This window comes from Gasterosteus aculeatus, chromosome 16, assembly GCF_964276395.1.
Source record: "Gasterosteus aculeatus chromosome 16, fGasAcu3.hap1.1, whole genome shotgun sequence".
NCBI lineage: Eukaryota > Metazoa > Chordata > Actinopteri > Perciformes > Gasterosteidae > Gasterosteus > Gasterosteus aculeatus.
This window is the reverse complement of record NC_135704.1, coordinates 14,643,181-14,752,586: the sequence shown is the minus strand read 5'-3', so window position 1 is coordinate 14,752,586 and position 109,406 is coordinate 14,643,181. Positions and strand designations below refer to the sequence as shown.

The window sequence follows — 109,406 nt, the reverse complement described above, 5'->3', positions numbered from 1 at the left end:
GTCTGTTTTAGTTCTCATTGGTCAGTTAACCTGCACCATGATGACTGGAGGATTTAATGCAAATCTGAACGTTTGTTTTGACCAAACTCGGCTAAATTAACCTTTCCATCCAGCTGCTTTTCCCAACGAATGCAGTCCGAGGCCGAGCGTCCTCCTGCTGGGGCCCGTGCTGCTTCCCTCTGCACTGACGGTCCGATGTGGCGCCACACAGCAAAGGAGGGGAAACGCACACAGAAGCACATCAAAGCACACCGCGATGTAACAACCGTTTCCTTTGCCGCTCGGCACCAGGTTCAGAGCGTGACATAAAAAAGCGCCAGAGTTCGCCCTCGAAACGATCCATATGCTCTTTGTCCAGAACACAGCGAAATAAGAAAGCAGAAAAAAGAATTGCACAGGGCAAGGGGCAAAAAACGGCATTGACCTTGAGTGGGTGATAAGTTTGGATTCAGAGGGAACTGTTGAATATTGTATTGAAGCCCCCTATACAGCCTTCCCCTACCCACACAGGCGTCTTCAATGCCTTTTAAAGTTAGCTACGAGTTCAGTGTGCAGGTGTTTAATCTGAAAGTTACCATTGCCGTTGCTTGTTATCTGATCCAGCACTACATATTTTGGGATGCGCGATCTGCAGACTCTTCTTTTGACGTGAAATGATTGAAAGCATCTCCACCAGACATTTACCTGAATGCAGCTCTCATCAGAGGAGTTTAAAAACACCAGTGCAAAACAATTGGTATGGTTTCTCTCCAGTTCATGCATTCCATCATGGACTGGTACTTAAAAAAAAACATCCAATTTAGACCTGAGATTTACAGCAAAGTTGCAAAATGTCCCACGTCAGCCAAAATAGTGAGCATTAGAAAAAAACGTATTGCTCATTCGGGTGATTTTAGAGCAACACACAGCGCTGAGAACACTCTAAATGAATTGCTTTTGGATACTGATGCTAGGAAATCCTCAGGAAGTTATTTTAGGCTGCATTCTATCCGCCTTGAATGCCGTAAATGTGTAATTGCTTTTTACCTGCGACCTGCATGACAAGTCTTTTTGGGTCGCTATTGATAAAGAAATGTCCTCTGTGTAGTACTACTAACAGTTTGTGTCCCCTCATCCATAACGGCCATTGGTTGACATTGACAAATCTCTTGCAGTGGAACCTTTATAGATCCAAGTTGTATTCATCACGTCCATATTTCATTTAAGCTTTCTTTCATTCTCTAAAATCTTAAGTTGCCGGGCCATGTAGACATTGGGGTTAAATATCTGTCGTTTGTCAAATTTCAAAAGAATCATAGAGCACATTCCAGTTGATTTGTAATTGATTTGTCTATTTGTAATGTAATTTCTACACATCGTACTAGTCATACAAACATGTACAATATTATTGTCGCTCTACTTTATTCCATATTCTGTAATTCAATATATTCTTCATTCTTGTTAATGACCATTTTTTTCAGGCGCCAACATTGTGCTCTTTTGTATCAATTGTGCTGTTAGAGTAGCTCACTGTTGGGACACAAGCTTATCTGTTGGCTGTTTCATGTCCTCCATAATTGCATTTTTGATGGACTCCTTTTGTTTGACCCGTACTTTTCTCTCTGACCCATTGTGGGGTAATTGGATAACCCGCGACTTCCTGTCATTCTGCCCTGACATGCCTCTGCCACCCATACTTTTATCCAAAGAGAAATAAATCCTAGGATAATTGGAATTTCTGTTTTTAGTATTCATCAACTTGCCTTACTTGTTCCACAGAAAAAAAACAAATATCCCTTTGGTAAGATCCGCGATAGCGCTGACCCCTCAAATAGCAATTGTTTGAGCTGCAGAGCATCGAACACCTGATTATTGTTGGCACAACAGTAATTAATCTGAAAGCAATTAAGCCTTAAAACTTGTTTATGTATAGAGGGAGTGGAAGTTTGCCAATTTGCAAAGTGGAAAATTTAGTAAAAGCTATGTAGACTTCCAGTGTTCTTCCGCTCTTCCCTTAAAATGTTTTGTGATTCACACGCAATAAAGTTGGTTCTCCTTCGCGTAGGAGCTGCACAAACCTACAAACCTTGGAGGTTTCCCCGTACAGAAAAAGGCACACAGAGATAACCCCCCCCCCAAGAAAACACTCTGAATAATCTGAATAATCAGTCATAAAGTAAAAGACGCGGACAGAATCAAAATGTGGGGATGACATTAATCCTGACAGCAAATTCAGATCACCCGTTGCTGCCGAGGCTGATAACTGACTTTCTGCTTCTCAGCCTCTGGATTCTCTTTTTCAATCCACGGAAGTATGGCTGGCTGCCTGCGGTTTGCCATCTGATTACGCGTTTAATTTACAGCCGTTCTTTCCAAGTACCAATCAGGCTTTCCATCGGGTCGCCTGTCAGTTTGCCTTTAAAAACATTTAACCTCACATGTCAGCGTCAGCCAGAGGCGAGCTCCCGAAGGCATATCTTTAAAAAACTGTTGTGGTTACATTCACTTTTCACGTCGTATTGAAACTCACCGCTATCAGCTCCTTCATGCAATTTAACATATCATTAATTACGCCCAAGCCAAAGGGAAGTAGATATCATCTTCTTTTAAAATTTCAACAACCCCCTGACATTTAGAATTACGTTCAAACAGGAGAGCATGTAAACACATCACCTTTCATGATTAAAACTAGCCTAAAAAGGGATAAATACGCAAGAGACATCTTGTTCAAAGATGCCCTCTTATGTTCAACAGTTAGAACCTCCCAATGAGCACAGTGGTGTGTTATTCAGTGTGCGCGCCTGATTTAAAACTCCTTTAGATAGATAGGATAGATAGATACTTTATTGATCCCTCAAGAGGGAAACTTTGGTATCACAGCATCATGTACAGGGAAGAAAATAGAATAAAAAGATACACATTATATACAATATAATAAGATTAAAATATTAAATTATTAAATTTAATTAAATAAACTAAACTGAAACAAAAGAATAACCTTAAAAAAAGAGACAATAATAATCATTTGGAAAAGGAGAAGAGGAAGAGCAGCAAATGAGCAATCAAATGAGAATTATAAATGACACCAAAACATTACAAAAATGTTGAGATTATGTTCTGAACGTGATAATTTAAAATATCACGATTTGCGTTGAAGCTGCTTTTAATTCAACCCATTTTTAATTATTCATTGACAGGTTTGATTAACTTAGTAAAATGTGAAATAATAGTTCAGTTGAAAAAAAGGCTTTGATGATGGGATTGCTGACGGATATTTTTTCATTCATTTGTAATATTTTGGTTGCTTTGGAAACACCAAGTATGTTCCACTTGTACTGAGAAACCGTTGTTTCTACGGTAACAAATGAATCTGCATGCCCGGCCCAGTATATGGACTTTTGGGAATATTATCATTTCTCCACCATGAGATAATGACCTCGGTCATTGGTGTGTATGCGAGTGTGTGGTTGTGTGAGTCAGTGTTTGTGCGTGCCCCCCTCTGTGTTTCTGTCCACGGATATTCCCAAACGCACAGCTGCGTTAAACTGGTTAATGTTTCGCGTGAGCATTAATTGCTGATCGATTTCCCACGTTTACAATGTCTCATATTTTTCGACTGTCATTGACGTCTCATTTCCTACTCTTAACTTGGCTCAGCTGGCATGTAGATGTATTGATTAGGACACTGGGTTTGGCGATCGGATGCACACAGTCTCATACAGTTGCAGTCTAGATTTGGGGGTCAGCCCTCTTCAGGTTGTATTCATTTAATCAAAAACACAGCGGTGGCCCGCTGCAGACACTTCTGGCGGCGGTCTGAAATCTACCCCGCTGGCTATTGTAGTTATCAATGTGCTCGCTTTCACAATGAAACCGTATATTTCAAACCCTTGAACTAGACGGTCATGGTGAAGGGGATGATTGATTATTTTACGGCTGTTTAAAAAGAGACCTCATGTTAGCCTCGAGATGTCCAACTTCTCCAGTGGCCACGCGTAGAATATACACTGAGTTGATAACGAATCTGAACACAAAGAGATGCACTTCAGCTTTTCTTTTAATGGCAGTTTCAACTCCTTTTGACTGCTTCCCGTGAGAGGGAAAGAGTGTGTCAGATGGACTAAACCAGCGTTGTGATGTCGCTTCAGTTAACAGCAGATTAAATCATGAAAATAAGTTCCAGTCCTTTACAGAATAGTTAAAAACAATGGGCTCCAACTCGACTAACTGAAGGAGTAGAATATTACTTGTGTTCTTACAAATTGTTGACAGTCAGATAATTGAGTACTTTTCCATTTAAAAAAAAAAGGTACCTTGTCCTGATGTGGATTTATTATATGGTTTGTTAGAGTGCTTTTTTGTGTGGTATTAGTTACCAAAAGGATTTCCTTAACCACTAGTAGTTCCGCCATTAAGTGAGGAGGTGATTTATTTACTAATTAACCTTTTCCAGGGAAACCATTAAATTATTATGTTTTTACTTGCTGTTTTTATGTTATTTGGGTAGATTTACTTTACTTCTGTGTTTTATCGTTTGTGTAGATAGAATTATATGAAGTTATCCAAAGAAATTCAAATTAGCATTTTCCGGTAATTTGGCTGGCTTCACTTCTTTGCTGTAGTCTGTAATCATCACCAATATTACACAAAAATAGTTTATTTGACGTGTAGTAAGAAAGCAGGAAAATATAGTAAATATAATTTAATGGCCTGGATTCCAATAAGCTGCTTCGGTTTATTTTTTTCCTTTTACAGCAGATTATTGTCAAAGCAGGAAAAGCACAGGCAAAACATATTTAGTTAACGATGGCTCAACTCCATCAAGTGTGACAGCGAGCCAGGAAACCCGACACCGGGGCCGCCGTTAGTGTCATTACCCCCACCTGTGTTTTCTCTACCGTCACCGTGAGGCGATTGGTTCATTTTTAACAAACTGGACAAATACCCGTTTGCTTTGTTCGCCACTTACTGATGGAAAATCTGTTATCATTTAATCTTGAGAGATTCGTTAATAACTTTCTGACTACGCAATTATTTTTAAATTCCTCCACTCCACATTTTTAATTAATCAATTCAATTATCGGGTCCAACTCCCCCAGCTGGCGGCAGCACCAATTAATTAGAAGGTGGAAGCCGAGGGCGGGAAGAGATCAGCGTCCAATCCCGATCATCCCAATCTCAATTCCAACCTGCACACTGATTCACACTGCAGGACTTTGAGGTGCGCTCTCGCTGACTCGGTGAGGGCCAATGGGGACAATATTTAGGGTTTAGGGCATTTTCAAATCGTTGAGTGCTCTGGGAATTACCCAGCAAGTCAATTTCACGTCAAAATTGGAAATACTGGGAATACCAGCGAAAGCACGGAGAGTAAATAAACAAAGACGACGGCACACGTGTGTTCAGACTGTCATACAATGTAGACTTACGGAATAAAGATGGGAGAAAATGCTTAATTGCAAAATCATATTTTGAGACGTTGTCATGGTGACGTGACAAAGTGCCGCCCCATTGCAATTCACACCGTTTAAATCCACTTGGAGATCCTGGCACCCCAAATTGGGCGCCAGGATCTCCAACTGGCCCGTCGAAGCATCAACATAAATGGCCTTCATTTTAGTATGTATCTTTATCTGTCTTATTTCCCCTCCCTCTCAGTATTTTTATTTTTTTTCTTCACAGGACTAATCCTAAAAGGGTGTAATGAAAACAGTGCAGGCGGGAGACAGTGAGTAATTGCAGGCTTGGCAGTGTTATCCATTACAGCTGAGAGAACTGGGAGGAGGGTAAACTCAACCCGAAATGCTGCTCCTATTTACATTTAGACAAGCCTTTCTTTGATGTCAAACCCCTCTCCCTCATGACGGGGTTAACAGACTTTTAATCTGCGGTGGACGGGCAAATCCTGTGACTGATAAGCTGAGGTGGAGGGTAGTTTACATGGGGGCCGCGTAGTTGGTGGAAGTAATAAACCCTCGTGCGGTCTTTTCTCACCTCACCGTTTGCACAAACACGTTAAAAAGCAGGCTGGCAGAGTTGTACTTCCGAGCGGTTCACCGCAATCAGTTAGTGTAGATAATTTGTTTAACATTCACCAGGTGGAATTTAGAAGGTCGTCCGTAATCAGCAATCACATCAAAAACAGAGAAGCCAAATAAACGAGCGAAAGAATATATTCTGCATACAAATATCCTCGGTTAGTCTTCCAATTGATGTTTGGATTCTCATTCTAAAAAGGAAGCAATTCAATTGCAGCGTCTGCCTTTTTAACGTCTACAAAAACACTTGTATAAAAGTACCTGCTTTCATTGTGCCGCTTCCTTTAATCATACCAAATAGGTAGACGAGTCTCTGTGGTATATTCAGAACAGGAAAAACAAGATTATGCTGACATATCAGTGTTTCCGACCGTAACACAACTAGCAATAATTTAGCCAAAACCTTGATCAGGCGCTTCATACAGAAGCGTGTTTTGTCCGTGGGGATGAAGTTGAATGGACTATAAAAGAAAAAGGATAAATAATTAAATAAAAAATGTAGCCCTCGGCAAGCACAATTTTAAAAGTGCTTTTCCACAGTAGACTGATCTTAAATCACTGAAAACAATCCAACAGCCATCAGCAAGCAAGGTGTTGCGTTCTGCCATGATGAGAAAAAGCAAATCTTCACCAGCTGGTTAATCTTTATGGATCTACTGTCTTTAAACCTGTAGAGTTGGCAGATTATAAAACTTGAAAATATTTCATTCCTGAACGACTCTTTCTACCTCTAACCTGCAAAAAAACACCGTGCCAGTTTCAGTCTTTCTCGTATGACTTTTCTAACTTTCTTCCTCAGTCGCTTCTATGCCGTCGCATTCTCATGTTTAGGGATTTCTCAATTGTATAAATATAATAGAATAATAAAAATATTTGTAAAAATATGTAATATATTACACCCTTGTAGAACAAAAAACGTTCCATCACTCCTCCACCGGAGACCCTCAACGTTTGTGATGGGAAAAGGGTAGAAATAAATGTAACTTATAAATAAAAATAATATTCCATGTGCTGAAAATCATGAATAATACAAATATTGTATCATGTGATGCCCATTAGCCTCTGTTAGGGGATTTGGACTTTCATGGCATTTGTTCTTCAGGATGCAACAGATTGGTTTCGGGCACCGTAACGTCTACGTTCTTATGCAAATTATTACAGAAAAGCAAATACATTTTACACCATATGCATTGACACCGTTAGCTCGTGATGGATTTTTATTTTTATTTTTTCCCCCAGTACAGAAATTTAAGGATTTGTGCAAGGTACTGCGAGGGGGCCAAAGGGCGAACTAGTGGAGGGAGTTTATACCGTCCGTTCACGCCATCAGGGGAAAGTAAGATCAGGTGTGCCAGGAAACACACCTGGACATCATCTCCTCGTCACAGAGTGGGCACAAAAAGGGAAGACTTTAAGGCGAACGTCATATTGGGAGAGGAGCAGTGGGGCTGCTCGCTTTAGAGCCGCTGGGAGGAGGGTGTAGAAGTAGGTCCCGGTAAGCCAGATAGCGGCCCGGGTCGATTCTGAAAGCTGGATTTAGTTGTGGCGGAGGCGCTGTGGAAACTATCACCCACACTATCAAAATACACAATGAGAACTTTTAATGTATGCATGCAGTTTTTCCCCACAATGGCAATTTGCAGTGACTATCTTGTTACATATACGATATAATGACAGGTATAAACGGTGAGAAGAGTACATTAATGGATACTTAACCCACCCTGAAATAATAACCCACTTACACCTCCACCTGTAGCATGCAACATTAAGGATCGTTGGTTACACAAAAGCTGTCATGTGGGTTTTTTTTAAGATCCTGATCCAGATTGAAACACGTTGCACTACAGCATCCTTGCAAAAAGAGTGAAATGTGGGAATGTTTGTATTTCAACGCAGCGTCAATGAGCTGTAATGTTGATAAGACCTGATATTTATTCCCTGACCGAGCACAAATTATCGATATGTTCACAGAGAAGGAAGTACTGTGGCCATTCCAAAAATAATGAGATAACAACTCTCGCTTACTTGCATTGGTGCATCTTAATCAGATATGGCACTTTGAGGTGCGGTGTGAGTCCGTCAGCGGCCATTGCTCAGATTACATTGCTGCTTCATCGCAAGAACTAATGTTTTGAAACACAAAAACCAAAATTTTGCTCCACATGCATCTCATTATCCGTGGATTATTAAATATTTAATTCATCAATCCAATGTAAGCTAGACACATGGCAGCTCTCGGCTAAAAAACCCCTGTCTCTGTCTCCCAACTCGTCAAATGCTCTTACCGTCCACTCACTCAGAGTTAGTTGGAAGCTCGGAAGCTCGTAACCTCTCAAGAAAAGGCCCTTCCGTGCATTGATCCTCGATGCCAAGGAGCACCGACTGAGCAGGTGTACTTGAGCTGGGAGGGAGAACGGCTTGCCGTCTCCCATCTTTGAACAGGAAGTGCCGTGCCGACGCCAATTTGCATGTGAAAATGGGGCTTTTGTTGGACAGGTTTGAATAAAACGAGTCTAAATTCAAGGCTAAAGCCGGGATGGGTGAACCTTGCTTGCCGCCACGGCAACGAGGGCTGCAGAAATCGCGACGCTCTATTCGTGATTGATTTTCAGAGACCAAATTCACACGTTACAGTTCTGAAGGATGGAAGGTATAAGGATTCTACTGTGCTTTGAAGCTACCACACAATACAAACACTTGACGCCCCTTCATTTTGAAATAACCACAGCTGGTATCAAAGAAACTGTTGGTGTGTCATGAATTGGTATTAGAGAACAATGAGCTTTCAATTTAATTGAAAGTACTAAATTCTGTACGCCGTACAAAAAATTCTTCAAATTGCCCGGGCCTCTGGTCAAGAACAAAGAATTTTTATAATGGAGCAGTTTTTTCACAGTGCTATTTTGTGGCTGCTGAAAGCAAAGTTGCCTGGCGGTCAAAGAGGATTTGTATCATACAGTGAGGGAGAATAGGGAAAAAAGAATAAACACAAAGTCGATTGATGAAGCTGAAAGAAAAGCCTGCAAATACAACCTGCCCACTCATAGTTTGAGCACATTTCTGAAATGACTACCGACAAACCAACCATATTTTTAAGAAAATTGCCTGCATATCCAAGGTGATGTAATGTGTTGTACTCTCAAGAGCCAAATGAGACCGGAGGATCATTAGATTAGTTCCCACGTAATAATAAGCTTCCCTTGCAAGCCGTTGCAACGATTGGTGTGAGCAGAGGGGTGAAATGTTCCTGAAATTATTCAGCTAGCATTATCTTTACTCCGTATGTATCTGCAATGTCACGCATCGACCGTTAAATCGCGTTTTTAAAAGGTAAAGAAATCACACGCGGTCTACTTGAAAGTCGAGACTAACTAACAACAGGTTTTCCTCGTGGGAAAGCGTGTGGGTGATTGAATGCGTGGGCAAATCTAGGATTTCCTCCGCTCAAAGTCTCTCCTTTTTTAAGGTTTATCTCGCTGCTACACGATGCTCTGTCTGGGGGGGAAAAAAAACAATTGTTTAATCAATATCCCGAAAGAATTTTGGTCATATCAGCAGCTCAAACTCCCCTCGTCTCCCCGGGTTCTGGGCGACTGTTTTGTGCCATTATTTCATCTGCGATATCTGCTACTCCCATGTCAGCTTGGGCCGCGGCAACATTCCCTCTGCAGCCAATCTCGCCGTTTTTGTCATGATGCTGCAAACTGGAACTAGTTTTTGTGAGCGTGCAAAGAGAGAAAGTGTGACAGGTGAAGGAGGAAAATAATCCGAGGTCACGAGGTGTGATAACAGGACGCGGTGCGAGCAAAGAACGAGCATCCTGCGCGCACACACACACACACAAACACACACACACACACGTGTGAGTGACAGGAAGGCCGACATCCTCCTGTAAGAGTTCACATGGGAATAAAAAAAACATATATAGTTGATGGCGTAAGACAGTTCTCTGCACAATTACTACACGGCGGACAGATGAAATACCACAGATGGATTTTTTTATGGCCTGTTCATTTCCGTGGGCCGGCTGCTGTATGAAGACATATACACACACACACACACACACGTTCTCTTTTTCATGCAAGTCCGTTACCATAAAGCTTCCTATAATAAAACATTAAATTAGCAACAGCAATGTAGCTCTGTGTCCGTCTCACGCCTCCATGATATATGGTCTATTGCAGCGTGCGTGTGTGACACTTCCTACTTTGCTCCTGACATCCCTCTCTGTTAGCATTTACAGATCACAAAAGGAAGTGAAGAGTCTCATCCGCAGCTGATAGTCAAAGACCGCAGGAAGGGGAAACGGTGCTGGAATTACAGATGTGACAAGCGATTCCAGAAATGTTTATAAATTGTACGGGGACTTAAGTTTAGGAAAATGCTCTCCTAGTACTTCCCCCGGCCCGAGGCAATTTCCTGTGGAAAAGAGTGGTAGTAAATATAGTTAATGTGCTGACGCGGCGATGTTACACCAACATGCCGTTAAAACAAGATGTGAGATATTGGAGTGATTCCTCCCACAATTGGGAGGGGAAATCCTCGACCTAATCGTAAATAGGATTCGACTGGAGAGGACCATCAAGAGTGGAAGCATTGATCCATCAAAAATTCATGAAATAAACTGTCACTGCCGGGTTTCAGATAATCCAAAATGCATTGACGGGTTTCCTAAAGCTAACTAATACGGAATGGTAATAACTTGGTCTATAACCAGGAAGTAAGGGCAGCAAACTCTGTGTAATAGATGTCGGGCTGGTTGTCGCTATTTGAAGGCGGTAGTTTTTTGTTGGCATGCAACGAGCAGACAACGTGACATTCGTGTGATAATGGACAAAAGACGACAAACTAAACTTAAAAACATCACACGGACTGTTGAGAGAAGATATTGGACAAACTAAGCTGAAGGAAGCCTTACGTGGAGAATGCAGCGAGCCGCAGGTGTACGTCAGTGAAAAGCCGGACTCGGAGAAAGCAATTTCTCCCTCAACCAATGTGTAGCAGAAATGCAACCAGATGGATGTGAGTAACTCCACTGGACCTGACGCCATAGCAACAGGAAGAATGGAAATGTTCTTTTTTTTTTATTTTATTTTTTTCAGCCATCAAATATCTTAGGATTCTCAAATGAAACGATTACAAATCTGGACATGACCCAACACTAATCTTTTTCTAATGTCAGTAATTTCTCAGTGTCTCTGTTGAATCTTCATTTCTTCATCCCACACGAGCGCTGTGACTTGTTACTGATAGTTTAGCCTGACTAGATTGTAGCCAGGAGGCCAACCTTTACTGCACTGCTGCTAATCCTGCTGTAATCCCTTGTATTGTAGCACAAACCACCAAAATGCCATGTGAAATTGAAGGGTACATATGAAGCCACACAGAATCGTAAATTCTTCCTGTCTAGTTTATTTTATACAGACGATAGATTTTTAATCTGTAGGATTTCTTCCTGACTCTCATCCGTGTGGATTTGAGGTGTTGATCAGAGCCAACCGCTCAAGCTCCACAGCCAAGGAATTACATCTCACTTTGTCCATCCTGTTCAAGCATCAGGGGGAAAACAATTCCAGCACGACTGGGTGTCTGATGCTTTGTGACGAAACCTCGGATCACATGTTTATTGCCACCACATTCACTTGGGTGTCTCCGCTCTGCACCATCCTTTTTTCCGAATTTTTTTTTAATGATTTTATACAGCGATTTCTGTGAACAGTTTCCTACATCATCCATCCAAAAAATGTAATTCTATTAACCTAGTTGTCTCCTCCACCCGGAACTGATTTGTTCACCCCGTCCAGTCTTAATGAGGGCAAGTCGGAGTAACATTTCTGGGAGGCTCCGCTCCCATGGTCAGATCCCCTTACCTTTTTTTTATTTATTTTATTTTTATCCATGCATTTGATAAACGCGCAGATCAGACTGAACCATTTCTGATGTGAGGATTGCTGTGAACTCATCAGTGGGGTCTTCCTCACCTCAAATCACACAGCTTTTACTACTAAATTGTGAGTTTTTTAGTCAGACCTTATGACTGTTCCCCATCTTGTTTCCTTGTGTGTTTCTGTAGTGGCGCACTGAGAGTGTAAAGCTCCTTTTTATGCCAGTGAATGGCTCGCTTGCTGCTCAGCATGTAGAAAACAATTATTTTAATTTGAATCCATGAATATTCTTTCCTCCCTCACAACTCCAGCCTCACATTTAACCTTTTTAATTATTTGTATAAAGCGCATTTCATGTCAATAGATTGACACTCATCCTGAAACATTCTTGAGGTTTTAAACATGGCTTTTGGATTAGATCCCAGGTGGCACTGTGGGTTTCCTCCTTTTATTTCCCCACCATCATATATCTCCACACCTTTTCATAAGCTAAGGTTTTGTCAATGTCACACTAAAAGTTCTCTTGCATTTCCTCTACCTAAAGTGATTTAGAGAAAAGGTCATGTAAATGCATTCCTGTCGAAGGTACAGAATTGTCAGTATTCCGCACACGGAGTCAAGGTGTTTGGAGACTGAGACTGTTGGGTGAAATGAAGCGGAGTAACTGTCAGTCCTAAGCGGTACAATGGAAGTCCTCTCTTGACAAAACGTGGTTATTATCTCTAAATACACCTTTTTTTTTTTCTTTTTTTTTTAGGAAGTTGGAATCAGTCTTGGGATTTTAAAATATTGTACAGAGCAAGCGCTTAAGTAAACCTGACCGTAAACCCCCTCGGCGTCTGGTCGGGTGACTTGTACCGTGCATCTCAGCGGCAGGAGATGGACGGTGATTGACCGAGGTCACTCGTGCTGCACGGTCGCGAGCCCTCTCCAGCTGTGTCAGTTCTCCACTTGTCCACCTATTCATTATTCATAGACAAGTCACCGGAAAGAGCGTAATTGCCACAAATTACATTCTACTGAGGCTTGCGGATGATGCAATTACAGTTGAGACGTTATATTAGTGACTCATCATCCTAAGGAATTGCAATCTGGCAGATGGCTAATGCAGTTTCTGGGAGACCATTGAACTATTGTCATTTCACTCTATTTCATCATGAAAGGAACTGTGAGGTTTAATACAGTTTCTCACTATTGGGAGGAAATCAGTGCAACTAAAGATGCTTTTCTGGACAGGAATAGGGACGCACTAGTGGGACATGTTGCGTGTCCTCTCTTAAAATGTGAAAAACTTGAGTGTTTTGTGCGGAATGCAATGACCCCCGCCGGCAGGAACAACAGGCGCCAAAGGGGTTCCTGTTGCCGTCCTCGCTATACTATCCGGCCTTCGTCAGAGTGGAGATGATCACGTCGATCAGTAAAGTTGACGTCAACCTGTGTTTTTTTCGCTTACCAGGTGAATGTTTCAAATGTTTGCCTACCCCAAATCAGTTGCCAATATACTGGTAACGGCACCTCAAATCGATCAACAAAGGGACTCAATTTGTGAGCGATTTGTTTCTATCATCGGTACTGGTCTTTTTTTACATGATGTGGAAACAATGAGCTCATTGTTTAACACCGGCAGCACCTTCCAGCTGTAGCAGCGATTTCGCCTGGTAAGCAAGCCTGGCACCAACTTTGCTCATGTTTTTTACAATAAAGGGAAAAGAAAAAAGCTGAAATCTGATAATGGCCTTTAGAGCTACAAAAGGGAGAGTGAGATTAAAGCATAAAAACACCAGGATAGCCATTAAAGAGTTGCGGCAAGATACAAGGTGGGGGGGGAGGTTGTGCATGACAGTGGCAGGTCTTTTTGTTCCCAACCTTCAATGCAGCGAGCCTCCATTCTCTCTCTGTCTGAGGGGCTTCGCTTCCATCAACAGCACAGAGACGTGGAGGTCCCACAGAGAGATGAAGGAAGAAACAGATTAGAGAGACAACCTGATGCACAGAAGCACCGGCGGCTGCTCCGGGACGGAGACGGACGGCCGTGATGCCGGCGCTGCTCCCCGTCTCTCTGACAAAAGGAACATTGTCTGCCAGTGTAATAAAAAAAAAAAGTGTTTACTCAGCCATGTAGGAACAAATACGACTGGCACAAATGTGGAATAGTATGGCTGACATTTACAAAACAAATATTTTCTTTTTGTTTTTAGCTTTTATATTTATCGTTGACGTTGGTCTCGGACATCAATGTCCGGACAGAGAGCGCTGCTCTCTGCTGCTGCTTTGATTTCACTTATTGATTCAATTATTCATTCAAATAATGTATCCCTTAAGTTCCTGGTAAATACATCCGACCTGTGAGAAGAATACCAACGGGTTTTGATTTAAAATCTTCTGTCGGCCCGAGCTCAGCTGTAAGTTATAAGGATAACCAGAATTTAGATGGTAAGATTTGCAACGGCAGACGACATCTCAGGGAGTCGGGGCCCTTTTTTAACAACCGTTCTTCAGAAGAAATGACTTTACCTTGAACCCCCCCCCCTCTTTCTCAGTTTCTGACCCACACTTTATTTCATTGGACATTTGTTTGTAGACAGAAACTGAAGAGCACACTTGTGTCACTTGAGTGCAAAGTGTTTTCTGTTGTTCTGCAGACGTGGAGGTGGTTTTTGGACCTTCCTCAAGATCACATTTAAGAGGATTCAGATGTTTTTGTTACCAGTCTTGAACCACACACAATTACTTAATAATTATATTAATAGATTTTAAGTAAAACAAAGCTTAAAACTAAGTGACATGTGTCTCAACAAAAATAGAACTCTTATCGTCATAATCCCGTCACCATAGAGGTATAGAAGGTTCTGATTCTGGGTGTTTTCCAGACGCTGGATGTGATAGTAGCACTCATCCAGAAGGTGTTTGGTTAAAAAGAGAAAACTGTGCACGGCAGATTTTGAGTGTCGTGAGCCTTACGGCGTTTGAATCACTTTAGTACTTCAAGGCATGACGAGGTAACATGGATGCAAAGAAGGCCGGGTCGAGCACTGAGCAGCATGGTTTCCCATTGTTGTGTATGTGGAGGAGGTTTTAATCAGTTAAACTTATAGGACAGACCATTACCAATAACGGCACATAAAACTTTACTGGCAGGACGTCTCCCATTTATCTGACGGTCACCTCCGTTTCAGGCCCGACAGAACCTCCAATCTCCTGACGGATAACTCGACGCTTGATTGAAGCCCATCCATATCATCCTGACAAAACAACCTATTGAATCTTTTTTAAAGTGAAAGGACTCACCTTCCATTTAGAAACATGTTCTCATTTATATGCCTGTTCGCTTGTTTTCCCTGTTACAGAATTGACAACCTCCCTTTATAGATAATAGCGTCTAGTCAGTGTCAAGACTTCCAATCCATCCGTCCACTTTGGTGGTCTTCTAACTTTAATGGTGCACCGTGAAAAGATTTTTATTTGAGACTTTGAGTGAAATGAGTGTGTCTCAATATGTGAATTACCATAAAATATGGTTGCAACGTTCATGCTCCTTCACGGATGAACTGCAGCAGATCCCCTTTATTCATTTTTACTCCAGCACCATGATGTGGGCACAATTTGAGTGTGGCCAGTACTTTTGGTTTAAAACACTTAAAATAATCGTCCTCATGCATACGCGCTCAATGCAAATTTATAAATGCACACTAAATAAGATGGGGAACATGGTAAAAACTATACCTGCTAGAATTGTCATCAGTGTAACAGGCCACTGTTTTTGGCAGGCATTAGAACCGCAAATTAATTACACAATTTAACACTAAAGGCCACAGTCTGAAATAAATGACTAGCATGATGCAAAAAAACCTGCAGCCAGAAAAAGTTCTACAACATCTTCACCGTATGTCTCTGTGAACTCCTTTGCAAAGCTTTTCCTGATATTTGTTATTTTATCAAACCCTTGAAAGTAGTACTGACAAAAGGAGTATTTAAAGCAGCAAACCAGCGCAGTTGTTCGAACGGCGAGATGTTTTGTGCACAGTCTGGCAGTACAAACGACATTTCATCAGGAGGAGAAGGTCAACTTTATCCATCACCATTGTTGAGATAAATGACAATTGTGAAGCAGCTTAAAGATCACTAATTGATGTAAGACTAACATTGATGTGAAGGAATAGGCTTGGGTATTCCATTTAGTCTGTGTTTCTTTAACAGAATCAGCCCCTAAGGCACAGCCAAAGGCCAAGCCTTTTAATTAGCATCAATTGATGCCATGTTGAACTACAAAGGTGTCTTAAGAGCAGATTGTTCATTTGTTTATCAAAAGTGATTAGCACTGGGGTGACCTTCTAAGAATTGTTCATAATTGTATCCCAACGAACCACGGGTCTTAAAATATCCGAATAGTCAAATTCTAATGAATTGTTGTTTCTACTGATTTATGCAGTTTTGTTTCGTAAGACCGGATTTATTCTGAAGGCTAAATTCCAATAAATACACACAATTAGTGTATTTTTCTTCCAGGTAGGCTCTCTAGACAAAGCTGACACTGGCCGGTGTCAAATCTCTGAGGAAAGTCTAGTTGGGGAGAGTTGCGCCCCCCCCCCCCCCCATCCCCTCCGTCAATGCATGAATAATGTATGAAGGATCTGGAGACATCACTTAGAGATGCTGTCAATATCAGCTGGGGCCCTGCCCACCCCTGTGGCTGCTGCCCTTTACCACAACCTTTAACAGGTGGACTCCCCTAATGCAAAGACGCCCTTGTCTTCTAAAATACCCAAATGATGAGATCGAAATGGGCCACCGCCACAACGATGTGCGTTTTGTGGAAGATGGGAGATTTATCGATTTTTTTATGAGATTGTTTTAAGACTTTAGTTGTATAATGTTTACGTGAGCTTTTGCAGATGAACACAGACATTTCATCATTATGTCGATATAACAAGGCATATAGTTGGCAAATATGATTGTATCATTTTGGGGGGCAGTTAACCCAAAAGATTAGGAGTGGACCCTAACTGTGTGTGTGTGTGTGTGTGTGTGTGTGTGTGTGTGTGTGTGTGTGTGTGTGTGTGTGTGTTTTTGAAGGATGTGTTTGCATTCACCCCGTGTTTACAGCCTCAAAGACAAAAGGCTCATTTTAAACCGAGAGAAAAGACTGATTTGATGTGACTCTTCTTAGATGTGCACATAAATGTTAAACATTTTCCATCTCTAGATAAAAACGAGTACTCTGTTAAGTCAAAGCTTACGGGGGACGACGCCTCATTCATTTTGCGGTTGCAGCAAACTTCCCGGAGCAGTAATGCATTTGAAGTATTTATATGTAGATATTTACATGAATGATTAAAATAGTGTCTCCCAATTCACAGGTCGTTTTGAAATATCTGATTCTTATTTAGACTGCAGGGTAAATACTGAAGAGAGACTTTAAACACCATGCAGCTAAATAATTGACACCCAAGCGACTGGTAAATAAGTTGCTTTGCACTGGAGAGAAACCGACGAATAGAAAAGACAAACCTTTTTGACTGAACAAACTCCCAGAAACGGGAGGAAGCTGTCAATGTGCAGGTGAGTCCGACTGGAGCCTTGCACTCAATGCAAAGCAGCGGGATCTCGTGGCTTTAATTAAGTCCTTTTTTTTTTTTTTTTTACATTGGCTGTAATAAGTACAGGCAAACCATCCCGCTGTGTTCGGTCACAATTTCTAGTCTCCAATTAAAATTCCTTGGGGGTTAAAAAAAACACTGTCTCTCCTCAGGTTGATGAAGAAGCGGTCGGATCCCGGTGGTGGAGGGTGACAGTGATGCAGTTATTACACAGTATTTGCAATCTCGTGAGCCGTTGACGATGATTTTGTCACGTTACCCAGATTCTACATGTAAATTGTCAATTTGTTTATAGAGATGACTGTTTGTATCAGAGTGTGTGTGTGTGTGTGTGTATATAAACTTCTACTTTAGTACAACCTGCAATATTAATAGTGTGTGACAGACGAGAATACGAGTCGTTAGTATTACATGAACACACAGGTAGCCTTGTGGTGAATGGCCCTGAGGTGAGCGCCATGCGGCTGCATCAGTGATGCCCAATTATCACGTCAACCACCTGTGTTTGACAACATGCAAGAGACGGTCCCTGAAATGCACAATCAGGAGTCTCATTAGAAACCCCACCAATACTTCCCCTGTCTAGAAGGAGACTCCTGCAGAGACAAATGGTTCAAAGCACTCATGTTAAAAATCAAATCTTCAAAGTGGGCTTGAATCCACAGGCTGAAAAAAGTATCAGGGGAGTTTCATGCAGAGTCGAAAAATGAACGAAACTCAGAGCGCAGTCCGTCGCCCTCTTTGACAAAAGCCTGTTTGTTTTCTTTTTAAAACGGGTTCTGTTTATTGAGCTCCTTCAAAAAGAAATGAGCCCCGTTCTCCATTTCTGCCAAATGCCTCATTTTAACTGAATCAAATTTTCACATCGCTGCAGTACTCATTTCATTGTCATCGTCCCAGCAGAGGATTTGCTGCTGGCTTTCTGAGTTGAGCAAAAACTGTGTCCAAATTGGTCCCGCGCTGTCTTGTCAGGCAGACGGATTCTGTGACAGCTGCTGTATTTGTTACAGATCTCAGTATATCCTTCGAATCATTGACTTCGACCGACAGTATTGTCTTCCAAAGACCTGGAGCCAAAGAGCAGAGAGCAACTTGGTTGAATTGATTCGGAACACTACCACAGGTACTACTGGTTTTGCAGTAGTGCAGTTTGTTCGAAATTACAGCAACGACGTAATGGAATTATTACATTCCGAAGTATTCATATATAGTTTCTAGTTGTTTTCCCACATTTCTCCGTCATGTTTAATTTCACACGGAGAGCTAATACATCTTTCCTTTTTTCCCTCTTTTAAAGTAGAAGACATTTTGACACGTTTTTTGAAGTCGGGAGCTGAAGGAGGCGGCGTGGAAGGATCTATCGGAGTCACCCATGTAGATTTGACAGTTCAACACTGGCAGACGCGTCGGGCCGCTGAGGGAGGCGGGGGTTCATTATCTCCTAATTACACGAGATAGAGCAGAGGCTTATTTAGCTGGAGCAGGAAAACACCTGCAGACTCAAGTGTGTCTCCCCAGATTCCAGCACCAAGCCTGTAAAATGCTGCCTACTAACTGAAGGATTAAAGAGCAGGGTAACGCCAGACACCACCTATTTTTTTTTTTTTTCTCTTTTGGAGACGAGCAAATGAGAAGCTGAAACCAGAAGAGAAAGGGAAGGTTGTGATGAATGCAAGTGATAAAGTCCAGCCAGCTGCTTGGATGCTGCACCGTTAACAAGGAGACGTTGTTTGGTTTGTTGGACCGACCGTGTTAAAATTCCAAATGAAAACGTTTCTTTTCTCCCTCCTAGCAACTGCACAGCAGGGCCGGTACCAGTGTTCTTGTGAGGGCGGGACACCACGACATGGGCAATGTCATTTGTCGGCGCTAAAAGTAAAAGCATTGTAGCTGCAGCTTGTTCCAGGAATGCGTCCAAAGGCCCACAAATCGTCTACACAACCTTCTTTCCCTGTGAGATGCCTTCCTCTTTTTCTGCTGCGGCGTCAGCTGTGACAAGCTCCTTCCCCTCCGCCACACACGCTAAATCAAACAAAAAGGAGCACAAATCTCAATCCGAGCTGGCCCGGAAACACAGACTGATCAGTTGTCCATTGCAATAAAAGGTCACCAAGATTCATCTTTTTCTTTAGGTGGGATCTGTTCATGACAGATACCGATTTCTGACAGAATCATTTTTCATCCACAAGTAAGATGGGGAGAACTAAGTTAGCTGTACACAAAAGGTTTGAAATTGGATTGCAGTGTCTCATGTGGATGTAGGTTCCTATCATTGAATTGAGCGCAGCCCCTCCTCTGCTGCTGCGGCTGCATAATGAGTAGATACTGTGCCATCTAGTGGCGGGTCGGAGAACTTCAACATTACGACACTTTGCATTTACTTACCAGCCACCTCCTTTTAAAACTAATCTGCCTCTGCAAACAAGACTAAATGATGGAGCCGACTGGTGTAAAGACAGGACTACGGTGCTTAATCAGACTGCCATTGCCCCGGTCCACTCGTCAGATGTCATTTCTCGTTACTCGTCAGTTCTTCTTGCTCTTGTCTTTCTGTGCCAAGCTTGAAGAGAAACCGATGCATCGGTTTCCAAGGTGTAGCTCCATTGGTCACAGGTAAATACATATTGGTTACCAATAGAGCATTCCCCTGATCCAACGCTGTTTGCTAGCCCCCAATTTTGCTGCTTTCTGCATCACAGAGCTCAAGCGGTCTCGATTTGATGGTGGTTACAGAGCTGCGTAAAGCCATTAACTCTTAACTCTCCACTTAATTAAAGACCTTGCAAAGTTTATGAAGTTGCAAATAGTTGGGAACTCCTGCAAGTGTCGTAGAGGCAATTCATTTGGTTCAATACCGATCTTGTTCAGAGAGGGGAATTGCATATCATTCCAGCGCTGTGCTGGGACATATTCTCTATCGCTTAATGGAATACAGTTTGCCGAGTTCCAGGAGATACAGAACAGCCGAAGAGGTGTATAACACCGCACACTGTCTGCCTGGACTTTCTTCTCCTCACATAAACCCAGTGGATTTTATCCCACGGGACACCACCAACGGGGAGCAACGCCACACAGACCTGAGCCACAGAAATAGACCGTGATCTGGTCAGTGTATCCAATTAGCAGTCCAGGCAAAGCCTCCGCCTAAGGCTAATGGAAATATAGATACGATCCTGTACAAATTCAATTGGAGGTAGGATATAATAAAGGGACTGGCAGATGGAGGCCAGGAGCCTGAAGATGCTATCTGACGCACGTGCTGGCTGCTTCTGCTGACCGTGCATTACTAGCAGCCCTCGCCCACAGCGCATGAAGAAAGAGATCGTTTTGTCATATAATAATTAATTACGCTTACGCCAGCTCAGAGGACGGTAGATAGTATTCGTCAGCACACCAATTGTTTTGTCTGGCTTCCAATTTGGTTGAGTCAAATAAAAACCCTGGCAGTGAGGAATCTATTCACATGTGCTCGTCGACTTCTCCCTCCACAGAAGAATGAGGAATCATCGGCGAGTACCAATTCTTTTCCATTTACAATGTCAGACTTCAAACCCCTTCGGCACACAAGTGGAGACCGGACTTGTGGTGGTGCCCTCTGCGTTGCGTCTCGGGTCAGCATGCATATTTCATGTTAATTCCTTTTCTAATTGCATCAAGGAGCAGTGAATGGAGAATTGCACGTAGCCGGTGTGGCTACAGGGCAGGAGTTTAAACATGCAGCGTCCTGCTCGGCAGAGTAGATCGCTGAGACCAACTCCCTGTGTGTGATAAAGCCCTGGGCGGCTGATCGCGGGGGGGGTCGAGCGGGGAGGGAGGGGTTCCCTCTCATGCAGTCATAGGTGATTTGTCAGTATGGTTGAGAAGGTTGGAATATAAACACGGGGGGCGGGTCGGCCTGTGCGTGAAGATGGTTTTTTCCGCATTTCATCACTTTGAATTATCCTTTGTGGGTTTTTTCCATTTTCTTTTCTTTTTTTGTTGTTGCTTGTAAGCAAATGATTGATTTTTTTTTTTTCTTCCCTTTTTTTATTGTAGGCTAATGTCGGTTTCGTCTGTGTTTACTCAGTTTCCAGAAGAATATATCCGCAGCCTATCAATTTAAATGCAAACCCCGAAGGACTTTCAGTAACAATGGAGATGTTTGCTTTGTAACCTGAAACAAGCTAATGAGCCCCTTACTGTACATTGCTTTTCAATACACAATTAGAACCGTATTTGTTTCATTTGATTTTGATGAACTCCAAAGAGTGCCAAATCACTAAGTGCAAGTAGAGCGTTACAACGGAGGTGATTAAACAATACTAATCAAGCTTCGCAAACCAACAGCTAATTAGCTTAACTCCAGCTGCTGTTGGATAAAGTAGAGTTGGTTAATCATGAGCGACTGAGGTGAGGTGGAAAGATTAGCCAGTATTTTTCTGGTTTGATGCATATTCCGCACTCGGCAGCCCGGCTGCTTTATAATTAAAGAACATCACAGAGAAGACGCAGCTAAGGCAGATATTTACCTCAAGCGGCTTTTCATTTAGCCACGTCTGAGCTGCATTCAAATCTTCTCCGAGACTCTTTGTTGCCAGGCAACATGAACCCGGGGTTCTTTGTGGGATTCTAGTTAGGAGACTTTTTCCTTTCTCTGGCTTTGACAATTCTTATCTGAGAAATACACTGACTGGTCGAGGTCAAAAAGATGGGGATGTCAATCAAAAATCAAAATTAGAATGCCTTTTTATGAGATGAGCTACTGATGCATGACCTGGAAGTATTTCCTGATATTTCCACATTGTTATATTTCACTTTTTCCACTCATAAGTGCAAATGGAATTTTTTGAACAGGAGAATAAGAGTGCTTGAAACGAGGTAGATATCTTCTACCTGTCTGACCCAAGAAAAGGATTGTTTTTTAAAAAAAGGGGTGGGGTGGGCAGTTGTAACCCCCGCCGCCGAGGGAACCCTTTGCTTTCCATTGGCATGCACTAAACGGACAATCGGAATAATTTCGTCAGCGAGCCCGGCTGACCCCGGCGGGGTCACGCAGTGTGACCGGCCTTCGCGCACAAGCGTGTTGAAAAGTGACAGTCTGGTCAAGACTCACTCTCCCGCGGGACCAGAGATGAACCGGAGTGAGCCGCTCACATTGTTGGAGGCCTTCCACATTTTAATTAGAAGACATCTGAGAATACAGAGAGCTGACCCCACTGCTGCCAGCTTTTCTAACCCCCCCCCCCCCCTCCCCACTCCCCATCTGACAGGGATGCCATCAGAGTGTCTGTGCGGGGATCTGAGGGTGAAGGAGGGCTGCATGATTTATCAGGAATAATTTGGCAGCCTACCTGCTGAATTCGTAAACAACATTGATCATTCTGACACCGCTCGTACAAATGGCTGCAGTTCCTAAAAAATGACAGATCATTACAATAACGGTGCAGGGGCTGGAGGGCTGCTAATATGGATCTTGGCCCGGAGATAAACTCAGATTCTCAACAGAATCAACAGTATCATTGATTTTTTATTTTTTTTTATGCATCAAGAGGACAAAGCACTCTTAGACGAATAACACGGAATGTTGAAGTTTTGGACAAAGCTGGCACGTACAACTTTTGTGATTTTAAAACGGAAAATGCCTCATTCTTTTGTGTTTTTGTAACACCGGCTCCAGCGCAAGCGAGTAGCCCGCGGTGCTGCTTCTTTCTTCTAATTCTCTGCATATCAACTCCCTTAATCTGTGAGACTAGTATTTGGATACTGCGAGGTGTTGAAGCGTGAACTCAGAACCTTCTGCACAGACGCAAAGGCTGGTATTTTTGGAGTCTCTTTTCCGCTTGAGGGAAATGATTTGGTGAAGAAATGAATAAAAAAAAAATTAAATGAGCATAGATGATATGAGCAGATTTTGCGACAGGATGGTACAGAGCGGAATGCGGAAGAATAGAAAAGATCCTTCTGCAAACTTCAGCAGAGACTGGGAAGTAGGGCAGTGCAGCTGCCCCCCCCCCCACCCGCATGCAGCCAAATGAGCTGTAATTTTCCGGGGAGCCGAAAACCAGACTCGAGGGTACAGAGAAGAAGGCAAAGCCCGTTGGGTTCTCTGATCAGCATTGATGACCTGGCATGTCATTGTTAACATTCGGAAAACAAACGTCTCCCAACAAACAATGAGCCGGAAACCTCCGGGGACCAGTGATGTAACCGTGGGCAGCTAATCTATGGCGAGAGATTTTAGATTATTTTGATAATGGAAATGCTTTGAGCTTGTAATTAAAAAATGGAAAAGGATGATATTAAAATGGACTTTGTATGGATGATCAAAGACACAATAGTGCTTTTGTTCTGCAGGTTCAAGAAATGGCTTGTGATCTTGTAAGTGGGTCAAAGACTTGCTGGAGGAATTAATTTATGATCTATCAATTCCCCATTTGGTCTGTATTTAACTCCGGTGTTTCTTATCTGGCTTGTAAAACAACAGCTCCTCTCCTCCTTCTGTCAGCTCATCCCCAAGCAGCAACCGCTGAGGGATGAAGCCAATATGTAAGTGCCAAAAACTGCAATTTTTCAAATGGCCACTTAAAGGCGCCCCCTAAAAAAATCAATCCAATCCCTGTGGACGCTGTACTAAAATGGCAAACTTTACTGCAGGCATAAACGTGTCTACAGCCTGCTTCAAAAGTGGTTTTGGTCTACACAGCTAATTTCCCTGTTTACATGGACCAGGTCCGTCATCGTTTGCCGTCAGCTCTGCACGGATCCTCCTCTTTTGCCCATTTTTTGGATTAGCTATGGAGTCGGGCTGCCCACAATGAGCTTTACTCCCAATATTCCCGGTAAGGCCTTTAAGCCCCGAAGCCTCTGGGGCCTAACTGACATCACCTGGTGGACGTGAGCCGCTGAAAGGACTTGAATTTGTATGAAAATGAACGCTGCAGCTATCGGCAATGAGCCTGAAACACGGTATGAAAAGAGTGACGGAATAAGAAACACAGATTATTGCACCAAAGCAAATCATCGAATAAACTTTGCAGTATGTAATTGCTTTCCTGCTTCTACAATAAGGTGAGAAAAACTAATGTCCAATCCTCTGAGGAATGCTGATCTGTTTTGTACCCTCGACAATCAGCAGGGTCCAAGGATGCCGATATTAAGTCAGTCAGTCCATTTGTTGCATTGCCTGTTCATCCAATATATATATATATATATTTTAACAGGAAGATCTGATCAAGTACCCATGGAGTACTATACAATCGGGTAAGTCCATGCACGGTCCTAACAGGGTGATTTCTCATGAATTCAGTGACCTACTGACCTTTTCCCCCATGCACCCCCACCCTCGGGCCACACGTTCCACTTGCACCACTCTCAAAACCTAATGGGCAGATTAGCGACATTTAACTCTACTCGTTCAGCCGGCGAATGTCATCAGGTGCCCCAGTTAAGTAGACAGCTGTTGGCACAGAGGCTGTGCGCCGACCTCCTCACAACATTTGGTCCATCACGCCGCACCAATTTAATATGCAAATAAACCGACCGCTATGTGGATTGAAGTGCCTCTCCTCGGCCTCCCGAGCGCTGCATTTGTCGACCTGCCGGGGGAAAGTGCGAAAACATACTGCCTTTTTGTTTGTGTGCGCGCCATTTGCGGAGAGTGTTGAGGTCGCTCCTGTTTGAGCTCATTTGGCTTCGTAATAAGCTGTACGCACATTTTTAGACGTGGCTGAAAAGCTACACGGGCCATAAGCACTCCCCGGTTACAAGATACCAATTATTGCTGGAAAAAGAAAAAAAGCGATTTCTAAAAAATCATTCATCACGGAGTCAGTAGGGCTGCTTCCAGCTCCCTGTGAGCTGAACCTCCCACTTCGGGTGCGGCAGCAGCCTTTTTCCAGCTAGTTGCCTTCTTCCTCCGGCCCACGCGCGCTTTGCTCTCTGTTCGCAGCCTCGGTGCAGAGACAAATGGCTTCTGCATATTACCTGAACACACACACACACACACTCACACGGTCCGTAATGGCAGCGAAAGCAGTGCGAGAGTGATTCACTGTTGGCTGAATCAATCTCACGCTACTGTTAAGAGTGGCTAATGTTTTTTTCAGCCCTCCCAGAGCTGGTCATACAGTAGCGGTGGTCCCTCAACGATAAAGACGCGTCACCTGTTTGTTTGGATTTTGGGGTTCATGTAATCGGATTTCTGCCACGTGTCTCCTTAACAATGTGCTTTGTGTTTGTGACGAATTACTACAACCACGCCGACAGGTGACCGCAGCAGCTATTGTGAAATAAAAGCAATAAAAGATACGGTGTGTTCAACGTGCATCAGGAGAAACATTCATCCTCGCCAGCATCACATTTGCAGCAAACTGTGAATTAAAAAGCAGTTTTAGGAGACCGCTTGCTCATTGCAGACCCGGGCAAAGGCAGAGAGCTTTGAAAGAGAAAAGCGCAGTTTGGCCGGACCTCATCACATTTCAGGATGTCCTCTGGAATCGCTTTAACGGTGAACCTCCTTCACAGTCTCATCGTCTCTCAGATGAATCGGCTGCCAGCCGGCCGGCCCGGAACGTTCTGGTCTAAATGAAGAGGGAGACCGAATAGACGACCTTGTCAATTTGTTCCCAATACCCTGGCTAGCACTTCCACTTCAATCCTCCTATGCTATTAAGAGCATCTCAATTCATGGAGAAAGAAGTGGAGCCATTTGTTGGGTCAAATTGTTTAGCTTTAATTATTAGCATAAGAAAAATGATCTGACTGGGGGACGTCAAGTGAAAAGTCTGACGCTTGGAAGTGACTTTATTATGCGTCAAACTGTGGTGCGTGGTTGACTACACAGTGGCTTTGGCATTTACCTGTCAGGAGACATTGCATTTCATTTAGATAAATGCTCCTGCAGGTCCTCCAGCAGCCCGTCTTCATCACTTTACTCCCCCTTTTTTGGAGACTTTATGGCAGTGTGGCAATTGGAGGCAGCAGCAAGACGGCGTTTAAAGCAGGAGAAATGAGCTCCATTCCACCAACAACAACTGATATAAATGCCGACTGTCATTTAAAGGCTTGCGCAACCTTTTTTGACAAAACGGTTTGATAAGACAACTGGTGCCCAAATAGCTTTGCTGACATTAGGAAAAAGACAATCTGCATTTAACTAGATTTGTGTAAATCCATTTCCGCCCGTACCGAGAGATTAATGAGTCAATCCGAGCGACTCTCTTGTCCTCTCAAGCAAGTAAACCATCATTGATGTGGATGTCGCCGTGTACTTGGGGGTCTTTAGTTCTCCTGGATGCTGAGTCAAATTGGATAACTTTATCTCAATTGTGGCAGATGAACACAAATCTGTTTGAAAACGGGATTACAGTGTGTCATTAGCCACTTATGTTGAAGTTTCAAATGCAGCTGAGTAATAATATCTTAATGCACCGTGAATTGTTATTAATAACGCCGTTTCTTTGTTTGTTGCGGAGTTGTTATGGCGTAAATAAAGTGATGCAGATCGGTAACTGTATTGTTTTTACCAAGTGAAAAAGTGACAAATTGGGATGTAATTCAAGACCCAATGCAAGATATAAGAACAGCTGTTGCCAATAACACAATTTCACTTTGCTTCTTCATTTCCCTGTACTCCATAATAAAATCCTTTTTTGGGATTTGATATCATAATCTCATGATCCAATGAGCCAACTGACATAGTCAATAATCTAATTCAGCCCCATTTACATGACTACGTTTGCATGGCTCATTGAATGAAATTCTCCCTCTGTATTCTTATTTATTCAAACAATGTGGGCGGAGATGGAAAGAAAAGGCTGTTCAATTCAACAAAGTGAACCATAGAAATCTACAGGAACTGGTGCAAAGAGCCAAACAAGCAGAGAGATCAGAGAGCGGAGCGCATACAAGCAAGACAATGAGTCAGTGATCGTGTTCATTCCGACACCTGTTTTTGAGGATTAAATTGCAGTTTGGCGCTTTCTCAGAAAACGGTGTGACAAAAATCTTTGGTCATTCTACTCTGTGTCATTTTTAATACAGAAAACTGTCAACCTCACCCGTCCAAATGTGTCCTCTGATGGGATTAAAGATACAACTAGAGTGAATGAAGCCCAAAAAACAGATGTGTATATTGATTGGCAAATAGCGATGCAGGAAATTGGATGACGATCGCTAAGATAGCGAAGTGGAAGGGAAATTGTTTTTCCACCAATATCCATTACCCAGGCGTGTAATCGCTGTGTCAATTTACTCAGCGGCATTTCCTGACTGTAAAGTGGTTGGTCTCAAGTCTCGCACTTTAATGACGCGGCGCCTTACTCACCGTGAGCGGATGATGGACACAGTTGAGGAATGTTGTGTCTTAAGGAGAGACTGAAAGTTGTGGTCGCTGAAGTGACGATGTAAAGCCAGTAGAGACGCTGTCAACTTCTCTGTTGATGCACATGCTCTCTCTTTGTTCAACCAGCAGATCCACACCATCTATAATTTAGACTTTAGCAATGGAAGCTGTGTGGGCCTGTGCTAAAAAGTAATCATTTGGTGTGATTCTGCTGTTTTCCCACGTAGAGGTTATTTTTTGACACCTGCCGAGACACTATACTAAACTATAGGGTATTTTCAGACATGGCTGGGTAATTCAGATAACATTCACAGGGACAAGAACAAACCATTCTGTCAGTAATCCGAAAGACAAAGTAAAATGTTTTTTGTAATTCAAACCTCGAACACTTCCATGCATGTTTGGGATGCGACAGAGTGCTCGTGAATGACCATGTTCCTAAAATGCTAGTGGATCCGTCTGTCACCGTTTCAACATTTCTTAATATACGGCACAGAAAATGGAAGTATTGTACCACTGTATATCGTGTTTGAAACTTTTGTATTGGCCACCCCGAGGACACAACCTCCTTTACTCAACCACACGCACGTCTTCCATTACTTTTACTTTTTCTCAGCTTGCTATTGAGCCCGAGCCAGAGCGGCAAATAGGCCATCAATCTGTAATCATCTTAAACACTCATGCATTTCCAACACTATAAAACACCGTGCTCTTTAAATGTGAGCGGAACATCTTTTGACGGAAATGAACTCGATGTGAACGTCAACGATGGACTTATTTTGTCCGTGTGGAATAGCCGCTTTATAGCGAACGATCTGATTCAAAAAGGGGTTATCTGACAGTGACTGAATAAATGGAACTGGGTTGGAAAGTAAAATAAGTGACTGACTCTGTGGGAGAATGAATCTGTGTAATGACACACATGTTTCCACTAGATGGCCCTTGAACCCAGCTGTGATGCCTCTTTTGGGACTCATGTTTCATTAGCACTTGATGTAATTGCTGCTTCAGAAAAGGAGAAAAACATAAACATGTAACTTTTCCATTACATGATCGCAAGTCCGTATTTTAACCTGAAAATAGTCCAATTTTAAATACCTGTGAATTGATGCAAACTTTAAAAACCTAATGAGTCATATGGGCTTATTTCTATTCATGAATTCTGAGCACAGTGTTATCTTTTTTGTTTTTCATCCTGTGTCATGCAAGACAGCACTGGAAACTACAGAATAAGTCAAAAATAGCCATGTTACTTGAATAACAACAACAACAGCGTCACGCACAGTACAACATGTTCTACACATTTGGGGAAGTGGTTTTCTCACCACACGCAATGCTGATATGGAAAGTGTTCCATTTAGCAACTCACGAGGCAAATAACTGCAGTTTCCTGCCCAAATGAACAACAGGCGCACGGATTCAACGACACCGAAGCCGAGAAAAGTCTCTCTTTGCAGGACGGGAGACGTCGGTCACTAACTCATGTTGGACATAAATTGTCCTCCCCGCAATGACTGATTTCTCTCCCAAGGCCTCTCGTAAACATCTCAGGGCTTTCTTTTTTTTTTTTTTTCAGCCTGTGGGCTCTCACTCACAACATTACAAGGTTTCTTTTGTTTCCTGCGGTGCCCTGAGATCCATCCACACGGGCCCACATGGGGATACTGGGTGTCAGAGGACCACTCGGCCCTGACGTGGCTTCAAGGCAGAAGCTGAGCCGTATCGGTGGAGTTGGTACCGTTTTTCTTGTTGATTTATGGTCCGGAGACGATGATAAAATAACGCGGAGGGGCCTAAAGGAAACGGCAGACAGCTCTGTGACCGAGAGGGAGGCTACTTAGGAGAGGGGGGGGTGCTTTGTCCAAAGCCAAAGAGCCATGGACCGGAGGGCAGGGCGTGAATGGGAGTGTGTGTGTGTGCAGGTGATGTGTGTGGGCTGTCCGGCCTTCATCCCCGCTGGGGTCAGTTTACCTCTCTGTCCCCACACACTGACCCTTTTAATACGGGATACACCTCCTCTCCTTTCACCCTGGCTTTTATGGCCCCATGTAAATCTCTCTCCGGTAACACAAGCTTGTCAGTCCTCCTCTGGCTTTCTTTTCAACACATTTATCCTCACGGAGAATTCAAAGAAGCACTGCTGCAGGGGAGGTGGCATGTGGGCCCACTCGCCTTGAAATAGATTGAAAAAAAAAAAAAGGCCGAGGGATGATCAAAAAGGAGAAAGTCCGCGGCGAAACCTTAGACATGGGAGCGGCTGGACACTCGAGTGGGCAAGAAAGCCCCACTCAGATGAAAGGCAGTCGTCCATCAATAAGTCATTAAAGCAGACATGTGGACCCAGAAACAAGACTGCCGACAATCAGGAGTGTCTCCGCTCCGAGTGTGAGCTCGAAATGAAGGCAGAGCGCCAGGTGAGGCTAATGCCCTTAAATTAATAAGAGATGATAAAAAGAACGGAGTCATTTCAAGGGATGAGCACCATCTGCTGGATTTAGTTTTTTCACAGCGACCGGGATGAATAAACCTACGAGCCGCGGGGCTTTCTCTTGGTAATCCGGCTCCATTGCAGGAAAGGTCAGTGTGAAGAGGTCACTAACCGCCCAGACACGGACTCCCTGCAACAACGTTGTGCTGTGCAATAAAAACAACCCAGAGCGGTCTGTCCACTTTCAGGGCCGTTTGTGCTCTATTTATAGAAATGGAGAAATACGCAGATGGAGAAGTAAACCTGAAAAACACTTGACTCGTGACAGCGTTCCCCAGCTGGCTGCTCGGTTTGTTTGTGTGCAGTAACAGAGCACGCGCATCCTTTAAAAGGTGTATAACAGAATCACTGCTGGTTCAAACAAGCGTCTCTGGCCCTGATCTGTCTTAGTTAACCCTGTAAGAGAGAGAATAGCCTGACAGGGGTCACGCCTGCACTTTGTCATGTTACAAATGTCTCCTTTTTAGAAGCCATGAAGCCTCAGGAGCCTGTAACAAAATGCAGATTTAGCCACTTTGGCGAGTTGTGAAAGCACAATGTTTTAATGGGTTTTTTTTTTTTATAGGTTTTATTCCCTAAAAATCTGTGCGCCCGAAGGGTTAAACCACAGCGGAAGGCGCAGCTGCCACACACACACACACACACACACACACACACACACACACTCATTTCTCCTGATGCTCCTCATCTGATATGATTGCAAATTTTCCAACTCTTTTCAATAACAACGCGCGATGTCAATCTCGGGACGCCTTAATAATTTAGCGCCGTCGTAGCTGAGGGTTGTTCATATCACCTTTTCAAATTGCTTTGTATTTCCTCAGTGTTACTGCCTTGAGGTGTTATGAATGACTCCAAAATGACAGAGAAATAACGGCACTCAATGGGGCCGTGGGCGTAATCCTAATCATCGCATTGACTTCAACTGTGAGCCGAGTAACGATTCGGAATGGCTTTTGTTGCACTAATTGTGCCTTAAGACTTATGACCAAACAAAGTCATTGCACAAATGTCCCCCCCCCTTTCAGCAATTAGTTTTGTGTCACTTTAACTACTTACTATCAGGTCTTTCAGGGCTCCGTGCTTGTTAGGGCTTTAATGACTTGAAATTCCCTGAACAAACACCGGAGTCGGAGAAGAGGTCACGCAGCTCTCCTTTCACTCTTTCACCTTTTGGGGTCAGTTTAGTTTGTTTGTTTGAAGGGTTCTTACCAATTTGACACAGAGACACTGCTCCAATTCCGGGCCTCAATTAACCCACGGGTCCCAGAATGTCGCACTTCTGCTTCCAATTCTTTCAAAGTCTGTTATGTCCAATACATTTATTGAGCGAAGTGGAGCGATGAGATTTAGTTTGATCTGTGGTTCGGTAATTGGTAATCACGATGCATTGTTTGATGGATGACCAGACGAGGCTTAAATGCAGAAATGTGTTTCAATTTGAATGGCCGGGTCACCAACCTTTGCCCTGGGCTTTATGGTAAACAAAATGGGCCATTTGTTTTCGGTATTCATTGGGCTTAAGACTCTATAATGAGGCATGCAACACAAAAAACAGCCACTCCAAGAAAGGGTGAAATGATCGGTTCATTGTCGGAACTAAAATGTGGAAACTCATTTGGCTTTTTGTTTCCCTCTTGCAGCCATTTTGGGAGGGTAAGCTGCTGTTTTTTGAAAATGTTCTGTGGTTTGTTTGTTTGTGTTGTATCTAATAGTTGCGAGATATGAAACCTTGACAAACTGGCACATTCTGTTCTGCAGTTTTTGATCCAAAATAAATAACATTCCTTAAATACAGGGGGGGGGGGGGGGGGAAACTAAGCATCAGCTTTGTTTGCAGAGGGTGGCGTCTAAGTGGAAACGTCAGTTTTTTCTTCAGGTAGTAATTCTAATGACGGTCGGGGACGAAAAACCAACAACCACGGGGACACGGTTCTTTCATCTACTCGCCGGCGCGGACGCGGCTGAGTGTGTTTGGTGATGCATCATGACTGACTGGCAGTAGGACATCGCTGGTCCTTTCCTGCCTAGTGAGCAGCTAATGGTGCGGAGAGCAGATCCCGGCGGGGGAGACAAACACTGTGGCTCTGCTATGATGCCAGATGTGCTGTCAACTCCGTATTGTCTGCAGTAACAAAGCACACACACCGGGCCCGGCGCCTCGTCGGGCATTCACATTCAGATTGACGTGCTCCGCCATTAACGTTTCTGCCGCTGCCCGCCTGCACTGAGCACAACAAACCAGCGTTCTTGCATTTTTTTTCCCCTCAAACGACTCTTTAAAGAGATTGCGTGGACTCACTTTATTCCACGCATCATTATCTTTTAGTTAGTGTAAAAATTGATAAATTGAATTAACTAACACTTCACCTGTAGAGATAAATGATGCTGTAGCAAAAGAAACTGTCTCTCCGTTGCTTTCTTTTCAGAAATTTGCAAGAATTGAATGTAACAGCCTTGTTCTACTTCTACAGTCTGCCACAAAGAGAATTTGACCAATTTTGAGAAACGCCTTGAAGTTAGTCTGAGGATTAATTACTTAGACTGATATCTGTTTTTCCCTTCACACTCCACATGCACATAAACTGTTGTACTGAGTATGGTTATTTGTTCGATAGTTTATTTTTAACTTTTATTTTTAATTTAACCTCTTACCGTTTATTTATCCTTAGCACGTAGCCTTCCATTTCTATTTTATACAAATTGTAAATCTTTAAATTGAACATTTTATTTGTCTAGTTGTCCATTGTGCCTCCGACGTTATGCACCTATCGTCATGTCTAGCATATTTTGGCAATCAACGTTCCTGATTCCTGGGGTTTACAATGAACTGAGACAACTGACACACACACACACACACTATTACTGAGAGTATTGTATAAAACACACACACACCAAGAGAAATAAACACACTTAGACACAAACATTGAGACTCACAAAGAAACATAAATACTGACGCGCACCCTCCCCCATTACTGAGGGAGGGGGCGGCCATCTGCCCTCTGCAGCACCAACACAATGACCAGATCACAGAGCAGGACTCATCTGGTGCTCCTGGGTGCTGCTGGGCGACCTGCAGCCTGTGCAGCTCTATACGTCACACATTACACACACTACACACACTACACACGTTCCTCTGGTTGCGGCGCTGATGACTTAATCACCTGTGGCCTTTTTTTTTTTTCTTTCTTTTTTGGTGGGGTGGGGGGCGCAACACATCGCAAAGGTCAGCTCAATGCAACCCGCTCGTTGCGTGACAGCGCGTGTAAAAAAGAAAGTGTTGCGACAGCGTGACGAGAGGGAAAAAAAACAGAAACAAAGTGTCTCTGCAGCAGTCGATAGTTCATCTTTCCTCTCACGCGACACGAGATGAGGGGGAAAGTGCGACTCGGGCTGCTGTATTGCCCCGTGGTGCAGGGGGGGGGGGGTCACATTGATCTCACTGAGGACATCTGTGGCTTGTATCGGGAGGGTTGTCAGTCACCCGAGAGATGTGAGGTCCAAGTAGTGTTTTTTGTTCTTGCGTACCCGCGATGAGGCAGACGTCAAGACGACGTGTTAGTTTTTGTCTCTGCCGAGTGTTTCTATGAGGGTGAAAGTGTTGAAAGGAGTTCACAACGCTGTTTTTAAGCCGTGTGAAGAAAGGCACCAGTAAGCAGAGCATCTGCAGCTTTCATTTCATTATTGAGGCGGTAGAGAGAACGGCCGCCCGGTTTTCCCCAAAATGTGTGTAGAAGGTGCCAACAAACGCAGAGCTTGGTTCACGCTTCACATCCTTTTCGGAGATCGAGCCAAGGCCTCCTTTTTGTGAAAGGGTATCTGATTATTTGAGGAGTAAAATGTTTCAACATCAGCGCACAGCTGTGCTGACATCTAACAGTTTAAATAAAATAACTCCTCGTTGCTGTTCACAAGTTGGAGTTGGGTTTAGAGATGTTTTGAGAGCGTGAAACAACATCACTTTATTAAAAGGCCGGAATGGAGAGAGAGCGAGAGACTGATCGAAAGCACTTTTCTCTGAGATCTGAGTTATGAAAACACTTTGTCCGCCTCTGTGTTACAAAGCCGGTGCAACATCACTATCTATTCGGGAGGAACAGAAAAGCCCTGCAGAGGATTAAGAAAGTTGGTGTTGAAAGAAGCTATCTGCTGTGAAAACATATTATGACTGCAGCCAGCCGTCGGGCATTCAAACAACGGTAAATTGGATGAATCATGGCAGACGAGAATATGGGGAAAAGGGGGTGCAAACGCGGCGGGTGTTGCGTGATTCACTATCGCTGGAGCCCCGTCGGACACTACAGACGATGTTGAGTAAGACTAATAATAAGTCTGAACAAGAGAGAGGTGAGTGGGTTGCGGTTGTTTACCGTGCCTGTGAACACGTGTGTGCAGAAAAGTCATGCTGGTCACTGGTCATGTTAAAAGCGTGATTCAATTTCCACGTTAGAAAAGAATCGTTTATTACTTTCTGCCGGCCCGGGCATATAGCAAAGAAACCAATATACTGTGTTTATTTTATTAAACCATCAGTAAATGAAGATTGTGTTTATTTGCTTCCAGCTTTTATGCTGCTGGCTGCGACAACGAGCGATTCGCTCATTCAAACCAAGAACACGTCAAACTGACTGTTTGACAACTAACTGTTGTTGGTGTTTCTTGTCCCCCCCCCCGAGCTTTGTGATTTCATGGGACTTATTTTCTTCGTGAATGACTTTGCGGTAACATACAATGCGTGTGGTTGATGTGTGGCTAAAGACCGCTTAGCACAAAACAGCGCTCATACGACAGAAAATGTATTTTTCCGATTTTCAATTTTCACTTTGCAAATGTCACATGGCGATGTCACGCTCTTCGTTTTACAGGGTGACGAAGGGAAACAGGAACTGCCGTTTTTTGTTCAAGCAGAGCTGGTTGTGACTGCAGTGCCCTGTATACAGTTTTCTAACAATAGAAGGCACAAACAGCAGCAGAATGCCCAAACTCACAGGATACGGGGGTAAAAATATCACAATCTCTAATGTCCAGCTGAGAAGTCACGTCTGTCAGTGTCTCTAGAGTGCCCTCAGCAGTCAGGATACATCTGCAATCAAATATATACGTGTCTTATACATACATCAGTCTCCTAATCCTGTCAGATAACATTTTTAAAAAAAGCAGATGGGAACCTCTCAGGGGGTAAAGAGGCCCTTTTTAATTCTATTACACTGTGTGCACACACACACACACATGCATCCTCAAGAACACAAACACACCCACACATCAGTCCACGTCTTAAGCAGCTAGTGGATACCACAGAGAGTAGTTCTTACAGATCCAAAGCTGCCCTGCAGGCAAGAGGCCCATGATGGATCAGACGTTGATTTGATTTGAAGTGAGTGTGAAAGCCGGCGTCCGTGCCCTCTGCCAGAGAGGTGAACCATGATTGAGCAATGGCTGTCTGGAGGGTTCACTCAGGAAACTGTAAGTGGACAGGCTGGACCTGCTGCTAACAATCACCTTTTGTACAAATTGTCTGGAAATGAATTGTTGATTCACAGAGTGGAAACAAGAAACGCGTCCCAGCTGCCAGCTATTCCGCCGCAGCGTCTCTGAGCTGTTGCTTCTTGCACACACAAATAGTCCATAAAAACATTCCATTGCTGTTTCAACACAGCATTTCATTTATAGCATGCGCTTATAAAACGGTCGCTTCACAAGCGAGCAGCAGATCAGCACACCTGAGATTCTTCTGTTTGCCAACAACAGAGTCCTGGTGTCAGCCGGGTTACTCGCCAGCAATCTCCTCCACCGGCACAAAATGGTGAATCACACCTTCAGTGCAAAATACAAATGTGATCTGCTGAGAAGATCCAAACGGATTCCTCCACAGTTTCTCCTAATTTAGCAGAGATCATTCAACCAAGAAATGGAATCGATACTCTTTAAAATACGTCATGCTTTTATGTGTGTGTCATATCAGTAGATCCAAGCTGTCAGGTGTGATGCAATGAAAAGTACAGTTACGTGAATTAGATCCGCGGTGGTTGAGATGGTGTGAAGATTTACATACGCCGCTGGTTTCCACTGGTGAATGAGTCAAACCTTCCCATTTACTGATTGAATTAGCCCAGGAAAGCCCCCCCGGTACGGACAGGACAGTGTTTGTTTTGCACCTGCTATTTGTCTGGAATAAACAGAAGAGCAGAAAGCGAAAGCAGAAAGTAACACGTGGGACCGGTTTGACACCTACGCTGCTGTAACTCATAACATCTGCGCGTCAAACCCCCCCCGAGACAAGCAAACAAGGATGGAGACCAAACAAAGTCAAGTTTTGCCTTTAGAGAAAGTGTGACATGCAGGTTACTACTCTGCGTGCAATGAACACTTGAACAACCACAAAGGTTTATCTCGGTACAAGAGGAAAGCAAACAGTGAATGACACCAGAGCACGGAGCTACCTGAAACACAAACACCGCTCTCGCTGTCGTACAGATGTTATTGATGATAAAGCAAAGGCTTTGTTGGCAGCCCTGATAATGACACATTCTGCCTGCTGCCTCGGGGGGGGGCCGTCCTCTCTGGCCGCCGCAGCTCAAAGCAAATATCCAAGTGTCTCGCTGCTTGACAGATAATAATCAGTCCCAACAAAATGAGTTCATAGGCGCTTGCTCCCACCTGGGGCCCGAAAAACCTCTGTCTGCCCCCACAAAGGCAACGCTCCATCACGTCCTGCTCTTCCAGCTAGTGTCTAAGTCGTGCGCGTTTCGCTGCTAATAATTCATTTTCGCCGTCGTTGTTCATCAGAAGAGTGATGTTTTTTTGACACAGTCGGTCCGGCTCAGACTCGTTGGAGACGACGCTGATGTTTTTCCTGAGGAACGAACGTCGGCCGTCACGTCCTGATCAATCGTCCTTTCTGTGGGAATCCACTGCTGTTGGTATGCTGAACATCAGCGCTCCTATTTCCTGTCATAAAACAAACCCCAAAGCACGCACCGGCTAAATAATCAAAGTCCGAAGTAAACGGATGCCGGTGTATGCGCTGCAAATCCAGATGTATTATTTACTCCACATCTTTTGTTTACACAAAAACACAATAATCCTCCCAGATTTTAGGCTGCGGGCGGTAAGAAAGAAAGGCAACACTCTGTATCAGCGTAAGGATCTGCAGTCTTTGTGGTCTGTAGAAAGGAAAAGAATTCAATTGTGCAGAAAAAATAAACCCAAAGGCAGCAGAGTACAAAGGGCCGAAGGTCCCAGGCGAGCGCCTTCAGGATTCGACCGACGAGTCGGCTCGAGGAGGAAACTCTCGAGCTGAGGGAGCACAGCGGGTTGGTTTGTTCCGCTACGAATCCCAGTATTTTTTTATTTCACGGGGGGTACTCCCTGTCCACACACACACACACGAGGAGAAACAACCCGCAGAGCCTTTTGTCGGCCGCCTTTTTTTTTTAAATAATACACATTTCACACTTTTGTGTCAACAATATTTGCTGAAAAGCTGACAAAAGTGGAAAACACTCAGCGAACCAACGAGCATACTTTCACTAAACCGCAGGTGAAAAAGAAAGTCGCCACAGGAAATGAATTGTGTCACATGGGCTCCAGCTTGATGAGCACTGTGATTCACTCAAAAACAAATGTATTGTGTAAAAGACTTTTTCTTTTTACCACTCATTGCTTTTTTTTCCTCAGACTCTAGGAAGAGGAAAAATAAAATGACTATTTGTTTTCTGGTAGCTTCGGGCAGTCCGCGCAGACGGTGTCATCTTTCAGACAAGGAGGCACCACAGGGGCGGTAAAGCGTCCCTCTGGCCGGGTCCTGATGGATGCTCCTCCACCGGTGCTTTGTTCTGGTCTGGTGCATGGACACCGGCCCACCTCGCTCCGGAACCCGCAGCCGCACGTCACCCGCCACAGGGAGCGGCTTCCATCGACCAGGAGGCTCGTACGCCCAAATCCAGCTCGTCCGCTTCCCATCGCAGACTAAATAATGATTGAAGCCTGTCTCATTGTGCAGAGTGGTGCTATAAATCTCCACTAAAAGCAAAATGCCAGAGGCGATAGTTTGGTTTGTTTTTTTACGCACAGAGCCTCCGTGTAAAAGGTTAAAAGTGTTACGCTTGGTTGAATAATCTTAGATAATGTAAACGGAGGCATTTTTGCTAAATAAATCCAGAAGAAACAGCCGCATTATTCAAACACATATCACCTAAATGGATTCTTTTCAGATTTCAATACAACCAATTGTACATGTGATTTGTTTCAAATAATAAGTGCAAACAATAGAGCTTCTGTGCTGGCCGTCGAGGCAAACTGCTGCTGACGTGTAATCTTAAACGATTCTCCTTCGAGACTCGAGGAAGTAATGATGGCGTCGGACTCTGCAGCAGGTTTATTGGTCACTCGACTCTGGAAAGCTTATCCGCTGTCATCTGGTCTATTGTCCCCGTTATCTGAGTCGATCAGGGCTGAGTTGAGCCTCTGTTGGCCTCCACACAGAACAGATGGAGGACCTCCACCTGCAGAGAGAACTGAAAGAACGCTGCCTGTGATCTGTCTGTCTACTGGAGGAAGTCAGAACGAGGTTTAAATTGATGGACTCTGACCTGCTGGAGATGACGGTTGAATAACCTTTGGAAAAACTTGATGTCTTGCAAATGATTGCAATTGAATCACCTGATTGCCGGTGTTGTACTATACGGTTGCAAAGCAAAACCACAATGAAACACGTTGGCACAAAAGGAAAGGGAACCCCGGTTGCATTTATCATGGACTCATGAAAACACCCTTCCTATGCAACACCAAGCTGTATTTCTCCACCCGCACTGAGGCTTGCTTTTGGATTTGTGCCACACGCGGATTTATATTTCTCCACTAACTGCTCGAGGGCAGTTGTCACCCATTTCAGCTTTTATTGGCTCATGCCCCGTTGTTAAATTCTGCAGGGACTCCATGTCAGGACAGGCAGCAGCAGGATTCCATCTAATCAGCGTGAAAAGTGCCCACCAACGTTGCAGACCAGAGGCTGAGCAGGAAGCCCGCTGGTATTCCAGGGAGAAAAGAAGACAAATAATGACTAAAGGTTTGTCAGAAAGATGCATGGATTTCATTCTGACTCATATATTCAAATAAAACCCATAAAAGTCAGAACTTTCTATAATTTACCACTTATGTGTCATTCCTTAGTGCACAGAACCATTGTGTCAGCGTGCTGTTGCAGGTTATGACGCGTTGGAAGTCAAAACTCTCTCCCAGGATGCAACTCGTTCGTCCATCCAACTGGTTAATACAGTGTTAATAAATATGTCGTGGAGGCGGTATATGTCACTTCACTTGAGCGGTCAGGCTGTTTCTGCACACCTTTTGCATGCCACAATGTATTCACTGGGGTATTGTGACGTTGATTGAGGTCTCGGGAAAAGAGTCAAGAGCACCGCAGCACGGCACAATGTAGGAAGTTTAAGAGGGTGCGTGCCAAAGATAAGGAGCGAGCTTTGTCTTTAAAGTAGGTCTATTGTTCAAATTTGAGTTCCTCCTTTAAACACTAACGGATGCTTTTGCAAATATTTCTCTCTCTCTGTGTAGAAATATGATCATTATGACTTGTATTTGCCGACATCGGCTCCTGCAATCCACTCAAATCAAGGCTCATGAAAGATTGATGTCTCTTCACTAACTATATTCACGTTTAAAGCAACATCACAAAACGTGTTTCTGGTTTCATGTCTTCATGTCGCGATGCATCAATTGAGAATGACGGATGAATCTCTCACCTTGGCCCAGTTCCCTCCCCCGTCCTTCTTCGCCCCAACAGATTTCGCAAACCGACCAAGGAGAGATGGAAAAACAAAACGCACCCCTATAGAGCCGTGGGAGACAGATAAAGAACGTGTGCATTCCAGAGTGAATAATGAACACGATGACAATATGCACAAGAATGCAGATAAATTCCAATCACCCAAAATCCTTTTTAAAAAAAAAACGCTGAATCCACAATGCGGCCCCCGTACCAGAGGTCATGTTCTTTTCAGCGAAGACGGGTAACACGTGGCACAAAGTAGGTCCAAAACTGACAATACGGATCCAGGGGCGTTCAGAGCTGAACAACAACAAAAAACTTTTTCCTAAACGTCTGCCTACGTTACCTCGGCGGATGGAGAAGCTCTCGTTTGTTGCAACTGAAAGACACAAAGCGCTTTTCAGTGCTCAGGAGAGAGATTAAAGGCAGTTACCCTAAAGCCCTTTTGTGCATTTAGGGGATCACAAAGTCAGCTTCCACAATATAGGCTGGATGCTCCTTTTTTTGTGTATGTGCTGATTGGAAAGAAGGGAAAAGTGATATTTTAAATAGAGGTATCATTATGAAAGATGATTCCGCGCTGACTTGCAGGGATGAGTTGGAACTGGAGTGCTCGGTGTTGACTGAACGGCGCTGCTCATTCTTCTCTTTATCTCTCTGGCATTCTTCTGGCTCATTTCAATAGCCATTCTTCGCCAAAGAGCCCCCCCCCCCCACCACCCCCCATACCCCTCCTCCCTTTCGCCGGCGTTCACACTTCTTGTGATTTGTATTCTAAGTAGCTCACAGATCTTTTGTACTGCCGGGCCGATAGCAATCTGAATCTTCACGCTGACAGTGGTGGCTGCTGATATCCTGCTGAAGTCACAGAAGAAAAGGTCCTACTTGGTGAAGAGGAATGAAATCTCTTCTGTTGGAATCCCACAGAAATGATAAGCCCCATGTAAACACAGACACCGCAGACGTTGAAAGCAAAATCAGCGCAATGATACCTGAAGAGCCACAAGGCAGCGTGCCAATGTTGCACTGGAACTCTGATATGTTTGTCCTTTTCAATTAAATCACAATGCAGAGAAGAAAAGAAAAACCTTTTTTGTGTCGCCCTTTAAACATCTGTACTAAAGTCAGTATTCAGATGAATCTTCTCTAAACTTGCACTCAGTTTTAACTGCATTGTGTTATTTGCACGTCAGGTGATTTTTAAATGTGAGACATTTTGTTTTCAAATAAGGAAAATCATTGTCATGAAACTGCTTCTGAGAGTTTGAGCAGTTAAAAGAGGAATCCCCCTTTGTTGTGAGAGTAATGAGGAATGTAAAAAAAAGCATTTCTGTATGTCATTCAGCACACCGATGGATTCCAGGAGCTCTGTTTTCAGGCAGATAGCTGATAAACTGTCTGCGTCTGAATGGCGTTGATAAGCGCGTCGTACCAATACAGTGGCCTCTCCCTGAGATCCCCCCCCCGTCCTCCTCCCCGGGTCCCCAACTGCAGGAGGCCCTGAAGAACACAGACACACGGATGAGTCTGTGAATGCTGCACTAATTCCTATTATTTGATTATCCATTCACCAATGTTTCGATACTGTATTAAAGTGATCTGAGCTCTGTTTTGTCTGCATTTCTGTGCTCACATCCGTGTGGTGTTTTCTTTCTATATCTATTCCAAAAAAGTATTAAAAGTAAATCTGTTTTTTTTCATAATTCAGCTCTGATTGTAATCATTTCCTTTTTCTTCCTAATTTTGTGTAAGCCCCTTATTGTATAAATAGTGGTGAGCTTTGGGGGATTTTGCAGGGGATGCAGCCCACCTGCAACACAGTGGTTTGCAGTACATCTTAACTAACCTCTGAAATAAGCTATTTAGGAAATATGTACAGTGCTGATATGCACAATATTATAAATCTGATAAATAGAAGGAAAAAACATGCAATGCAACACTGCAGATGAATATCGATGCAATTCGGAGAAGAAAAAATAGTTTTTGTTCTACGGAAATGTGTCTTCCTGATGTTTCCAAAATACGATCTCGTCACGCTGGCTCTGAGAATCCCTCTTCCGCCTCAGTGATGCAGATTGACTCATCGAATCTATCACTGCTCTCATATATCAAAGACATATACACAGTATTTGCATGCCACATGGAGGAGATTCGGTTTCAGACAACCGTCTGAGAGGAGAGGAGCGCGGGGCGGCGGCATTTGGTTTGGCCCGGCCCTGTCATCATACCTTAACTGAAATCAGAGAGGTTGGGTTAATCGGTGTGAAAATGGATGTTCTACACAGCGAGGCTCGATAGCCGTTTGATAGAAATCCTACATTATTGGCTGTGCGGCTCTTTTCAAATCCACCGGGGGTCATTTAGCACTTGGCGGCGCAGACATAACAGCACTTGAGGAGAGACAGGGTGTGGATGGAGGTGAGGACGGATTCAAACCCCCGCTGATGAAAACTGTCATCAGACACAGTTATAAAGTGATTTGTAGAGAGAAATACGAGGCCGGGAGAAGTCCGGTCTGAATGTCGGTCCTTGCCACGTGCAGAAGCAGGAGGGAGGTGCGATTTATGGGGCTGCTGCTGGCGTCTCACCAGAACAGCGTGTGTAATTCCACAATTGCTCTAATCGCCCGAGCTCTCCTGGACAGAGACAAGAAAGACCTCCATTGGACTTAATGGAAATATGTCTGCTGTGTTATGTAGTGGGTCTTCGGAGTACTTGATAATGGTTGAATTACCATGTTATCACAATAACATGAATTATATTCATTGGCATACTCCAATAAAGTCCCTGGGTGATAGCGTACACCTGTGATCCAACATGGTGTTTCTGACTCTCTATAATACTCCTATAAGGATGTTGTTGTAATGTCATAAAGTTTATCAGGCTATATTTTTGCAGAATTGGCATAGTTTGCATTAAGTATTTTACTTTGCATGCAGTAATCCTCACACGAGATGGAGAGCAAGCACCAGCGGAACGCGGTTGAAAATGAAGTGTTGTTTCATAACCGTGTCCGCATAAGAACGACACCCTCTCCAACAACTGTCCTTGATCCTCCAGAGACTCTATTCAAGATTCTTCCTCTTCTTTTTTTTTTAAAGGTGAGGAAATAAGAGGCACGTAAATATTTTTCTCGATTTTGTTTCGACAAAAAAAAAAAAAAAAGTTTCACAACCCTTGACGCTCTCATCACGAGCAGTCTCGTGCAGTTATATAGTCGTCCCGTTTTGGCAGTCGAGGGCACCGCGGGGCCACGCCCCCCCTCCCCCCTGGGGCCAGGGGCGGGGCCAGGGGCACCAGCGCTGGACCTATATATACACGAGCCTATAGGAGTTGTCTGCTTACAGACAAGCCGTCGATCCCTCTCCCGCACGAAGAGAACCCACGCCGGCCCTCAATTCACGTTATGAATGTGCTAAACATGGAGGTGAGTCCTTTTTTTTCCATTGCTTTTGTTCTCCCATGTGGCAAATATGAGTCTTTGTGCTTGAGGCTGTTTAATGCAATTAATCCAGATCTATTTTTAAAGTTAAATCACTTTGCACCCGCGTTTACAGTGGTGTAGGCTATACTTAATTATTTGAATTGTAAATAACTGTACATTTAAATAAATGCATTCAACGTTGAGCATTTCCTTGAGAAAAGTTATATTTAAACATTTTAGCCAGCTCTGAAGTTAGCAAAATGCACTTCTGAAAGTAGTTGTGTAACGAAAGAACATCAATCTTTTTTTCCCTAACTTTTCAATTCTTTCTCCTTTCAGATTGACATGTATTCTGACTACTTTGAGAACAGTACTGACAACCTCTCTGACGATTCTGTAGACTTTGACATAGACTTCCAGGAGCCATGTGGCAGATCGCTCAGCAACAACTTCAACCAGATCTTCCTCCCAACAGTTTATGGAATTATATTCATTTTGGGAATGATTGGAAATGGATTAGTCGTTGTGGTCATGGGCTACCAGAAAAAGGTCAAAACCATGACGGACAAGTACCGGCTCCATCTCTCCGTGGCCGACCTCCTGTTTGTCCTCACGTTGCCCTTCTGGGCTGTTGATGCAGCTAAGAGCTGGTACTTTGGGAGTTTCCTCTGTGTGTCCGTGCACGTGATCTACACGCTGAACCTGTACAGCAGCGTTTTGATCCTGGCCTTCATAAGCTTAGACAGATACTTAGCGATTGTGCGGGCCACCAACAGCCAGGACACAAGGAAGCTGCTTGCAACCAAAGTGATCTACGTGGGCGTGTGGCTGCCTGCAGTTCTGCTGACTGTACCTGACCTGGTGTTTGCCAGGGTGCAAGAAGCATATCCTTTGAACTCCCCCTTTCCAAACCAAAGCATGGAGGCCGTGGACTCCAGGATCATGTGCCAGCGCACCTACCCGCAAAAACACAGCGTCGAATGGACGGTTGGTTTCCGATTCCAGCAAATCCTAGTGGGCTTCATACTGCCCGGTCTGGTCATCCTCAACTGCTACTGCATCATCATCGGCAAGCTGTCGCAAGGCGCCCGGAGCCACGCTCAGAAGAGGAAAGCGCTGAAGACCACGATCATCCTCATCGTTTGTTTTTTCTCCTGCTGGCTGCCGTACTGCGTCGGCATCTTTTTGGACAACCTGGTGATGCTGGGGGTGATCTCGCTCTCATGCGATCTGGAGCAAGCGGTGGAGAAGTGGATATCCATCTCCGAGGCGCTGGCCTATTTCCACTGCTGCCTAAACCCCATCCTCTACGCCTTTCTGGGGGTTAAGTTCAAGAAGTCGGCCAAGAGCGCCCTGACGGCCAGCAGCAGATCGAGTCAGAAAGTAACTCTAATGGCCAAAAAGCGAGGGCCAATTTCCTCCGTGTCCATCGAGTCCGAGTCCTCCAGCGCTTTGACGAGTTAACAAACGGCCTTCATACTCTCAGGAGAGGAAAATAATAACTAAGCTTCAGTTTCAAAGAACCAACTACATTTTGTACAGAAAGAGGTTGTTATACTTTGTTTTTTCTTTCGCGTTGGTTTACTGCATTTGTGTTCTTATTGTGATTTGTGAAAGTTTGATGTTCCTCGAAGCAGATTGTGTCCGCAGGCTGTGGCTCATTTCCATTCACTGCAGTTTTTAGAAATCAGGATCTATTTTCCGTTTTTATCTTTGCAAACTGTCAAAGCCCAGCCTTACAATGCCCTGCTTTCTTTTTCTATGGATGGCAGCTGCTCTTCGAAACCTGTACATTGTTTGCAGAATTTGTGTGATCGCACTTAAGCCGTGTGATTTTTTTTTCGTTTTTTTTTTTTTATGCCTATTATTTATTGCCGTCATTCACACTGGATGTTTTGTAAAAGAACGAAACTGCACGCTGATTTTTTAACATTTTCAACTGTTTTTTTAATGTAAATAAATAAAGTTCTGTACTTTTTATAATGTGTGGTGTGTATTTTTTCCTAAAAACCAGCACCTCCTTCCCTCAGGGGGAGGAGGAGGAGGTGTGTGTGTGTGTGTGTGAGAGTGCGTGCGTGTGTGTGTTGGAGGGAGGGGATGTGGGGGAAGGAGGAGGGCAACCCAAATGTTTCCACCTGATCTAGCTAGAAAGCAGAAGGAGGACTGAGCGGACGAGCCCTGTAATTGCAAGAACATCTGTCTCCTTTTACATCTTAAGCAGCCGTGAGCTTAAAGCTTAAATCTTTGGTTATAATTAGCAACCATATGGCTCCTTCACAAATAAAATGGCACATTTCATTCTCCTATTTCCAGTTTTCTTTCAATTCAGTTTGCAAGGTATACTGCCTCTATTGTGATTGGCTTGTGAACGTGTGTCGTCCTAATTCACTTCAGAGTGGGTCAATCGAGCTATTTCCCTGCTCCCAAAACATAAACGTATTCTGCTAAGATTCACGCTGACATACTCTGTGTTAGGCAATAAATCTGCAGGAATTCTGCATAGAACTTGACCATTGCCCTGCCACGGCAGACCAAAGGAAGTTGGCGACAATAGATATCATGGAAAATGGAGTCGTCAAATGGCCGCTGAGCTACGTAATGCTGCCGACCATTCAAACCCCCAAAAGGAGGAACATTTCCATTTCTTTACATGTAAAACAGGTGTAAAGTGTCCCCATCAGGCCACACGGCTAATGAGTATTTTGGGGTTCTGGTCTATTGCAGTGCAGCAGGATAAAACAAAAGATGCTTTCTTTAGTTGGAAATGTTCTCAGATGTTTCAGGATTAGCATTAGAGCGGCGCTGGCTGCGTCTGTGCAGGGAATGATCCGGGGGTTAACACTTGGAGGCTTCCGATGAATGCACTTCAACTGCTTCTTTCACCGTCCTCAGGAAGGGGTCGTTAGAGGCTTCATGCTCATCGATGCAGAGTTAAATAGCGAGCCGCTAATAGATGGGGATAGTATGGACCTAAGGCACATGTCAGGTATCCCAAAATTAACAGAAGCTGAGCATTAGTACAAAATAACAATTTTATAAAAACGAAAGGGAAAAATGTGAACGCGAAACTCTAAACCCGTCTTCACAATTTTTTCTCGTGTGGTTTTATTGCATCTTCTTAGATACTTAACTGTTGTCAACCAAGTGTCCAAAGTACCCACTTAAGTGCACAAGCAGTACTCGGGCCCTTTTGGGAATACACCCTTGGTTGTGTCCTTTCATTCATAATTAAAGCTTTTGCTCTCTCTGGGTGATGAGAAAATATCCACTGCCCAACAACATTACAACAAGTACACACGTGTTGAATTTAATGCTATCATGACATCAACTTAACTTACGAGCGACAATATGATTACCAAGAAGTTCAGAGATGGTTTCAAAGCCGCGTTGGTAGGGAGAAAAGTGAAATAATACCAGGGGTTCCCTTTGGTCAATGACTTGCTCCACTAATGGTTACATTGTTTTGGTTGGAAAGTGAGCCGCAGGACTGCTGTTTCCTGCATCAGGAGCTCCTGTGGCCAACAGCCTGAGAAAAGATTTAATGACCCCCCACTGTATTCCAACCACCATGCTCGCTATGCGCGACCATTCCTGCAAAGGTCACTGCATACCTGGATGCCTCAGTGCACTCAGGCATGGATGTTTTTTTCATGGTGTTCCTTTTTGTGTTCAAGTGGATATATATGACATGTTCTGTCTTGATGTTGTGCTAACTGGAGTAACATTACATTAACAAATAAGGACAGTAAAGCTGGGAAAATACAGTTAAAGCATTAACGGGAAGGGTATCTGAACAGGTATGAAAATGAAATGGAAGTAAATATGTATAAAATGCACCAATGAAAAACAAAAAAACTATGAGAATTGTTTTGTGTCAACATGCCGAAAGGTACTGGAATGGCTCAAAGGCCTTCACATTTCTAATTGCCATATATGAACCCAGTTGAAAACAGTATGTGTATAATAATGATGGAATTTACCCTAAGCTATTTTTCTAATGGCTGCTTCGATTACTTAGTGTACCGCACGAGCAGGCACGACCAAATTAGTTGGCCGGAACTACACGTTAAAAACTTCGTTTCCAGCCGGAACCCAAAGCATCCGGTAATTGGTGCTCCGTCAAAACAAGTCCTTCCTTCCTGTGCACGTCCATGCAGTGAACAGCTGATGTGCTGGTTCTCACTAAACTTTTAACATTGTATCCTCGTCCTCCAAGAATATAGCTCAACATGACTAAAGAGGAAGCCCCGGGGTAAGCAAGGGGGGGGGGGGAGTTGTGCGTTCCATAACTCGCGTCTCACAGCCAAGCTAGCGGTGTGCTAGCACTCTGCGGGTAGCAACGAGCTAACGTTAGCATTTCCTGAGCGAGCAGCGGATTGCATCATCTGACAGTTCAAGTCAAGCCGTCGTGAAGATTTACTCACGTGGACAAAATGTTTAAATAGCAGCACAATAAAGCGTAAAACATGACACCCCCCCCCCCCCCCCCCCCGGTTTGTGTGTCCTCGGTGCGGACTTGTTCTTTCTAAACACCAACATCAGGGGACGCGATGTTTCAAAGGCCCTTAGGTTAGGTGTCTCGTGATTGCATCATCTAATAACTTCATATGAAAAATCCTTTCATACCTAAGTTAGCGCACCTTGTGCTTTGTATGATTATAGTCGTACTGCTCGATACAATTGGCAAGTTTTTCCAAAATGCAACTTTTTACGTCTAGAAGTAGTTTTCAAATCGCAACCTGCCCGGCCCTGCTAACATTTGCCTCTGGTCATGGGCACAGAATCAAGAGTTTTCTCTTTTAATTAAGTCTTTTAATCAGAGTTCCAGACCGAAAGGAACGTTTGAGCTGTCAAACAAGTCCTCAACTAACTAACTTAGTTACTAACTACTCGCATTCCAGAAATGGGGGAAAAAACTGTTAAATTTAGTAACCTTAAAATGTTTGGCTGGCTGGTTTTATGTGGGTTGTTTCAACTATATAGTCCAGAACATTATTAAAATATGTGCCACCAGAATACTCTAAACCAATACAGCATTGCCACAGATAGACGTTTTAACAATAGCGGATGCGTAGAAACAAACTCATTTAAAAAGGTATTTTAAAGTATGGATGCATTGCATTTGAAGGAAAAGGGTTCTCATTAGTAAGTTGGTGTTCTTTGGAAGGATTTTGACTCACAGCCTCGGGGATCGATAACAGGACTCGTTGTGCAGCTGTTCACTGTTTTCATGAATCCACCTGTTCAACTGTCCATCTGTTTTTCTTCTGCCTAGTAATTGTCGGTAGTTGACGAAAGGGGATTTTCTTTTTATGTTTAACTATGACACATAATCATCTTTTGGACAACCCTAAGGTGTGTGTGGTTTTGATTTGTAAGCAGTTTGTAGTTGTTTGTTGATAGCGGCTTCAGTCCAACTCAACTCAATTGGCCTGGGGAGTAAAAAGATCCGGTTTAACAAATCCAACTGGTGGAACATTGGGGGAATCACAATTGATCTTTGTCTTTTAAAAGGAAGAAGCATTCCTCTTGTGAACATACGTGTGAGTGGCCTCGTGTTGGCTTTGCTCTTAACCTTGACTGCAAGTAGATTGGAGGAATAACTCATTTGTTTATCTCTCCCCAATTTGCGAAGGACACTTGGTTTGTACCAAAGCCCCACATGGCACGCAAGGCATCCGCAAATTATTCTTACATGAGGAACTACATCAAATTATGTTTACAAAGGCTTAATTTTTCAGTCGTATACGCTACATCCTTGGAAAAAATTCAAATGTTGAGCAATTCGTAGATTAACGGATGTATCCATCCCAAAAAATAAAATGTACCCTTTGGTCCAGATTCATAAGTCTCACTAATCAAGGTAGCATCAGATCTTAGTACAGTGCATCTTTTTTTGTATAATCTACAAACGCCTCATGGGAAATCCAAAAACGACTTGCCCTTTTAACCGTGGCTGCGAGGGAGTTTGCTCTAAAGCTTGCTCTCTGCAAGCCTCCCGTGGAAGATGAGGAGGTGCTCTTTTGGGACTTTTGTTCCTTGTTTAGGCTTTATTGCTATGAATAGTCGGCCTTTGGTCTTTGTTGTTTCCTGCGAATACATTTGGAGCAGTTCACAGGCTTCCTCAAGCTCTACACACCTGCTCACCGGGGAACATCTAACAGCACTCAGCCAGTGTTTCCCTCTAGCACAGCTTGAAAGGTGCTTTTTTTCCAGTAAACATTATTTAAAATCAACGACAAAATATGAACGCCTGCTTAACATTTGCAAATGCTATTTGTGTTCATTTCTGCATGCCGTACTGTGACCTGATTGTCCCGTCTCGATAAGAGTGTGCCGTTGTGTCGTCTACTGCGCTGTTGCTTATCAGCGATGCCATTGTGTTCCGCTGTGTATTGTGCCATTTAGCAAATAAAGACACGTATGCTTTCAGATCAAGCCAACTGTTATCATAATCAGATAAACCTATATTCTACATAAACTCTTTAACGGATTAGAAAGTGCTGCTGAGACTACTGTCTTCTGGTGTTTGCCTTGCTAATCTTACTTTCTTACCGCTCTGCTTTTAGACGCTCTTCATCTCCCCCTTTGCACGGGCTAAAGCTGTTTTGTTAGGCACAACAATGGGATTAAGGCACTGCACACACTTTAAAAGCTGGAGGTGGCGATGGCTCAGAACCGATTTTTTTTTTTTTCCCAGGCGGTTAAAAACTTCCTCCTGGGATCCATGTGAAATAGAAGGTGGAAGTTGCCTGAGATGTTTGTGCCGTGTACCTCTTCCTGTTTCAGGGCGACGGAGGAGGAGCAGCAGGCTCAGTCAAAGAAAGGTCTGAAGAAACAGCAGAAGGAAGCAGAGAAAGCGGCAAAGAAGGCTGAGAAACAGGCCAAGCTGGTCAGTGTTGTTGTCTTTTTTTTCTTCTTTCTTTTGTTTGTTTCACATCCGCCGCCCCCTCTTACAGCTGGCAGGGCTGTGATGTGCTTCTCTGCAGGGCATTGGGAGGGTTGGTTATCCGCGGGGGGGGCAACAGCATCCATTGTTTCACTATTCCTGATGTTTATGTCCACTCTAACAAAGTGCTGTTTTTTTTCTACACTAGGTGCACAACATCGTGGCCCTTCTTGAAAACGTGTACTAAGTCATTACAAGGCTTTTTTTCTATTTTTCATTAATACATTGAGTATAAAAGATCAGGATGTTTCGGGCCTTTCATGCAGTAAAAGTCTGGCGTGCCGTGTTTCTTTCATACCCATTAAAGCACGAGGATGGGGAGTCACCGCACTCGGGGTGCCACATTATTCTGTCTCGCAAGCATATCTGAATCATTGCATGCATCTGCATTTCATTGACACCGATGTCACTGGTGCTGGATATGCGTGAGCTTCTGAAAACCGCCTCGATACAGACGCCTACACCCAAACTCTGGGTGAGTGCGCGATGAAGTACTCGTTCCCCGCCGGCCGCGGCTCTTTCGCGACACCGCTTCCGCCGGCGAGGTCTCCGCCTCCGCGATCAATCGGCCCGATCCATCGCATGCGTGGTCGTTGCGGCGTCAGCTCCGTTCCTACAAGACCCATAAACTTCGTCCCGCAAAGACTCATTTGCGGAATTTGCATGGAGCCCTACGACAGTAGTGGAGTCCAGAGCGGTTGTGATTGGGCGGCCTTTTCAAGGCTGGATCCTGTCATCCAGCGGGAATGCATGCCGGCGGGTGGTGTCACTGCCTCCGTCCGTGAGGCACAGCGAGCGTCGCCTCGGGGGAAGACCTGGATATTGGGCTGAATGTTCATTGAGTGAGTGTGATTTGACACTTGTCACTTCGGTGGCTCGTCCGCTCTGCATCCGGTGCCGCGGTGTCATCCGTCACGTGAATGTATTATCATATCGGGGACGGGCGATTCCAATTCGCTCCAGCGCCACCAGCCGTTTCCGTAGACCAATATCAATTTGCATGGGAAATGGAATTGTAGCTTTGCCAAGACACAACCTCATCGCACTCTGGGAGTCGTTTGCCTAGAAGTCAATGCGGAGATAAAGAATCTGTCCACTTAGGCGGTTTCTATTACAAAGCAATATCTCCTCCTGCCATTACTCATTGTCCATGATGTGTTGGGCCAACGTGGGGAAGCGCGCTGCGTTCCAAGGATCTGAGGCTCCACAACGGCGCTATCAGTTTAATAATTTTATTCAAATCCCCAATAGCGCAAGATGGAAACCCAATTCACATGACAGATTTAGCGAAACGTTTAAAGTTGCTCCATTTGAAGTCGATTTTTATGTTGTTTTTTTTTTGACGTCTTAAATTGATATAGTCCTCCTGTTGTTGTTTCCTTGCTATTTGCAATGCCCTTTAAATCCCCGTGGCCCCTTTGTGTTCCAGGCCGCTGACCAGCAAAGCACGGAGGAAGAGGTGAGTACTCCCGACGGACCTCCGCACTCGTTCCTCTAAGATGAATGCCCTGCTTCTTCCCCGACACACCTTCCCCAACAGCTTGTAACGAGCAGCGCGATAAGCGCCGTCTGTTATCTGCGTTTGTGCTAGACACGCTGTCTCTCACAAAGCCAAAAAGTGGTGGAGTTGGTTTTGAGGAGAATGGCGTTTACGTGCAGATACTCAGTGACGTAATGTTTCATTTGGCCGTTTGATGAAACGGGCGATCTAGAGCGCTGAGGTGTCACGTTTTTCCCCTTTCAGGACTTTGCCAAGGACAGGTATGGCGTGTCGGCTATGGTCCAGTCCCAACAAAAACTGGGTGAGTCACAACGTTACTTCCTTCCCCAAATGTCCCAACAGTGAAGGTACTCGTGGAAAAAAGCCTTCAACCTTTGCTTCTCCCTGATTCCTTTTGCGAGGGGTTAATTTGTTTATTAAGTATGACTTTTTGCAAGGCCTCCAGTCATCATGTTTGACTGCGCACTCTCCTTAGTGTATTTCATTATGTGACAGGTGTTCCCGTTCTCCCTCCAAACATGTTTATACACGGCGTCAGCGTAGTGCATGAAATTCAATTCACGGAATAGGACGATAAAGAATAAGGAGTAAACAAAAAGACTTCCTTCGGTTTGAAACAGGCGTCCGCTTCGATGTCATTTTCTAGCGTTGAGTGGCTTTGGTTTTCTTATCGGTGTGCTGCATTATTCTCAATATCCCGTCAATCATTCGAAGAAGAGGAAATCGCTCTTAAAAAGCCGTTGGCTTTGCCTTCGCTGGGATGGTAGTTAATTTAGATTTGCTTGATAAGTGTTTCCCCTACCAATGTGTATATATTTTTATATAAAGACAAGGACGCCAGTCACGCGTATAATAGTGGATGCTTTTATGGTGCATAGGGTTGACAAACATGTTTATCTGCAACACGCACACTCTTGTGGTGAGGAATCCTGATCCCGAAACAGAACGTGCCGCCGCTCTCGAATGCTCCGCTTTTACACACGAGATGACACCGCGATGGAGAACTTTACCTTCACCTTTAATCTGGCTGTCAAAAGCTACAGATAATGCGATTACAGCCGACGCGCGTCGCGAAGCAGCCTCCCACTCTGTTCTCTCCGGCCGATTGCGGCGGCGATAATTGCGCTAGCTAATAGTGTGCGACGAGCAGCGGCAGCGGGCCAACCTGTCGAGGTCGTCCATCTGTCTGGCTGCTCTTTCGGCTCCAGTGGCAGCAAACAAATTGGGGCCTCCCTCACCTGCATGCCAAGCCCAGCCATCGGGGACGGGGGGGAGGGGGGGAGGGACGGGCGGGCGGGAAGGGCTTTCATGTGGGGTTGACGGAGAGTTCTCAGCCAAAAGGGCGTCTACGGCGTTGCCTCGGTGTCTGCTTCTCCCGCTCGCTGATAATAAGCAGAAAGCACGTCGCTGAGTGACGCAGGTGAAACCAGTCAATTTGTCATAGAGCCCACAGAGAATGGCTGAGTCAGACAGCTTTTCACAGCCCTCCTAGTGTGTCTTATTTATTAGGCTGTAGCTCTGTAATTTGAGATTTTTATTGTGTGTGTGTGTGTGTGTGCCTGCACGCTTATTCACATTTCTATCTGCCTTTGGGAGTGTGAGGGGGTGGGAGGGGTGTTTCATTCTTTAGACAGAACTGGCAGAAATCTCCTTTATGAAGTAATAAATTCTGTGTGTGTGTGTGTGTGAGACAGACAGGGTGTTGGTGCGGGTCCAAGACCTTACTCCGGAGAAAGCAGACCAGCTGATCTGGCTGCGCGCCCGAGTCCATACCAGCAGAGCCAAAGGTGAGGTCACAGCCCGTCTTTGTTCACCCTTTTTTTTTTTCGGCTTAGAGCCACTTTCTTTGTGCTGGAGACACAAACAGCCGGCATTCGATGACCCCCCCCCCCCCCCCCCCCCAACGTGCTAATCCTCGGTACGCCATGGTGAATTGTTGAAAACTTCTGCCCTTGGGCCAGCTCTCCACGTCCCTCCCTCCCTCCCCTCTTCAAGACAGAAGTGCAGCGCCGCTGGCTTCCGACTGGCTTTTCGTGACCCCCGATGGCCCGATAAACAAGTTCAGAAAATGGCCAATTTTCCCAACTTGTAATCCTGTTTTAAATATCAGTTTGAAGACACTTTTCCTCCCATTTTCCCCTTTATTCCTTTTGTGGCATTGTGCAAAGACTTGCAGAGCATTTTTTTCCCCCCATTCCTTCCATCATTGAGCGCTGCATTGAGAGTGTGACAACCTGAGGTTGTTTTTGATATCATTGTCTCGAGTGGCACGTCACTGTAAACCCCGATAACCTCGGTCTGCCTGTCAGCTGCTGGCAGCCGTGCTGTTGCTCTATTTAAATACAATGAACCCACTCAGCCCTGCTGGCTCATTACTTCCGTGTCAGCTTTTTTTTTTTTTTTTCTTTCTAAAGCATATAAACTAGGGTCTCAATGATTATCTTATGGCCATTTCCTGTCACGATAACTTCCAGAGTCAAGAGTCACTTCCCCCCCCCCCTCCACTCATGTCCACGGCCTCTCTGCTCACTGTAAGGACGTCCGCCGAGGCACAATAACATCCGCATTCGGCCCTGGATGAGGCGCGTCTGTTGGTGGGATTTTGGCATTGCTATTATCACAAGCCCCCTTTCTCACAGGCAACAGACATCAAAGCACGCGGGTGGTCCCACTCGGTTATTGTTGGCTAACTTGTTTACACTCCTGAGGTGTGTTTGTTTGGTAGGAAGGTAGCAATCAGCCTTTCTCCACACAGTGCCCTTCAAAGAAAGGACCGTTCACATGTGTTTGACACTTTACCTGACGGGGGGGAGGCGGGGCCCCCCCCTCCCGTGTAGACCTTCGACTGATCGACCGCAGCTTTCAGGGTGACAAGCCCGCCGAGCTTAACGGCCCGCGTTACGGCATGTATTGTTTTTGTCTTCAGGCAAGCAATGCTTCTTGGTCCTGCGTCAGCAGCAGTTCAACCTGCAGGCCCTGGTCGCTGTGGGAGATCGTGCCAGCAAGCAGATGGTCAAGTTCGCCGCAAAGTGAGTACCGAGACCACTTTTCCTGTATGAGAGGGCACGAAACAATGGTGGGAAAATCCTGTCTTCCCCCCCCCCCCCCCAATCCCACCCCGCGAAACGCCCACCGATCCCTTTTCACACATTTGCAGCGAGGTGGAGGGAATCAGTCACTTAGTCACTTTTCCCCTGCAACAAAAGCGGGCTGTTAACAAGGCGGCGGACGGCAGCGTTTTAATGGAGCGGCTTCCTGTCGAGATGGCAGATACAGCGGCTCGGATCAGCGGAGGAAGAGATACTTCAGAGCCAAGCGTCATTATTCATGTTAGCAGCCAAATTGTAGCCCGTTACTGGTCGTCGATGACTGAATGCCGCTATCAGCGGATGTGCACTTTATTAAAAAGGCGAAGGGGGGGTGGTGGTAAGGCTGCTTTAGGCAGACATTGTACGTTCACTACGGGAGTCTTTAGTGAAATGACTTTAAAATGGCCATTTAATGACATCATCCACGTAATGTTCATGAAGTATTTGGCGCATTCAGATGTGCAAACTCTTTTTTTATTTTCCATTGCTGGCACTGTTTGATGAATTGAACATATTTGCAAATGGCGAAGAACATAATTATTATGCGTTAGTTAAATGGCAGCTCTGCAGATATTGCTAAATTAAGCAAAGGGTAACACCCACGACTGTAATCCACCGGACCAAAATGGCAGTTAAGACATTGGATAATAAAGAACTTAAGCAATGCCGACATTGCAGCTGTATTTGAAAGGAGCCTCCGATTGCGTAGCATTACTGCCTTTTTAACTTCTGTTTCATCCTCCCAGCAATTCTTACAAAATGTTAAAAGGGATCAGTTCGATTAAAGCTGTTAGCGCTCCATCGCTGGCAGGGCGATGGTTGTGATGTGTGAGCTAGCACGCGGTCCCAGACAATGACCTCATACACAGCGCTGAGGGCCTCGGGGGCCGACCATTGGACCAGTGGTTCTCCATAATGTGTCGCTTCCTGAGCAGCAGCAGCAGCAGCAGGGGCCAAACTACTTCTAGAAGGCTAAATTACACAGCACCTAAAAACCAAATAGATACGATGTACGGACTGCGAGAAACCGCCTGCATTCAGAAAAGCCAGATTTCTTTAACACACGAAAGCCGTCGTGAAACGAGTAACTTGAGTCGTACATTCAAACAAGTGTCTGATGGAACACATTCCTTGTACCGTTTTGTTAAGGGAGACTAAACCCCAACACGAGGGCATGTTTCTAATGATGGCGAGGTCGCAGCAGAGTCTCGACCTCTGCCGCCTGAGCACACTGACCCCACTTTGTTAGAAGTGTCAGAGCCCCGCTGACCTGCTTCAGCCTTCTGACACCCATCGTGGGAACACGTGCACAGAGCGGAGCAGTGATTTTTGTGATGCAGTGTTGTGGAAGGGTCCGCTTTGTGTCACAGGATATGGTGTTTGGTAACGAGCGGAGGATTTGTTTTATCCGTTGCGGTTGCTCAACCTGGTGCTGTAATGTTGCATGTTGGGCAATTTGGAATGTTGTGCAACACACACGCAGCCTGTCAACAGAGCGAGTGAAAGTGGTTGCCAAGGCGACGCGGTCTTATGACAAAAGTCCTGCATTTTGATCTTGATTGTCGCTCAGAGTATCAAAACTGTCCATGCATTTTAGATTTAAATCTTTAGCAGCTGCCAAGATCAGTTCCTGTGGCTTTGTAGCTCACGTCTAGTTTCACACACTCTGCTGTGATGATTGACATTCATTGGCTCAGTAAAACCCTGGATTACAAGTAAATCCTCCCATAATCACGCCGAGGGCAGTTATGACATTTGCAGCGGTCGTCTTCTTTCACGTATTGTGTGTCCAAGTCATCCTCCTCTCACTCACACAATTTAATTAAGGGATCTTCAGGCTTTTCCAACTTAACTCCGCTCAAGTACCTCTGGAGTGCCCCGGGTAGAGCAGAAGGGAACTGTGGCGGATTTGGCTTTTACTCTTATAGAAATAAACACGTCTGATTGTTCATAGATGTTCGATTCAGTCCAATCAACGAGAGCAGCTTCGTCAAATGTTCCCTGAGTAGTTTCACGGGTCAGGCCCCCATGTATGTGTATATATGTATATATATTTCTTGCTTAACTCTGCAGGTATGTGGCCAATTGGATTCTTTTGTTCTGGTTCCACTCACCACTCACAACACAATGCAAGTGATTGAAGTGCCAAAGCTCACTGCTCACTTTATATAGAAACTGCATTTTATAGACTGATTGCTTACCAGGGTCCAGGGTCTGATTTGGGAAACCATTGTGATGGTCTTCAGAAGGCCGTTCCTTTTTTTTAGGCCCGAGGTGTTCTGGATCTTTTGATCTCTGTCCGTCTTTTTGCTCGGCTCAGCTGTAAGGCGGTCAAAAGTCGTGCAGCATAATGAGAGTTTGAGTGCGTCCCGAGGGTGACGTTCGGCGTGAGCACTTCTGTGTGGGCTTCGAGGACCGAAAACCGCCGGATTGGAGAAACACACCCGCTCTGAGGGTCTGTTCGCTTTTCCTTTTGGTTTGAGAAGTCGACGCAGTGGGGTCATGGCCAAAGGTTTCATTTCTTGTTGGGACACTTAATTCTCACCCCCCCCCTCCCCACTGACTGTGTCGTCGCCGGCGTCTTTACCACGGAGCTTATTAATGTGGGGATTTATTTATCTAACTGATCTGCTACCGGAGGGGGAAGACAATGACGGCGGCGGCAGCTGTCGTGGGGCTGAAGGGACAGCGGCGCCCCAGCGCTCAGTCCCTCATTACTGCTTTTTAATGAGCAGGAGTGAAAGATTGCGGCAGGTTTCCCATCTGGCCGTGGGCTGCGCGCGGCACTCGCTGCTGTCGCGGTTCCCCCGATGACGCGCCGGGTTTTTGGTGAGAAAAGCTGTGTGGGAAGACAGGGCATTGTTTTTAAAAGCCACGCTGACAACCCTTTTTGAAACGGTTCCCTTTCACTATTAGCAGTTTGCTTTATGAACTTTATGAAGGCGGGAGGGGGGTCAATATTCTTTTGTGGTTGTGCGAAGTACTTTCCCGAAGCTGTGAAATGCTGCGTGTTTCCTCAAACATCTTACTCTTTTTATTTACTTCTCCTTTTCGACTGTTAGAAAATGAGCGGGGGCCGTTTAACGATATGATTATGCTCATCGCTGTAATGTGGCCTCGTCGCCATCTGCCTTGAAATGAACCGGGTTTGGTTTAATGACTGAAGCCCCATTTGATGGACATTTGGGACGTGTAGAGCTTTTACACCCCTCAAAGTCACAGTGGGGGGGCCTTCGGATGTGGCGATTTTTCTTGATTCCAAAAATAAACCAGACCCTTTTTGGGGGGGGGGGGAGTGGTGATGTGGTGACGTGAATCCTCTCGGCGTCCCTTTGTCCTGACTTTACTGAAGTGCAGATGTCACAATGTCATCTCGCTGTACAAAAAATAAGACGCGTTGAAACGGTTAAATCCTTTTATGTGTTTGGGCCCAACATCGGTAGACGCGTGCTTGTGTTGAGCGCAGTATTCCATTTTGAAAGCCGCAAGCTTGTGGTATCGCCCCCCACCACCCCCCCATTTCCCCCCTCGTTGGCTAATCTCATCGTTGCAGATGCATTTGTATCAATTTGTGGTGATTTTAAGTGCCACATGCAAACTGCTTTTTGTTGTAACCCCCCTCCCCGGGACACATTTCACCATGCAAGATGAATACGCTGCATCGTTGGCCGTGAAGTGGGAACGTTGCTCTCAGGCTGTCGGCCTCCCACACAGATGAGTTTGTTTTTCTAAGTGCAATCCGATGTTTACACTCCACCCTCCCCAACTGTCTCCACCAGCATCACCAAGGAAAGCATCGTGGACGTGGAGGCGTTCGTGAGGACGGTGGAGCAGAAGATCGAGAGCTGTTCCCAGCAGGACGTGGAGCTGCACATCGAGAGGGTGGGCGCGAAAAAAACCCACAAAACACACGCACCGAGGTCACAACGTGCCGCCACTCAACACGGTTGATGATCATTAGTTATTCCGACACATCCCGTGTGGGTTTGCGTTTCAGTTGATGCACTATAAGTAGTGAAAACATTCAATGCAGCACCACAAACTGACACTCTGTGGGGAGGAAAGGCAAACATAAATTACCGCTGGCCCCCGGTGGCTGTTGTAACTATCTTAGTCAAACGTTGATGAGGCGTTAACCGTCTGTCTTTCAACGTCTTCAGAGTGTGGTCGCAACATCTCACGGAAACGTCTAGTCGACCTCCGCACTTTAACGGCCTTTCTTTCTTTCGCCCCTTAGATTTTTGTCATCAGCCAGGCGGAGCCTCGTCTCCCCCTGCAGTTGGAGGACGCCGTCAGGCCTGATGGAGACGGGGAGGAGGTGAGGACCAATGTCTGGATGGACGGGGCGCGAAATGGGGGCTCCACCCAAAAGTCCCAGTAGTGACCCTCTTAACGCCGGTTTCTCCACTGCTGCTGCTCACACCGACTACGTGACGTTAGCTGTCTGATCAAAGACATTTTAAGGATTTAGTGTCTTGTGGTTTGACTGTAAAAGAGGAAAGTCCATCCACCGACGGTGACAGTCTGGTACAATGTCATGGTGTAAAGAAAACAAATGTCATTTCAGTGTGAGAAACGGGAACTGAAAGTGAGAGAATATCGTGTCTTATGACTCATGACGAACGTCCACAGATTCAGTGTGACTACCACGACAACTAAATAATCAACTGGTCCTTCAACTGATGTCTGTACGGAACAGAAACTTGTATTTGGTAAACCCCGGGATCGGGTGAACTAACGGTTAAACAATTAAGAGCAAAACGGCTCGTACTGATTTAACCACATGTTCCGTGAGTAACTGCAGCTGGGGATTTCATCACGCGGCCTTTATAGGAGCGGTTGATAGCAGCCAGGAGGGCGTAAGATGCCTCCCGAATCCTGACGAGGGAGAGTTGTGCACCGATGCTGAATCATTTGAGGGAATCCTGATCCATTTTAACAAGTCATATTTCTGACCCACAGTTACAGCAGTTATTGATGTTGATTCCACTTTGGAGCTGCTGTTTTGGAGCGGGAATCCCAGAAATAACAAACAAGTATGTTTGATGCCGGCACGATGTGCTGGGAATTCAATTCGACGAAGATCATAATGATTTTTTTTCTTTCCGTGGTTGCGCTGTTTGTGAAATGCATCGAGTAAACCCTGATGCGGTTACGGTCAACAAAAACACCCAATGAGCGCGATGTTGAGCTCTCTTTGGGGTAAATAACACACAAAGAATCCATTTGCTCGATGGACGTGTGTGTTGTAAATTAACGGCAGCGTTGTAGCCACAGCTATTCCAAGATTGTCACCTTGGAATCAACCTCATCAAAATCCCAGTTCATTTTATTTATGTATCGTGTGGTTCGCAGCATATCAGAGGCGCAGAGCCGATCCCGTGTTAATCCAGTTAGACCCGCCCCCTCCTGCAGCTGCGGCGGCCTCCCAGGTGCTTTCTACGAGGATGCAGCGCGTCAGTCACTTGTAGCACCACCTGTCTTCCCGAGAGACACGGGCCTGAACAGCCGTGTCCGCCCGCACGTGTGGCCGTCTGCGTGTGTGTGTGTGTGTGTGCGGGGGGGCTGTTAGACGCAGGATGTGGCCGCGAGGGCTGTCACCTCAAACCCCGGCGGGTCCGCAGGAAGCCCGACATTCACCACACTGAGAGCAGCGGTTCCTTCCGTGATGAAACATTTCTGCTTTTCATTTTATTGGGGATTGCATCGTGTCGTTTATCGTTTATTTAAGCTGTATGCGCACGCACATGTTTCATGGGGGGCGGTGGCATCCTCGCTGATCTGCCGACAGCTGATACGTGTGCCAGGATTTTGTGTTTCTGTTGCATGTATCCTGGTATTTTCTTCCTAGTGAAATTTGAAAAGGCTCCGAGAAGCATTTACACACCACGCAATGAACAAACAGTTGTTGAATATTTCATTGTCTGAGGGCTTTTGCTGATGGTCTTTTTTTTTTGTCCACCCTCAGGAAGGCAGAGCCACGGTCAACCAGGACACCAAGCTGGACAACCGGGTGATTGATCTCAGGGTAAGTTCCCCCAGAGTCGGTCTTGAAGTGTCTAATCTCTCAAGGGACGTATTAATATTTGTGTCCTGAGATGAGACAAGCTGTTCGTTTAGGTGTTTTTTTAATAATCCAAAGCCTTACAAATGGCGAAAGACATTTAAAACCGAGCATCTCTATGCGGTCGCCTATTTCTATAGGCGACCGCATAAGTATTTTGAAAATCCAACCGCTGCACCTCGAAAGTGAAAACGAGTCTGTGATTCGGTGGCATCAGTCTTTGGCTGTGTGGTCGATGTGCGAGCAGCAGAGCGGCTCGTTGTTTTCACCTGCGCCTCCCACGTGTGCGCCGCAGCAGACAGGAAGGTGCGAGCATCGCGACGACACCTATTTTTTCTGGAGCGCTCTTTGAGCTGCCGCACCCGGGTCTGTCATCAGTTTCTCCCCTTTAGAGCCCACAGATGCAATAGAGCGGCTCCCACGCGGGCGGAGGGGACGCTCCAAAAGGGAACCATTAACCTCCCCCAATTATTATTTGGTTTGCCCCTTGAAACTCGGCCGCGCTTGACCACGTTTAGTAACACACATAACACAGCTGGACTGATAATTGGACATTCTTTTTTACTACAGTCTTCTTTGGTGTTGAATCTTCAGTAAAGTATCACACCACCTCAGTATGATACACATGTAAAGAAATGCTTTATTCAAGCACCAGTCCATTTCCAAGTGGACCATCTGTTCATTTTAAAGCCGCCACCAAAGATCATTTTTACTCATTTATGTGATTTTGAGAGCCTGGTAAATTACATCAGGTAGATTACAATATTATGCAAATGGGAAAATATATTTTTCTTGCCAAACGGGGGGAATTTAGCGGTTGGAGTGAAGTCCTCCCAAACACAAACCACAATTAGCACAACGGAGCGGCTTGATGCGCGGCACCGAGCTTCAGTACACGACGTGTCCCACGGTTCATCAAATAATTATCAATTGTCTGCATTACTGAGAAGGAGAACTAAGGCCATCCTGGGTGGGAACCCGAGCCGGCGTTTCCAACGTTGCTTTCGCGCTTTGAAACCGGCCGGCGGTTGATCGCCGCCACAAGGGGGTTTCATGCCGCCTGCCACCGAGAGGCCTGTGTGGTTTGGGTCTATTTCAAGACGCACCCGCGCTGTGCAGGGCGCCGGCAGACAGAGCGCCAGTTTTGACCCCGCCCACCACCACGGATCCCGTTCACAACGCGGTCCGCCGCACGTGGGTTCTCGCGTCGGGGCTCCCCAGGTTTGACGTGGGCCGCTTCATGGCGCGTGACACGGGTCAGAGGAGTCGCGGCGCAGATGGTTCATTACTCCTCGGCTTTCGGGGGAAAGTGTTCCTCGAAGCTGGGGTTTTACCCAAAAAGTTTTTTTTTTTTTTACTGCTTTCCTTTTTGTTACGTATTCAAATTGGGGCTGAATGGACAGTTGCAGCCAGACAGCCCCCGAAGCGCCGTCTGCAGATTAATGAGCTCTGCTACTGTTTGGACATTATCACCTTTCCGTTCAGACTCTGCCTGCTCAGGACTGGACAGCCACTAGTAATGGGAAAGAGGGAGGAAATTAGACTTTAATGAACACAGACCTTTCGGCATTCAATATTGGAAGCATCAGGGTCTGTCTTCAAGTGTATAGTAAGTGGAGTAGACAGCATGTACAGCTCAATAGCAATTGTCCTCATTTGAGATGAGTCACTCGATTTAGAGTGTTCTTTTTTTTTTTTTTTACTTGCTATGTCGCCTAACTGCTGCAGTTTAGGACGATTTGGGGATTTGGGACAGTAATCTGTCTAGTTTGAGCTATTTTCTCCCCGCCTTAGTTTTCAGCATTTACATTTTGTAATGATACTTTGAATGCAGCTTGAGCTCTTGCCCTTTCCCGCAGATAAATGTTTCAACCTTCATGTCAGTAAGAGTTTAGTGGACAGAAATTGGCAGTCTTGTGTAATAAATTCAATGAATCGATCGAAGGGTGGTAATAGTCTCTCTCTGTCTTTGTGTTTGTGTGTTCACCCTCCACAAGACGACCACCAGCCAGGCCATCTTTCGCCTGCAGTCGGGAGTGTGCCAGCTCTTCAGAGACACACTCACAGAGAAGGGCTTTGTGGAGATCCAGACCCCTAAAATCATATCAGGTACACGCTCTGCTCCATGGGGGAAATGAGACTAACATGTATTGAGTCTTTTTTGATCAGGTGCAACAGTAGAGGAGTGCTGCTTCTGTCCCGTGAGTCATCGTTGTAAAGTTGAATTGTTAAGTCTGCAAGTCATATTGGGTTTGAAGTTCTGTTGAAGCTGAACAAAAGCACGTTTTAGGGCGAATACAGAGGGTGTCTCCACCCAAACACACGCTCACGCACATCAACCGGAGTCTTGCACATGTTGAAGGACTCAGCAGACTGATGAATGAGAAATATGTTTTATGGTTTTAGACCCATCAGGATTTTTACACGTCACCCTTCGTTGCTCCTCTACTTTTAGATTTCCACACAACGGTTTTCATATTTGACAGGGGAGGCCCTCTCTTCCTTAAGCTCTCTCCCAAAAGACTTTATCCCACTTCACTGACTGAAGGGATGGCTGCAAGAGAAACTTAACATTCAAACCAAAATCTTCCAGACATTGGTAGGAGACAGTTATTCTGTGTGTTCGCTTGCACATTGGCTCTTATCGTGGGATCTCTTTCTCAACATCAGGGGTGAGCGAAGACTTGGTATTTGACATGTATAAAACCTACCTTGTGAATGAACTCATTGCTTAAAGCCCAGAGAAAACGTTAATTTGTGTGTAATTTAATTTATAATGGAAGCTACACGCAAGTGATTGGGTGCTGTATTTATTCTAACCTCATCAATTTACAAGTGTCATGTAGATAATCATGAACCCTGATCCTCGGCCTCCCACGTGCTCCTGACATTTTAAATCAACCGTGATGAAACTTCTGACACTCTCACTTCCTCCTCGCTTTAGCAGCCAATTACGTTGTCTTGGCCTGCAACTACCAAGTTCAAAACTGGCGCTCTTTTATTTTGGCGGGCACCTGTAAATCAACACTGTGTGCTTTTTGCAAAAACCGCAGTCTTCCTGTCTGCCAACACCCAAAGGATGTACGGGGAACTGTTGGTTGGTTGGTGCGGTGCGGACCCCCACCCTAGTGTGCCCAGACACGCACGCGCGCACACACACACACACACACACAGAGATGTTTTGTTAACGGTTTCCATTTTGACAGTTGAAACGTTAAATAGCAATTACTCATTGACTTTTCAGCCTCCAATAATTTGCAGGCAAAATATCTGTGGTTGAGTTTCTGTTGGCCGTGTGAATATTCTCATTTTCCAAAAAAGGAAAAAACAAATGACTGGCTAATTAGAGTTCCAACTGTCACATCTACTGATCAGGCTACAGTTTATCATCATTATAGAGGGGGTGGTGTGTTTGTGTCTTTGAAGTGACAGCGCTCTGTTTCCTGCATTTGTCAACGTCCATAAATAAAAAAGCAAATTAATTACTCGTCAATGTCCACTGCGTCATTTTTGCTTTTTCTAACGGTTTTCTTTGTCCACTTCTAGCTGCCAGTGAAGGCGGAGCAAACGTCTTCACCGTGTCCTACTTCAAAACCAGCGCCTACCTGGCCCAGTCTCCCCAGCTCTACAAGCAGATGTGCATCTGCGGGGACTTTGAGAAGGTCTTCTGTGTGGGGCCGGGTGAGAACGCCACACACACACACACACACACCCCATTCGCTGGTTGCAAACGGCGTATAACGAGCAGTAGGGCATCGCGAAAAGCGCGGAGCGCATTAACTGTGACGACACACGCGGGTTGTTAAAGCCCCTGACAGACTTCCCTCTGCTGCGTTCACCGTGGTGCGAGCTGCTGGGGAGCTCGCAGCGTCAGTGACCCATGGGGACTAGTCTTGAGAGACCCCTGGTTCTTTAGGGGAGCAAACACTGCCACCATCTGATTGAAATACGTACATTACATAACGAAAGCAGCCAGCGTGAATACAAAACGTGCTGTGCCCGGCCTTCCATATTGAGTCGACACACAATTCCGGACCGTAATCGATAAAGCCTTTGAGAGACGGGCGCTCGCTCATTCTGCCTACCGAGCGGAGGTCTTTGTTTGTAGCTCTGCAGGAGAAATCAAAGCGCTTAAGGTCATCTCTGCTTCTAAGCAGCAACAATGTGCTCACCATTGTTGCCTTAGTTACAGTCGCACAACTTCTGCAAGGAATCAACTCCACCCGGGCAGAAATATTGCGTTTTTTTAAATGGCTCTGGAGTTTATATTCTTAATGTATGTCCTGCTCATTGAACCGTGCCGTTTCCAGATAAAACTATGCTAAAACAGAAGTGTGTAGGCATGAAACATCCGTACTCAGGGCTGCGTTTTATAGCTCTCTCTCATTGTGACACTGTATGCATGGGCACATACCTGGTTGCGGCAGCATTCGGCCTTATGCGGGACGAAGACGCACCCTTAATCCACCACTTGCGTGCAGACTGCTCCACCTGTCTAAAGACCTGTAATTTAAAAAAACAGACAAGCTCATTAGTACGGCCCGCCGACATTCAGCAGTCATCCCCTTAGTACAACTACACTGCACAACTCGGGCTAATTATACCCTGGTTATTAGTTTATTGTACCTTCAGTGATGTTCTAGCACCAATAAATGATGGAATGAAGACGAAATGAAAGTTTCTGAAGACGTAAAGTCTTTGCAATAAAATGATCAATATTGTGGCACCAATGGGGTAAAATTAGTTTTTTCTATGCATGCTGCCCAGAAACAAATAGTGAATTGTGCTCCAATGAAGCACACGGTCTTCAACCTCATGACATTTTGAGGGACGATGCTGAATTTAGTGGTTCGATTTGTTAACTTGGATTTCCCTTTTTTTGAATACAGTTCTAGATTGCGAACTGGTCAGGTGCCCGTTTTAAGGATGCTGACATTAAATCTGCATCCCATCAGTTTTCAGGGCGGAGGACTCCAACACGCACCGCCACTTGACCGAGTTTGTGGGTCTGGATATTGAGATGGCCTTCAGCTACCATTACCACGAAGTGATTGACTCAATCACCGACACCATGGTGCGGATCTTCAAAGGCCTGAGAGACAAGTAAGATTAGGATTCAGCTCGCCAGCGATGGGTTTTGTAGCACTTTTGTTTTGTCAGCTCCGCTGTGGTATCTGAGGTGTAAAATTCAGCTGATGACAGAAAGTAAAATATTTAGTTTTTTAGATGTTAAATCCACAATGAGTGTTGTCCCCCATTGCTCTATGTTTAAAGCCATGTGGCGTTATTGCCTCCTAGTGGTGTGACTCGGTGCAGCATGCACAGAGCTGGTGAAGCTGAATAAACAAGCCAGTGCTTAAAGCTCTTCTGGTACGCATGTTGATTATTTTTTTTTTCCACTCCATCATCACAGTGGCACTGCTGGTTTGTGCCAGTTTATCGTTACCCATTTAATTGTTTTTTTTAATGAGAGGATTCTGTAGCTGCACTTATAATGGTAGATTACAGCAGCTGGCAGGGTTGGAAGTAAAGAATGTGGGTAAATCTGGCTGGTTGGCCGGAAGAAGGGGGCTTGACGTGCGCGTGCCTGCCTGCCTGTCTTCATCAGCTTCCAGACGGAGATCCAGACGGTAAACAAGCAGTTCCCCAGTGAGCCTTTCAAATTCCTGGAGCCCACTCTGAGGCTGGAGTACACGGAGGCCGTGGCCATGCTGCACGAGGCCGGGGTGGAGATGGGTGACGAGGAGGACCTCAGGTCAGAACACTTCACGTCAGAAATAAGACAAAAGTTTAGAGAGGAAGTAAAACATTGACCAATAACTTTCTTTTTTTTAAATAAAACACTTCTTTTATCATGCTATTTGTGTAAAACCACTACAGGAAAATGTGAAACCATAAGCTAAAGTTTGTCTTTTTGGTTTTTCTAATAGTACGCCCAATGAGAAGCTGCTTGGACGCCTGGTCAAGGAAAAGGTACGTTTCATTTGTTGTCATAAAAATTGATGGGTTGCAGGATTACAATGAGCACCTTTAAACGATAAAGAAATATAGATTATTTACAACTGGGAAAAGGTCCTCATCGCTGCAGTGTTTTCATAAGCTATAGTGCAGAACAGACTGGATTTTCTTTTGTGTGCCCTCCCCTCAGTATGATACTGACTTCTATGTGCTGGACAAGTACCCGCTGGCTGTGCGACCCTTCTACACGATGCCGGATCCAAACAACCCCGTAAGTCTCTCCCCTCCTCGTACACACTGTTATTGGCTGCATAGTAAGAAATGTGCCTTCACGAATGTTATCTAAATTCTTGCAAATGAGTCGACCTGTGGTTAAACTCGTCTTCCTGCCAGAAAGCAGCTTCGGGATAGCCAAAGTCTCCTCGGCAGCCTGTCCAGCCAGCTGTATTTAAGAACTGAAAAACAATCAGAAATGTTGCTGCAGAAGTGAGAGACACAGCAATGTAGTCATGAAGAATTCTACTAAAACACCTTTTTTAGCGTCAGGAGAAACCTGCGAAATTGTTTTTGTTGGAACGGTATCACAGGATTCTCCCATTTAATTCTGTACCAATGTGGTCGCACGTTGATCCGGACTGTTGCCGTGACGACTTGCATTCCTTCTTTTACCTTTCAAAGTCTTCCTCCATCGTCCGTTTGTCTTATTCCCCCTTTGAGGATTCTTGACCCATATAGGTGAAATATTTCCTTTTGTTTTTTGCCAGAAATACTCCAACTCGTACGACATGTTCATGCGGGGCGAGGAGATCCTGTCTGGAGCTCAGAGGGTCCACGACGCTCAGTTGCTGACCGACCGGGCCAACCATCACCAGATCGGTAAGAGTAGTGTGTCGAGATGGCGCCGATGAAGAGGCAATAAGTGATTCACAACAGCAGGAAACATGATGGATCAGTGGCAAGTGAAAAAAACATTTTTACGATGTTACAGATCTGGAGAAGATCAAGGCTTACATCGACTCCTTCCGGTATGGAGCTCCACCACATGGTGGTGGAGGCATTGGTAAGGAATACCAGTTTATTTTTTGGTTTTCCGTTTCATTCAACTCAGATGACCTGCATGGAAATGATATTCTGTATGTGAATATATTTGACTGATCCGTCACGTCTCGCAGGCCTGGAGAGGGTGTGCATGCTGTACCTGGGCCTCCACAACATCCGTCAAACCTCCATGTTCCCCCGTGACCCGAAGCGCCTGACGCCTTGAACTCTAAACAACTTTAGACGAAGCAGAGGCTGCTGATGGAGGAACCACTCTAATCCACAGTTCAGAAAGGGGGAGAATAGAGGAGTCGGTACCATAAAGATGAGTGAAGCAGCTGTAGGTAGTACTTTATTGTCTAGGAACAGCAAATAAGAGAAGGGGGACGGTATTGGGGAAGTTCATCTCGTAATCTAGCCAGTGTTTGTCTACGTCATACGTTCTTTTCTATGGAGATCTTTAAAGAAAATAAATCCTGAGTCCCTTCTACTACCAGCACAGGCGGAGTACTAACGACTACATGTTTTGTACATCTTTAGAGGACTAAATGCAAATAATTAAAACTTCTGAAACTATTTACCTTTTCCGGCCTTGTTTTTGTGTAATTGCCTCTGAATTCACCACAGAGGGACATCTGACGTAAGTTGACACTAATGCTTTCTACAAATGTGTCCAGTGATTTCATTTCTCCTTGCGATGCACAATCAACTGAAATGAAAAGTAAGGACATAAGATGAAATGATCCGCATACGTATGCTTTAATCCCCCCTCATTTACAGTTTGACAGGTGAAAGTCAGACACTCCTCACACAGTGCAAGAATAAAAGTGCTCATGTGTAACTGAAATACAAAAATATTAACATTTCTGAATCAACACTTGTTTACATGCATCATTGTGCTCAGTGTCAGAACACTTAAGCGGCTTCTCAATCAGTAGCACCGCCGCTGACCTGAAGGATGAATAGAAAGATGTGAACAATGTCAATATAAAGAGAGAGCGCTCCATAGATGTACTCCTCTGGGCTGATGGCCAGCTCCCGATTTCCAATAAGGAGCTGGGTGTTGTACACTAAAAACTAACAGAAAAGGGAATCATTTTTTAGTGCCAAGGTAGGAAGGGAGACACACACATCAGCTAAAAAGCTGAGACGCTCTTCAATTCATGAGGGTTCAGACTCACCAGAGTGTAAACGATGGCTCCGATTGCGGCGTAGAGCATATGCAGCCAAGGGACCTGATGAGTGACACGAGAAAGGCCTCTGAATGTGGAATCGGTCGCAGCGATACACTCCGCTCCTCAGACCGAGAAACCCGAGCGGAGAGAAGGAAATGAAAGCATTTGACCGAGAGGGTCCCTCACGTATTGGAAGGAGAGGACGACGGCGGCGACGATCCCGATGATCATGAGCACAGCGGAGGCGATGCAGAGGAGTCCCCCGCAGGAGGTGAAGTCCACCTGCAGAGGGAAACGAGGGAGGAAATATGAGCTCAATCGTAGGAAAGAAAATCTGAATCGGGGAGGAAAACAAAATATTTCCGGATGTGTCGTTTAACAGCAAAGAATTATATTTCTTTGCCTTGAGTTAAATACGGTGGAGAGGTTTGATGCACATGTTATCCCAAAATGATGATAAATATTTGAAAGGAACTCAGGGCCCCGTTGTAACGCGAGACAAAGGCGTTCTTTCACACGGACAACCAAGACAAGCCACCGCCTACTGAGCTGCAGAGAGACACACACTCCACGTCTCCTTCTACCTTGGTTTGGAAGCAGAAGACTGTGACCGCTATGCAAACCAGTGCAGTTATTCCCATGGCCAGAAACACTGCCTTTGTTTCGTAATAGCTGTAAAAGATATAAATATTGATTAGAGCAAAACCCAGGGGTAACACAGGGTGTAAATGCATCATCAATGTGGGGTATTGCCAGAGTTTGAGCCAAAAAACTGACCTTGAAATCGTCCCGGACATGTAAGACAAGGCGAGCGTCTGCAAGATGGAACAAAAAAAGTGACTGGGTTGGAGCCTTTGTTTTTTCTTCTTCTTACTGGCTCTTTGTTTTGCTTTTATTATTCCAGTCGCTCCTCACAGATCTCCTTGGTTTGGCTATAAAGGCTCTGGTGGATCACACCCAATGTTGCCTTCCGAACAAACATCCATGACAAAGAATACTTACAAATATTCCCAGCAGCAGAAGATTCCATGGGAAGCGCCTCCTGGACACAAGACGTGAGGAATATTTAATAAGTTCACACACTCAAGTATGATTATTGTTTACGAATATTAATATAATTTTGTTACTAACTTGGAAATAGTTTTTCATATGACAATCTTACCTCGGCCCTTTGCAGCAGACGAGAATGCAGTAAACTATAAAATAAACCACACTATGGAAAGATAAATCACTATGATTGTTGCTTTATATAACAGTGTGTCATGGAACAAATAAAAAAAAGCAGAGAGAATATTGTTGGATCTGGGGAGATGAAAGTATGTTATTGCTTTGTTCCTGGAGTGCAACTCACAAAGATGCCCAGTAGATGCCGGGGTATCTGATGACAAATAGCCTCACTGGGTCACTATGGATGCAAAGACATGAGGTAAACGGTTGCAAGTAAACGGTTCTTCACCCTTCACCAGATGCATTAAACTCTGGAATATTAGACCGTGATAAAGAAGGGACACTCACACGAATGTAAAGACGCCGACAACCGAAAAGGTGACTGCAAGCTGTGCTGTTAAAATGAAGTAAACCTGCGCCGCAAACACAAAACCCAAGTTCTATTGAGCGCACAAGGAAACCTTTCAGTGGTTACAGAAAGACACAAAGCAAAAAAAGCTTTTGTGTTACACGGCCAGTGATTTCAATCGATACCTTTCTGATGAAGGCATGGCGAATGGATGTGCTCTCCCACCGAGTGCTCAGAAAATCCTCCATGTCTCCTGCGGGATCGGGAAGAACAAAGTGGCAAATTCAACGTAAAGCAAGACGTGGAAGAACCGTAAGTCCCGTATCATCTCCCCAGGACCTTGGTTGGATGGAGGCACTCCGGCAGACAGAGTGGGTATTGTGGAAGGCATCCCGGGCGGAGGGAGGCCCGGGGATGCCCACATCGGGTAGACGCCCTCCTGACCCCAGTAGCCGGGCGGGCCGGGGGACGGGCCCGGACCGGGGCTGTAGGACGGAGGTGGTGGAAGAGGGGAGCCACGCTGTGGCTGGTCGGGGTAGTTGCCGTAGTTGGGATGGTGAAGCGCATCCTCGTACGACGGAGGGTTATCGGTTTTAGACGTCATGATCTTTACGTAGAGAGAGAGAGAGAGAAGAAGCGAGCAGGCGTGATACATTTTTGACAGGTGAATTTATATATCTCACAATGCACACGTTATTTGTACTTGCCCAATCAATTATTATGCACTTCCATTTTTTGTGGTCACGATTGTAAAAAAGGAAATCTGCTTATTGTAACATTATTATATGCAAAAAGCTACATCACAATTAATCCATCTTCGTAATAAAAAAAAGAAAATCATGTAATTATCTGCTGGAAAAAGATACGTCTGTACACAAATAGATACATATCAAATAACTTAGTAACTTAGTCAAAATTGTATAGGAACAGACACAAATTATAAGATTAACCAACAAATAGGAATGAAGAAAAACATGTAACTCACCTGGCGGTTTCTAGCCGTGAATGGGATCACTGTCCCGGTCTGTCCTTTCTCCCTTTGGAGATTTGCAGGCTAACACCACAGGTGGATGCCATCATTGTAACAGGATATGAACGCAGAAACTCACACTGCTACTGATGTGTATCACAAGAGCACGGTGACTCCGGTTGCTCAAGCTGCTGTTCAGGGAAAAAAACAGGAGAAATACAGCTGAATGAACAAACCTCACAGGATGTTGTGGCCTACATAAAATAAGACTATACATGGGGTATTTATGTAGTTACACTACTCCCAACATTTAGTTTTATTTTTTTTAACATTTAATTTTTTTGAAAGCGTAGTCCAGACGATATGATTTTCTACAATGAGCTATAATATATTATTTCCTCTCTAAGTAAACTTAAATGTATCTCAGAATATTAGGCTTTGCTAAATTATTAAAGGTTTCCCAAAACAACAATTCTGATGGATGCCATATAAATAATTCAAATGACTTAGTATGACTTAAATAAATTGAGTAGTTAATGCTGTGCTAAAGCCTTTGAGTAGGCCTATGAAATTATGTTGCTCCAATGGAATTCATTTGAGGTATTTTATCACTCTTTAAGCACTCTATTGGAGTACAATGAAACGTGAAAGAGATTTCCTATTATATTTTTTCACAATTACCGCTATTTTTATGTCGTACTTTTTTGTTGATGTTGCATCTCCTCTCCACAGATATTATAATATCAATGCTCCTCACTTCCGGGGTTGGCGTGCGCGTCGCGCTGCGTCATTACGTCACGCTCAGACGCTATGGCGCTTCCTGATTGGATTGTAACGCTGGTGGCCACCGCATCCTTTTGCTTTTTCTTGTATTTATGTATTCTCCACAGACGCAGAGGACAAGCACTGTGGAGAAAGCTGTTGAGCAAACTAATGGCCCGCTCAGAGAAGCCGCTGTTCCGAATTGCGTGAGTATGACCGGACGGTCCTTGTTGAAACAACGTTTTGTTTTTCATACACCGCGATGATTCTCGTAAGCACAGCTGCGCACAATCAAGCCAGTATTATGGAGAGAGGCCGACCGAAAATGCATTCACACGTGAACCAAGTATAAGTTGCGTTGACAAACGACAATATAGCCACCGTTTTATTCGCCGTTACAGGAAACGACGTGTTTTATAATCCTAACAACCTACGAATTGTCAGCTACTTATAGCTTAAGATAAAAATGTCGCTGTTGTGTTTGTGATTTTATTTGATCGGCTATGATCACGTCACGTGACACAGAGGAGCCCGAAACTACACAACAAGTGAGACGTCTGTGACGCTTCTGTTTGCTATGACGTCACGATGTCACTAAACAGACGCTGACACGACGAGGTTGAAAGTATCACCGTGTGTCTCTTTTTTTTGTCTTTGTACCTGTCCCCCAGGTACGCGCTGTACACCAAGACTGCACTGGGCTACATGTACTACAAGAGACAAATGAGGAAAGCCCGAGAACAGTTCCCTGCTGGACACTCGGCGGCTCGGCCCACGGAGATGGACGGTGTGCAGCAGCCTGGAGTTCACTGTTTAACACGCCTGCAGCGTGCCGCTCATGTGTTTTTTGAGACACGAGATGCTGAAAAGAAATGGGCCCTGCTTGGATGGGTCCAATATGGCCCCTTGTGTTTTACAGGATATTGAAGGAATACGTCAATGTAATGCCTTCATTCTGTTCCTCCTTTTGTCTGCCTTCCAGGTATCAAAATAATTCCAATCCCGGTCTTGTCCGACAACTACAGCTACCTTGTAATCGACACGGCCTCTGGTGTCGCGGCCGTTGTCGACCCTGCGGATCCTCAAACAGTCCAGGTGAGAACGGCTGAATTAACGCTCTGACGGTGGGCACCTTACGCCTGGATCACGGTTACCATGCAGATTATGAGCAATAACTGCAGCTGTCTTTGTTTTGGAGGCAATAGCTTGACTTGTTGAGCGACACAATGCCACGGTGATTTTATTGCCACGCCATCTTGGCTGAAATGAAGGGCTGTGAAGTAGGATTTTTGTAGGTGAATTGAACCTCAAAAGAGACCAAATATATACTGAAATTCTTATGTGGGTCACAATGTAAGATTAGTTCTAGCATGGTACCATGGATGCTTTAACAATTTGAATACATTTTACAAAAAGTGATTGAAAAGGACTCGTAACACACTGAAAGCAGATGGATATAATGGGACCAGGAAATCTGGTGCGACCGTAATTGTAGACGACGAACCATATTTATCTGTGACAATGATCCCTTTCTTTTGTTTAGTCTGATTCAAAAAGAAGAGGTGAAGGTTGTGGAGAATGTTAATGTTAAAGCCACAGTGTATAAATAGTCAGAATCATTTTGCAACTCGGTTGTCTTGAGAAGTTGCTGCTGAACGGTTTGATGTAGTTATTGAAAGTTGTGATCTTTTTATTATTTTTCAGGCAGTTCTCGAGGAAGAGGGAGTAACTTTAGAAGCAATACTCTGTACACACAAGCATTGGTAAGGTTTTAATAGATTTTTCACACACATTGGGACATTGATTGGGCTCAATGTACCACTTATGACATATTAGATATTGTCTCAGGTCAATGCAGCTAAACCTGGTGTTTTTCGGCAGTCAAATGTTTTTTTTTCTTCTTATTTAACATGTATTCTACTTGATCCAATAGAAACAGCAAAGATGACATTTATCAGCCAGATCTTCTCTCCAGACTTTATCTAAAACAAAGAGAAAAACTGCTGATTGTAGATTTTGTCACGTGTGCACAATGCTGGCAAATCCTTTTCTCTGCGTTGCACTTTACAGGGATCACAGCGGCGGAAACAAAGGGTTGAAAAGGATTCACGCTGCATGCAGAGTTTATGGAAACGCGGCTGACAACATTCCTGGCCTTACGCAGTAAGTTCCTGCTTTCCGCAGAATTAGTCTGACTGTACTCCGTCTTGTTCCCCGTGTTAGCATTAGTAGCAGCTGACTGCATGGAATGTTATCATAGTGTGCTGAGCGGGTCTGTTATGCCTTTGGGGGAGCAGGAGGAGGCTAGACTTCATCCAAAACCACTGTATAACCACTGTATTTATTTTAACGATGACCATTCTCTTCCAGAAAAGCCCTTGTATTTTCTTTTTTTTTTTTTTTAGGAATAAACCCCCCACATCTTTCGTTTTCCTCATTTTTGTCGTTTCTATTTTCCTGTTCCCAGCCCTCTGTCACACGACGACTCTGTAACGGTTGGTCGCATGCACTTTAAGGCACTCTTCACCCCTGGACACACAGTGGGCCACATGATCTACCTCCTGGATGGCCAGGCGGTGGATGCACCCTCCAGCCTCTTCTCTGGTGACCTGGTCTTCCTGTCAGGATGTGGTGAGTTATGACGGGCCGTTGCCCGTGCAAAGGATCACACAAACTGACTCCGTGCATCGTGTTTTTATGTAGAGCACAGAGGAGACCGAAAATACACAACAAGTGAGACATCAGTGATGCTTCTGTTTGCTCTGAAGTCATGATAAACATGACGTGGGCCACTGAACGACAGTGAGGAGGTAATGAGTTGGCAGTTTAAAAAAACAAAAAGCCACGTGAGAATAATTCCATAGGGTTCGGCGATATTCGAAGTCCCCAGCTGAGAAGAGAGACATGCATAGAAAATAGGCATTCATGGACTGCATTATGCTGCAGTACCCACAAGTGTCCACACAGTGGCCACAATGCATAAGCAGTAAGCACAATTTTACACAACGTGCTGAGATCGAATTTTAATCTCGATCAATCACCTCAAAGAAACGGGCCGTGCACAGCTTGAACACTGTTTTGTATTTCGTTGCCTTTGCAAAAAGCCCCAATGCTTGAGGGTTGATTTGTCACCATGATGGGAGTTTGTTTGTATTCTCTTTATTCTTTTGGATTGTCAGTTTAAATATTAAAAAGTTGCGGTGGTTTCATCTTTTCGTTTCGGCTTGTTTGTCGCGCGGCTTACAGATAACTGTTCACATTCTCTGGCTCTCCTCCTTTTTTGTTTTGTCTTAAAAACCAAAGTATCGCCTTAACTGAAAACCACTAAAATGCAAATCCTAACCATTTCCTCAGAAAAAGCCTTTTATTTCTGCTTTGCAAATCGCAATGCAACACAGTGTCTGTTCTTAAATGCAAGGTGATCTAAATCTCCTTACAGCGCGCCTAATGTTGAATACATGTTTTGTTATAATGTCATTGCTTCTCCCTTTGTTGTTTTTACTCACTTGTTCCTTGGGGGGAAAATGCATTTAATTACAGGGAAATTGCAGGTCTCTAAGAAATCACTAACTGTACAAATGTATTGAAATTCATATTCTTATAAAATACGCCTTGCGTATAGTCGTAGGAGTCTTTTTGTTTCATCCTAAAATAACATTTGTGCTCTGTTCTGCTGTACAGTTTTATACAAAAAGCTTTAATAAACTCAGCCAAACAAAGTCCCTCTTTTACGAAGGAATTTGCTGAGATGTAGTTCCGAGGAACTGACCAATTCAAAGAATTTCAGATTCGCACAGATCCTGTTTACTTAAGTTAAGTCCTTTCTGCCTTTTTAGGGAGGATGTTTGAAGGCACCGCCACAACAATGCTGTCATCTCTGGACACAGTGGCCTCCTTGGGTGATGAAACACTGCTGTGGCCTGGTAGGAAAACCCTCTCCGTTGTCAGCGACTCGGTGTCCGACAAGTGCGTCAGTGTTTAGAGTGATGCCCACGTGCTGTGGCTTCATTTCTGCAATTTTGACTTGGACACACTGCAGCAGTCCAAAGTCCCACTGGAGATTTGCGTGTCCTCCGGCTGTCTCTCAGGTCATGAGTATGCGGAGGACAACCTGCTGTTTGCCGCTGAGGTCGAGCCGCGCAACGCCGCCAGAGAGGAGAAATCTCAGTGGGTCCTGCAGCAGCGCAGCCAGAAGCTGTGCACGGTGAGAATGACATATTGCCGTCGTTATGCCTCTGTACCACGTCGCCCCAGAAGAGTGATTCATGCTGCCCGGCACCGGGGACGGAGGGTTTATCACCTACCTACAGAGTGTGTGTGTGTGTGTGTGTGTGGCGCAGCGTTCCTTCTCCAGGCTCACAGTCAAATCTGCTCTGCAAAACAGTCAGTAGCGACTGTTCACAACCTGGACTAGTTTTTATCTGCCATCTATGCCGCTTCACACATTTGTAATAACAGGCCTTTTTTTTTATTATTTTTTTTACACCCATCTTTTAGCTTGTCAGCAGGAGAAGCACAGGTGTTACAGAGGACATTAACGATGGCTTCAAGTGTCCCAGTGAGCAAGCGCGGACAATAGCAGGAGCCTGAAACTGAAGCATTGTAATGGAAGCTATCCATCATTCCTTTTTAGTGTTTAGCCCGCTGCTTTCTCTACGTTGTGTAACATAAGATAAGACGATCCTTTGAGGAGAGCTGCACAACGACATTCCCATTAACACTTGAGGCCATTTGTTTGACTTGCTTTTAATTCCTCTGAACCAGGGTTTAATCATCTGCGTGGATTAACTCGGGCAATGCTCGTTTGCAGCGGGCCGCTCACTCGTTTACTCCGAAATAGACCAGATGAATTGTTCATGTGACCCACGCACACAGGCATAAAGAATTCCTTTAAAGTGGGAAGATGATGCAACAGCGTCACCTATTGGCTAAATGGTACTATGTCATGTGTCCTTTAGTAATACAAGCCTTCCTCCCGGCAGCAAAACTGCATGGCACAGAAAAGGATGTGACAAAAGAAACACTTCGTGGCTTGTCCAGAAATGTTTTGTGCCAAATTTTGTAGTAGTCACCTGTCACCCACGATTGCATTTCCCGAATGAAGGAATGCAAATTAGTACAGCTTCCTGTCGTGAGACTGTGCACATCATTTCTGAGGAGAGCCACCTCTTTTTTTGAGGTGCGCCTGTGTCTTCAGAGTCCCTCCACCATCGGGGAGGAAAGGCAGTACAATCCGTTCCTGCGCAGCCACGCGGCGGAGCTGCACCTGGCCCTCGGCGTCCAGCAGCTCCAAGATGAAGACTGGACCCAGTTCAGAGCTCGCGTGCTGGAGGAGCTGCGTAAATGCAAGGACCTGTTCAACCGGAGATCGTAGCTCAACGGCATTAAGAGGAAGTGGTACGTTGTATAGTGCCGATGAGCGGAGTGACGAGACACCGAATGAGAGGTCGACCTGTTCAGGGGAACTCGTTTGGTAAACTCACAAGGGCATCAAGTCATCTTTGACCTCTTTAACATAGTTAGAACTTTATTTTTACATGGCACTAATCAAAAAGACTTACCTCTACATTTTTATAATAAGTAGTTTTTGTGTTTACAGACTGAACAGTGCTCAATTATTCCTCTGTTGCATAAACACATTTCTATTATTTCATTAGCAGATCCGTTGAGTGAAACCGCTCTGCCTGTTGGGTACTGTATTTTTAGTGCATCGTCTTTTTTTTTTAATTCTTTTTTATTTTTTCAAGTAATGCATTGTTAAATCACTTCATGACAGTTATGATTTTGGGACCTTAGTGATTGAGTATTTGTTTTTACTTTTAACTAGTATGGTACGGTTACTCTAACAAATCACCTCCTGCTGTTGGTACGACTAGCACCACAATGTACTGGGGGGAAAATGTCTGTTTACTTACCTTTCATGTGAATCTATGCTGAATCTAAGAGCCAGTTTAGTTTTTGAATTTAGTTCTGTACAATGCTTGTTTGTGTTTGGAGTTCAGTGTTTATCGTTCTTGCCAACGTGTTCCATTTGACGATTAATTTAATCATTTTTTCTTTACTCCCAGATTGATTGATTGGCTCTGAACGAGCTTTGTCCGCCCTGCGTTTCTCCCAGTTACATTTACGCGTTTATTTTCTGTTGCACGGCGAGAACATGAACAACCTATGAGGACTCTACTGGTGGCGCATTGTGACGATTTGTCATGTGAGCCCCAAGCTGAGCGTGTTAAACCTATGGGGGACGACGAACGCAAACACGGTGTTTCGAAAATGATTTTTCACGTTTGTTACAAAATGTGTAATATTTAAGAGTGAGACGGTGGAATAATGATACATTTTCTTTCTAAAGCGAGAACACAACGGACCGGTACTCTCATTTTAGAAGGAAAATTTCACAGCCAATTTGAAAACTCTAGAAACTGTACATATGTATTTTTTTCTAATATATTGAAGGACACTTTACGCTGTGATGATATGGAGATTGATGCAAATGATTCCGGTACAATAAACAATCTTCTTCCCACACACCGCCTGTTATTTCTGTTGTTGCTTGTTGGAATGTGACACAGCCTGTGTTTTGTTGGAGCAGGGCCAGAATGCAAAGGAATAAACCTTTTTAAACCTTTGTGGAGCTACGAAGACTTTAGATTCCTCCGTTGCTCCTGCAGTAGTGCGCGTATCAAAGCGCCCCGTCCCCTGGTGATTGTTGACTAAAATGTTATTCTGTTTGTTTGATGCAGATTCACCATCTCATTTGCATATGTTTGAGTTATGAATACCACCACATGGGAGAATGTTTTACTTCAGGTTATGTTTTAATGAGGAGAAAAAATGAAAGTAAACTCCTTCATTAGAGGTGGGTGGGTGTTATTTGTTGTCTTTATCAATGTTCAAAACTGACTGCTGAGTTATTTTTCCCACTGCTAAAACTTCCCTAAACTCAAACAAGAGCATAACCTACTTCATGCACATGCGAAAGCTACTCTAGAAAAGAAGGGTGAACTGAACTTTGTGTTGACGAAACAGGGTAATAACAACATGCTCCTCAGACCCGTGGGTCCAGGTGCTGGATTTCAAGTCTTCTGTACCAACCAGAGGGATCCTGATCAATCAGTCTTTTATTTCTGTGATGAGACCATTTGATCTTCTTGCTAACATTATAATGCCCTTTAATAGTCTAATTGTATAATGCACTAAAATACAGTGAGAAGCATTTGCTCCTGAAATTCACAATCTCTAAATACTTTCAGAAATATGTCATTATAAACCACCACCACAAACTACTGTCCTGACCACGTCCAGTCTGACGTGCTTCATTTGGAGTAATTATAAGTACTTCCACGGCTTGTCCAGCTATATCATATCAGCATGTATGCTATGAAAAAGACTCATAACCAACAACACCCTCCTTGACGTTAGGCTTACATCCATTGTATTATTTACACATCAATGTGCACCTATACTTAGATAACAGTATTTGTTTGCTTTTGATATTTATTGTACATTTTAATATTTGTAATTAAAATATTCTTTCCGCTATTGTCAATTGATTATATTTTCAAACATATTTAGCTATGAACTGTTATATTTGTATGGATGTGACAAACTCATCAATTGACAAAATAGCTCAATTATTATTGATAATTTCCATTTCCTTTTGGATAGCTGTTCTAAAAAATAGTTTAATAACTTGATTCACTAATTCACCTGTATAACCCAAATCACGTCAGAGCCAAGGCTTTCCTAATCTCCTCCGCTCCATTTCAGTGACTCATTCCGCTCCGGGTTTTCATTCCCTTCCCCATGACGTCAGAACCCGGAAGTAGAAACGGAAATGCCGCACACACACACACACACACAGCCGCAGGTAGTCTTCAGGCTGGACTTAGTCTCGTCACTAATCACTCAGCTTTTCGGTCAAGATGTTGAAGGCGGTTATTCTTATTGGAGGGCCCCAGAAAGGTGAGAATACGTCTCATCCCTGTCTTGTTTTCAGAGGCAGCTGTACTAGCTTCTAGGGAAGCTAAGTGGCTAATGCTAACGAGACCACACAGGACCGGGCCGGCTGTTTATATCCCTGACGTGGCATAATGAGGGGAAACACAAACCCAACAAGAACATTTAAGACTTAACGTGTAAATATCAGCACGGTCAAGTATTACATTATGAATAAGTAAGTAATGCCTTAAATCCTGACTTTAGGACAGGATTCCTCCATAAAGATGATTAATATTTAGAGGAACCAAGTGAAGATATTACAGGAATTATCACTAAATCACTAAACGTTGTATCTATAAAGTTCAGGTCCAATGGTCCTCAAGGGCTAAAAGGTCTGTGTGAATGGTACTTTCAAATGACACATTTGCTTCAAGGATCTACAAGTAGGAGAAAACATGATAATCATAATAGTTTAGTTGGGGGTTCTTTCCAGTGTTCACTAGAATTTAATCTGAATAGTGAGCTGATCCGTAAGTGATTTCCAACGTTGCTTTGCAGGCACGCGGTTCCGGCCGCTGTCCTTCGAGGTGCCCAAACCCTTGTTCCCAGTGGCCGGGGTGCCCATGCTGCAGCATCACATCGAAGCGTGTGCCAAGGTTACTAAATCAGTGTTAAACTCACAGTTGTACATTGCGTTTGTGATTCAGATCATGAAATCGGTCCAATAATGAGCATTTTTTGTGTTACAAGGTACCAAATATGAAGGAGATCTTGCTCATCGGCTTCTATCAGCCAAATGAAGAACTGACCAGATTCCTGCTCAATGCGCAGCAGGAGTTCAAGATTTCCATCCGGTAAGCAGCTAAACAAAATAGCTCTTAGCCATGTTAATTAACAAGTATACAGATCATTTATGGCAAAGATTGATATACTTCCCATATAAAGGGGGTGTTGGGAGTTATGAGAACTGCTAAGATGTCAACGTCACAGAGACATTTTCACTCTACAAGTCTTTTCCTGTTAACGTATTATTCATTAAAGTTATTCATCCTTTTAAGTTTGTTTTTAAGGTGTGGTACTTGCATATGAATGACTGCAGCTATGCTGTTCTCCCTGATTCCCTGATTCTCCACCCCAGGTATCTGCAGGAGTATGCAGCCCTGGGCACCGGGGGGGGGATCTATCACTTCAGAGATCAGATTGTTGCCGGTAGTCCGGAGGCCTTCTTTGTTCTGAATGCTGATGTTTGCTCAGCGTTTCCGCTCGCGGAGATGCTCAGCTTCCAGAAGGAACACGGGGAGCCAAACAGCTTCGTTATTCTGGGGACGACGGTGAGGGATCATTATTAACAGTTTTTACTTTATTTAATACGAAAAACTCCCCAAACCTAAAGTTTCTGTTATTTAGTGTGTTCAGTGTTTGGTGTATTAAATATCCGATCTCAGTTCCTAATTTGTCCTAATCTTCAACCAGGCGAACAGAACGCAATCCTTGAATTACGGCTGTATTGTTGAAAACGACAAAACAAACGAGGTATTTAACGCTCCCGATTTTATTTCCCCAAATTGTCCCCGATTACTATTTCACGTTGGAAAAAAACTAATTTAATGAGTTCACTTTTTTTTAATTCAGGTCTTGCATTATGTGGAGAAGCCGAGCACGTTCGTGAGCGACATAATAAACTGCGGCATATACCTCCTGAAGCCAGACATCTTCCAGCACATCGGGGCCGTGTTTCAGAAGAACCAGCAGGACATGCTGCTGTGAGTCGGTGCTCTCCCTCGTGGGGGATGCGTGTGAATTCCACTGTTTCCATATCTTCTCTTCATTTGTCCTTCTTCCTTCCCTTCTCCCCCCCCCCCTCTCCCCCCTCCGCCATGATTTCTGTTGCTCACGCGATCATCAGATATCCATACGATGGGTAAGTCAGGTGCATTTCGGTGGCACGGGTGTAGCTGTAGGGCACCTAGTGTGTGTGTGTGTGGTTTGGGCTGTAGAAAGACGCACACAGGCTGCCTGGTGAATGTTTTCCGTGCACCGCCTTTGCCAAGCGATGCACCCCTCGCTCTACGAGCAGCTTGTTTTCATTCATTTATTCATTAAAACAATTGTCCAAGAGATGGGCACTGCGTGTCGGCGGTTTACAGCGTAGTTATTATTAACTTTGTGCTGCAGAGTCAGATGACCTGTTGTTGTGCTTGCTGGCTGTAGCATCTAACTCAGGACGGAAAGGGAATAATATGTCCCCGAACCGTCCGAAGTCCTAAAGTAAAGCGCTAATTTGAGAGATAACATATGTGTTGGTAAAAAAACACCCGTTGTCTGGTATTAGCTTTGCAGTTTTGTTGTTTGTCGTCCTTGTTGTTCCCTTAGCAGAGACCTATTAGAAAGCTAGCACAAACTTGTGTTACAGCATGTTGTGTTGGTCTTCCAGCTGCACCCTGGTCACTCACAGACGGCATAAACACACATGGGATCGATTAATGGATTTTCCTTTCATCACGTTTTTGGGGGATTTGACACCCCCCCCCTCACTGGGGTGTAGTAGATCTAGCATCGGGCACCGCAAGGACGCCTGAAACATATTTCAAGAGGTCAAACAACCGTGCGCATCTTTCACCTGCTAACATCAATAGCCCCTAAATCAAGCCAGGCGCTGAATCAGCAGAATTATTGAACACATCAGAGATACTTGATGGGAACGGGATGGGTTAGACTTTTAAAGTCTCCGGGGGAGCCCTTCGCCTCAAAGCACATCCCATCCTTTTTGGTAAAACTTGCCATGCGTTCCTTGAAAAAATATTCTTTTCATCAATATTTAACGGTCTGTTTCATCTTGGGGCTCTCACAATAAACTATGCCAGAGCCCCTGATTAATATGGAGCACATGGACTCCACTGCTTATGTTTTGGATCACTACTAGGTAATCAGCTTTGGTTTCAACCCGGCACTGACACCATCAAAGTTAGTATCACTGATGCATTTGAACTCACTCCTCTGATTTAATTCCAGGGGCCGGATTGCAGGGCAATAAATTGATGTTTTCTTCTGGCTTTAACGCAAACGTTACACTTCGCTAGGTTGGCTTTACAGAATTATCAAAGAAAATGTAACTGCAAGTCAGTAAAAAGGGAGTTGACTATTTTTGGTACACATGAACACAGTCTGTTCGATTAAATTGTTCATAGCTACAGAGGGAGAACAGTCTGTGTAGTGCTTAGGTTATCATATAGTACATACACACGAGGGCAATCAGGGGGCTTTATTTTTAAAAACGTTTAACTGTAACTAATTTAATCTCAAACGGACTCTGATAGTGGCCGGAGGTCGTAGTGAAATGTGACCAGAATGAATCTTATTTTCTGCTGATCTTTTTCTCTTTCTATAACATGTCTCTGCTTTCATCCTATCCCCTACCGCTGTGCTCAAGATTGTTTTTCCAAAAAAAAAAAAAAAATGCCCGCCTGCCATAAACTGATGGTCTGTCTCTTGCAGAGAGGAGCCGACCAACGGCTGGCACCGAGCGGAGGCCATCAGGCTGGAGCAGGACATTTTCACTGCCCTGGCGGGACGGGGAAAACTCTACGTGTATAAAACCCTGAGCTTCTGGAGCCAGATTAAGTCCGCAGGGTGGGTGCACACGTCATAAACACTTGTTGAACCTCGTAGTCGGTACAAAGGTCGGAGGGGAGGAGAGACACTGGATTTTTGGGTTTGGGCTTAAATAGGATTTTGAAAAGATTGGGTTGGGTCAGATTGAATACAGGTCAATCCTCAATCCCTTTGAACCGTACTGCACATTTCTAAAAGGGCCCATGTGATAATAACATTCTATATTTTGTTTTTTTCCCAGCTCTGCAATTTATGCCAGTCGGTTGTACCTCAATCAGTATCACACGACTCATCCTGAAAGACTGGCCTCAAACAAGGCGGGAGGGCCCAAAATAAGTGGTACGGTTTATTCCCCTCCCGCATCTTCATTCTTTCCTAATATTTGAAGAGGAATCTGTTCATGTTCCATCTCCGCTCCCCAGGTAACGTCTACATTCACCCCACTGCCAACATTGACCCCACGGCCATGGTAGGCGTCCCTTCCCGCTGCGCGTCCACCTCCAAGCGGCTCCTTCGTCAAATACACGCCAGTGTTATTGTGGCAAAACGGGGTTTAAATTGCTTTTCTGTTTTCTCTATCGACCTAGTTGGGACCCAACGTCTCGATTGGCACTGGAGTGACGATTGGTGCCGGGGTCCGAGTTCGGGAATCCGTCATCCTTCACGGTGCAACTCTTCAGGTGAAAAAAGGACCAGACACGCAGAAATGGATTGATTCGAAGGTTTAGGTTCAGTGAATAACGAGCAGCCGTTGCTTCAAATATCAGATCTTTCTTGCGCATGCTGAACTTCCAAATTTGGAATCGAAGTGAAAGTGAGTGAGCTGAAATGCAAGTGTGTCTGCCCATTACCTGCCGACGTCACGGGAAACATTATCCACACTTCAACAGTGGCAGTTCCTAGAATTTATCTTTAAGGTCTTCTGTCACACCAGAAATATTATCTGCCAGTGCCTCGCTCATTTTTAACGATTTGGGGACCGGCTTCATTAAATCCAGTGTCTCCGGTGATCGCCGGGTGCCTCTAAAATGAATTCCGACTGTGGTCGACTTATTGCCTTTCATTTCATACTGCCTCCATGGACAGTTTGTTAGTTGAACTATTCAGTACTTCTCAATTAACTTGTTTTCACAGGTGGTAGTTTTTTCTGCTAGATACTTCTAATAGTATCTAGCACCCAAATGCAGGACTCTGTGGAAGAGCGTTTTATTGTTGAAAGGTTGATGAATGAGAACGGGAATCCGGTGGAGTTTGGGGGCTTCCGGGGGGCTTCGACTGCTACACACTGCACATACGGACGTCCCGCTGGGGAAGGAAATGGCTTTAAAACACCTCCGCGCTCGGGCCTTTCTTCTGTAGGATCACTGCTGTGTGTTGAACAGCATCGTAGGATGGGACAGCACCGTCGGAAAGTGGGCCAGAGTGGAAGGAACGCCGAGTGACCCCAACCCCAACGATCCCTTCGCCAAGATCGACAGCGAGACCCTCTTCAGAGAAGGAAAACTCACACCCTCAATCACTATTCTCGGTAAGTGGGCTGACTTTTCTTTTTTCAATTAGTGAATTCATAAAGGAAAATCTTCCCTTCCAAACATTGGCTGTTCCCCCTGGGCCTGTGCTGGGATCACTCAGCATTTGCCTAAAGAGGCATTTGTCTTAAAACATTCTTGCCATCATTGTCCTGCCTGGTTAAGTAAATCTGCAGGGAGCATAATTGGATTACACAGCTGTCCATCTTTGATTGCATAGTGCTCATTGTTTTTACATAATATATTTGTTTAATTATGTTCAGCTCTTTTTCTACTGTTTCCTTATTCCAATGTACCAACTATGTTAAATGCATTCCATGAATACTGGAGGTGTCTGGATTGAAATGCAACATCTCACGTCCTGTGTCCTGCGCCGCGCAGACTAAACACAGCCTTTTTGTCTTCAGGATGTAACGTGACCATCCCCTCAGAGGTGATCATTCTCAACTCCATCGTCCTCCCGCACAAAGACCTCAACCGCAGCTTCAAAAACCAAATTATTCTCTAGTTAATCTCCCTCGTTCCGCCGCCCACTTACTGTCACCGGTGAAGGATGCGGCCGGACGCGGCCCTCTGAGTTACTGTATATAAGATGTCAAACCTGAAGGTGCGTTGGTTAAATAGTTTTGAAGGATAGATTTTTATATCTGTCCTCTGGCCCTTTACGCGTCGCTGGATGTCTCTCGGCATGAGAGAGAGGCTAATCACGCATGTTGATTCACCTTGAAAAGTGCTGTCACACACCACAGGTTGATGTCGTTTTTTTTATTAACCGAACTGTAAAATAATGCAGACGCTGATGTAATATATTTGGTTGGATGTGGTGAGGGGGGGGAGGAAAAGTTTACGGACAACAACGCTCTTGTTTTCTCAAGGGCGTCCTTGAGCGTGCGATACGTGATTATTACTAAATAAAGATGCCTGGATAATGGCTGTGGTTAATTTTTTTTTTTTAGAGGTTATTTTCGTGAAGGTCTGATTGAAAATGTTTAGCATCCTCATTGTTTGTCTCAAAAATTGACTACCACTAACATCAATCAGCGGGTGGAGATTTACATCGCAATCAAGTCGTGTTTCCTGTTTCCAACGCGAGCGCAGCGGGGGGGCTCCAGACGCCGCCACACAGACCGCAACAGCACACACTTGCAAATTGTGCATCTGCAATCACTGGAGGAACTGTTCCAATTTATGAATACGGCACATTAACATTTACTTATTAAGCCCCCGAGCACTCATGATCACTTCAGCACTTTTGTTCCAATTATTGCAGAGTGTCTATTAAGGAGCAATGTAAATTGTGGTGCAGGAACTGCAGCATAATATATTTAAATGAAGCCTCTTAACAAAGTAGCCTCCAGTGAATGGGGGTAGAGTTAATGTAAATTCAGTTTGCATGTTTATATCAGGTTTTTACACGTATGTGCCCGTGCTGCGTGTTGTTGATCGAGGTGCCTTGCTGCTCTGCCTCATCCTCATCGTGGGGTCTTCCTCCTCTTGGGAGGCTGTTCATGAAGCGGCTCGTCGAAACGGAAGGAAATCCTAAAGCCCATCACGTGAAAAAAGCTTCACACTACTCTGCTTTTGGTTTTCTTGTTTTGATTTTCATTTCTTTCTTAAATGTGCTTGTGATTCTTTTATTTTAGTCTTAAACAAGAGATCTAATCGGTGACGGAAGCAGGATGTTGCTCATGTGAGCTGATGGTACATGTGACCCCTTTCTTATAGTGTGTTGAAAATGTCATACTTGTCTTGTATATGACGTTAGGGGAGTTTTTCTTCAACACCACGTTCCTTTTTGTTGTTTTAAGAACGGAATGAGTCCCACGCAGCTAAGAACAGTTTGAAACCAGAGAAGACCACATAATAAAAGTTCACAACTCTTATTTGTTCTGCTATTCTCTTTATTTCCTCCACACCACGGCGATATCTTTGTGTAAGCAGCCAGTGTGTGTACTGCTAAGCACGGCACACACTGCCAGGGAAGGACAACAAGTCGTACCGGGACACAATCTCAATACAAAACCAAGCATCTTGCTCTGTTTGACATTTCTCATGACTATAATACCCACAAACCACCGCAGGATATGTTTAAAATCATCAGTTTCTCAGTGTAGGTGTTCGGTACATTATGACAGGCCTCTTGTAAACGAAGCGTGAGGAGAGCCGCGGTGTCTTCATCACGATTGTCCGGCGAGGACACGTGGCTTCTGTAACTAGAATGGGCAATGATGCTGATACCACAGGAAGGGCTTCCAAGGTCGCTGCCTTTGACGTAAATCATTCCTGTCGCGCGGTAATTTGAGGTAAAGTAGTTTTCACTTTGAACGAAGGTGTATAAAACAAACAAAATAAAAAATAAATTGCTGTTGACCCGCCGCAGTGTTGGCCGTCGGTCCGGGGATGTTTCCCACGTGAGTGGACAGGTGGAGGGTTTGTGGGTCTCTGCACTGAGAAGAAGATGGCGTCCACCGGAAGTCTCAAGCACTGACAAACAACGTGTCGGATTGAAACCGACGTCTCGCCGCAGCCCAAGTTCACACGATAAAGGGAAATGGCGTTTGGCTGTCGGGCATCGCCCGGTGAATACTGATGTCGCGCTAAACTGCGCGCGGAAACTTCAAAGAGCGCCAGTTCCTGTCTGTTTGTCCCACAAATGTTAAGTCAGACTTTTTGACTTCTGACTTTGATCAACTCGTCTCCGCGCAGGAGAGTTTAGGTTGTTTTCATGTAGCATCAGTTACAGTTTTTTTGAAATGCAAAGCCATGAAGTTGAATGCGGTTTGATTAAATCCCAATTTTCATGTTGTGTAACTCCATTTGTTTCTTTTGTGCCCTTTTCACTGCATGCTTTGGTGAGTTTAATACCGAGGAGTTAAGCCAACCTGGAATCCAGTCTTAGTTCCACTTCTCAGCAGAATGAGCTTTCATAAACTCCGCTGCTCTCTCGTCGGTCAAATAAGGATTTAACACAAACAATGAGAGAAATCCTTAAATGCGAAGCAGTGCGACTGCACCAACATGTTAAGTTTTGCTGCGATAGACTAGTTGTGTAATGGGTGACCGCGGTGCACGGAGCAGAGCGGGTGCTCACAGGGTCGATGGTTCAAACCCGAGATGCCCCATGTTAAAGCGTCCCTGAGCAAAACACCCGACCCCTGACTGCTCCCCAGGCGCCTTCAACCGTGAATATTCAGTGACACGAGAAAATTAACATCCAAAAGGATGGACAGATGGTAAAATTAGAACATACAATTAGGTCAAAATCCAACTTTGTACTGAGATCAACTGCTGACGTTGAATTTTGGATACAAGAAAGTCACGTTCAGAGCTGAAAAATCAATTCAAAGTGCACTGAATAGTTTCTTGCACGTAGCAGTGAGGTTGGCCACTGTGCTATACATGTTCACTGGGTTCACCAAAATAGTGGTTCAAGCAAGGGCGCTGGAAGAAGAGCGTTAGACCCAATTTTAGCGCATTTGCTGTTCAAGCACGCGTCCATGTTGAGATTCCAGCAAAATAGTCTCCAGCTCGAAAGTTCTCAAGTGGAAAGCATCATATCCATTTGCAAATTACACTTCTCTGGCAGGTTATTCCCCCACAATCCTTTAAGAGTACGATTATTTTAATGCATTGTCGCATTAATGCATATGATGTGTTTCTAGCCCAACAGCAACAGCAGAGGTGAAAAAAGTGGAAAGGAAAGATGAGTGACCTCCACACACTGGCCTCATTTAGCTTACAATAACTGCATTTCAACCACAGGGATACAAACTCAGAAGAGCAAGAAACAGCAATTTCATCAAAATAAGCCAATTTACAATTTGCTATAAATAAGTGGCATTATGAGTATAATTTAAGTGCTAAAATGTGTTAGTCTTTTAGTCGAGGTGTTGATGGAACCAGTTAGACCAGACACATAACAAACAAGTGCCTACGAGTCTGCTACTGATCAGGAAGTCCGCGGGGCTGAAAAACTGGTTTACAGAAACAGGAAAAGTCAGTAAACACAGCTGCCAAAGATAATAGATGCGATAGAACACAATGCCTATTAGATCAAGTGTGATGCAAGTGGCGTTATTATTATTATTAGTCATTTTCTACTTTTCTTCAAGATTCGAAGATGAGAATTTTCTGGCTATTATTTGATGGTTTGAATTCAAAATGCATTTTCAAAAAAAACACTTTTTTAGCAGGCTGCGTAGACGACAACATGCAGACTCTTCATTAAACAATCCTCATTAGCTTAATAATACCGTGTCATAAAACAGGTGAGGCCGGCAGTAAAAGCACAGGTGTTGCTGATATCATCACTAATTGGCTCACGCTCGTTAAACGGCCCGCTGGCGACAAGGGAAAAGGGAGGGAAGCCATCATTCGGCCAAACGTTATGCTGCCGAGAAATAGACTTTTATTTCATACAATATGAATAGCAACAAATACAAAATACTACACAAATGAACATGAGAAAAGACATGCAGACAAATAGCTGTTTTACTCGGTGTTACCTGTACACACATGAAACGTACCTGCCGTATTGGCCTGTGCACAGTTTCGTCATCATCACTTAGATCGTTCCTGATGATGTGACCCAAATATCTCACTTCAGGCACCACGTTTAGTTCTTTGCCTCCCACGAAAAAACAGAGGAAAAAGTAGCCATTCATTCATGACAACAGACAGGTAAAGTCAAATCATTGTGCTTTGCATAGGGATTTCTTCTTTTAATCAGTCCATAAAAATGATCATTCAGCGGGAATTGCGTAACCATGAATGAAATATTGTATTGAGCTTGCTCCTAACTAGCTGCCTTCCAAAATCTTTATTATATAGAGCAAACAAACCCAAACAAACAATCTAGCAGATGTGCCTGAAGCTCTTTGGCCAGAATGCAAGTGTCCCAGATGTTCCCTCACGTTGAAAAAGCCAAACAGCAGCTTTGATTAAGTAACAGGGTCGAGCAGGTTATTCTTAAATCACACACTGTGAAAGGCTCCTGTGACCATTTGATTAGCGTTTTTTTACTGGAAACATTGATGTCACGTTTGTGTAATCTAATGTCAGACTCCATTCCGTAGAAATAGTAAACACAAAGTCACACTCAAGAAGATGCCTGTGAGTAACCACTGAATCCAGTGGAGAGCAGAAACGCCAGGCAGCCGTGCAGCTTAGTGAAGCCTCGATAATGTGGGGCTGCAATGCTCCCTGATTTATGCAGCGGGGTAGATGGTCCAAATGTATCCTCCTGCAATATTTATTAGACATGCACACCATCACTCTGCATTTTGGATGCAATGGTTGCAGGTGGACAGAGCGCATTGCATTGCATAGCGCAGACCTGTCAAATGCACATAATGGAGGATGGCAGTGTGATCATTTGCAGTATTTCCATGGCATCGTCATTTTGCACACTGTACATCTGAGATTGAGGCGTCTGAGGGAACACTCTGTCCTGGGGGGTGCGGGGAGGTGGATGGGGAGGGGGGTTACTCCTGCCATCAGACTGCTACTGCATTAAATCAAACTTGTGTATGTGTATGTATTTATGTTTACTAACGCATTAGCTTCCCGGGTTAGCGTTAGCTGGTCACTCCACTAGAATGGACCACAGACTGTGATCATGTGTTCCGATGGAGTCGCCGTGATCTTCACAAATGAGTTCACAACAAACGCAAACTACCAGAACACACAAACCTATAAATTACTGTGTTTTCGATAACTCGTTGAACTGAATAAACCACAATGCTGTGACTTCACCAGTCACACGGTCTTTTGGAGGGATTGTATGAGTGGAAACCTGCAGAGAACATTCAGCTCATGATGAAGCTCCTTCGTGGTCTGCTGCAACAAACTCGCTCAAAATCCACATGAACTATTTAGTAATGGTGGTTCTGTGCTAAGTATAGTAGAGTCAAAGTAGAGTCCTTTAAGGCCATCATGGTACATTTCACACCACTGCACAAACCTTGCTGATTCCAAACCAGTACTATACAAATCCTACTGAGAGCAAGTTATCCGCTGACGTTGCTGTTTGAAATAGAAACCCTGCAACATCTACAAGCATTAAGATGACCTGTTTTTTGTTTGTTTTTTGTTTCACGGACAGTTGTTTTCCCGGATCTCCAGAGGTTCCCCCTGCTGTTGGGTTCTACACCCCCCCCCCTCCTCCCCCCCGGTGGGGCTGAGTCACGGTGCAGTGCAATTACAGGTCGGACCAGAGTGTCATTTCTTATTGATGTGAACTCCTGCTTCCTAAACTAGAGCTCGTGCTCAACATTACTCTTTGTCAAAGGAAAAAAAAATGACACGGTGCATGTCGCTGCCCCCCAGTAGAGGGCACTGTGGGTGTTCATGAAGGCCGGACCTGTCTGTCTGTGACCCCCCCCCCCCCCCATCTCTCCACTCCCCCCTCCACCCCTTGATTACAGTGTTTGAGCTGTTGTGTTCGGTAGACTTTGTGGCACTCTGTAAATAAGATTCAAGGAGTTGTTTCCCCCCCTTCACTTACTTCTCCCATTCTCTATTCCCCTGTAAACCACAGAAAACACACCACACATTAAAACACATCCCATTTCTTATTGATCTATAGCAAACCTTTGCAGAAGATGAGAAGGTGGGGATCCCGGCGCCGGTGTTTGCTGATGTACTCACGAGGAGTTTTATTTCACGGACATGTTGATTCAGACATTTAAACATCTCTATATAACAACCATATTTCTCATGGCTCATTCTACTGCATTTTTTGCATTGTTAATAACAAACAAATTTAATATAAAGATGTGTATGAAATTGATTGAACAGCATTTCAGCATGAAATTGATTGAAATAAGAATTAATACACCAAAGAGTTCTTGCAGGTGAGTCACTTTCTCTACTTTCATCATCCAGTCTCTTTAATGCTTTCTGTTGGAGTTGTATTAATGGATCTTTTGTGTAGAGTCATTTGAGATTCATCTCTTTCCTTTGCATTCACTCTACCCTCCTACTCTTCTCCTATTGCGTCCTGATTTACACACACACACATACTTTTCACTGGCGTCCTTTCAAGTCTCCTTTTCTGGAGTTCTCTATGTACATAATCATGATTATAGAAATAATTTTGCTCTATGAATGAAATGCTCCTTCCTTGATGAAAGAAATCATGAGTCTGATGGGGACAGTTGTGCGCAGTCCGTTGTGCTCCTGGCTCTACAAAACATTCCAAATTATCAGCAGGCGACAATAACATTGGATTTACTTTGCATGCTCATTAAATTGAAATTGGGTTTATCTATGTGAGAAGTGAACTGGCGTTGTTGCTGTTAATTGTCCTTTTCTGCAGTCGAGTCTTGCGGAAAAAATGCTGTGAGGAAGTTGGTTTACTCTGCATCTGTAAACTGGATTATAGATGATTGTTTTCTGTATTAGCTGCCTTCATATTACAAAGATAACATCACTTTTTTTTTTACACACTCACTTTGTTTATTGATTGCTAGAGGAAAACGGGAAGTTTGGAACACATGGATCTCGCAAGCTCCTCTGTTTCACTTTCTTTCAGGGAGCTTCTCCAGGAACGTTTTCCACCATTCTCCATCCCCGTTTGCAAGCGGCCTTACTGACCCGACTGTTTTTAAGCTCTTAGCTTTAATTGGCATCCGCCCAGTCACCCATACAGCCACTGTTATTAAAGACATAAAGACATAAGACAATGAAAAGCACTGCTACTGGTCAGGTTTAGGACACAGTCGCACCCAGCCAGCCCTCTGGGGATTCCGTCCTTTGCTTGAAAACATTTTGATGCACGTGTTACCGATGCTTTGTTGCTTGTGATAGTTAATGGACCACGTGAGCTCGACATAATTTCACAAAACAAAAAGGCCTTTGGGAGTCTCTTTAGGATCCACTGTGGATTTATCGATTTCAAGTCGGGATGAGAGAATAACCAATATTACTTATTAGCCGTGTGCCATAATGCTCAGAGGGCTTTACATTTGATTATCCGTCAACATTTCTATTCTTCATATGTGGCAAAAACACATTTTACAGACACACATTTCGGTTTTAGAATTTGAAAGCTGTAAGAGTCAAAGCCGATTACAGTTTTTCTTCAGAATGCAATTAAACATGATTTTATTGTATTGGTTAGGTCAGCTGTCCTCTGTGTCCTCTGTCCTGGGCCCTTTGCTAAATCACTGACTGGCCACCAGTACGTCCTTACACCAACATCCAAACGTATGGGTATGACCCTGTGATGTAGATGGAAGCTTGGAGATGCCTCTGTATCAGGGGAGAAGCTACAGATTGCATGTATGTATGCAAGACAAGCACGTCGAATTTAATCTTTTCAACTCCAGATCAACTCGCAACCACGCATGTCCGAAGAGGAGGCTTAGATTCACATCATGCTTTCTATAGGGATTAATTTCCTACGTCACCAACGGGGTTCAGCTGATCGTGTCAGTCCGGGTGGGGTTCAGCGAGAGGTGTTTGCATAACCCAACTGGGAAAGTGATTTAACCAGTCTATAAAAGCTAAAGCTGTTAATCTTCATTTACGACGGCCTCAGTCAGGGTGCCGTGAACGCGCCGTTCTGTCTGCTGTCCATTACTAGCTTGCTATTGTCAGTCTTTCATGTACCCGAATGCTAGCCTTTTTTTCAGCTTTTATTGTGTTATTTGCTCATTTTATAACTAAATGTGTTTTTCAGTGCTTCTGCTGTTTCAATTAGTTTCTAATAACGCAGCACAATGTTCTTATTCCAATCCAAAATCCCCTATTATGTTGCTTTGTGAATCCTCTATTGTGTGCCTCTGTGTTTAAAAAAAAACCTAATATTAATATTCCCTTTCTTTTTGTTATTGTTGCTCTGCACGCTTATAAACAATCTATCTTTGTTTCTAAGTTTGTAATTTTAATCTTTTTTTCTGTTTTAGTGAGACTTTGTTAAATCGGTTCAGAGACGGATGAAAACAGGCCTTCTGCGTAGCCGTGGATTGTGTAGATTTACAACAGTGATCATTGATGTGCATAATAAGTAATAAATAAATGAGATTTTTGGTGGTCGGCGACACTGTATGTCCAGTCTGCCGTTTACCAGCTACCATAAATCAAAACCAAACCACCAACAAACAGGACCAACTCATGACCTTGAGTCAAGACGAACCAAGCTGTGCTAAGCTACGGCCTCCGACAAACTTTAAAAGTTTTAAAATAAAAGTTGAATATTTTCCCTTATGATCAAAACAAAAGTGAAAGTGAAGGTGTTTCTGAACTACCTTAAACAATCTTATTTTTTCAATGTTTTAAGCTCTGGTTGAAATCTTTCATACATAAAACACACAGTTACAACAAAAAACAACAGATAACAGCTAAACTGAAAAAATGACTTTTCTGAAAGCATTGTTGTGACTTTGGATAACTCATTTAAATATTGTTTTCCCCTTGTAGGTACAAAACATATTCCTTAGTTTGTGACTAATAACAGCTCTTGGATAATTGTAATTTTATAATATTTCTAAACACAATACCTTTGTCTTCCCATGCTAAAGCGTTATTTCCCCGTAAATCCTTAAAGAGACAGTCTATCTTTGAAATATTCGATGTTCGGGACCACGAGCTTCTTCAAATGTAACCACAGCGCTACGTACAACCGCACGCGGCCTTCCTGCATCCACTCTGTGAAGCGCCTCCAGTTGGTCCAACCTTTGCTCTTTGCCAAGAACAGAAATTCACTTAGTAAAGTACTCCGCTAAACGCCGCCAGCCCTCAACACATTGATTTGTGTGTTTTATGTGCATGCGTGTTTGGTTTGCAGGGCTATTATGAAAGCAGTGTGTTACAAGCAGTGGAGGTGAAAGCCTGGCACTCCCGAACCCTCTGGGAGCCATTACTGGCATCGCTGATGCAGGAAATAGATTCAATGTAGAAAATAATACCCTTGAATAATTAATTAGATTAGTTTTAGATCAACAGTAAACACACTGACTACACACACGGAGCAGGTACAATTTCAAGTGCTCTTCAAGAATGCTGTTAGATGCTCGTGAAAGCGAGATAATCAATAATAAGCCGAGAACGTGTGGTTAAACTTAATGATACTCTTTTAAAGTCTATAACTCATGTTGCTGCTATGCTTGTTTTTGCAGTAGCCTTAAATAACATGGACTTCTCTGAAACAAACATTTTCATTATGTTTCGGGGAAAGAAAACACACCTGCTGGTCCGTATTTCTTTAAATCCGAGTTTTCGTTGGCGAAGCACAGGATGAAGTGACGGCGCAATTACAAAATGGACGGGGCGGCAGCGTGCTGAACGACTTCTTCTTCTCCTCTCAGTTATGTCTCATATTCCCACGTCACCCGGCAACTAGTCAGCCAGGCTGTAACCAAAAGACGAGTGTTTCATCTTCCCTCTCGATCGAGGAGCTCCGTTAGTTCTGTTCAACCTTGAGGAGAAGAAAGACATTTTTTTTAATAGACATTTTTAGATTACCACCCAGATAACTCAAACGCAAGTGGACACGTCGCTCCATTTTTGATAGAACGATGAGCGTTCTATGAATCGGCCCCCCCGATCTTTTCCCTTTGTAATCTCGTCATCACGTAACGCTTTGTCAGTATTGCCCTTGTTGCATTGATGCCAACGAAGCTTACAGTGTTCTATTGAAAGGACCGTCACTAACTTTCAAGGTCACACAGAATCGGTTGGTGCTCTCCAGAGACGTCAGTGCTTCATTTCCTCACACTGCTCATCGGAGATGTTTCTCGTGAGGAAATTCAGCTTTTTGTTTTAAACATAAATTCTCCTTTGCAAAACCAGCTCTCGGTGACGGGGGAGAGGAAGGTCCAGTGGGGTTTAGAACTGAAAGAAGAAACTAAAACTGGAACTTATGACTGATTATTAAGGAGCAGCTTGAAAAAAACGGTTTTCTTTATAAAAAATCTTTACTGAATGTTAAACAGTGAGTGAGTGATGGTGAGTATATCAATCACTTGTAGTAATAGTAGTGCTTTATGCTCTGTGTGTGTGTGTGTGTGTGTGTGTGTGTGTGTGTGTGTGTGTGTGTGTATATATATCTCAGGTTAACAAAGTGATATTAATGAAAATTTACAATAAACATTCCAAAGAAAATTGAAAACCTCTTACTCCAAACTGCAGCGAGGGCTTAAATCGGCTTGCACTCTATAAATAAATATTCTGACATTTTCCTCCAGCATACAAATTCACAAACAATCACAGATATATCGTTTGAAAGGCTAAAAGTCACTAATATTGTTGAGGCTGAAGGACTGCCAATATTAAAGAAAAAAAGGAAAATCACAACCTCGCTACACTCTTTTCTGCAACCTGTTACAATTATTTCCGTTTCCTTAAAAAACCCAATGTATAAACACGTATGAATACGTGTAACCCTGTTCTGCCAGCCTCTTGTGCACCTTGGTTAGTGTCATTGTGCAAGTGAACCAGAGGAGAACAGCATCCACTTCCCAAACTGAAAGTGCACACGCCGTCGCACCGTAAATAGAAATATTTCCAGAAGATGTACTAGAAACACAGCGCGCCTGGTCAGGACCTGCCGGTGTAATCCCTCCTAAAACCTTCTCCTGACTCTCCCGTGACCTTGTTGTGATGAGTCCTCTCCCACAGCAATAATTCCACATCGCTGAGTCACATCCACCTGGACGAGTTGGTGTTGTGAAAGGGCCCCTTCTTCAAATAGATGTAAATCCAGTACGGCGGCACTTTAACCAATGCAGAAATGAAAAGGGTCCCATTGTGGGAGTAAAACAAAAACAATAAAACTGTAATATACTGTATGTATAAAAGAAACATTTTGGTGGGATTTTTTTTATTTTGTCATTGAAGTACTGTGACCACAATACTGAGCGAGACATGTGGAGAATGTTGATCTGTGTTGGAAAATACAAAACACAAGTAAATAAACGCCACAGTAGATGTTGCTCAATATTCAAGACCTTTTAGCGATGGTCGACTATTTTACCATGTGTGACATTTCATGTAAATATTACACAAATCACAGAGCATCCTAGGACGCCTTTATTACATCACATTCTCAATTACAAAATCAATTCTGATGACAGTGAGAGCCGAAGTCAATTTGGCATCTGAAACAATGTCTCCATCCCGACAGTTCAGAGAGGCTCAACGTTGACTGAACATTTAACGTTTGACACATTGTGAAAAACACTACAACAACTATCAATAAATTGTCCTTTGATTAGCTCCCAACAATTTGCCATTTTGGTCATAGAGATGTCAGTGAAGGGCAATTTAATAGGTGAAGGACGTCATTTTTCATTGTTCAGTCCTCAATTCACAACACGCGTGAAACAAACTAAACCAAATCTGACTGATTTGAAAAGAGCTGAATATAAATAGTGTATTTGGAAACGGTATAAGGAAGCAGGAAAGTTATTGGAAGGTGTCATTTGGTACATATTAAGTACCTCAATGCCAATTTCGCTTCCTTTTTGTCTTCTAAGTGGGGTGTAGAATACTCTATTGTTGTTGACACATTCCCCTAATACACCAAATGCACTTTCGCATCTAATCACGCACCTTTGCATCCCGTTTTGCACTTGCAGTAATTCATAGGTTGTTCTCTTTCCCAGGACGGTGCACGAGAAGCAAATTCATGAATATACTTTCAAATGATTTCACAAAGCGCCTCTCTTTGCATATATTTGCACGGGGGCAATGTAATTCATCAAATCCATCATATCTGATTACTGTGGATAGACAAGAAAATATTAATTAGCTGTGTGTTACACATTTGTGGAACTAATTATATAGTGAGAATGTGGTTTTATTTTTCCATCAATTTTTGGATAAGAGGTAAAAACCATGGCTGCTGCTGCTGCTCAGCTACTTCAGGGTCATTTCTCAGCATTATGGAGAAGCTCAAATCCGGTGAGATTAAAAAATCATTATCACTGTTTAATGACTATCCATTGTCCCCCTATGATTTTAATATTTATACATTGCAGAAGTAATAAACACACACTTAGAAGATTACAGATCATTATTTTTTCCTATTTTGCTTCTCTGTCGGACGGACTGTTATATTTATGGTGCGTATCCACTGATGGCTTGACGTTATTGAATACATTGTACGATACAATGTAAAAATAAAGCTGCACATCCCGTCTATGGACAGATGCTTGACGAATCATCTGGATGTAAGCAGGCTGTGCGGTTGGTTTGCAGGCAGGAGACTTAAATCCCTAATATGTGATGACACTGAGCGATAGCCTCAGGCTTTATCGGGAACAATTAAAGGGAGACCGAATTATCTCAACTCAATCAACAACTCGGAAGTAAGTGCAGCGTAAAGTGTATTTTTACAAATCCAGAGTTGACGTACCGAGATAAATAGTTTGAACTGCATTTTAATTATATAAGGAGGGTTTTCTTTTTTTTGTCTGAACAGTCGTTGTGTGGAGGGCTTCGGGGAAATTAAAATGATTTCAAAAGAACCGCAGACTCTGGACATTAAATCAATGTTGATTATTGTCTTTGCAACACTGACCAGGGAAATATTATGTGATGCTCATGCAGAGCTTTACGTACTTTATGAGGAAAAATTCCCCAAAGTGTTTGAAATAAATGGTAATACTGTATCATGATCACCCATTCCAGCTTGGGAGTCTACAGTTCGGATCTCATCGCGTTTTTTTTTTTGCAGATGATGTCGTCCTGACGGAATCTTCTGTCTGTGACCTTCGACTCTCACTGGAGCGGCTCGCGGCCGAGTGTGACGCGGTTGGGATGAGGATCAGCGCCTCGAAGTGTGAGGCCGTGCTTCTCGGCAGGGAACCGACGGGCTGCCTACTGGGGGTGGGGAATGTGTCCTTACCACCGGTGAAGGAGTTCAAGTCCCGCGGGGTCTTGTTCACGAGTGAGGGGGAGATCGGAGAATCGGGGCCGCGTTGCACTTGATTTACACAAGACTGGCACAGGTACGGGTCATTATATTCTTTTACATTAACTGAGGACACATTGACATATTCCAGTCGAACTGGCACAGGTCTAATGGGAAGGTTATGAGAGAGGCGGAAGGCTGTTTTCCTCGCTTACATGTCTGACCTTTAGCCCACTATCGCTACAGAGGTTTTACATGCGCCAACACACGCACACACTCGTGCTTGTAGGCATTGGTTGTTTGTCAGCATGCAGTTTTATTACTCTTCTACTCTCAAGCCACAGTTCTTAGAGTAAACAATTACAACACAAATTGGTATTGCTCTCAAGCTAAGACAGCATTTTGAAGACCAAATGTATTGCTGCTGTGGCAGAGAAATTATTCTAATTGTAGATCGGTGAACTTTTATCAAACCTTTCTATCAAAACCAGTGGGAGCAAGTTTCATTAGAAATTCCTCAGTCCCACTCCAGATAAAAAATAGCTTTAATGCAAGCTTCCATTAACTTCCATTTGCATGAAAGCTGCTTTTATTTTTTTCACAGCGGGCTACGCAGATTCAAACTCGGCTTCCTGTTTGTGTGAGATGGATAGTTGACGAGAAAGCTTTTGTTATGGATAAACTTAATGCATTTGAAGGGAATCGCCCTCCTGCTGTTTTCTGCCCCCCCCGTCATTCTTACCTATAAAGGGTAATATTGGGGAACTTTCTGTTCCATCACACCGCTTTCGAAAGTCTACACTCACCGCCTGTAACGCAGATGTGGCGTGAACGTAGTACCTGCAGAGCACACAGAGACCATCCGAGGTCCGATGTGAGAGGTGAAAGGGGAAAGTTTCAAATACCTCCAATGGACCAAAGCAGAGGCACCAAGCTGTGGCCGCTTGGCCTGCAAAAGGCTGTATGAGCTTTCAGCCGCCCGCGGTGGACGCTTGTCTCTTTAAGAAGGCCCACTGCACGGCTCAAGACTTTGAGTCTGTGAGTAATTTTCTCGCTTGCCTTTGAACTTAATCCTTTCAGCAGAGGTTTTGGCCTTAAGGCTCTCACAGTTGTATGGGAGATATGAATAAACCAAGAAATATGCATATAAACCGCAGCGTATTGAAGAATGAAAGACCCCCCCTTATTTTCTTTTACCTGGTTTCAGAGTGCGATTGGTTTCATAGGAGATAGACAATAGAGGTGTGTATATATATATATATATATATATATATATATATATATATATATATATATATATAGATATGTTCTTTCACTAGAGAGGATCTGCACACTGCCTCATTCTGGACAAGATCACTGGGAATTCAAAACATATAAACATATATTTACTTTATTCAGCATATTCAGTCAGTAAGTATTACAGCTATGAACAAAACGACATCATAGTTGCAAAACAGAATGTTTATTTTTATTGCCTTGTTTTAGTGTGGCCGGAGGACAAAATTGTCATTTGAAATAAAATTTGCTTAATGACCCCCCAGTGTGCGATTTTAGTTTGTACCGTGGCCCTGTGAGGAACAAGGCAGCTTTCGGGCCAGCTTATTTAAAAAAAAAAAAAAAAAAAAGGATGCGCTTTGCAGAGCCTTATTTTTCATGCGTTCTGTGCAGAGCGATGTGAATGATAACGCCAACCTGGGAGAGCTATTCGCCCGTCATCTGTGGCAATCACCGAAATGTCCCTCTAATGCATTGGCATTTGGGTTTGTGTTGTGCATGTACGATAAGTGTAATTAATTGCGTATTCTCTTTGAATTCACCACGGCTCATTCGTTTTGCTGCCCACAATTCGGGCGTGTGAAATGATCCACGGCTTAAATCAGCCGCAGATGTGTTTTCTAAAATAAGCTATTATGTGGAGGATACATTTCCATTTATCTAAATTCCTTTTAGAATTTTCAGTCCAAAAGAATTGGGACCATTCCACACAAAAGCACGCGCAGGGGAGGCCATTAGCTGGGAGCGGCAGTGGGATTCCAGAGAGCGTGTGTATTGATTGAACGGGAAACTGTAAAGGATGTATGAGACATGAGCTGGTCAGAGGGATGAAAACCCCAGAACATTGAGCTTTGAGTCTACGGTCTTCATCACCAGACCCCTCGTCGAGGTGGGGGGGCTGTTGCCTTGTTATTAAACTTCAGGTGGTTTCTTAAGTTATCTGAGTTGGGTGGATTTTTCTGCGGTATTTACAATCTCTTTCTATTTGATTATAGATCCAATAGAATGAAGCCAGATTAACTCTGCCCCCGTGCTTCCACGGCTGCAACTCGGAGGGCATTACGCTGTGACGACTTTGTCGATAGCTCTTGTGTTTGGAGGTTTAATTAAAACCGTGCACCCTCCAAGATATCTTCCACCCCAAAAAAAAAGGTCAGGTTTTATCATCATGTTTGTCACAAACTCGTGTTAATATCTGTTGAATTTAAATGTTTGGTAAATCGTGTTGATGACAGCCATATCTTACAAACCTGTCACATGCAACCTTCTGCCAGTGAGCAAACACTGATGTTTTGCTAACACACTAATGAGTTTCTGGCTCACTTACCCAGTTGCCATCGAATGACATGCCAGATATTTGATCACTCGGAGTGATTTGTTTCCTCACACTTTTCTGTGGCTCTTGGTGTTCGAGAGGAGCATGCAGCCAGACTCAGATCTCATCTTCCAATACACATGGGACTCTGCCATTTCATCTTCATCCGTCCCTCATCTTTGTCCTAATCGGGGGACCAGGTCGCACGGACAGCGGGCTTAGCAGAGTATTCCAGATACCTCCTTAGAATCACTCCTGATGAAGACGTGAGTGACTCCCTCAAGTGAAGCGGTGAGCTGCTCGATTCAAAGTTTTCTGGCGGAGCGCCGTGACCTCAGATTCCAACTCTCAGTGGTCCATGGGACATGCAACAAAATCTAAATGAATAAACTTTGAATTAACAAGCACTCGGGTTTGTGTGCGGCGGTGGGGGAGGGGCTTAAGGGCTCGAGAGTCGAGTGTGTAATTCCCAGCGGGGCTTTATGGGTCGCAGCTCATTGATTGCAGTTAACGTTCGCCGCTGGATGCTGGATATTTGGTCGATGGTGAAGCTCTGAACACCAGTGCAGCTCATTGAACCCCTGATGAAGTGACACTAAGATAGCTGGCAGTTATCAGATACCATTCCATAACTAACATAAGGACTTGATTTTCTGTTCTATGAATATGGGATAATAATACATTTATCTCACACTAATACAGCCCCATCACTCCCTTGCAGCTTTGCACTCAGAGCATTGCTGTACATTCTGTTTGTATCCTTCCCGGAGAGACTGGCGGGACAAAGTTATTGTCTTCTATGCAACAATAACACAAAGTGCATTACACGTGTAATATCCTGCAATCCATCCGGCTTCTCTTTGTGTCGGCCCAATTTAGCCACAAGCAAACAGAGAGATGTAATGAATGTATTTAAGATATCGTCATGTAGGGTAGGCATATCCATTTCCTGCTCAGCATGTAGCCATGGCAACTCCAATTGTGCAGGTGGGGCCAGATCACTGTTGGTAATTGCTTCAAACCGATGCATACTTTTACCAAATTGACCTTTATCAAACTTCGAGCCATATTAATCATTTGTTTAGTCTTCATTTAGGCTGTGGTCCGACTTAGCAGACTCATATTGATTTATAAAGCAATCTGTATGGAGGCACCAGACTACAGCTTTTCAAAGGGGGCCCAATGGCGCCATTTCATCCGGAATGTCAGGGTGAAGAGACAAATAAATAAATCTCTGACATCATAACGCTCTTTTCTATACAGGATCCATAGTCACAAACTGGCATTAGGGATCTTGGTAGAAAGATAGAAACATAATTTTCCAGAGCATACGCACTGATAATCCTGGTTATTCAGAATCAAATTCTGAATGCAGAATGGGATTTTTGTCTTCAAGCATGTACGGTATGTTTGACCAGTTCATTTCACACTGTTTATGTCAAGGACGTTGTAAATCCGTGCTTCACCCATTCTAGGTCCATGGCTGTGAAGACCTCTCCTCACGTGCACGCGCTGTTTAACCGCTTTACACAAATCACTGTTCTGTGCTGCGCAGCTCATTGGGTTCAGTTACTTTTTGTATGTTCTCTAACCCTCCAACGTCCACTGATCTGCTCTGTCTATAATTAGATTCAAATGTTTCTCTCTGATTGTTGACAACACATCATCCTCTACATCATTCCCCCTGAGCACCATTAGGGCGAGTGGCCTTGCTTCATTTGCCCGTCTTTCTTCCTCATCTTTAGCTGTGACCCCAAAGCTGTTTGCCAAGCGGAAGAATGGAGAGAGGATTCACTTAGAATGAAACGACGGGCTAATAGCGTTTAATGCGCCATGATATCGTCCTGCCGAGCTTATTTGCAGAGAAAGGCTATCTCACACAGCCCATCTGCAACCTCCAGCTGTGTGCATGTGCATCTTAAGCATGCAGCTTTGGTGTTATTTGTGTGTGTGTGTGTTTGTGCATGTGTGTTTGTGCACGTGGGTGCCTGTGATCAGAGAGGGACAGGCTGACACAACTAATGGAGAGAGATGTACAGCGGGCCGGCCTGGCAGTGCACAAGAGGCTTTCAGCTCCTTAGCCTTGATTCAGGAACTCGGGAGGAGTGATGGTCTGTGGAGACCTGAGCTGTGCTGTATGACTGGCCCGATAAGAGCTCCAAATGGGTTTGTAAGGCGAAAGACATGATTTGAGGGAGATCGTTCTTGACCATGATAAGAAGCAAGCCTCTCACACATATTCCAGCTAAAGCCAAGCAAGAGCCTAGTGCGCTCGAATAAGTCTATTAATAAAATATCCAGTTACGTATCGACTGGTCTGTTCACATGAACAAACAATGCAAGAGTCAGAGAGGAATTGCTCTCCGAGGACTTAGATGTGTGCTAAAATCCTTTTTTTTTTTGGTACCTGTTTCCAATACTGCATGACACCGCCCCAGTGGCTTGGAGGAGAAAACTGGAATGAAAACAGCCGGAGGCAATGACGACTTTTGGAATGACAATGTTGATGAAATTCCTGTGGTGTAAATTGATAAATTGAGGTTAGTGTTGGAGAGGACTGATAGCGAGCAGAGGTATGTGGCGGTTTTACCAATGCTGCCAGGGCTACCCTTAGAACCAAAGGGGTGCTTTGCACATTGGGACGGGACACGGAGGCAGGTTCCTTGTCCTGCACACCTCAAAGGGAGGAATGCCGATTGTGACATTTCAGTTCATTGAGCTACAACGTTTATACCACTGAGTCAAACTTTAAACTGAGAGATATCTCGCTAATATCTCTGCATCTGTGATCAATTGTCAGCTTTTTTTTTCCAATTGAGTCACAACAGCCCGGTTGGGAGGTGACCACTGTTGCCGGTTGTGGCCTGGACTCTATAACGTGTTCACTTGTGAGTCCGGCACTAAACATCGTAATCGTCCATTTTTAGGATGATAAGTCATAAAACAATACGACTGCCAATGGGTCAGCGGTAGGAGGAGGTTTGCTGCGGTGCACCATTAACATTTTGTCCTGTATAATTTAGGAAACCAAAGGTGTTATTATCGAACCACTAAACTGAGGCTGTTGAGGAGGCAGCTGTTGAGATTGTGATTTGTTTTAAAACGCAGATCACGGCTTGTCTCACTTTGTCTGAAACAAACTCTCAGCAAAACCAAAGCACGGCTTTGTGTGCAGAGGTGTTGTTAGTTCGGTATTTGTGTGTAGTTTTGCTTCTATATACTTTCGAACTGACTTGATTAAAGTACGGCAACTTTAAAAAGAGGGCTTTTGTGAGACAAAAACTCTTCCTACAGCTTTGAGACACAGTTAAAAATATACATTACGGCTATTTATAGGCAGAAAATAATTATCCCATGAGTATTAATTAATTTCTCATCCTCAATAAAATGTCACTTATTAAGCTTTAAGACAACACTCAACAATGAAACATGGATGTTTGCTATTAACTAGCAAGCTATTGCACTTGCATACCTAAATATTACAGAAAGGTATGCTCACTGCTTGAAAGGAATTCACCACCACAGTGAACTTTGAATTTAATAAGCTATTATCACATCATCTGTATTATAGTTAAATGCAATAACTACTGCAAACCCACACTCACAAAAGGAAACCTAATGAGGTTTGCATGACTTATTGTCGGTCTTGCAGTCAGTTCATTTATAGCCATGCTAAATTGATTTGGAAAATATTATTAAAACTACTGAACCGTCCTTTTTCTAATTATTACAGAGCAACCTCAATATTTATATTACTATGTATATACACACACAGTGAAGCTGTTTCATTCTTCAACCCAAACTAACCCTTTTGAGCCCCTCCGTCATCTCCGTGCTGCTGCATGCTTAGAATGTTAAACTGCTGAAGAATACAGACTATTTCTGAAGCAGCCTCCTTCTTCCCTTGTGTTTAAACTGGAAAATCACCATATACCTACCGATGATTGATGCCCGAGTGTGTGTTGAGCAGCTAGAGGGATAAAGTCCTCACAGCTTAAGCATTCAGAGCCATTAAGATGTTTTTCCAGGCCTCATTTTGCCAGACATTTTTCAATAGTAACCCCCAAAAGTTCATTTCTTTTTATTCATCTTTATATTTGCAATGTCATTACTTTATGACCTTCTGTCACGCAGCTTATCGAGCCTGATATTTAATAGCAGTTCACGGATAATTCATTATCATGTTGCAACACAGGGTTACACAATGGAATATAACTAGAGGGCATTTTGCTACACAGCGAAACCCGGTGAAACAATAGTGCCCGAGTGTCTCTCTGATGTCCGTACAGGGTCCGCCTCCTCTCGTCCCACTGGAGTCCCGCGCCCTGTCCTGCGGTCCACACATCAAGTGATGCTTGACTCCAGGATGATGCAGGTCTCAGCCACCCTGGAGCCTTTTGTCATTCATCTCTCTTCCCCTTGACCGGACATTACCCAGGAGAAGGCCGGGAAGGGAGTGACCTTGCTTGGCTTCCGTTGTTCGCCCGTCCTCCCTCTCTCCGCTCGGGGCGATCGACTCGACTTTTGAGGCCCAGCTGGCCTGCTGCAGGAGCTATATTCAATTCCCACGCCTCCTTCCCCGATGTTTTTTAGTCTTTCTCTGCCACACGCGCTCAAGTAATAAACTCAAAAACGCATCAAGCGAAAACAAAGATCTATGCAATAAACATACAATAAATTGTTCTGTCAATAGTGTTAAGCACAAACCTCAAAATCCCCAAAACGTGGAATCAGCGATAACTCCAAGGTGTGTGAAACCAGTGGATCATACTTACTTAGTGATCTTCTACACGGCTTATCCTTAGAGAGTCGTGGGGGGGCTGGAGTCAATAGCTGCATTTTATCCTCTTATTTTGGTCTATCCACACGTTGATAATGGCAGAAAAGGCAAAGGTCGGTTCGGTAATTCAACGCGATGGATGCTAATTTGAGCTGAGAGACACTGGCTGTGATTTGTTCCTCTCATCTACTGTATGGACAGACGTCTGCGTGTTGTGCACTTTAACTGGCGCTGCTGCCGTCATTACCGCTTCTATGGCGACAAGAGGGCGGACAGGCTCTCATCCAAATCCATCAGCGAGTCTGAGAGATTCAAACCCTGCCCCGCTCTGGACAGGCTTGTAAGGAAGAGTTCAAAAACAAAGGGAGGGGCATGAGGGCTGCTAAATCATCTCACATCAGACGGCAGCTTTAGAAAATCAATGCTTCTTTCTTCTGTTTTTTTTTCCTGCACACGGACGAGCATGAGGCGAGGAAAGGAGGATACAGAATGGAGAAGGTTGGTTTGTGTGTGTAAAGGGTGGATATCATCTTACTGTTAATGAAGATGATGGTAATGAAGTAATAGGAACTGCAGATAGCCGGGGCTTCATCAGCGGAGGCTGCTGCGCCATGTGGACATAAAAACGGTGATCACACGAAGCCACATGCTTCATAGAGCAGTCATAGTTACGCGATGAGGGGGGGGGGGGGGGGGGGCACTGAGCCAAGCCTGATCTGTGACCTTGAAATGTGTGTGGCTATTTAATAACCAGCTAAGTACAGCGTTTAAAAGTGTGACACTGAGACTAATTCCTTATTTCTTTGTATTGAACATCTCATCTCAAGATAAAAAGCTGACGACACACGTTTTTTCTAATACTGTTTGTGTGTTTCTGTATCTTCCTGCACAACAGCAGCATTTCTTCATCACCTGCAAGACAGTGTACTGTGCACAGTGACAGCGTGCTTTAAGCACATTAGCCATCGCTTCCAGTATGTTGCTGCAATCTACACAATTATTGTCATCCTGTCATCACCCTGCTCACACTCCAAATTAAATATATACATATATTTACACAAGTGAGCAGGTGAGAGACTTAAACAGCAAAGCAGTTGTTTTAACTTTGCCTACTTTAAGTGGACACCAACATTGAGATGGATAAGCTACAGGGACCCGTCTAACTGTCTCATTCAGGAGATGGTCCGTAGACTGGAGAGTTGCACGTGAGCTACAGTAATTAAGCTTACTGCATTTTTGTACAAGGAAGTAAACAGACATCCAATATGCCTCCTTCTCACACATTCCTAGAGGGGCAATGCTCTTTTCTCTGCAACACACTAACCAGATGGACAGGCGGTGATATTAGCACAATTCCCTGGAACAAGTCAAATTATGAAAATAGCATAATTATCATGTCTATCTGAGCATGAATGTGCACTGCGTAAGATCTGGGCTGGAAACAAGCTCATCAACAGAGCGAGAAGAGGTTATAGTGTTGGCTTTATGTCAAAGACATGAACAGCGTCGTGTTGTGTGTCCACCATAAAAAAGCGATCCAAATAGAGTATAATATTACACGTTTGGTGCCAAGTATCTGTCTCAAACTGACAAACTTCTGTTCTCAAAAGGTCGTGTTGAAGGATTAAATCTGTAAACAATCTTCAGCATTTGCATTGAGTTCTGCTGGAGCAGAGGTGAGTTGATTTGTATAAAAGCCTACCTAGAAAATGGATAAATGGATTGTTAATCCAATACATACAATCAAACGAGGTCATTTTGCTGCTCATTCGCATTACAAATGGCGTGTGTGCATATCGGCCCTGTGAACCCTCGGGGCTCGCATGCACAACGAACGCTTCATACCATGCGTGTTAATGCGTGTAGCAAAGCCCCTCTCTGGCGACCTCTTCACCTCACTCAGATTTATAAGCTTTTCTGAAGCCCATCTCAACCCCAACGTGTAATTAGTCTCCTCTTCAGTGTTTATTTTTTATATTCACTAGCAGAATGACCGCGAGGCAACGCACATGCTCGACCTTAAAGGAATCGCTCACAATGCTGTTGGTGTTGCACAGCGAGTCTTGCGCACCGAGGCTTCCTCACATCATTTGTCTTGTAGGAAACAAAATGATGTGGGGTTTTTTTCTGCCACAAAACATTGCACACACCTACAAATTTAGGGCGAGGCATCAGAAAATGTTGCCAATCACAAACTTAGATATCGTCATATGTGTCCATCTTTCCAGTGCTTCTGCAGACTCAATCAATGCAGTCGTGTCTTAGATTCTCTCAGGACCGGACTGCTATTCATCAACAGGCGAACAGGGAAGAGAGACGGTACATTGTGTGATTCAAAGTTAGAAGAAAGAGGCGTGCGATGATGATGTGACGGTGCGGTCCATCTGGAGAAGTAGGATTTCCACTGTAGGCTGCTCGACCTGAAGGGTCGCCAGTGAATGTGGCAACACACAGAAAACTGCCACAAAGTGTTTTGTCGCCCTGCGTCAGACTAGTGGGTGGGCTTGCTGTACGTAATATTTGACCTTGGCTACATTAGTTATAATTCTATGTTCAAT

The 109,406-nt window shown here is 44.1% G+C and overlaps 5 protein-coding genes across 7 annotated transcripts; 4 read left to right on the top strand and 1 right to left on the bottom strand.

Annotated features, from left to right (window-relative positions):
- The first annotated feature begins 43,241 nt into the window (after nt 1-43,241).
- Nucleotides 43,242-45,494, top strand: cxcr4b (chemokine (C-X-C motif), receptor 4b). Its single transcript, XM_040201816.2, has 2 exons — nt 43,242-43,519; nt 43,856-45,494. The coding sequence occupies exons 1-2, from the start codon at nt 43,499-43,501 to the stop codon at nt 44,978-44,980; spliced, it is 1,146 nt and encodes a 381-aa protein (XP_040057750.1). The 5' UTR covers nt 43,242-43,498; the 3' UTR covers nt 44,981-45,494.
- A 2,080-nt stretch (nt 45,495-47,574) lies between these two features.
- On the top strand, nt 47,575-68,691 carry dars1 (aspartyl-tRNA synthetase 1). The gene is made up of 18 exons (XM_040201143.2): nt 47,575-47,768; nt 50,306-50,408; nt 51,895-51,924; nt 52,210-52,267; nt 53,661-53,753; nt 54,893-54,995; nt 58,835-58,937; nt 59,293-59,373; nt 61,024-61,083; nt 63,117-63,228; nt 64,666-64,800; nt 66,075-66,222; nt 66,728-66,874; nt 67,050-67,092; nt 67,268-67,348; nt 67,842-67,953; nt 68,066-68,137; nt 68,250-68,691. Exons 1-18 carry the CDS (start codon nt 47,746-47,748, stop codon nt 68,339-68,341), a joined length of 1,596 nt encoding a protein of 531 aa, XP_040057077.2. The 5' UTR covers nt 47,575-47,745; the 3' UTR covers nt 68,342-68,691.
- LOC120833738 (protein lifeguard 3) lies at nt 68,432-72,573 on the bottom strand. The gene is made up of 13 exons (XM_040201146.2): nt 72,477-72,573; nt 71,792-71,967; nt 71,146-71,413; nt 70,992-71,059; nt 70,806-70,870; nt 70,642-70,695; nt 70,453-70,503; nt 70,293-70,332; nt 70,068-70,105; nt 69,875-69,962; nt 69,477-69,572; nt 69,297-69,350; nt 68,432-69,192 (listed from the first exon to the last, which is right to left on the bottom strand). The coding sequence occupies exons 3-13, from the start codon at nt 71,408-71,410 to the stop codon at nt 69,043-69,045; spliced, it is 969 nt and encodes a 322-aa protein (XP_040057080.1). The 5' UTR covers nt 71,411-71,413; nt 71,792-71,967; nt 72,477-72,573; the 3' UTR covers nt 68,432-69,042.
- On the top strand, nt 72,555-79,066 carry pnkd (PNKD metallo-beta-lactamase domain containing). Of its 2 annotated transcripts, XM_040201145.2 has the most exons (9): nt 72,555-72,744; nt 73,210-73,325; nt 73,521-73,633; nt 74,243-74,301; nt 74,609-74,701; nt 75,006-75,169; nt 76,375-76,461; nt 76,627-76,742; nt 77,736-79,066. In XM_040201145.2, exons 1-9 carry the CDS (start codon nt 72,587-72,589, stop codon nt 77,910-77,912), a joined length of 1,083 nt encoding a protein of 360 aa, XP_040057079.2. In that variant the 5' UTR covers nt 72,555-72,586; the 3' UTR covers nt 77,913-79,066. The 2 variants fall into 2 exon arrangements, with proteins under 2 accessions (XP_040057079.2, XP_040057078.2); XM_040201144.2 differs by having other exon boundaries at nt 76,627-79,066.
- Nucleotides 79,067-80,327: 1,261 nt separating this feature from the next.
- On the top strand, nt 80,328-87,503 carry gmppaa (GDP-mannose pyrophosphorylase Aa). 2 transcript variants are annotated; one of them, XM_040202115.2, is made up of 13 exons: nt 80,356-80,503; nt 81,038-81,135; nt 81,230-81,333; nt 81,618-81,810; nt 81,953-82,012; nt 82,112-82,242; nt 82,386-82,400; nt 83,975-84,109; nt 84,333-84,430; nt 84,514-84,560; nt 84,679-84,771; nt 85,451-85,619; nt 86,028-87,503. In XM_040202115.2, the coding sequence occupies exons 1-13, from the start codon at nt 80,464-80,466 to the stop codon at nt 86,126-86,128; spliced, it is 1,284 nt and encodes a 427-aa protein (XP_040058049.2). In that variant the 5' UTR covers nt 80,356-80,463; the 3' UTR covers nt 86,129-87,503. The 2 variants fall into 2 exon arrangements, with proteins under 2 accessions (XP_040058051.2, XP_040058049.2); XM_040202117.2 differs by lacking the exon at nt 82,386-82,400 and having other exon boundaries at nt 80,328-80,503.
- The last annotated feature ends 21,903 nt before the right edge of the window (nt 87,504-109,406 follow it).

What these genes read in the sequence shown, in the direction of transcription:
- gmppaa (XM_040202115.2), top strand. Translation starts at nt 80,464, where the DNA reads ATGTTGAAGGCGGTTATTCTTATTGGAGGGCCCCAGAAAG. An exon ending in AGCCAGATTAAGTCCGCAGG is followed by an intron (nt 84,110 to 84,332) that starts GTGGGTGCACAC and finishes TTTTTTTCCCAG; the next exon opens with CTCTGCAATTTATGCCAGTC. An exon ending in ACCCTCAATCACTATTCTCG is followed by an intron (nt 85,620 to 86,027) that starts GTAAGTGGGCTG and finishes TTTTGTCTTCAG; the next exon opens with GATGTAACGTGACCATCCCC.
- LOC120833738 (XM_040201146.2), bottom strand. Translation starts at nt 71,410, where the DNA reads ATGACGTCTAAAACCGATAACCCTCCGTCGTACGAGGATGCGCTTCAC. An exon ending in GTCGGCGTCTTTACATTCGT is followed by an intron (nt 70,696 to 70,805) that starts GTGAGTGTCCCT and finishes TTGCATCCATAG; the next exon opens with TGACCCAGTGAGGCTATTTG. An exon ending in TCTTCTGCTTCCAAACCAAG is followed by an intron (nt 69,573 to 69,874) that starts GTAGAAGGAGAC and finishes TTCCCTCTGCAG; the next exon opens with GTGGACTTCACCTCCTGCGG.
- pnkd (XM_040201144.2), top strand. Translation starts at nt 72,587, where the DNA reads ATGGCGCTTCCTGATTGGATTGTAACGCTGGTGGCCACCGCATCCTTT. An exon ending in CGGATCCTCAAACAGTCCAG is followed by an intron (nt 73,634 to 74,242) that starts GTGAGAACGGCT and finishes ATTATTTTTCAG; the next exon opens with GCAGTTCTCGAGGAAGAGGG. An exon ending in AACATTCCTGGCCTTACGCA is followed by an intron (nt 74,702 to 75,005) that starts GTAAGTTCCTGC and finishes TCCTGTTCCCAG; the next exon opens with CCCTCTGTCACACGACGACT.
- cxcr4b (XM_040201816.2), top strand. Translation starts at nt 43,499, where the DNA reads ATGAATGTGCTAAACATGGAG. An exon ending in TGAATGTGCTAAACATGGAG is followed by an intron (nt 43,520 to 43,855) that starts GTGAGTCCTTTT and finishes TTCTCCTTTCAG; the next exon opens with ATTGACATGTATTCTGACTA.
- dars1 (XM_040201143.2), top strand. Translation starts at nt 47,746, where the DNA reads ATGACTAAAGAGGAAGCCCCGGG. An exon ending in CTGATGGAGACGGGGAGGAG is followed by an intron (nt 59,374 to 61,023) that starts GTGAGGACCAAT and finishes GTCCACCCTCAG; the next exon opens with GAAGGCAGAGCCACGGTCAA. An exon ending in GACGCCTGGTCAAGGAAAAG is followed by an intron (nt 67,093 to 67,267) that starts GTACGTTTCATT and finishes CCCTCCCCTCAG; the next exon opens with TATGATACTGACTTCTATGT.